Source organism: Hippopotamus amphibius, chromosome 2 (genome assembly GCF_030028045.1).
Source record: "Hippopotamus amphibius kiboko isolate mHipAmp2 chromosome 2, mHipAmp2.hap2, whole genome shotgun sequence".
Taxonomy (NCBI): domain Eukaryota; kingdom Metazoa; phylum Chordata; class Mammalia; order Artiodactyla; family Hippopotamidae; genus Hippopotamus; species Hippopotamus amphibius.
The window spans coordinates 231,508,586-231,652,764 of record NC_080187.1 but is presented as its reverse complement, the minus strand read 5'-3'; the positions used below and the strand labels follow the sequence as shown (position 1 = coordinate 231,652,764).

General features: G+C 44.3%; 4 protein-coding genes across 8 annotated transcripts in view; 2 read left to right on the top strand and 2 right to left on the bottom strand.

Moving 5' to 3' along the window:
* Positions 1–14,216, bottom strand: part of CGRRF1 (cell growth regulator with ring finger domain 1) — a 25,368-nt gene extending 11,152 nt beyond the window's left edge. Inside the window, exons 1-2 of the mRNA XM_057724540.1 lie at positions 13,961–14,216; positions 1,777–1,916 (exon numbers count right to left, since the gene is read on the bottom strand). Coding sequence (XP_057580523.1) covers positions 1,777–1,916; positions 13,961–14,064 — 244 coding nt within the window. The 5' untranslated portion in view covers positions 14,065–14,216. The remainder of the gene's footprint in view (positions 1–1,776; positions 1,917–13,960) is intronic.
* A 13,215-nt stretch (positions 14,217–27,431) lies between these two features.
* Positions 27,432–41,192, top strand: GMFB (glia maturation factor beta). The gene is made up of 7 exons (XM_057723987.1): positions 27,432–27,653; positions 31,982–32,078; positions 33,504–33,553; positions 34,216–34,265; positions 34,757–34,839; positions 35,834–35,907; positions 37,466–41,192. The coding sequence occupies exons 1-7, from the start codon at positions 27,651–27,653 to the stop codon at positions 37,535–37,537; spliced, it is 429 nt and encodes a 142-aa protein (XP_057579970.1). The 5' UTR covers positions 27,432–27,650; the 3' UTR covers positions 37,538–41,192.
* An 18,496-nt stretch (positions 41,193–59,688) lies between these two features.
* CNIH1 (cornichon family AMPA receptor auxiliary protein 1) lies at positions 59,689–77,168 on the top strand. Its single transcript, XM_057723986.1, has 5 exons — positions 59,689–59,874; positions 65,546–65,614; positions 69,531–69,643; positions 70,722–70,865; positions 72,923–77,168. Exons 1-5 carry the CDS (start codon positions 59,794–59,796, stop codon positions 72,948–72,950), a joined length of 435 nt encoding a protein of 144 aa, XP_057579969.1. The 5' UTR covers positions 59,689–59,793; the 3' UTR covers positions 72,951–77,168.
* Positions 77,169–78,669: 1,501 nt separating this feature from the next.
* On the bottom strand, positions 78,670–98,096 carry CDKN3 (cyclin dependent kinase inhibitor 3). 5 transcript variants are annotated; one of them, XM_057723983.1, is made up of 10 exons: positions 97,997–98,096; positions 95,179–95,261; positions 89,469–89,524; positions 88,920–88,964; positions 86,066–86,083; positions 85,861–85,948; positions 82,307–82,338; positions 80,535–80,638; positions 78,971–79,053; positions 78,670–78,788 (listed from the first exon to the last, which is right to left on the bottom strand). In XM_057723983.1, the coding sequence occupies exons 1-10, from the start codon at positions 98,003–98,005 to the stop codon at positions 78,743–78,745; spliced, it is 564 nt and encodes a 187-aa protein (XP_057579966.1). In that variant the 5' UTR covers positions 98,006–98,096; the 3' UTR covers positions 78,670–78,742. The 5 variants fall into 5 exon arrangements, with proteins under 5 accessions (XP_057579966.1, XP_057579964.1, XP_057579967.1 ...); XM_057723981.1 differs by having other exon boundaries at positions 85,861–86,083; XM_057723984.1 differs by lacking the exon at positions 86,066–86,083.
* Positions 98,097–144,179: the final 46,083 nt, after the last annotated feature.

The window sequence follows — 144,179 nt, the reverse complement described above, 5'->3', positions numbered from 1 at the left end:
GACACACCGGTAATTTAGACAGAGACACGCATCCCCATGTTCACAGCAGCACTGTTCACTGTCGCCAAGACATGGAAGCAACCCAAATGTCCATCGACAGGTGAATGGATAAAGAAGATGTGGTGCATGTGTACAGTGGGATACTACTCAGCCATAAAAAGGAACGAAATAATGCCACTTGCAGCAGCATGGACGGACCTAGAGATGATGATACTAAGTGAAGTCAGTCAGAAAGAGAAAGACAAACACCACGTGATTTCACTTATACGTGGAATCTAAAATATGACACAAATGAACCTATCTATGAAACAGAAACAGAATCATGGACACAGAGAACAGACTGGTGGTTGCCAAGGGGGAGGGGGTGGGGGGAGGGATGGAGTGGGAGGTTGGGGTTAGCAAAGCTAAGCTTTTATATAGAGAATGGATAAACCTACCATGTAGCACAGAGAACTATATTCAATACCCTATGATAAACCATAATGGAAAAAAAGTTTTTAAAAATGTACATATATATATACACTTGTGTGTATATATACACACACACACATATATACATATCTGAATCACTTTGCTGTACAGCAGTCATTAACACAACATGATAAATCAACTATACTTCAATTAAAAAAGAATGATATAAATTTTAAAAAAGAATGATATGCATTAATATTTAAAAAATTATAATACTTCAGTAAGCATGCTACAAGTCTGCACACAAAATTTTTTTCATGTACTTCAGTAATGCTACTGTTAGCATGTAGTGTGTTGGGCATAGCAGAGAAGTCTTCTACTTACTGGATATCTGTTCATTTGCTTCTAACATTTACAGGGCCGGCTCTATTTGAGACTTTTTCTGCATGAAAGGCAGACTAATGGATTGCCTCACAAATTCTAGCTCAGAAGTGTTTGCTCACCATGTATCAGTTCTTCTTTTTCAGTGTTTCCAGGCTTGTGGAACTGTGCTGCAGGAAGGACAGCTTAGTGCTGGTAGATGATTTTTTTTTATTACAGTCCTGCTCAAGAGCCAGATGTGACATTATAGCAGGTCTAAGTACATGTCCACAGAGGTTAGCAGTCACCAAACCACCACGGTTCTGCACATTTTAATCGGGCATGTTTTCTGAACAAGTTAGTTTTTTCTCTGTCCTATATTGAAATTTGTTCTTCCTAAGTGCAAAATGTCAGAATGAACCCCTTATCCACCATTAGGGGGAAGAAAAGGTCCTTAGTTCCCTTTAAGTCATAGGGTAATCATAGAATATTTACAGCTAAGGAAGAAAAAAAAAGAAGTTTTGTACTTTTTCAATGTAAATCAAGATTTACTTAAGGCTGATAATCCCTACTGACTACATACACTGATTGTTGACAACTGATTCTGGAAGTTAGAGGCTGGAAGATGACTAGACAAGAATGGTCACAGGGTCCAAGGGAGAGGATGTCAAGAAGGAAGGCCTGGCACCTCTGCTAAACACTGCAGAGAGCACTCACTCGGGCCAGAAATGGCATAGCGTCCAAACAGACTTCTCTTACTAACACCTGTGATACTTGACTCTTCTCACACAAATGCCTCCATTTACGAGTTGATAGGCTCCTCAGGAGCAAGGCTTGTGAATTATTAGTCTCTATCTCTGGTATGTAGCATAGCTCCTGGAACAGAACAGGTGCTCAATAAATGCTTGCTAAGTCCGAGGAAGAGAAAGCAACAGACAAAGAAAATTAAAGAGCTAAGAAAGGAGCACAGAAGGAGAGAAAAATCTTTGGAAAGTAGCCACCAACTTGTAATTGAAGCTGAAGATGGATTGGTGATCTCTAAGCCAAAAGGATTCTTGACTTGTCTCATTTGCTTTTTGAAAACTCTTGTACTGAACTGGGTCTCTTCTGAATTTCTCAGAATTACTGGAACATCCCAACCAAACCTGAAGAAAGGTAAAAATAAAATAAGACATAATTTTAACAAATATGGAAACTTTATATGTAAAGAATGTTGTACTTTATTAGTTATTCCTTTTAACATAAGTATCAGAAAAAGAAATTCAGTTATTCAAAAATTTACATGATTTTGCAGAATTAATCCAAAATTAAGAGATAGTAGCGGTGGCACAGAATTGGCTGAATCAATATACTCTTGAAAACAAAGAGTTCTACTGTTAATTACTGTTGATTACAAAGGAGTTTCATGATTATAGATAAAATGTACCTAATATAGTAGCAAAAAGATGACAGAATTATTGAATTTTTTAAATGAGATGAAAAGCAAATACATATTTAATATGCAGACTATTTGATATTATTTATGGAACAAGAGAACTTTTAAACACCAAATATAGCCCTTCATTAATATAACATATTCTCTACTTTTAAATTTCATGTAAAAATGTAATAACGAACAGACTTAGAGGGAAATGGAAGGGATAAACTCAATTCCTTATAAAAGCAGAAAGCAGCTGAGTTTAGTCAGTTTAAACAAAACAACTTAAAATGAAAACATTAGTTAAACCAGGGGACTTTAGGTTAAGATAGCACAGTTGGAGTCATACTTTAACGTACTCTTTTCTCTCCATACACTTAGCAGTGATAGATAAAAAAAATAAAAAGAGAAATCAAAAGGACCCCACTGAAGTGAGTAAACAAACAGGGGTGTGTTTAAACAAAGCGACAGTACTCCTCAGCAATGAAAAGGAATACATTATTGCCACAACTACACGGATAAATCTCAAAAACAACACACTCTGCAAAAGAAGCCTTACATAAAAGAGTACGTGCTCCATGATTCCACCATAGGAAATTCCAGAGCAGGCAAGACTAATTTATGGTAGAAATAAAAAACAGATCAATGGTTGCTTCTAGGGGTGTAGGAGTATGGACTGACTGGGAAAGGGCACAAAGAAGCTTTCTCTGGTGACAGTAATGTTCTTTATTTTGACTGAGGTTTGTGTTGTAGAGATGATGTGTTGATAACACTTAAGATTTGTATATTCACTGTATATAAGTATTACTTCAAAAGAAAAACAAAGAACTACAAACAAAAACAAATATTCAACTCTAGCTAACAAATGCAAGGCTTTAATACTTCTGGATGAAAAGTCCAACATACTTTGAGATAATCAAGAAATTAACAGAGGAATGGATGGACAGACAGATATGTAATAAAGACATTATAGTGCAAGGTTAACTGCAGAACTTAAGTTATGGGCATATGTATGTTCACTATGTAATTAAGTTTTCTGTATGTTTGAAATTTTTAATAATAAATTTTAACAAAAAAGAGACATAGCTGGGTTAAAAGACAAATCTTTACGGATCTGAAAAAGAAAAGAAATATAAAGTAATGAGTAAGGCTGATGCCATGACTGATGAGTTCTAAGTCAGGCAGCAGGCAGTGGCAACTAAACCTTCACACAGTAACAGGGCTTATAGGTTGTCCACTCAAGAGAACCACCAGAGCAAGGTTCACAACTTGAATCCAGGAGCTGGGTTAGGCCAACATCAACATGGGACAGAACGGAGGCGGTCTAGGAATCCGGTTAAACTGCAAGGATGAGGACAAAGGCGGGGGCAGGGGACTTCCACTAAAATTTAGGCTGCAAACTAAAATTTCAAAACGTGAATAAATCTAATGCCGAGAGAAAGCCGGTAAAATTAACAAATGAAATAAAATCTCACTCTAAATGATTATAATTTTATAGAACAGTTGGACAGGCTGTTCTGTTCCTGCTTTAAAACGCTGAAAAGCAAGCCTCTAACAGATCAAGGCATTCAGGTAAGTTAACTGAATCCCAAAAGAAAGCTCAAGAATATTTATGTGACTACAAAAACATCCAGCATCCAATATGGTAAAATTTACAATGTTTAGCATCCAATAAAAAATTAACAGGCATGCAGAAGAAGCAGGAAAATATAACCCATAATGAGCAGAGAAACGAATTAATAGTCACAGACCCCAGAAATGGTACAGATACTAGAATTAGTCTACATGGATATCAAAATAAGTGTTAACTATTCTCCATACATCAAGAAAATAAGTAAAGATCAAGCACAGACTACAGAGACACAGTCAACATAAAAAAGATCCCAATCCATTTCTAAAGATGAAAAATACAGTGTTTTGGGTGAAAAATACACTAGATGGAATTTGTGGCAGATTAGACATTACAGAGCAAAAGATTAGTAAATTTGAGGACAAAGCAACAGAAAGTTGCCAATATGAAACAAAGAAAAAAAGGCTGAACGAAAAACCAAAACTTCCGTGAGCTGAGGAAAAGTTCAAGCTGAAGTCTGCAGGGGATGGAAAGAGAGAATACAAGGAAAGTACAAATACCAAAAATTCTCAACAAAGTTGTGGCAAATTAAATCCAACAGTATATAAAAATATGTCAAGACCCAGCAAGGTTTATCTCAGGAATGCAAGGCTGGCTTAATATTAAATTAAAAGTGTAACGTAATCCACCACATTAACAAACTAAAAAAGAAAAACCATACAATCTTCTTAATAGAGGAAAAAAAAAAGTGCTTGCTAAAATCCAGTGTCTAGTCCTGATAAAAAACTGTCAACAAGATGATTGAACTTGGTGTACCCTCAAAAAAATAAAAAAAATTAAAAAAAACTGTCAACAAACTAGGAATGTAAAAACAGAACTTAACCTGATAAAGGGTGGCAATATAAAAAAAAAAGTGTAAGTAACATCATACTTAAAAACTGCTTTCCTCCTAAAGTCAGAAACAAGATACTTAACAGCCATGTATCCTTAAGCAATCACTCAGCCTCTGTGTAACTGCTTCCCCACCTGCAGATGTTTATAACGGGGCTTCACACTATGGAAGTGCTTGCAAAGATAATGTTGATGAGGGGGTGGATTTAGGGTCTGGCAGAGAGAAAACACAAATCTGGTAACTCCTCCCCTTTGATCCTCAGAATCAGTCACCCCACAGCTTCTGTCTCCACTGCTCACCGTTGCCCCAGTGCCCTTTAGAGGTCAAGCCAGGCATACGGAGTGGCAGACACAAGATATAACCTTCCTATTTCAGCCATAACACCTTCCCTTTCTTTCCTTCATCCCTTGGAGTGAAAAAAAGCAAAGAAAAAAAAACACCACTCTGTACATACTTCTAATTATATTCCCTGGCACCTTCCTCATTATTTAATTCTCCCTACCTGGCCCCATCCTTTTTTCTTCACCCATACTGCCTGACTCGTTATACCCACACTACCAGCAGTAAAAGCTAGAAGTTAGATCTCATGGTGTTCATTTGTACAGTAGGTTCAAGTACTGTATTTCAGGTACTTCATAATGTTGTACCTAAAAATTTCAATTAAACAATCCTTTAAGGCATGGGTCCCCAACCCCTGGGTGTGGACCAGTGCTGGTCCATGGCCTGTTAGGAACTGGGCTGCACAGCAGGAGTTGAGCGCTGGGTGAGGGAACAAAACTTCACCTGCCTCTTCCCATCACTTGCATTATCGCCTGAACCATCTCCCGCCCCCCCCCCCCCCCCCCCCGTCCATGGGAAAACTGTCTCCCACGAAATGGGTCCCTGGTGCCAAAAAGGTTGGAGACTGCTGCTTTAAGGTTAGGAAGCCAGAAACCCCAAAAGGCAAGGCTTTGGGGAAATATATGGAAGCGGCCTATCGTGAGAGTGAAATTCCTTTGTAAAATGCTTTTTATAATCCATAACGTATTTGGTTTTAATATAAAAATATTATTTCTCCAAACCCTTACATAAGATCAATATTGTAGGAGGATATACCATAGCTGCTCTACGGCTCGGGACCCGCCTCAGGGTGAAACGAGTAGCTTGCACGTGAAGTGCTGCTTCTCTTCACGCAGGCGGGGCCCAGCACAGCACACCCACGGCTGGCAGAGCACATCTACTACGAAAAGAAACTCCTCTCTCTCGATTTTTAATTTCTCTGCCTCAAGCTTAATCTTGGGGTTACATTTTCTAATATCCTAAGGTCCTTGATTTAACATCTTTTAAAACTGTTGTTATGAATCTTGCTCAACCTTTGGCCTTTTTATCTTATATAACCTTTTTACTGTGAAGGACACATACATATAAAAAAGTACACAACGTACTTTTCTGAATAACAAAGTAATTGTGGTGAAGAACCGAAACGATACCCTCAGAAAGTCTCCTTGTCACCCACGTACGACCCCTTCCTTCTCTATTTGGACTTCAGTTACTATAATTTAGTCTACCTGTTTTTGAACTTTCATATCAATGGAAGCATGCTGTGTATAGTTTCACTTCCTATTTTATCACATTATGTTGAAGATTCATTCTTGCATCCACACTTAGAGCATTTTTGTGGCTGTACAGTATTCTATTGTACAAACATGCCATAATCTGCTTACTGATTCTACTCTTAATGGACATTTAAGGTGTCCTCACATCTTGGCCATTATGAATAATGCTTATATGGACATTTTCATAACAGGCCATCAATATATGTACATGCATTTCTGTTAGGAATTTCCCGGCCATAAGGTCTGTGCTTCTTCAGCTTTGGTGGATAATGTCAACAACTGCTCTACGTGGTGGTATCAACCTACCCTCCAGCAGCAGTGAACGAGAGCCCCCCTTGCTCCACGTCCTTGCCGAGACACTGTCAGCCACCCTGGTAGGTGTGTGGCGGCACTAAATTATAGTTCTTTCTATCCTCCTGAATACTAATGAGGTTGAGCACTTTTTACGTTTATTGCTACTTGGATATCCTCTTTTGTGAAAGCTCTTTCAAATCCTCTCCCTGTTTTTCTACTGGTCTGTCTTTAGTGTTCTTATTTATAGAGAATTCTTTATATGTTCTGAATACAAGCCCTTTATTGGATGTATCTTCCGCCTTCTACACCTTGCCTTTTCATGTATATAATGGTACCTTTTGATGAATAGGGTTCTTAATTTTAACACAAAAGTTATTAACCTTTTTCTTTAAGGTTAATGTTTTTGCTCTTTGGCTTTTCATTACCGACTTACGTGAATTATGTCCTAACACCGCTACACTTCTGAATTCCCATCTCAGACGTTTCTGTACTTTTGTGCTCTTAGAGGAGTTAGCCAAGCATGGCTAGAGCAGCCAGCTCTGAAGTCAAGGCTCTGGATCCTTATTTGACATTGTCAGCCTCGTTCCCTTGAGGTCCTCATGCTCTGAGGAGAAAACAGGGGGTGAGGGGGGCAGAGTTCACTGTGTAGTACAGTGACATCATAGCCTGGCCACACCTCTTGTCCTAAACATCATACCTGATGTAGTCTAAGATCATGTCAGGTGACACACTGATGACTCATCTTGAGCTTATAGCCTAGAATAACCCTAAACCCTTTTCGCACATCATGAACTTGCTCTTTTGCACAAAAATCCACAACTTTCACAGTTTAAACTTATTTGATGCAGACCAATATTTCTATCTTTAATGTATTACTCAAAAGCCAATACGCAGAAATGATTTGGAATAAGGTTAAACGCTAGAGACTGTCTACAGAGCAATCCGTAACTGGTGCTGACAAATGGTTCCATAAAATATTAGTAAGTACATCCTGTGATGGGTTTCTGGCTACCATCCCACATCTGGCCTTTTTCACATTTTTAGTCAAAAACGTGAATAAAGATATTGATGCCCTGTGTATCAGATCATGGCTGATATGACATTAGAAGAAACAGTAAAATAGAAAATTGACCAATTTGCTTTTTAATCAAATTCCATTTTTATCTTTTTCTACGCAGTCATTTTGGCAATTGTTAGCAACAGAATACCAACTGAATAAATGTTTTCAACATTCATTACTTTCTCTTTATAGAAACTCAGCCACCAGCCCACCCCCCCTTCTTTTCCATTAAGAGAATTTCTGCATTCTTTTTACTGCTATAATTTCATACTTAATCCTCCTGGAATTTTCTATAATTCTGTTTTTTCCCATTTCTAAAGTGTTTGTTGCACTTGTTCATCCTGTTTAAACTTCCAGCACAGCAGTAACCTGCGGACTTCCAGTTCTGTCCACACTTTTTCATATTGCCTGTACACTGTCTTAACCTGCACACACTTCCTAAGCTTCCTGTCAGCAGGTGAGTCAGAAGAACTGACCTCCTTTCCTTGTTGGAGTCTCACAAAGTCCCTCATGAATAGAAGTTACTTTGAGACTAAAGTTTCAAGCTCAGCAGTAAACAACTTCTATCACCCCTCAGCCTTGAGTTCTAAGGCCAATTAGAAAACACACAGGCAGCTGTTAATCTGGGCAGAGGGGTGCAGGGGAGCTTTTCTTCTGTGCAGTCTCCCAAAGTAGGCCTCACTTGGCTAGCTGGATACTGAGACTGGATCAGGACATAAAAAAACACTCATGGGGAAATCCTTGGTAGAGGAGGAGGGCTGTTCCTGAGCAAACCATAAAATTCTGTGCCTTTAATTGTAAAAAGAAGGGCTAGAATAAGTTATTTTAAGGCCCTATTAAGGTTTGAAATGCCATTTCTAAGAGCTTTGTGTTTTCTTCTAGATTGTTCCAAGAAATTTCTTGCCAACAGAAGGGTCATTTATTTTGTACCCTAAGCAAATACAAAACAACGTTATATTCTTTTCCTAAGAAGGAATCTTTACCTCATCACCAACCTCATCACACACACGCAACCTACTGCATTCTACAAGTGAGATGAGAAATAGTCAAGGTCAGTGTATCTGGAAGGGTTGGCAGGAGACAGCTATTTAGACGTAAAGAATTTAATATAAAGAACTATCAAGTATTGGAGGACTGAAAAGGCAAGAAGGGGACACTGAGGTATCCTAGCAGGAATCAGTTATCCCTCCTAAGGCTAAGGAAGCAAAAGGAAGAGTGGGGATCATTACAGTTTAGAAGCTGAGAGAAGGAATCCCCCTCAGCTGGACCCAGACTTTAGCCATAGGAGTGCTGGCCAGCTGGTGCTGGTACTTCTGAAGGAGTGCAATAACGCTGGTTCTAGGTAAGAGGAAAAACTGTAAACTAAAATAAACTGCTGCTACTCAGGCCAGCTGTCACCGCCAGGGTGATGCCAGTGCTGCAGGAATGTAAACCAGGAAAAGGAAGCAAATGGTTAATTAGGAGGTCCCGTCTTCCTCCTCCAGCCTTCCAGACTCTTTCTAGCACCCCTACTGACAGAGCCTAACAGGAAGCAAACCAGCACAAGAGAAACAGGTTTGCAAAGTCCCGGCCCCAGTATCCAAAGCAGAGTACAGAGAGCATATGTGCAGCTGAGAAACAACAGCTTTTGAGAAAGATCTGAAGGATGATTTACAGTATCCTCGTGGCAGTACTCAGGATACAGAGACCTTCCTCAAGAGGACCTGACCTCCCCATCTACCGGGGGCTCCAGGTCTCTGGGCTGATTTAGACTGGGAAACTAGGTGAAAGGTCATAACTCTCCATCATTGTGACAAGTCGGGTTTCTGGCTCCAGACCTGGAGTTTTTCCTTCAATGTAGTTCACGTAGCATTTAGCAGGCCACCTATCTATCTCGTAAGGACACCGTAAGCTGTTAGCCACTGTCCACGATCCTTGGAGGCCAAAACATTCTCTGCCTTGTTCTCCACTGCCCGTTATGGGACGTATGTCTACCTTTACTCTAGTGGTTAGGTGTTGCCACTGGACTTCAGATCAGGAAGTCTACCCTAATGGCAGCATCTCTCACCATCATAAACCTATAGTGGCCTGTAGTGGCCAGGTGCCAGAGATTTTTAAGGCTACCAGTCTCTCCTCAGTGCCTCTGTGATGTGTGTCTTATGTGTCCTGTTGAAGGATGCAGTAAGGGGACAGCTGTACAGGTTGCACATAATGAATAATCCAGTCCAATATTCCTAAGCCTTTAGATTCCCTCTTCATTATGGCCTGAAAGTTCTATCATCTCAATCTTATTAAATATAGGGCACCTCTGAGTCCAAATTTCAGTCAACCAAGTATGGGTTAACACTTTAGAGTCAGAAATTTTTTGAGAATACACCCAGATCAATAACTGGAATCCCATCTATTGTTACATTCTATCTTCCTTGGCCTAACCTACTTATACTCCATTCTCACACACTACCCAAATTCACACTGATACAAATTAGCAAACTTCTGTAATTCTTTTAGAGGCTAGGCTGTTTCTAACTAGGTCAGATTTCCTCCCCTTCCTATGGAACATGAAGAGATCTGAGCCTGGTGGCCAAAGGTCATAGAGGTAGGTCTTGAGTATAAACACCCTTCGCAAAGCCACTGCCCTGGGGTGGGGGAGGGGTGTACCACAGGCTCTTCAAGCAAGAGAAGGCTAGTTTTCTCAGACACGGAAAGCAGGCTGCTTCCATCAAGGAGGAAGACTTGGAGTGACTGGGGTTTCAGGATTCTCAGCTCTATCCAAGTCTGTTTCCATGTTGCCACTCCACGTTTCAGGGCTCTACTCTTTTCTAGTCAGTGTCCTAAATGTGACAACGGCAAGGCTGTGTAACTCTCAGCACAGTTCTCAGCTTTGCAGCCACGTGAAGCGCAGTGCTGCAGACCGCAAGCACTCTGGCTCTCTTGGACCTGATGTGTTTCAAGGCGCTTGCTGTTTCCTTTCTCCAAGCACTAAGCCACTCGGTCCCCCAAGGCACTTACTTCAGAAATCCTTTAATCACAATCACACAAAGGGGGTAAGTTGATTAGTTACGATGCCAGCACATGCCAGGGGTTACTAGAATCTTACTTCCCAATGGCAAGGAGCTGAAGAAATCCCAAACCCAAATCCCACCTTTGAAGGCCGCCTGCCCCTCACCCCCGCGCCAGGATCCCTTTCTGAGTCATGATTTTCTTATATTTGTCAGTCCAGTCAAGAGACCAAAACACAGTATTTTAACAGATAATTTAATATTAAAAAATTGTTAACCAGATGTTGAAGAACTGAAAAGGCAAAAAGGGGACACTAAGTATCAAAGAAGTAGTGACAGTGGGAAGCAGCTACCACACCTCGGACAACGAGAAGAGCCAAGACACCACGACAGCCGAGAAGTCTGCAGGAAAGACCCCCGTGCAGGCGGAACCCAGATCTGAGGAGGGGGTATGGAAATCTCTGAAGGGGTTCAATGAGGCTGGTTCTAAGAGAGTGGGAAACTATAAACTGTGACCAACTGTTAATGCCAGTGAGGCACCATCGCTGTGGTAAGACAGAGGAGCAAAGGAATCAGACAGGAAGCAGCAAGTCCTCCTGGCCTCCTCTCGCCTTCCCCTTCCCCTTCCCCTACTGGTAAAGCCTCAGTGAGGCAGTGAGCCAGCAAGGAAGAAAGGTGGTTTAGAGCAGGGGGCCGCAGTCCCCGGCCACGTGGCCTGTCAGGAGCCAGTGAAGCTTCATCCTTATTTACAGCAGTTCCACATAGCTGGTATTACCGCCTGAGCTCCGCCTCCCATCAGCATTACAGTGAGTGGTATAATTATTTCCTTATATATGACAATGTAATAATAATAGAAATAAAGTGCACAATAAATGTAATGAGCTTGAATCATCCCAAAACCAATGCCCCCCACCCCGTCTGTGGAAAAACTGTCTTCCGTGAAACTGGTCCCTGGTGCCAAAAAGGCTGGTGACAGCTGGTTTAGAGGTTCTGCCCAGATTCACAAAGCAGAGTTATCTAAGGGTGGTATGAAGCTGAGAGATGATGGCTTAATAGTCTGCAGTCTAGAGGAAGCAGAGAGTAGCTACAGAGTCAGGCTCACTGATTATTTAAAACTCTTAGGGGATGTATGTGGCATTTTGGTTTCCTTTCTGCACAGCACCTGGTAAATAGCAAGAGCTTAATAAACGTGAGCTATCAGAGCTCACAGAAACCATCACACAGTTAAACAGAGACACCTTACTTCCAGCTGCATGATTCTTCGCTATTGCCACTGGGATTCCAACAATCAGAGATTCCTGTTCTGTCTCCCCTCCCACACAGTGCAACTGGCCAGGAAAAAAGTAGAGGGAAGCAATGGGAAAATAATGCAGAAGAGTACTGACGTAAGAACCATGACAGAGAAAACAGATGACCAACTGAAATCATACCTGAGGAGGTTAAAAAAAAAAAAGTGACAAGCATAGTGAAAAAGCACAGTGGTTAAAAAAAAAAAAAAGCATACTGCCCAGAGAACTGTTAGAAAGTTGATTTGATGAGATCTAGATGGTTTTCAATGTTTCTACTCAATGAATCAGTGGCCTTGGCTTAGAGTAGCAAATAAACACTAGTAAAAAGATTATCTAGATGGGCAAAGCTAACCTAGATGGAGAAAACGGGTGGGTTAGGCTCAAGATGACTGGTTAGGCCCAAATCAGGATGGAGGTGAGTGGCATTTACACGGTCTTGTGGCCTCAACAGTGCTTATTTCAGACTTACGGAAGTTCTACAATTCTCTGGGTTTCCACCCTTGTAAAAGTCATACTTAAATGGAATGTTTAGATAATCGTTAAGTTTTCAAACCAAGTCAAATTTGGCAGAGCCAGGATTTGAACCTAAGTCTGTCTGACCCCAAAGTCTGTCTCTTCACCACCACAAACATGAGGTCCCTAACTACCCTCCACCCACAGATGCCACCATAGTTATCAGTACGGTCTTCACTCATTTCCCTCTTACCAATACTAAAGACAGACATCTACTATACCTAATTAGTTGAATTCGGCCAACCGAAAATTAATTTTAAAATAATTAGGCTTACTGAAAATTAAAAGTTAAGGGTATAACGCAATTATCAACTAGTTACTTATTTTCCTTAATGGAGGAAAATTACACTCGAAGACGGTAACACTAACATTATAGTCAATAAAAATCCTGTGTTAAGACAGCTTTTCTCACGTAGGCAACATCTTCCTCCCTCCAATTACGAACTTTCTTGAAATGAACTACAGCAAGAAAGCCTGATCAGTCAGGAATAACAAATTGTGTAAAACTAGTCTTATTCTTCCCTCGCCAACCAACAAGGAATTTATGATCTACTGCTGACAGGGTGGAAAGCGGTGTGAAAACGTTAAAACTTTACTTGGTTCCTAAAGATGGCATAGTTTCAGAAGCTGACCAGGGCTTGCGTCCTTTCTTTAATCACATATATGTGCTCCAAGGGTACCTTTAAGCTCATTTTACACAGCCTGCTCTATTCACGAGGATGTCGCCTCTAACCCTCTGCTCATGTGTTCTCTACTATACACCTTTGGCTCCATTTATTTTTCAAGATACTCATTCTTCAAAATCCAGCTTACGTCTCTCCCCTCAATGGATGGACCTGTAAGATGACTGCAAATAGCTGTATTTTCAAGGCTTCTCTACACATGACACAATGGCATCTCCTCAAGAGAAAAATGCTAGACTCTCGGAGCTGGAACCGCTCAGGGTTGAGCCAACCGTCTACTCTCCTCCCTCCGGTAGGTGACGTGCCCTCGCCCCGCAGCGTAACTCATCTCTACGGTCTCTTCCAGCTCTAAAGTACGTCTTCATCGCGCCATCGATCTGAACATCCCTTCAGAAGGTGCGGCGCGCGCCTAGGAGCCACCACGTTCTCACACGGTAACAAGAGCCCAGCTGCCACCTGCGCTGGGCGATCCGAGGCCACGCGCTCAGCTCCGGCCTGGGGACCCGCCCCCCACTCGGGTTACGGTCCCCGTCCGCGCAGCGCCCCGCGGACGGCGGGCGCGCTCCGGGCACGCAGGAGGCCCTGGCGCCGGACAGAAGGCTGCTGCGCACCCCGCCCCCCCGACACCAGGCCCAGGCCCGCCCCGGCCGCCCCGCCGCCTGCACGCAGAGCCGGGTAAAGCCCTCAGTCCGGCACCGGCCCCGACGCCGGCAGCGGCGGGGACGCGGGGCGGGGACGCGGGGGCGGCGTCCACCCGGAGCCGCTCGGGCCCTCGGCAGCGGCCCTCCGACAGCCCCCGGCGCCCCAGGCCAGCAGCCCCCCGGCGCCTCTGCCCGCCGCGGCGCCGGCGCCCGGCTGTCCGCCTCGTCGTCCCTTGGCCGGAGTGCTGCGCACTCACCATCCCAGCACCAGGCCGGTGGTCACGATGAAGCAGGTGAAGACCACCGCGATGTAGAAAAGCGGCGAGTACTCGTAGAGCGTTACCAGGAACACCGCAGCCATCAGGGACGCCTGAGCTGAGCGGGGACTCCCGCCGCCCGGTCCGGCCCTGTCCCGCCCCCTCCGGGCCCTCTCGGCCGGGGCGAAAGCCGCTACGGTGTCCCGGGGCGGACAAGCTTTGTAGATCCGCACGGCCCGGCGCGCCAGCAGGCTAGCGGCAGAGGCCGCCGTACGGGCGGCGGGAGCCTGCTTGCCAATCACGAGGTCGCCTGCAGGGCCCGCCCCGCCCCGCCCCGCCCCGCCCCGCCCCGCCCCGTCCGCTCCCGGCCGGAGAGACGGGCTTCGCAGGGGGGCGTGGCCCCGGCTCGCCCCGCCCCGGGCGCGCGGGGTGGGCGTCTCGCGGCGGGTCCTGGCGGTCCCTGCGCCTCTGCAGCAAAGTCTGAGTAGATGTGGGTGTCAACTCCGTCCAAGACTCAGGTAGGGGCTCCTGATGCCAGAGGGAGGAGGCACCGTCCGAAATCCACGTCACAGAGTCTGAATCCTGACATCCTGCCTGTTAGATCTGAGGCAGATGTGGGAGGAAGGGGGGGCCGGCATCTTAAGTTCTACGAAGTAAAATAACCCCATACCTACTCCTGTTTTCTCTACAAAACTTACAAACAGTCAGTGTACGAAACGCCAGAAGGAGTCTCACAGGCACTTTATAGGAGCCTTGTCAGCCTTCTCAGGTTGGATTTAATGCTAGAGGAAAATTACCATTGGGTGTCAAGATGCTCAGAAATAAATCAACCGTCCTCCCATATCCCCTTCTTTTTTTTCTCCCCCATACCCCTCTAATCAGAATTAGATATTTGAATGTTTTGTATTAATTTTTGCTTTAATAATAATTTAAAATGTGTATTATGTGCATTGTGTATCTATGGATATATATGCACGTATACACAATGACCCTTGAAGAACCTAGGTTTGAACTGCACAAGGTCCACTTATAGGTGGATATTTTTCAATACTAAATAGTATGGTACTACGCGGCCTGTGGTTGGTTGAATCCGTAGGCAAGGAGGTACCGTGGGTACCAACTAAAGTTATACCCGTCTCTCACAGCACATCCACTGACATCTCATTGGTTTGTGTTTGGCCGCAAGGCCACACCTAGCTACCACAGAGTCAGGGAAACACAGCCTTTTCGTCTGAGCAGCAACATCCCCTGCTACAGATCAGGGCTATTGTTACCACGGAAGAAAGGGACAAAGGACCTGGGGATAGATAACTAGCAGTCCCTCCACACTCCCAAACCACCAATAGAATTACTGCTGGAGGAAGATGAGCTACATTTGTCCTGTGGCTTCACCTGTCCCTTGGTGAATGACCACGTATTGTGTATTCTCTGGAGTAGTGCTGTGTGAGAAGCTTGGTTCAACAACATAGTTTTTAATGACTACGTATATGATTTGTGAAAGTATATAGTTTATTAAATCAGCCCTCAATTGTTGGACATTATTTTTATTATTACAAACAACACTGCAATGACATTCTAAAGCTAAATCATTTCCTTGGGATAAATTTCTAGAGGTGGAACTTTTGCTTCAAGAAGTATGTCTGTCTTAAGCCTTCGAAGAAACACTGTTCTCCAGAAGTGTTGTACCAATTTATGCTCCCTCCCTTTGATCCTCAGTTTTGTCATCATTTGATATTGTCACTTAACAAAATCTTAGCTAATGTGAAAGGCAATTTTATTGCAATAAACAATAAAGAGTTTTCAAAATGAAAACAAAAATGTAAGAAGTTCCAAGTTAAAGTGGTATATTAAACATATGTGTATAAGGTTACTCTCTCCCAAAACTCCACTGAAACTACGTCAAAGGGGTTTTAAAAATAAATCAAGACCAAGAAGAGGAAACAACATAATAGCAGCAACATATTGGAAGATGGAAAACAGATGAACAAGGATAATTCACTAGCCAGGCTATTAAAGTCAAATCCCAAACCAGCAGTGGAGAAACAGACCCAACCTGACTCACACCAAAGAAGTCTCAGAAAAAAGAACAGAAACTAACATACATTTAACTCAAGCCCTTACTTCCCACATGCATAACTGCTACAACCATTGAAACTTGTAACTTTATTTCCAACATAGATTCCTTCTAGTACATTCTACAAACATGATCTTTTTAACACACATATATATTTTTAAACACATATCTTAGTTCCATTCACTGCCGAAAATTCTTGGTTGTCTTGCTATATGCCCTTGAAAATAAAGTTCCAAATTCCTTACTTAGCATACCCACCTCTCCGTGACCCAACTCCCACTTACATCTTATTCATTTAGAAAATGTTTGTTGAGGGTCAGATATGTGCCAGACCCTATAAAAAGCAATAGGGATACAATAATAAGCAAAAAGTGACATATCTCTTCTCATGGCGTTTATCATCTACTGGAAAAGATAAACATTAACCAAAGAATCTTGAACTAAATATAAAGGCAAAATCATAAGTGCTATTAAAAATAGGTACATGGAGCTATGGGGGCATATAATGGGGAAATGGGGAAATATAAGAAAGATCAAGGAAGGCTTCCCTAAAGAATAGATGATTGACCTGAGAGCTGATGGAGAGAGGTTTACCAGGCAGTGGGGACAGGATGGGAGAAAGAGGACAGAAGCTAGAGCATGTGCAAAGGCCGTGAGGTGGGAAAATCATAGCGTACCTGTGAAAATGAAAGGCAGTATGACTGAAGCATGGAGAGGGAAGAGGAACATGCTATGAGATGAAATGGAGAGATAGGTAGGGCCCAGATCATATAGAAGTCTTGCAATTTTAACTACTCAACTAACCTAAGAGCAATCAGAAGCCACGGATACGACTGAAGAAGAGAGTTTTACGGACTGAATTGTGTGTCCCCACCCCCCAAAATTCGTATGTTGAGGCCTTAACCCCGCGATGTAAGTGTATTTGGAGACAGGGCCTCTAAGGAAGTAATGAAGGTTAAGTGAAGTCGTAAGGGTGGGATCCTAAACTAACAGGACGGGTGTACGTATTTAAAAAAAAAAAAAAGACGAGACACCAGAGGTTGCTCTCTGTGTACATGTGTGTGCAGAGAAAAGGCCGTATAAGAACACAGCGAGAAAGCAGCTGTCTAAAAACCAAGGAAGAGAATTCTCTCCAGAAAGCCTGCTGGCAACCCTCAGAATGGGAAAAAATAGTTGCCTATGAAACAACGGACAAAGGATTAACCTCCAAAATATACAAGCAGCTCATGTAGCTTAATACCAAAAAAGCAAATAACCCAATCCACAAATGGGCAGAAGACCTAAATAGACATTTCTCCAAAGAAGACATACAGATGGCCAACAAACACTTGAAAAGATGCTCAACATCACTCATCATCAGAGAAATGCAAGTCAAAGCCACCATGAGGTATCACCTCACACCGATCAGAATGGCCATCATCACAAAATCTGGAAACAACAAATGTTGGAGAGGGTGTGGAGAAAAGGGAACTCTCCTGCACTGTTGGTGGGACTGTAATTTGGTACAGCCACTATGGAAAACAGTTTGGAGGTTCCTTCAAAAACTACACATAGAACTACCATATGATCCAGTCATCCTACTTCTGGGCATATACCCAAAGAAAACCATAATCCCAAAAGAAACATGTACCATAATATTTATTGCAGCACTCTTTACAATAGCCAGGACATGGAAGCAACCGAAATGCCCATCAACAAATGAATGGATAAAGACGATGTGGCATATGTATACAATGGAATATTACTCAGCCATAAAAAGGGATGAGATGGAGCTATATGTCATGAGGTGGATAGACCTACAGTCTGTCATACAGAGTGAAGTAAGTCAGAAAGAGAAGGACACATATTGTATGCTAACTCACATATACGGAATCTAAAAATGATACTGATGAACTCCGTGACAAGACAAGAACAAGGACGCAGATGCAGAGAATGGACTGGAGAACTCGAGGTTTGGGGGGGTCGGGGGTGAAAGGGAAGCTGAGACGAAGCGAGAGAGTAGCACAGACATGTATATATACTACCAACTGTAAAATAGATAGCCAGTGGGACGTTGTTGTATAACAAAGGGAGTCCAACTCGAGGATGGAAGATGCCTTAGAGGACTGGGATGGGGAGGGTGGGGGGGAATCGAGGGAGGGAATACGGGGATATGTGTACAAAAACAGACGATTGAACTTGGTGTACCCCCCAAAAAAATAATAAATTTAAAAAAATTTTTAAAAAAAGAAATAAAAAAGAAAGCCTGGTGGCACCTTGATCTTGGACTTCTAGCCTCCAGCACTGGGAGAAGATGAATCTCTGTTGCGTTAGCCGCCCACTCTGTGGTGTTCTATTATGGCAGCCCAGGCAGACTGATACAGGGAGTGACATTCTATGTGCATTTTAAATCAGGTACTTTAGCTATTGTGTAGAAGATTCCTTGGAAGGAGGCTGGGATGGATACAAGTGAATCCAGAGATATCAATTAATAGATTCTTTCAAAAGTCCAGACAAGAAATATTGGTAACTCTGATTAGGAAAGTGATGAGGACTTGCAGCGAAGTGGATGATTAGAAGTGATTTCAACTGTGAGTGACTAAATACATAAATACATAAATAACAGTATCTAACTTGAGATAGACGTTTATTGCTCTTTCAGGTGAAAGTCCAGAAGTAGGTAATGCAGGACTGACACAGGGCTTCACAGCGCAAGGGACCCAGGCCTCCGTTTTGCTCCATTATGTGCAGCCCCCATTCCTACAGTCACCTCATGGTCTGAGATACCTGCTGCAGCTCCAGCCACCATGTCCACATTCCTGCTAGCAAGAGGGAGGAAGAAGAGGAAGACTGAGACATCATTCAGTTTAAGGAAACTCTAAGGACACACGACACGTTCTGTTGGCCAAAATTTACCTGGAAGGGAGGCTGGAAAATACAGTCTTTGTTCAGAGTGGCTGTGTGTCCAGCTAAAACTAGACGTTTCTGTTACTTACAGAAGGAGGAAACAGTTTGAAGGAGAACCAGAACTGTGTCACAGAATAAGTATAAAGGACCTAATGATGGATTGGATATGGGGCATGAGAGTAGCAGGAGTTGAAGTTTCTGGCTTCTTCTACCAGATGAGTGGATGTAGCTGTCGTTCACTGAAATTAGACCCTAAACCTCCAATCTCTCACGACTCATCCTTGTTCCCCTTCTCTCATGCCCTCCAAATACCAATCTTAGACCTGTCAAATTACCGATCTTCTGAAACACATGAGAGATGCACCTATGTGGTGCCTGACGCACATACCATTCCAGGGCCCATTCCAGGACGGTGAGCACAAAATTACCAGTACAGAATTACGTATAAGACCTTGGAAGGGACCTGTGCAAACAAGTGGCCCCCAAACTTAAACCTCATGCACTTTAGGGCACTTTAAGCCTCACCTTTACTTTTATGTACCACCAAGAACAAAATTGTTAGATGCCACAGATTGTTAGGTATATCCTGATTTCAGAGAAGTAAAAATGTCGGGGGGAAATGAATTTTGAAATCAGTGAAAGAAATTTTCTGCAGATCTCAGAATTGGCCATTGTATTAGTCAGGGTTCTCCAGAGAGGGGGGGAGAGGAGGAGAGGGAGAGAGGGATTTGTTTTGAGGAACTGGCTCACATGATCATGGAGGCTGAGAAGTCCCGCAGTCAGCTCAGCCGCCTATACGCTGGAGGACCAGGGGAGCTGGTGGGGTACTTCCTGTCCAAGTCAGAAGGCCTGAGAACCAGGGGAGTCAATGCCATACATCCCAGTGCAAGGGCAGAAGGCCGCTCTCCAGCTGAAGCAGGCAAGCAGAAAGGAAAAGGGGGCCGGAGAGAGGGGGGACCTCCTCCTTCCTCTGCCCTTTGTCCTCTTCGGGCCTCAGCAGGTTGGATGATGCCCACGCACACTGGAGCGGGACATCTGCTTTGCCAAGTGCACTGATTCAATGCTCTTCTCGTCCAGAGACATTCTCACAGACATACCCAGAAGTAATGTTCAATCTGAGCAATATGTGGAGACGTCAACACACGAAATTAATCATCACAGCTCTGTACATGTGCTCTTCCCTTTGCCTGAAAAGCCCTTCTTCCTTCCTCCTCTTTCTCCTGGTGAACGTTAAGCTATTCCTAAGACTCAGCTCTGAAGTTCCTTCCCCTGGGAAGCCTTCCCGGACACTTCTCACTTTGGGGAGATGCCTCTCCCGTAGCACCCAGTGTGGACCCATATGGGGCTCCCTGACCCTGGTGAAAGCGTGTGCTCACTAGTCCGTCTGGCCTACAGGTCCCCAGCTCCCTGTAGGCAGGATGACACCTAACTGATGTGTGCGTGCCACCAGCACCTAGCTTACGTGTTCGAGCCACTCAACACCTGTTTACAGAAGAAGGGGAGGGATGGTGGGAGGGGGTTCTTGTCCATAAGATAACGTGGCTGCACAAAGTACCTGTATGAGGCTAAAAAATGTATAATTCTCAGATCAGAGGAAAGGATGGCTCTTCTCTATTATCTATAGCTGATGTAACTTTGCTCTAGAATACCCACCCCACTGAATAGCAGAAGGGTGAGAGAGAGAGGACAGCGGGAGCTTACACTTGTTAATTAAAGTTATCTTGGTCTCTTCAAGTTTAACTGCCCCTTTTGAGTAGCTGGTCTCTTTCAGGAAAATTCTTAGTCTCTCCTCCCTTTTCTCCCTAAGATGGTATCCAATTGTACAGGGTATTCATGTGATCTCAAGGTAGGGTTAGGAAAACAAAGCCTCACTCTACACACCTTTGAGTCCTCAGTAAGGTAATGCAGGTTTTATGTGGGCTTTTGTGGCTGCAGGCTGGCAACCCCTCCTGGGATCCAGGGTTCTAGCCATTTATCTCTGGTTGTAAAGCCCTCAAGCACTAGTTTAGCTGGTTCACCAGACTTTTCACCATTTCCAGTGGTACTTCCTCAGGGAACTACGAAGATGTAGCTTCTCCCACCTGTACCCTGCAGGCCACTGAGAACCTCAGGATACCAAACTAGGTCCCCTCTGCCACCGAACACTGTTGCTCCTGAGTCATATTCAAGGCGGGGAAAGCTAAACGCAAGGAGTCTCCTCCTTTCTTAGAGGGAACATGCACTGCCTGTTCCAGTCTCTTCCTGCTTTCCCACGACCCGCCCCCCCTTCTGAGACTTCCGCCTGGGGGCGCTGCCGGAACCAGCTGCTCTGGCTGCCTGCCACACTGGTCCCAGCCCCTTCCCACGCGGCTGCAGACCAGAAGGGAGGCTTTCTCTCCTTCCCACTCGGCAGGTACTGCCATAGCCTCAGTTTTCTCTACCATACGGCGCATATTAAGTGCCACTTTTAATTTTGCCAAGGCCTGGATTTTGAGACATTAATGGAACTTCACAGTTTTATAAAATCTTTCTCTCTTGGGAGTGTCTGGCTTTTTCAAGACGACTGTGTTTCTTGAGATTCAAAAATGTTGGTAGTCAAAAGCTGCTTGCTTTCTTTTGCATTCCTGACATCATGGTTCTGTTTATCTTTTGAGGCTGATAGATACGGGTGACCAAGGAGAAGGTCCCATTAGAAATGCTAAAAATATTAACATGTTTTTAAAAGTTACTTCCATTATACATTTTTCTTCAAGCTGCCAACCCCTTCACTCATTTTATATGGCCTTTCGATCTCCCACATTACTTCCTGGAAGGTCAAATTTGTCTCTGTTTTGGAGACAGCAAGAGGACTATGATGGCCTTGAGTTTCAAACTTTGAGATAATCACTGACAACAGAACTGAGTGAACGTGCAATTTGGGTATGAGCTCATAGATGACGGGAATTGTGAACAATCTTGTAGTCATTTGGCAGAACCTAACCTTTTGTAGCCCATTGAATTTCCAAGTCCCTCTGGTAAAGACTTTCATGGTCTCAGATGCTGGGCTTCTGTGATCTGTGTGTACTGCGTGTCAGGAGGCCACCTGCAGCGTACTCCAGCTGAGCCGACACTGATGACTAACGTGGTGCTCAGCCTGTGGCCCAGAGCTTAAAGCAGTCACCTGGAACAGCTGTTCTCAACTGAAGGTGATTCCTCACCTTTGTGCCCTGGCATCATTCGGCAATGTCTGGACATATTTTGGTTGAGGCGCTGCTGGTGTCTAGTGGGTAGAGGACAGGGTTGCTGCCAGACGCTCTCCAATGCCCAGCACAGCCTGCCCACAACAGGGAATTATCCAACTCCACATGTCAATATTTCTGAAGCTGAGAAACCCTTACACAGAAAATGTTATTAGTTTTGGGCCCTTCTCACCAAATCGCTGTTTCCACCTTAGTCCCAGCCATGTATTCCCTGCATTACTTCAATAATCTCCTCAATGGTTTCCTTGCTTCTCTATTTCCCACAGCTGATTTTTTTTTAATTTAATTTTTAATTTACATTCAGAAAAATTCACTATGTCTGGTGTACATTTCCTATCACCACAATCAAGATACAGAATGGCATAAAAAGGAATGAAATTGGGTCATTTGTAGAGATGTGGATGGACCTAGAGACTGTCATACAGAGTGAAGTCAGAAAGAGAAAAACAAATATTATATATTAACACATATGTGGAATCTAGAAAAATGGTGCAGATGAACCTATTTGCAAGGCAGAAATAGAGACACAGATGTAGAGAACACATGTATGGACACCAAGGGGGGAAAAGGGGTGGTGGGATGAATTGGGAGATTGGGATTGACACATATACACTAATATGTGTAAAACAGATAACTAGTGAGAACCTGCTGTCTAACACAGGGAACTCCACTTCGCCGTACAATAGAAACTAACACAACATTGTAAAACAACTATACCCCAATTAAAAAAAAAAGATACAGAATGGCAGCTTAATTTTCAAAGTCTTTACTATGCTGTTTGGGTCTGTCCCTCACATGAGCCACTCTAGGCTTAATGTGAGTGTTGGCAGTGGTTTATATTGTAGTCAAGCTCTCAAAGTCTTCGCCACACTTCTGTAGGTGTGTTCTGCACTTGTGGAACTTGAGTATGTGCCCAGTGTCAATTCCAAGTCTCTCCTCTTCGGGATTTCCTCAACTCCCAGAGGCCTCTTTCCCTGTTCTTCTGGCCTGAAAGATGGAGTTCTTCCAGAGTATTTGCCTTCTACACTGCTGTGTCAGTCTGTGTAACTGAGCCTGTCCTTCAGGTAAAGTGACAAAAGAAAAGGGAGAAAAAATAACTGGGATACCGCCATCCATTTTTGTATAACAGAGACCTTTCTTCAGATTCCTCCGTGCAGAAACACGGATTTTCTCTCAGGGTTTTCTGTGCTTGAGCCCCTGCCCTGCTATGACAGTGCCAACTTGACTGCTGTTGTCCTCCTAGCAGGGCTGGGAGAGAAAAAAGGGAGTTTCCTTCCACACTCTCCTTCCCCAGGGGCCCCTTTTCCCCATCCACAGACTAGAAGGATGGGTTCCTTTTGGAGGTTTTGCTGTCCCTGCTTCACTGATTCAGATCACTTTCAAGTCAGGTAATAAAGGAGGAAAAAGAACTAGAAAACTCACCTGCACCATACTGTCATTTGTCAAGTTCTGAGTTCCTGCAGGGTAAAGCCTAAAATTAAGGTGTGATCATATGTGCTGCCTTGATATCTGATGAAACTGGGAATGACCTAACTTTGAGTTTCTATCCCCACTCTGCTTATCACGGAGACCAGGCACAGTGCCTGCTTATCCTTGAGTACCTGGTTTTAGTTTCCTGTCAGCTCATGGAGTTATTCAAATAAGCCAATTACATCCTCCTGCAGAAACCAAGGGGCACCTCATCCTCTTGATACTACACAGCCTTCCTGCAGTAGTCTGTTGTGGTTCACTCTGTTCCCAAGTGCATGGCATTTGGTGTTCCCCTCCCCCAGACTGTGTTTGTGACTAAAAAAGTGCTGTCAATTTCACCTGCCCAGTGTTGGGTTTTGTGTGTAGCCATCTCCATAATCCTAGGGTGAGAATCCCTCCCTCACAAACAGGATAAAGAAGAGACAATCAAAACACTTCCTTTCTCAATTCACTAGCTATTTTGTTATTATTTACACTTCAGAATCCTCTGGTAGTTGCTTTTCATATTCTCTCCAGAGCTTTTAGTTGTAATCAATGGGAGAGAGAGACTGCAGCTTGCTTACTCCATCTTGGCTGGCTCTGGAAGTCATTTTATCCCTACAGCCTAACACAACAGAAGGATCCTTTCAGAAGGACACTGAAGTCAGGATGATTCTGCTAAAATGCGTTAACAGGTCATGTCACTTCTCTGCTGAGTCCCTCCAATGGCACAGCCTTGTGATTACTAACAAGGCTGTACAGGATCCAGCCCTCCACTCCCTCTGGCCACACCTACAGCTCACCCCACCTCATCCACTCCAGTCATGTGCTGTTTTGTCTCCTGTAACAACATGCATGCTTCTGCCTCAGGGCCTTTGCAGTGCTGTTCATTCTGTGTGGGGTGTCCCCCCCCCCCCATATCAACATGGTTCATCCTCACAGTTTCAAATCTCTGTTCAGACATGACCTTCCTAGTGAGGACTAGGACAACGTCCCTATTCAAAATAAAAAATCCCTCATCCCCTCCACGCGCAACCTTTTCCAATTCTTTCCCCCAGCACTGATCACCTTCTAACTTATAATATTTACTAATTTACTATGCTATCGTCAGTTACCTCCTCCTCCCCATTAGAATGTCAGTTCTAGGATGGTAGGGATTTTAGTCTATTTTGGATCTTGGCACCAGGACAGAGCCAACACATAACAGATCTTCAATAACTGTTTGTTGCATGCATGAATAAGTAAGAATATGTAAATAGTACAAACACTTTAGCATGGCTGCCAATAGAGAGCAAGGAGGACTTAGAAAAATTCAGGCCAGAAAAGATTATTCCAATTCTGATCTTCCCTCGATTTTTAATTAGAACACTCCTTTCCTTTCGACCCTGATCTTGCCTTGAAGTCAAATGCTTCCCTGAGATAGAACACATTTTGGTGGCCTTAACACAGCTTAGTATTTATAGGTTCTTGAGTTTTCAATAGGGGCTACCCAGGCAGAAAAGTGCTGGAAAACAGTCTGAACTTTTTCCCCTTAGAATAACCCAAGCCAGAACCGCATTCCCAAAACCTCATTTAACATAGATGTAACTTTTTTTTTCTGGTTCAAAGAATATTCTGCAGACTGAGTTCAAGTAAAATTTCTGTAGTCTGTATTCATTTTACACCTCCCACATAAGAAATTAAATCACGTTTTCATCATTGTTCTTTTCTTGTCAGTATACGACTCTGCCCAACCTTTCTTGGGGTCTAGCATAAGAGCAGCTCATTTCATAGCCATTAACATTTGGGAGACATTAAAAGAACAACATGAAAGAGGAAAACAAGGGCTTTACTAGTATCAGTAAAATGTCATGTAGCTAAATGTCAATTTTCTCACCTTTTCCTCCAGTTTCTCCTGCAGATGGAGAGAGGAGATGGGAAAAGATGGGCGTGGGGGAGACTCTTTGTTAAAGTCTAATATAACTGTTCATAAACCAGTAAAAATCGTTTCCTCTTCTACCATTTCCTACATGGTGCTACGTTTCAAATTCACCAGTTCCCTTGTTATACTAAAAAGTATCGGGGGAGCAGATCACTGAGAGAATGTAGCTGAGCTGTGGAGTTTCTTACAGCTAGTCCTTCTAGTTTTCTAATTTATGGGAAAACATAGGTATTGTATCAAATTATTTATTTTTAACTGATTTAATGCTATTAACATGCTAACAATTCATTACTTTTAACATTAAACACAAACGTTAAAAATCCTAATAATTCAGTCTGATATGAAAGAAGGCAGGCAGTGGGAGCTCGTTCTGGAGTTTTCTTTGTCTCCCTCACTCGGTCGGCGAGTGTGAACTGAGCGCCCGTCACGGGCGCGGCGGCCTCTGGCCGCGGGGCTGAGCTGCGAGCACCGCCAGGCCTCGCCTCGGGCGGCCGCTTCCACTGTCGGCACCTGCGCGAAGCCCGAGTTCAACCCCTCCTTCCTCCACCCCGCCTTCCCCCGGCCAGCCACCACCCTTCCGTCGGACGCCGACACACACAGACACCCCCACAGACAGACCCCCAGACAGACAGACACACACACACACACACAGACACACACACAGACACACACACAGACACACACACACAGACACACACAGACACACACACAGACACACACACACAGACACACATACAGACAGACACACACAGACACACAGACAGACACACAGACACACACAGACACACAGACAGACAGACACACACACACAGACACACACACACAGACACACACACAGACACACATACAGACAGACAGACACAGACACAGACAGACACACACACACAGACACACACACACAGACACACACACAGACACAGACACACACACACAGACACACACACACACAGACACACACACAGACACACACACAGACACACACACAGACACACACAGACACACACACAGACACACATACAGACACACACACACACAGACACACACAGACACACATACAGACAGACAGACACACACACACACAGACACACACACAGACACACACACAGACACACACACACAGACACACACAGACACACACACAGACACACACACACAGACACACATACAGACAGACACACACAGACACACAGACAGACACACAGACACACACAGACACACAGACAGACAGACACACACACACAGACACACACACACAGACACACACACAGACACACATACAGACAGACAGACACAGACACAGACAGACACACACACACAGACACACACACACAGACACACACACAGACACAGACACACACACACAGACACACACACACACAGACACACACACAGACACACACACAGACACACACACAGACACACACACAGACACACATACAGACACACACACAGACACACACAGACACACATACAGACAGACACACACACACACAGACACACACACAGACACACATACAGACAGACAGACACAGACACAGACAGACACACACACACAGACACACACAGACAGACACACACACAGACAGACACAGACACACACAGACACACACACACAGACAGACACACACACACAGACAGACACACACAGACACACACACACACCCACCCACCCACCCCAGCGCGACAGGAACCGCGTGGCGCGGCTCCCAGAGGAGCGCTGCGAGCCCGAGGCGGGGCTCCGGCGCGGGCGGGCGGGCCGGAGGCAGGGGCTCCGGGGTCACCCAGGCGCTCCCCGCGGGAGCCGCCGGCTCGACCGCGTCGCCGGGAAGCTGCGCTCAGAGCCCGAGGAGAGGCCGAAGGAAGCACAGCGGCCGGAGTTTCCAGAGCGCGTTCCGGCGCGGGCGCGCGCTGCGCGGCCACCAGGACGCCCTCCCCTGCGCGCTGAGGGGCGAGCGGGCGCCCGCGCTGCGGCGGAGTTTGAGCCGCGCCGCCCGCCGTCCGCCGTCACGTGCCGGCCCGCCGCGGCCGCGGGGCTCGGCGGGGGCGGCTCTGCCAGGCGCCGGGCCGGAAGGGAGGCGGCTGCCGAGCCATTCGCTGCGCGGCCCGCGGGAAGGCGTGAGGCTGCGGACGGCCGGAAGGAAGATGGTGAGGTGCCGCCGGCGAGGCCGCGGGCCGGGGTTCCGTGGGGCAGGGCCGGTCTCGGGGGGCAGCGCCCGGGGCGGGGCGGCGGCGGCTTCCGGCGCGCGTCCGGCCCGGGGCCCTCGCCCGCGGGCGCCGCCGTCTCGCCTGAGGGCGGCAGGCTCCCGCCGGCCCCGGGGTCGCCGCCGCGCCCGGGGGGGCCTGGGTCGTGCTCGCCGGGCCCTTCTGGAGGGAGGGCGCCGGCACCTGCGCGGAAGGGCCGGCGGGCCGGGGCGCCGGGCCGCGCAGGGCTCCCCCGCGCGCCCGCTCCCCGGCCGCGGCCCGGGCCAGGCCTGAGGGCCGGCGGGCGCCGAGCGGGCCCCAGGCCCGCCCCCGTGCTCTCGGCCTCGCCCGAGCGGCCGCCTCCCGCTCGCGGCCTGCCTCTCGGGCGCTCTCCTCAGCCTTGCTCTCTCCCGCTCGTGGCGCTGGGAAGCCCTTCGACCCGGCGCGTTGGCGCTGGGCCTTCCGTGACTGTCAGGAGCTGAGTGGTGCGTGGCCCGGGGCCCTGGCTGCCGTCCGCAGGGGTGCGGCCCTGCGCCCAGAAGTAGCGTGGAGAATCAGATCAGTCGCGGATCCCACCACGGATCTCCTGCGTCTTTCGCGCCGGGTTTTAAGATACGCGTGTGGTGCCTTTCATTAGGAGCGGAACACAGAACTCCCAGGCCCTGTCCTCGCCCATCCCGCCCGCTGCTCAACCCACTTCCGTGGAATCGATCTCCTCACGGTCACTGAATCCAAGGGACTCTCTTCAGTTCTTGTTTTTGCTGACCTTTCAGCTGCATTCTGGGTGTTGATCACGCTCTCCTCGTTGAAGCGTTCTCTTCCCTCCTGCTTCACTCTTGGCTGCTAGGGTGCAGAACTCGCTTTTCTCCTGCTACTCCTGGTGTCCTGTCTGGGTCGCGTGCGGTCCTCCTTGCCTCTGCGTCACAAGTAGGAGTCCTAGGCTCCATCCTCGTGCTTCATTTTCCATTCTGCGTGTTTCCCCTTTTTTCTCACCTGCCCTCCAAGCGTCCATTACCACCCACCTGTATGTATTGGGTTGGCCAAAAAGCTCGTTCAGTCAGTGCATACGTGGTTCAAGAAAGTTCTTGGTGAAAATGAAAAATGTCGTTCAGGTAGTTTCACTTAAAACCGAACAGACTTTTTGGCCAACCCAGTAGGTGACCTGTGAATTTGCATTCCAGACCTTGCTTCTGAGATCCAGCCCAGATCTGTGATACACTGCTACCTAGAAGCTTTTCTCCACTTGAGTGTCTCAAAGTCCCCTCAGTTTGCCCAAAATAGAACCCATCTCTTTCTTCTCAAACCCGGTGTTGCTCAGTGTTCCTTGACTTAGTGAAAGCTAGTACCATTTAAGTCTTTTACACAAGCAAGATGCTTAGGAGTCACCGTTTCTGCCAATCCAGCCCTCCCAGTAGTGTTTCTCATCGGTTCCTTTGTGGTGGTGAAGAGAGTGGGCTCCAGTCAGGCTGTCTGGCTTGAATCCTGGCTTCCCTAGTTGTAACTTCAGGGAATATACTTAACCTCGCTGAGTCCCTTAGTTCCTTGCAAATTGGATATAATATAATACCCATCTAATGGGATTGTTTTGAGGGTGAAGGGAGAGCCATGTAAAGTACATAGCACAGTGTTTTTTCATAGTGTTTAATACATGTTAACAGTTGTTAACAAAATTCATCTACTTCTCTTCATCCTCATCAGTCTGTCTGAGCTGCTTTTCATCTCTCGCCTGGACTAGCCTTGCCAGTTAACTAGTCTTGCTCTATGCATCCCGGCTCTCTGCCTGTTTCCTGCATGCAAATCTGATCATTTTCCCTGTCACCACCTGCTTAAAGCACCTTAGTGGCTTCCCTTTGCTCATAGGATAGAGACCAAAATACTTAATATGACCCTCTGGGCCCTATGTGGTCCACCCCGCCGCCGACCTCCTCTTGTACGTGTTACAGCTTGTTCTCTGTGCTTGAGTCACACTGGCCTTTCATTATCTTAGATGTGCTGTGCTCACTTTAATCAAAGGGTCTTTGCATAGGCAGTTTTGGTCCTTTAGATGCCAAAGGACCAAGTCTTCTGTAACCATGCTGTTGTCCACTAGTCGTAAGTTCTCATAGCATCTAGTTTCTCGCCTTTCTAACTCTTATCCTAGATATAAACAAGTGTATATTTTTTTGCCTGATGATTTTGATGTAGGTCTGTTCTATTAGTAGACTTTATAAGCTCCTTGAGGGCAGGCCCATAGTTTTAATGTATTTATTTTATATCATTGTATCCCTAGCACTTAGCATGTGCTGACACTCAATAAATATTCATTGTGTGGATTATCCAATAAATGACCACTTGAGTTCAGTTCTCCACTTTGTGTTAATATTTACCATACAGTGTTGTTTTCAGGATGTTATACTCATTTTTAAGTACTTCTGTTAACTGGAAGCCATTAGAATTGGCTGAGCCATGGTCTTTTTTCTTGAAGGGAGGAATTTTGGGCCTTATTATGGTGTTGGAAGAGATGAAAATGAAAAAAAAAAAGCTATATAGTTTAAATCACAGCATGTTTTTCTCTTAGTTTTACTATCCTTAGAGTGTCAGGATTGCACAAGCAGCTCTGGGTATCCGAACCGTAAGATAAGACTTGTGACAAATTGCTCTTTGCCTACAAAAATCTAAAGTATTTATTAGTTTCTACTAATGGGTTCTATCTTTGGTTGACAAAAGATTGGAAATTCTAGTTTTCTGATTTGTATCTCTTCCTTGAAAGATAGGAAAAAATAGACTAGGCTTGAATACTACATTCAGAAAGCTCCATATGACTTAGCATTTCTTTCTCTAAAGAGAAGTAAAAAGATGGACATACATAACTCCTACAGGAGCCTAATTTATTCGATAATATGTGTTGGTGGGATGTACTTTCTAATTGTATAAGTAGAGCATCCTATGGTATATCACAACTTAAATATTACCAGTGTTATGAATTTAAAGGACAACTTAAAATTGATAGCCATTTACTGTTGTAACGCATGCTTACTTACCCAGCACAGGATGAAAAAGCGGGCTTTTATTAAATTTTAACTTAAAATTCGGAGCCTTAATTCTTTTGGATTGTAATGAGACACGTTTTTGGCATTGGTTTCAAAACTCTTAATTTTCTGAAGAAGTGGGCAGGAAGGGGACCTATATATGAAGAGACCAAAGAATGTGGACCTTGTTTGGAACCTGACTCAAACTCACTGTAAAAAAGAAAAAAGAAAAAAAAAACAATGAGGGAAATTTGAACTTTGAACTTTACTTGAATAATTGAGACTGGAATTATTGTTAATTTTTTTTTTAGGTAAGATAACGTTATTGTCCTTATGTTTTTAACGGCACATACTTTCATTTCATTAATACATATTAAAAATTCACAGTTAAAGTGATTTTTGGCCTTTGCTGTGTGACGGTCCATGGGGGCAGTATTAAGGGTTTTGGATGAAATAAGATTAGCTGTGTGTTGATAACAGTTGAAGCTTAGTGATAAGTGCGTAGGGTTTCACTGTACTATTCTCTACTTTTGTATGTGTTTGAAGTTTTACACATTCAAGAAAAAGATTTCCATCATGCTTGCTATCAATAATGTATTTGTACACTAAAAGAAGAGTGCTTTTGATAATTTCCTTGCCAGAGTTTTGGAGAAGAGTCTCTGTTATTTTTTCATAATTTATAAAAGGTTCTTTGAGTGTTTATATTCGTTTCATCCGGTTTTGCTTTCATCATTCTTAATAGCTCCCCCCTTTTTTTTGATCCCTGTAGTCATTTAATTAAGTTATTAAAATGTAATTGGTTTTTACTGTTATGGTTTAGTTTTTGTACTTTTGCTTGTTTTTATTTTTTTCATAGTTGTAAGACTCAAAAATGAACTAAGGCTTTATTAACTCAAGTGCAATAAGATGATTTTCCTGTCAAAAATATTATACTTTCTAACAGCAGTGATCCTTGACCTTTCCCATATTCTTCCTTTCCTCTCCAGTTCTGATGAAATTGCACATTATTATGTGTCTAGTTCTTTGAGATATTTAGTAGCTAAAGAGAAAGTATACGCTTCATATAAGATGAACAAATGTGTATAATTTAATAATGTAGATACAAAGTTTGATAGATTTAAAAGCTCTTTAAGTGTTCATGTGTTTCACGTTAATACTTTCACATAATTATGACATTTGTAGATGTTAGTATACCTTCTTAAAGGTATTAGGTTTTATAACTTTAACATGTACATATATATTAAAGTCATGGCATTTGATAACATGATTTTTTTTCTTTTCTAGAGTGAGTCTTTGGTGGTTTGTGATGTTGCTGAAGATTTAGTGGAAAAGCTGAGAAAGTTCCGTTTTCGTAAAGAAACGAATAATGCTGCCATTATAAGTAAGCTAAAAGTGATTGTCTCCGTTATATGGTCTTAGTTTGGAGTTTGATTTTATCCTGTAGCTACATCGAATAACCTGAACCTTTAGAAAGTAATTTGCCTCTTCCTGTTTTAATTCCTGCCCCTCCTCCCTGCCCGACCTGTTAGCTCACTTTAAAAAGTAACAGCTACTGTCACAGAACAGAGGTGGTGTGCCCTACCTCCCGCCTCAGTTGCCTACACAGCTCTGGAGAAGATGATCATCTTCTTGGTCACTTGGTCATTTGTAGTGACCCATCCAACTCCATCCTTTAACTTCTCAGGGGACTGAAAAATAGCCTGACCATTCATCCTTAAGCAGAAATCTTTGCCTTCACCTAAGGTGGTAAAGTTTGACATTGTGTTCAAAGTGATTTGAGGTTGGTCTTACTTCAATTCCAGACTTGAACTCTAGCTTCATGGAGAGTACTTTTAAGTGTCACTTACTGACTTTTGACAGTGGAAGAATGATTTGTATATTGCCTCTTCTGCTGTGAATTGTATGTGATGTTATGCAGATTTCTTTTATATTCTTAGGTTATATTTAATATGTGGGTGGTAATTTAGAAAGATAAAGGAAGAATGAGGGGGTGAGAATGTAAAACTATATACTCTTAACAGAGATGCATCTGGCAGATATGAATAAATGAGATGGTGACAGTTTGTTGAATTATGGTTCTTTTACAAACAAATACTACACCATAGGCATACAGTTTTAAAAGTGACAAGTGTGTGTCAGTGCCGTTTTGCCACAGAGCAAAGCTATTTGATATCATATTGTATCTATCAGGATTTACTATGAAATTAGTGTAAAATAAAAAATGAGTAACTTTTCAGAGTAATGGAAAAAAATAGAGGCATAGATTATCTAAACATATTTCAATTTGGCTTTGGATTGTGTTACATGTATTTGAATAGAGATATCACTGCTTTTTGGTAATGCACTTTCTCGGAATATGCATACTGCACCATGAAATCCTGATTCTGGAGAAGCTGGGAATCTGGCAGTTGGTTGTTCTCTCCTGACCCTTGGTCCACGTTCTGCTTGCAATTCTCACCATGTTCAATAAACCAGTCTCAGTCACAGTGACCTTTTCAGACCTTTTATCTAGGAGGTTGCATTTGAGTTACAAAGTTCTTTATATACACAGTAAATGTAAGGAGTTGACAGAAAATTCTAAATAAGCAAATTAGGTGCTGGGAGTTGTGGGTAAAAGCTTTTAAATTCTGACTGCTTGAAAAGCAAAGCTAGCTAATAGACCATCAACTAAAACTGCAAGTGAGATTTATGCTTGTGTTTCTTCATATTTTAATTTTGGATGCCAAAACAAGGGTTAGCTCTGTGGGTTGCGTAGATCAAGTCTCAACAGAATCACAGTTTACTCATAACTATATTTTTATTTTAGTGAAAATTGATAAGGATAAACGCCTGGTGGTGCTGGATGAAGAGCTTGAGGTTTGTTTGATCAGCTAAATATAGTTTTATAGTTAAGCAATTATTATTGCCCAGAAGATGTTATATTACACATGTACTTCTAAAGTGAGTCTGACCCTTTATACATGCTAATTATGCATGAAAATCATGTGCTGATTATTGTGTAGTGTATTGTCTTGCTAATATAATCACCTTCCATAAAACATTAATGAAATCCAGGGTAATAAGTGGTAGAAGTTAGGGTTGTATGTCTGGTAAAAACTGAATCAACTTTATAACTTGCTTCTAAATTGGTTGGCCAGTAATTAAAAACTAAAACGCTATAACATAAGTATTTAGTTTGTCAAGTTAAGTAACTAATTTAGAGTGAAAAGAAATTAACTTTTTTCCCCCTAAATCAGATGTTGTTGTTGCTCTGAGGGGTTGGCTTTTCTCACTCAGTATTTCCTGACAATAGGAACATGAATATAGAGTACGCTGCTTCTCAGCCCCATGTTTAGTTAATAAACAGAGCTCAACTGGGTGGGCTTTCATTTGATTGAGACACAATTTAGTAAAATAAAATTCTATGTTGTGGTATAAGGTTATGAATTTATACCTGTTAGTAGAACGGGTGCTTGGTATATCTCTTAAGAATTTGTGGGCAAGAAAATGTTAAAAATTTGTTTTCTTTATGGTCCCAGGGCATTTCACCAGATGAACTTAAAGATGAACTACCCGAACGACAACCTCGATATCCTTTTCTTAGTGCTTTAAAAAAATTTTTTCTTTTTAGTGGTCACAATTTTATTTATGAAGTTTGTTTTTTTAACTTTTAAAAGACACATATTCTACAAAATTTTATTCTCCAACATGGTCACAACCAAATCATTCAATAAAATGTATGTACATGTTGGGAAAAAACAGAAAGTTTATGTATATTCTTTCTTTAAATTCCTTTTATTATTACTTGTTTATAATAAAAATTGAGAAAGAAAAATCCATATTAAATCTGTACTTTTAATGAATTTATTTGTGAGAGAGTATATGATTTTATAACTTATCTTTGGGGCCCATTTATAATCTTGTGGGAAGATAATGAATGATGAAGGTGTGGCCTAAATGGGTAGGATAGAATTCTGCCACTCACTAGCTCCACTGATGTGTATTTTATTTCAGAACTTTGTTGATAAGTACTTGTCTCAAATAGAGCAGTAATTTTAGTTTCTTTAACTTGAGAAAAACCTTCATTGTATATAGTTATAAGTATCAACATGATGATGGACGAGTTTCATACCCTCTGTGCTTTATTTTCTCCAGTCCTGTTGGTAAGTGAATTCTTTAAATAGTGCATGTTTGGTTCTGATCAAATTAAACCATTTTTATACTAGACACTTTTTTTTGCTCGTTTGAAGGGTGGAAGGTGTTGAATGACCCACATTGCAGTGTGTGTGGATGCACCTGCACACGAATGCATCCTTATAAAGAAGTTACTATAAAGCATCCTCTCGTAGAACTTGCTTTTCTTCTGGTAAATTCTTAGAAGTGTAGTTGATAGGTCAAATTGTACACACGTTTTAAGGAATATGAAATGTAATGGCATTTTAAAATAGCAAAAGTACATTTTCTTCTGTATTTTAATTTTGTTTATAAGTATGTGAGCTAAAATAGTTACCAGTGATATGCCTATAATGTTGAGAATAGTCCCAGAATAGCTTACATTGAATATTGAAATGGCTTATTGGTATTTAAGGTGTCCGTTATCGCCAGAATTCCCACTGCCACCACCATTCAAGCCCACGATAAAGTTTCTGCTCACTGAACTCCTCCCTGATACAATTTATTATTTGTATCATTTATGTAGCACTTAAAATATACTAGTCTATTTTTTGATTAATATGTAAGCAGAATGTAACTTTTTTTCAGAGCCAATCTCCTTACCCCACTGACCCAACAACATCCCAAAACCTATGTATATTAGGCATCTGTAAAATTGATTTTGATATTTAACGTCAAAATTAAGATAGTGCTGAAAAATGTTAAAGTATTTACAAGACTCTAAAAGTTAAGATCTGTAGAGATCTAACCTCATTTATTTTTGCTGACCTAAAGCCTTATTCATTAGTAATATAGCTATTTCTCTGTGTGCGGGCAGTATGCAGTGTAAGACTCTCAAAATATAGTCCTTACACATTTAGACAGAAGTTTTGTAAACTTGATAGCATAGGAGAGCCTAAATGTGTCATTTGTATAAAGTAAATAATGAAAACTCATCACTTTTTCAAAATTTGTGTAATTTCTATTCTGATCTCTCTCTTCCAGGATGTAAGCCTGAACAACAGATGATGTATGCTGGGAGTAAGAATAAGCTAGTCCAAACGGCTGAATTAACCAAGGTGGTGTTTATATTTGACTAACTTGTTGAGACAATATTTTCCCTTTGTAAATAGAGCAATACCTAAGTAATCTGAAGAGTTAAGTGTTTCTTTATGTAGGTGGAAGTTGTTTAGAACAGAACAATAAACTAGAGCTTTTTAGTAGTTAGAAATAAAATGATAGAAGTATTTAACCAAAAGTGCGTTTTTGAATGAAAATTATAAGTGGATGATAAGAATTCACATTCAAAATGTAAGTAGCTTTAGAAAACTTTTCAATCTATTGAGAATTTTTCATCTTCCATAATGTAACTTCTAGTAGATAAATTCAGCATTTGAAGTTTCTCTGAGCCCTTTACCATAGACTAAATGAACCACATTCTGTGCAGAGATTCCATACTATGTGGTTAACTGTATTGTTTCCAAATATAAAATTTTTAAGAATACTTATTAGCTTTATTAAGTTAGAACATTCTGTTTCATGGGAGACATGTACTTTAAGATTTAACATGTTCCCATTGTTTTATGGCATTTTTGAAGGTTAAAGGTAAGAGTGGTCCTTGCTCTCAAACTTTATTTAACTTCCACATGTTAGTTTGAGTTGAAAAAGTATATACATTTAAGGTTTTGAAATAGAATTCTACATCACTGGAATGATATTAAATAATATTTCCTTTCAGTTTTTATTTTAAGGACAGTATCAGTGTTTTCCTCTTGGGTGCTTAATCATCAACCCAGACGATGTTTTTAAGTGCCCTCTGCTTTTTCCCTTTAGCCCACATGATTGTCATTGATACCACCAGCTTATAGACACTACTTATCCTCATTTGTACCATAGGAATACACTGGAGTTGTTGTAAGGAGATTGAGTGGTTAGGAAGGAGCTCTCTTAACAGCCTCATGTCTCTTCTAATCCCAGGCATGCCCTAAAGTGCTGGAATTAAGCCATTACAATTTACAAGTTACTTTTACAAATAATCTGATTGAATCCTCACCACAACTCTGTAAACTGATGGTGAGACTCCTGTTTCTTAGCCAGGAAAACTGAGGTTCAGGGCATGAATGACTCGCCTGGGGTTGCATATTAGTACATGTCAGAGCTAGGATTCAAACTTACATCTGGCCTCCAGTCCCATCCTTTCTGCTGTGTTACATTGTCTCTTTATAGCCATTATACTTTCTGGGCCTGCGGTGTGTTCAGATTCTGGCTGGAGATTGGTGACTGTGCACCTAATCTATCCTTATAAAAACAGCTGGTATTTCCTCCACCTGTGGAGGATCAGCAGGTGTTCTTCCAGTTCCTAACTAACTGGATTAAATTTGTGTGTACTTGGGCCTCTCTTTTAGTGGGTAGTATTTATAAAATTGCTCTTTTAGAACGGTAGATTTGTGCTTTTAAGAGAGTTTTAATTTTATGCTATTCTGATTGCTAAACTTTGGTAACTGAGGCCCTAGCATTTAAAAAAAAAAAAAAAAGTGAAGGTGTGTGTAATTTACACAGATTAAGTCATGACCAACATGAAAGGAAGGAGAATTTGGCATTTAATACTCAAATATACATTTGATTTTTTTCCTTAAGGTATTTGAAATAAGAAATACTGAAGACCTAACTGAAGAGTGGTTACGTGAGAAACTTGGATTTTTCCACTAATGTGAACGTCTGTGTTTCTAAAGTATTTATGTATTAACCTGACCATACTGGAACCAGACATAAATACTTATTTATGCCTAAAAATGCACTGTTATTTACAGTTTGTTACCTTCAGTAAAGAAAAATTCATTTGTTCAAAGTTTGAACAAAGGGGAAATCATCTTCATAGTAATGAAACTTTGTAAAGTGTTTCCTTATATTTGTAGTTGTTAGGTGGACTACTCTCCAGGGACTTTTTGCACTCTTGTGACTAATTTCTATAACTTATGATTCAGAATTTGTTACTATGTACAGACACCATTGGAAAGTGGGTATTAGATTGTGATAGACAACAGTTGCCTCCTTTTGACAAATACTGGATATTAGCAGTTTATATATGAAAATAGCATATTATCACTTATCAAATCTTTGAAATCAATTTGGGATAAAAGACTTCAGTGACCCAGTTTTGAGCCATGAATAATAATTTACTGTAGTATAATCCACATTACAAGTATTTTTCCATCAATTCCATGCCTTCTTTAGTTTTCTATGTCTTTTTAATCAAGTCCAGAAACTTTTCATCAATCGCTCATTCTTAAGGTCTGGAAGTTAGATTTTATAATAAAGTTATGACTGTAGGTTTTCTTCTTCTAGAAAATAGCATTTTAGTGTTAGAAATTGATGGATTGTAACTAATCAAGGGCTTCATTCCTGGTTGTGTCATTTCAAAGTAGTTTTGAATCAAGGTTAATAACACTTTATTTATAAAGCACCTCTTAATGTTGTCCTGTGAATACTAGTTATTTTACATGTGTTAATACTGTGCCTTTGATTTGTTAGCTTTAAAGTTAGTTTAAGACTTTTACACTGCCAGTATTCCAGATTTGGTGAAATTAATACTTTTGTAAAGGGTCCAAGTAAAACAATTTTCTAATATGTGTATCTGAAATCTGTAATAAAATCAACTTGATATTTTAAAAATTCCAGCTATCTACTTGCATTGGTGAACATATGGCAGTTGAGAGTTATAATTTGGGGCATATTTGTGATTAGTTTTGTGCCATAGGAAAAAAATGCTTGTCTTATAAAACCTTGGCCATAGTTAATAACATTAACACATCAATAGAAATCTCATCTTATATCCTAAATGTCAGAAGATATTCTAAACTGGACACTGTCTTGTTAGATGATGGCATCCTTGGCATTTTTAAAGCAAGGATTCTGATATATAGTGTACTTTAAAGACAGACAAGTAACTGTTTAAGATTATTTTGACATTAGTTTGACAAAAGGTCTTGAGACTCTATAAAGACTACCCACATTTGGTGAGTGAATTCTTCTATTAAGAATATCTTAATCATTTCAAAACTAGCAAAGGCATTTTTTTTTATGTTGGAGTATCTCCCATGCATATGTGCTTTGCATTTTTTTTTTTGAGGTTTCTGTGCCAATTTTAATAAAGAGGTAAAGATAGTTGGAATTTTCACAATATTGAATCTTCTATTCCAACACTGTTTGGCTTCACTAATGTAAAAAACAAGGAAGCAATAGGAAGTTAGTTGGAGATGGGGAAGTGTTAGAGAGGGTATTTGTCTTGGTTAATGAGTGGGAAGCATTCTTTATTCCAATTTCCAGAGAGAGAACTTCACCCAGGAAGTTTAAGAATTCTTTAAACAGCTATTTTGATATTGGAGAATAATGCTTGTAATTCTGCAGAAATGCAAATATAGTCCAAGGGAGACTTTTTCTAATGTTTTTGAATGAAGGAAATGAGATTTTGTTTCATCTCGTTCGCAGCAATAAGAGAATCTAGGGCTGCAAGAATGTATTTTTTAGTGAGGTTCCTTGTTTTTGTCTTGCATGTTTTAGGTGTTCTTTTTGGTTTTTAAATTTAACTGGAAAGTCCTCTGGAATGTCAGATAACATTGACCTCTAAACACAGAACTCTTAGTTCCCCTGTTCTCTAACAGGGGCAGAGAGCTGTGATAAACCATGCTTTTTCGAGCTTGTCTGATTCCTTATCAGTAACAAGTATATTTGCAAGACAATAGATGAGGTTAGGGGATCAGTGGAACATTTTTTCACTTCCTTGGTCCTATAGGGAGAGTTACAGATCCCTGTCCTAGAGTATTCTCTGACTTTTATGTAAGTTTCCCTTTCATCTAACCAAATTTTGCATTGTTCTTTTTAAGTATATTTCCTATTTAATCTCTTTTTCTGCTTTCGCTCTGATCGTAACTCCAGATTTCATAATTCCAGTTTTTACATTCCTTTTCTGGTACAGCCACTCCCATTTAGCCTTCAATCTTAATCTTTCCCTTTTGGTAGCAGCTTTTTTCCTGGGAACCTCCTTGATGGTCTTCTAAGTCAGCATTAGTTTTGAAATTGTTGGCCTTGCATAAGTTCTGCATAGCATCCAATGTTGTCAAAATAGAACCGACTAGTAATCACGGCGTGTTTTTTAGTATGGTTTTTGTGGCAACGTAAATGATATGTGAAGAAAACTGTTCTCAGGTTACTATGCTGAAATTCCAAAATGTCAAGAGTTTTGAATAGTATTCACTTTGTTCTGCTACTGAAGCAATTATGTTAGGAAAAAAGTTGTTTGACTGTTTTTGTTTGACTTCTAAAATAGATGTTCACATTGTCTATTTCTAAAAAGTTTACTAAATGCCTACTGCAGTTAAACATACTCTTGTTTAAGAGGGTGTTGCTAAATTTTGTATTGTCATTACTAACTGATCTTTGTAGCAAAATGTCTGTCAGCACTTTTCTCTCCCTTTCTGTCTCCTGTTTTCAGGAGTCAGAGGTAGCCATAAACTGTATCCTGGACTGACACTTTAAAAATTTTCCAGTTAAAGGAGTTTATTGCCAAATTAAACTTGGCTGTCTTTGTTCCCCACCCATACAGATAGTAAGGAAGGGGTACTTAAAAATATGTTTGGATGACTTTAAAACACGGGCATTGTCATTAATCCATAATCTGGACTAGTGATGAAAAGATGTTTTCATAAGAGTTTAAATGCTGATATTTGGTGGAAGTAGAGAGTAACTCGTAATCTATCAGTTCAAATATTCTTAGTACGGTTGCTTTCCCTGTTTGTTTAATAGACTGATAATACTGGAATCTACAGAATTTGAGCCTTTACAACTTATGTGAAGAAGTGTCTCAAACATTTCTGGACAAATCTTATTTTGTATTTCTGGAAGAATGTAAATCTTTTAGGCCACTTAACACCAATGGTCCCAAGTTGAATATTCTTGAGAAATTTGTTTCCTATTATACCATTTGACATTTCAAATCAGTGACCATCTTCCTATGATGTGTAAAACGACTACATTAAGGTTGTGATAGAAACTGTGTTTTCTTGCTTTTTGGAGTTTAGTTCATAAACATGTAATTACTTGAATATTGTTTGAGATCACTAACATACCAGGGTGGTTCCCTCTGATTTAGATAGTCCAGTGTAATCTCACTCGGGAGGCTTGAAACATTAATGGTTTAGTCTTGTGAATGTTAACAGTTTCCTGTCATTGTTTAACAAGATCAACAGCTGGCACAACTTCTGAAGCTGTGGTTTCAGTCTGTGCGAGTTCATACTGCATGTTTATTTTGGACTGTCTTCTGTTAAGCATGGTGCTTGTACTGGTTTAAATAAAATGTTAACATGAATGGACTTCTAGCTTTTCATTTTTTACTCACCTCCTTTCCCTTTTGGAGTTGCTGTTACCTGTGTGGCTCAATTGTGGCATCTGTGTGAACCACACAGATTCAGGTGTTTACCTGGAAGAACTGCAAGGCAAAATAAACGAATCACTTGGCAACAGTAGGAAGAGGGGAGGGAAAATATGAGATTGTAAACGTTCCTGAAACTTGGCCTGATACTAAAATGGTTCGTTTGTAGGGGCAGAGGGCATTACTTCAAGTGAAAAACCCGTGCTTTCAAAGGGAAGACTGTAAGTTAGAGGGGTTGTGTACTTTGTAGGAAATTAAATTAATTGAAGGCTCTTTTATTGAATATAGTTTATCACAATTTATTAAACGTCCATTAAAGACCCATTCTGCCAGTATTACAGACTGTTGTCCATGGTTTGTGTCATGGGTATCTATTGAATGACTACAAATCAGCATTACTTACGTAGCGTTTAGAGTTTACCATATACTTTTTGTGATTGACCATGTAGTAGAGTCACAGTTTGTTCACGGCTGTGAAGAGTTGTTATGCCTTCCTGTATTCAAGAATCTCACAAGGAGAATTGGCCAGAGTGAGGAAACATCTTCCTTATTTCTCAAATTTGGCCATTTAGCTGCTCAAACAGCCAGCTCCTAAACTTTTTCACCTTCATTGTCTTTTTGTCCTTTTCAATTTTCAGCAGCAAAAAGCATTTCTCCTCATTTAACCTCACAGTGAGGGCCCACTCTCATTTGCATGAGGGCTGTCCCTGAGTGGATGCTCTCCTCCTGCAGTATGTTTTTAGCTGTGTTGGGAAGCCAGTTAGATGAAAGATCTTATCGCTGAGCATCAGGGAGTTTTCACACATTTCTGTTATCCTTTGCTTGAGATCTGCCCCTAGGCTGCATGAAAGCTCCCTGCTGAGGTAATCCTCTTTTCCAGTTACCAGAAAGAAAAAGCAGAATGTCTAGGTTGCATCCAAAAGCCACCTTGTCGTGCACAGACAAAGCAGGAAGGCTGTGTGTGTGTGTGTGTGTGTGTGTGTGTGTGTGTGTGTGTTCTAGTCACTTACCTACACAATTGAGTATAGGTTTTGTTACCCTGGAATTAAGTCCTGCCATATTTTGGCCCATTCCTTACCTGTAACGGACAGCGGATCCTAATACACCACAGACCTCTTGAAATACAGAGAATACACCCAGCCACTGCTCCTCGCTGAAGGGGCAAGCCTTTAGGTGGCCATGATTTGTCCCACATGGCTGTACTTTCCTGTCCTCAGCCCCCTCCCCATCCTCAGTACATACAGGCTCTGTCCCAAGGGCCACCAGCCTCTAAGATGTTGCCTAACTGATACCAAACACTGAGCTGAGCCAATTGCTTCCCCAGTGTCAGTCTTGTTACTTTATGAAGTGGTACTTTATAGTTCAATTCCTAATATCGGGATGATGATCTCTTGAACAAGGCCATTAGCAGTGGAAACTGAACTTGGAAGAATGCTATTAGATGGAGAAGAGGCCAAGTGCAACCCATAGAGCAGAGGGAAGGAAGATGCCAGCCGGGGAGTATAGAATGAAGCAGGTGTGCAGTGAGCAGCTGAATCATGTTAAAGATGGAACCCTGAATTGAAGGGCCACCCTCCTGCCTTCTAGTTTCCTAGAGCCTCCTTTGATTCAGGCGACTCTTCAGAGCCCCCCTTTTTCTGAGGCCTGGTTGGTCGGTTTTTTCTGGGTTCCTCTGAGTGTCTCTCCTTACTAGAAACCCTCCATTACTTAATTAATGTGACATCTCTGTTCACTTGCGTAAAGTACCTAATTCCAGTGCTACCTCTGCTCCATTGCCTACATTTACACTATCTCCGCCCAACTTTTATACAAACATGCCCTGACCTCATCCCCCATCAACAGAAACATGTCTTTCCCATGCTGCTGCAGCCTGCTAAAATCAATGATCTTCAAAAAGCATCTCAAATGCCACTTAAACCATGAAGTCTGCTGTTTGTTGAACTAAATATAGCATCCTCTTAAAAACAAAAACACTTTAAACGACTAATACCATTAGAGAAAAATTAGAAAATACAGATAAGCAAAAGGTAGAAAAGGTCTACTACTCTGAGAAATCCAGTGACATTTTTGGTCATCTCTTTTCCTGTCTCTGGAGGAATTCTCTGTCTCTGTAGCCTTTCTGGTCACTCTTAAGAATTACGGAATTATGCTGTTTTTCAGGTAATAAAACTTCCAGTCTAGTCTAATGTCAAAACGTAAACATCTTACTTTCTTTATAGCTCCCTCCCTCCCCTCTCCCTTTCCTCTACTCCACCCCCTTCAGGCTTGTTTCAGGCTGGGAAGCTCACCATGTGATGTGGGATGCGGCTTGTCTCTCCTTATTGCCCAGCTTTGCTCCTGCACTCACTAGTTGTCTTTGGGCCCTTGGTGACTGAGGAAAGGGGCAAATAAGCGAGCAGAAGACTTATTAACCTGATACAGATGTAACCTGGAGTTGGTGCCCTCTGGGGTGGCCAGTGTCAAATACTAACTCTTTTCCCCACGGAATGATTTTGTGGGTTCCTTGCCAGTTCCCCCAGTGGGGGCTTTGGCTGCAAGACTCTTGGCTCAGGTCATGCCTCCTGTGGCTGGTGACTTTACAACTGTCCCTCCCAGCTCTTGGCTTCCAGCAGTCAACTGTGTTACCCTCCCTTTGTTTTTCCTGTCTGGTATTTTGAGCAGGGTCCCTGGTTCAGTTCCCTTCCTCAGGGTCCATATCTGGCCTACAAGAAACGTGTCTTTGCCTTGGTGCCATCAGGGAGGGTACAGCTTGCTCATTCTGCCATCAGGGTCAGCTCCCAGGTCTAGCCCCACGCACCTCTCTGATCTCATTTTGTCCTACTCTAGCCCACTACACTTGAGCCAAGCTGCCGTATTTTTGTTCCTCCAACAGCAAGCTCGGGCGGTCTCACTAGCTGTGGCTTCTTCCTGGGAAGATTGCCCGCTCTCCCTCTGCACACCCTCCTCCCGTACCCTGTGGGACGGCTGCTGGGGCTGGCTCCTTTACTCTGAACAGAGCTTAAATGGTTCCACTCACAGAGGCTTTCCTATCATCCTTCCTAAGGTGGCAACACATTCACACTCACATCCCATCTGTTCTCATTCTCTGCATAGCATTTACCACCATCTGATATTTTTCTAATTTATTTAACTAGTCTGATGAAGGATTTTCAAATGCAGTAGCAAAACAAATTTTTGGTTGTTTTTTAAAAACTGCTACCTCTGCTCCCTGTCAAGCCTCTCTTTTTCCTTCTGGTTAGAAAGCTTCCTTAATGATATAATATTTCCATAACATGTCAGTTGCTTAGTTGTTAAAAAGTGCCTTTTCTGCTCCTTTTAAAAATTCCACCTCAGATTTGATTCAAACCTCTTCTTCCCATCAGCACAGGCTAACCTTGTGGCTGGGGGTGGTAGAGAGCGCCTGTCCTCAGTCTCCTTGCACTGCCTCTCTCACATCCCCCTGGTGTGGGGATCAGGAGGAAGGAGACAGGAAAAGTGTTAGCTTATGCACCTGCCCAGGGCAAGCTGACTCTGTTCTCCTGGTTGGGTTTGTTTCTTTGAGCATCCCGTGCTGCTGGTGAGTAGGTTGCCTTCTTCTGGATGTCATTGCTTCTCTACAGAGTGGGACAAGTATTCAAATGATGATTCTTTGCTAGTGGTCATGTTTTGGATTTTTAGATGGCTTTGTGGGGTTTCTTCATGATTACTCCTTCTACGAATTTTATTTTACTGGCTTAATAAGTATTTCCCCCCATTTTCTTAGTTTTGAACGTATTCATTGCTACTTTTCCCCAAAATACCCCAACAGATTAATAAAATGCCTAGAGCAACTCTTCCCAGTGCGTCAGCATGCAGGAAACCGTGTCAGTTCCCTGTTTCTCCTTGCAGCCCGACGTCCCCTCCTCCCTCTAAATCCGCACACGCACGGAGTGCTCTGTAGGCCTGAGGCCAGCTGTCACCCTGAAGGTCTGCCTCTTGCTCCACAGTTGGAGCCCTGTGGTTGGGTCCCATGTAGTCCCATCTTGTTAACTCATTATCCTGAGGCTCATGGCAAGAGGGAGGAGAGCGCTTGTGTTTCTAAAGAATGTCTTTCCTGCCTGCTGCCAGGTGATTCAGGTATTCTCCGGTTGCTTGACCAGAAGCACTCCCCACGCTTCTCCACACTGGCCTCTGCCCTCAAGGAGGCTGATGTTTAGAAACTGTATCAACTGGCTCCCTTGCCTTCTGGTTTCTTCGTGAGTTCAGTCAATCTCTAAAAAAGATAGAGGGTGAGGATAGGGTATTTATTCCCTGAATCACTCCATCAGGGCTTCCTCTACAGGCTATGGCCCTCCGTTGAAAGTCAGTCCCGCACTCAAGGTGGTTCTCTCTACATGGTCTGCTTTTTCTGAATCCTGGCAGCCACCACCTCCCCTTCATCCTTGGGCCTGGTAATGGGAACAGCAGAGCTTTGAGGACCGCAGCATCCCTTCCCACTCTTTAGTGACAGCCCTTTTGCAAATCCTCCTCAAATTATTTGGAGTACCATCTCTTTTCTGGGTATTAAATTCTAGGGTGGAAATCAATTTCCCTCAGAATTTTAAGGTTATTCCTCCTCCACCTTCTACTTTCAATGTGCTGTTAAGAAGTCTGATGCCCATCAGACTCCAATTCGTTCATAAATTACATTTTTTTTCTGCTCTCAGGAAGGTTTTGGGATCTTCTCCTCATGTCTGGTACTGTGAAATGTCTCTGTGATGAGAACTGGTGTGGATCTGGTTTCATTCCTTATGCTAAGTATCTGGTGGATCATCTGAACCTGGAGATTCATATTCTTCAGTTTGAGGAAAATTATTTCCCATTTTTTATTTGGTACAAATTAGGTACAGGGTTAATTTATATGATACATACACAATCATAGTTGCCAGCAATAGTTGTATTTGTATACATATTGGTATTTTCTCTTTAAACCTATTTTCTACCCTAGAGCAGAATCTCCAAACAAAATATCACTATGACTTAAATTTAGTAGTAGCTCTTCATGTAGTTTGTCAACATGAGCTTTTAAATTGTGAAGGTTCTGTTCTGTGTGGCATGTTTTACTTATATAGCTGTAATAGGAGGTGCTGGTTAATAACAGGTTGTTGTCCTTGCTCTATGACAACTAAACTAGAGCTATAAGACTACAAATGCCAACCGCTTCATTCTGTCTGGAGAGTCCCTAAAAAGTGGCAAGGCAGTACTCAAGCTTTTCTTCTCCCTTGAGTTGCCCTTATCATCTCATCTAAGCCCAGGAACCAAGGGTTGGTGGCTCTTCTCCAGTTTCATTTGCATAATCTTTATTTTTTATATTTATTTATTTTTTATTTATTGGCTGCATTGGGTCTTTGTTGCTGTGTGCGGGCTTTCCGTAGTTGTGGAAAGCGGGGGCTACTCTTCATTGCAGTCCCCGGGCTTCTTATTGCGGTGGCTTCTCTTGTTGCAGAGCACAGGCTCTAAGTGCTCAGGCTTCAGTAGTTGCGGTGCATGGGCTCAGTAGCTGTGGCTCGAGGGCTCTAGAGTGCAGGTTCAGTAGTTGTGGTGCTCGGGCTTAGTTGCTCCGCGGCATGTGGGATCTTCCCAGACCAGGGCTCAAACCGATGTCCCCTGCATTGGCAGGTAGATTCTTAACTGCTGTGCCACTAGGGAAGCCCTGCATTGTCTCTTAATGTGCAAGTACCTCTCTTTCTCTGAGATCCCCGAAGTTTGCTATTGTTCCCAGGCTGCCTGGAAGTGATATCCCTGACCACCTGTAAACCTGGAACCCTGTAAGTCTAGAGCAAACTCCAGATCAGTTCCCAGTGAGGAATATGAAGTGGATCCCTTATTCCATTAAAAGATAAACAGAGGCACATTAAAATTGACAGGAGTTTATTTGAGCAAACATCGATTCAGGTCAGACAGCACCAAACTGAAAGTGATTAGGAGCTTTCTAAGGGAAAGGCTTTTATAGAATAGAGGCTGAGGCAAAGCAAGGAAATTATTTGATTGGTTATACGTGCTCAAGCAGTCGCCTTATTTGGAAAAGCTTAGTTGAGTGTTTGAGACTGGTTGTTCTAGCCAGAGCAATTAGGCAAGAAAAAGAAATAAAAGGCATCCAAATTGGAAAGGAAGAAGTAAAATTGTCTCAGTCTGCAGATGATATGATCTTAAACATAGAAAACCCTAAAGACTCTATAAAAAAAACTGTTAGAACTAATAAAGGAATTCAGTGAAATTGCAGGATACGAAATCAACATACAAAACTCACTTGCATTTCAATTTCCAAACAACAAACTATCTAAAAGAAAGAAGGAAAGAAAACTACCCCATTGACAGTAGCATCAAAAACCATAAAATACTTAGGAATGAATTTAACCAAGGAGGTAAAAGATCAGTACACTGAAAAGTATAAAACATTGATGAAAGAAATTGAAGAAGACACAGGCAAATGGAAACATATCCTGTGTTCATGGATCAGAAGAATTAGTATTGTTAAAATGTCTACTACCCAAAGACATCTATGGATTTAATGCAATCTCTATCAAAATTCCAATGGTATTTTTCATAGACATACACATAAAAAAATTCTAAAACTCATATAGAACTACAAAAGACCCCAAATAGCCAAAGCAATCCTGAGAAAGAAGAACAAATTTGGTGGCATCACATTCCTTATTTCAAACTTTACCACTAAGCCATAGTATTCAAAATAGTACAGTACCGGCATAAAAACAGACACAGAGACCAATGGGACACAATTAAGAGCCCAGAAAGAAACCCATGCACATACAGTCAACTACTATTTGACAAGGGAGCCAAAAATACTCAATAAGGAAAGGCTAGTTTCTCCAAAAAATGGTGTGGGGAAAACTGGATGTTCACATGCAAGAGAATGAAGTTGAACTTCTATCTTTCACCACTCACAAAAGGTAACTCAGAATGGATTAAAGACTTAAATATAAGACCTGAAACTATAAAACTCCTAGAAGAAAACACAGAGAAAAAGCTCCTTCACATTGGTCTTGGCAACAATTTTTTGGATGTGACACCAAAAGGGCAGGCAACAAAAGCAAAAATAAACAGGAGGAACTACATCAAGCTAAAAGCTTCTGCACAGCAAAAGAACCAATCAGCAAAATGAAATGGAAACCTACAGAACGGGAGAAAATATTTGCAAACCATCTATCTGAGAAAGGATTAATAACCAATTTATATACTAATAACCAATATAAGGGACTCATGCAACTCAGTAGCAAAACACCTCAAACAGTTCTATTAAGAAATGGGCGAGGACTTGAAAGACCTTTCTCCAAAGAAGACACACAAATGGCCACTAGGTACAAGAAAAGATGCTCGGCAGTACTAATCATGTGGGAAATGTAAATCAAAACCACAATGAGATACCACCTCACACCTGTTAGAATGGCTGTCATCAAAAAGACAGAGATAACAAGCATTGGCAAGGATGTGGAAAAGGGGAATCCTTGTGTACTGTTGGTGGAAATGTAAACTGGTATAACTACCATGGAAAACAGTATGGAGTTTCCTCAAAAAATTAAAAGTAGATCTACTGTATGATTCAGCAATCTGACTTCTGGCTATTTACCCAAAGGGAATGAAATTACTTTCCTAAAGAGATATCTGCTTCCAGGTATTCACTGCAGCATTATTTATAATAGCCAAGACATGGAAACCACCAAAGTGTCCACTGATGGATGAATGGATAAAGAGAATGTCACACACACATACACACACACACACACACACACACACACACACACACACACACAGAGGAATATTATTCATCCATAAAAAAAGAAGGAAATTCTATCTTTTGCAACCATATGAATGGGCCTTGAGGGCATTATGCTAAGTGAGGTAAGTCAGACAGAGAAAGACAAGTACTGTATGATCTCACTTATGTGTGGAATCTAAAACAGCTGCGTTCACAGAAATAGAGAGTAGAATGGTAGTTGCCAGGGGCTGGGGGTGGGGTGGTGGTTAGGGGAATGGGGAGTTGTTGATGGAAGGATACCAACTACCAGCTATAAGATGAATAAGTTCTGGGGATCTAATGTACAGCACAGTGACTGTAATTAACAGTGCTGTATTATGTACTTGAATGTATTGATATAGTGCTGTATTGTTAAGAGAGTCTTAAATGTTATCACCACACCAAAAAAATGGTAATTATGTGAGGTGATGAAGGTAACTAACCTTATTGTGATAATCACTTTGCAATATATGTGTATCAGATCATCATGCTGTATACCTTAAAGTCACATGCGAGTCAATAATATCTCAATAAAGCTGGAAAAAAGGCATTTTAATACACATTGCTTTCCTTTCAAGCATTTCCCATGTATTTTAAAAAGATAATTGCATATGGTATGTATCCAATTTCATGAGTAATGTAATATATACATTATCCATTTAAAAAGGAACTAGTCATAGACAAAATTAGATAATTTTATAATATTTTTCTGAGTGCATATGTCATGGTTTACATAACAATTCTTTTATTGTTGGGTATTTTGGTGGTTTCTGATACCATGGCTAGAGATATTTTTGTGCAGAAGTCTTTTCCATGCTCTGGATGATTTTCAAGAGGGTTATTATACTGAACTGGAATCCCAGCAGCTATGGACAAGGGAGACTTGCCAATATTGAATACTTTCATTTATTTAAAGTACCACCTAATTTGATTTACCAAAATGGTAATCTTTATTTTTAAATTGGCTTTTTCTTTGATTACTAGAGAAAGTTGACTATTTTCTCCTGCGTTTGTTAATCAACTGCAAGTGTAAACTATGTGATCCTACCCTTTGTCCATTTAGTAACTGGGCGTTTAGAGTTGATTTTTAGTTTTCAATGTACTTATTCATCCTTTGTCTTTTTTGTTTGTTTGTTTTTAAACAGAGTATTTTTATTTATTTCATAATTGACTCTGTTGATTGGGTGGGTTTGTGTGTGTGTGTGTAAGATGTAACTGACTGGTTTTAGTTTAAAGAGTACACCCATGCCCAGAGATGTGACAACCTTATGTGTTCTCTTATTTTAAATGGCTAACCTTGAATTTACCTAATTACATGGTATCAAGAGAGAATTTAAATTATTAATGTATCTCGACAAAGGTTTTATTATTTTTTTAAGCTCTTTATTGGAATATAATTGCTTTACACTCTTGTACCAGTTTTTGAGGTACACCAAAGTCAATCAGCTATGTTTATACACATATCCCCATATTCCCGTGACTCCCCCCCACCCTCCCCGTCCCGGCCCTCTAAGGCATCATCCATCATCGAGTTGATCTCCCTTTGTTATACAGCAACTTCCCACTGGCTATCTATTTTACAGTTGGTAGTATATATACGTCTATGCTACTCTCTCACTTCATCCCAGCTTCCCCTTCGCCCCCCGCCCCCCCAACCTCATGTCCTCCAGTCCATTCTCTGCATCTGCATCCTTATTCTTGTCTTGTCACCGGGTTCATCAGTACCATTTTTGTTTTTACATCACTAAAAATATTTTTTTCCAATAATTTGGGATGACTTCTTTGAAAAGTAGTCAATTGTTACATGGAATTGGGTCTTTTTCTGGAGTAATTATTCTAAGATATTGATGTGTTTACTGATTTTTGAGCATCAATCGTACTTATAATTATTACAGCTTTGTAAAACGTTTTCAAATCTCATAAGTCTAATTTCTTTTCATCTTTGTTTTCAAATGTTAATATTTATTTGGTGTTTTCAAGTATTCTTTAAGGTGAATTTTAAAACAATGTTCCAAATCTCATTTTGATTACAATCATGGTAACAAATTAATTTGGGAGAAAATAACATCTTTTTAAACTTCAATCAAGGAAAATCTTTTAGGTAGGTCTTTTATTTTTCTCAGTGAAGTGGTATCATTTTTTTCCCATATTGGTGGCACACATTCCCTGCTGAAGCTTCTGGGTATTCGTTTTTTTTTTTTTTTTTTTTTTAAATAAATTTATTTATTTATTATTTATTTATTGGCTGTGTTGGGTTTTCATTGCTGCATGCGGGCTTTCTCTAGTTGCGGTGAGCGGGGGCTACTCTTCACTGTGGTGCACGGGCTTCTCAATGAGGCAGATTCTCTTGTTGCGGACCACAGGCTCTAGGCGTGCAGGCTTCCCAGTATTTGCAGCACGTGGGCTCAGTAGTTGTGGCGCATGGGCTTCGCTGCTCTGAGGCATGTGGGATCTTCCCAGAGCAGTGATCAAACCCATGTCCCCTGCACTGGCAGGTGGATTCTTAACCACTGAACCACCAGGGAAGCCCCTGGGTATTCGTTTTAATCCGTCTCTAGACATGGGACTGATTAATCGTGAGACTCCCCCCAACTGTTCTCAGTCAGAAGTGCTTAACCGAGGGATGTCCGGACAGGTGGGTGTCATTGAGACTGGAATATGGCCCAGGAACTGCGAGCACCTAGCTCTACATGCAAGGCTGAATTTTCTGGTTTTCACACCAAATGCAGAAGTTTGTTGGTCCTCTTCCATTAGGGTAATAAAACACCTCCCTCTACTCCACTGTTGCTGCAGTTGAACCGCCTGACCGTGGACTCTGTTAGCTTTTTCTCAATCTCACTGCTTGGGCTTGCTCAAAACCAATTAACTTCCCTCTACTCACGGATCATCTTAGCCCTTCCTGCCTCACAGCCACTCTCATTATGAATTCAGATTCAGTTCCCATCACAACCTCTTCAGCCTGGGGGTGCTGGCGGCTCCTGGCTGTTTCTGGCCACAGTGTATGGCACATCCCCTTGTTGGTTTCCTTCAGCCCTGCCCACACCATGGCAAACAGTCCAGCGCATTGCACTGTGGTGCGTATCCAGACTGGCACCCGTCCCAGCATGGCCTGGCCAGGATGCGGCGCACCTTCCAAAGGTGAGCGTCCTTTTAACCTTGGGCGTGAGAGGCGGGATCTCGTTATGGTTCTACTAGCCTGGGTCTCTCTCTGAGAAACAAATGGAGCTGGTCCAATAGAACTGGAGGAAAATGAGTTCTTTTAAAGTTGTAAACTTGTTACTTTAAAAAAAATTACAAAATGTTTCTAATAACAAAAGTATATAAAGATCTTAAGAGGGTACAGTTTAAAGATTAACCACAAAAGAATGTAAAATTCAAAGACTAACAAATGATAAAGCAGATACCCACGCACTCATCACGCAGCCTCATCACCACGTGTAGAAGCCCCGAGGGCGAGGGCGGTGCTACACAGTAGCTGAAGAGCATATCCACACACCACAGCTTGCTGTGTTGTATCTGCAAGTTGCTTTTTTTTTTTTTTTTTAATGTTTTCTGAGCCAGTGGAGTACTAGACTCCCAACGTCAGGTTCTGTGATGTTTCAGGGTCTAATGAAGTTGGCTTAGGATGACGTGAACAACAGATGCAATAGCAGCCGTTGAACTTTCGGCTGTCATTGAGTTTGAATAACTTCCCATTCCTGTTTAGGAAGAGACGCAGGCTCCTATGGGGAAGGCGGCTACTTCACTCCTGCTTAGACGTGGTTTGGATCAACTCATTCCTGTGCTGTTTATGGTTCCAGCTTACCCTGGGATTCTGCTTGCTCCTGGGTTCTGTGGACTGCGCTCTCTGCAGTCTCTCCACTTGCGGCCTTGCCCTCTGTTGCTGAGCGTCCTTGTGTATCCACTTACAAACTCCTAGAGACACAGGGTCTGTGTGGCACGCTGGGGGATGTGGTCCTGGTTGGGCGGAGAAGCGCCCAGGCAGCAGCACCTGGCCCCTCTACTTCTCAGTCTATCCTTATGATAAACTTGGCTAAACCCATGCAACCTGGACATGACTCTGTTCCTTGCAACCCGCCACGGGCCTGAATAACCACTCACAGATCCAACTGGTAGAACATCCAGTAAAGGAAATTTGAGAGCAGTATGTCCTGTAAGGAGAATGAAACACGGAGTGTGTTCCGATCACAACCTCAGGAAATCACACATAAAGAAGATCAAGCGCTCCCTAGTACTAGAAGGTGGCTTAATAATGTCTTGAAATAATGACGGTGTTTTTCTCTTGTGTTTCCTTCTCCCCCACACTGTGAAGATGGAGAGGCTGTTTAGGCTTCCACGCCTCGGGGACTTTTGCAGACAGGACAGAAAGAAGCCAACCGCTCTCCTTGCCCTTTGTGAAAGCCCTAATTGTACTGAAGAGACTCTGCCAGGTGTCCCAGATGCAGAGGGTGATGTGTGAAGGTTTTGGGGGTCTAGGAGTGAAAGAAGAGAAGATAGCTAATCAGTCTCCTAAACTGGAAAGGGATCAGAAGTCTGTGAGTCTTGCACAGCTGTGGGTACCTAGAGTCTAGGCACTGCTCTGCTCACCCAGGACAACACCCCCAAGCAGACCACACAGACCCTGTCTCTCAGGGAGTTTGAATGTGGGATACACAAGGACACAGAGGGCAAGGCCACAAATGGAGAGACACTGGAGAGAAAGTAGTCAACAGAACGTGGGAGTGGAGATCTGTGCCCTGCTCTGTGGGCCCTGGGGAGATGCTGACATAATAGAAAGGGTGGCCCCAGGGTGCCTGGGAGGACCAGAGTTTCCAGCCTTGACAGCGATTCTAACACCTGCCAGTTCTGTGACCACATCCCTTTCCAGGACTCTAGTGTGACACTGGGAAGGGGGACCCACAGTAATACCTGGTACACAATCTTTCACTAATTCAGTGGAAGCAGAATTGGAGTTAGAATTAAGTGTTTTACAAACAATAAAGAACACAGCATATTTCCTATGACCCAGCAATTTCACTAAGTATTGCTATTTACCTAAGAGAAATGACAACACACATCCACAAAAAAAGACTTGTACAAGAATAGCATATTTATCCGTAATAGCTCCAGACTGGAAATAATCCAGATGTCCTTCAATAGGAGAACAGATTAAAAAATTGTGATGTATTCATACATTGCAATATTATAGAGCAATAAAAAGGAATGAACTACTTACACAGCAACAACACGGATGAATCTCAGAAACATGCTGAAAGAATCCAGACATAAGAATACATACTGTGTAATTTTAATGACAAGGTGCTCTAGAAAAGACATCTGATCTGTAGACAGAAAACAGATCCATGTGGTCTTGGGCCAGGTGCTGGGAAGGGATACAGGGGAACTCTGCTTGGGTGCTGTAGACGCTGGATGCACTAATTAGGGGTAGTTACCTGAGCATATGATTTTGTCTAAATTCGTTGACTGTGCACTTAAAATGGTGATATTTTATTTTATGTAAATCATACTTTAATAAAGTTGATTTTAAAAAGGAATGAACTGCTGTGGAAGAATCTCGAAGAAAACCACAAAATATTATGCTGAGCCCAGACAGACAGATACAAAGAATACGTATCACAAGGTTGCATGTAATGACGCTCAAGAACAGGGGAAGCTGGTCTCCGGTGCTAGGAAGCAGGGCCGCTGCTGCCCCGGGGGGGGGGGGGGGGGCCACCAGGGGACTTCGTGGGGTGATGCCCAAGCTTTCTATCTTGTTTGCGGGTGGTTGTTACATGCATGTGTGCATGTCTTGAAACTCTTTATACACTTAAGGTCTGTGCTTCACTATTTTAAAATTTTACCTTCATGTGGTTTTATAAAATAAAGGCACACATAAAAAAAGAACAATAAGAGACTTCACCGGTGGCGCAGGGGTTAAGAATCCGCCTGCCAATGCAGAGGACACGTGTTCAACCCCCGGCCTGGGAAGATCCTACATGCCGTGGAGCAACTAAGCCCAAGCACCACAACTACTGAGCCTGCACTCTAGAGCCTGCAAGCCACAATTACTGAGCCCACATGTTGCAACTACTGAAGCCCAAGCGCCTAGAGCCTGTGCTCCACAAGAAACCCTCGCACTGAAACAGAGTAGCCCCCGCTCGCCACAACTAGAGAAAGTCTGTGCGCAGCAATGAAGACCCAACGCAGCCAATAAATAAAGAACAAGAATATATGTTGTACACATGAGATTGTTGAGTCATTTTTGCACATTGATTCCTCTCATAATTGTATAACAGGCACTCCTAGGGCAAAGTGCAAGGTGGGTGACACAGCAACCTGATGTGAGAAACCACATCCTGCCGGACAGCCCAGTGCTGTCTATTTGTATATAGGGACTTCCCTGGTGGTCCAGTGGTCAAGACTCTGCGCTTCCACTGCAGGGGGGTGGTGGGTTCCATCGATCCCTGGTTGGGGAACTAAGATCTCGCATGCCGCCGAGTGGCCAAAAAAAAAAAAAATTGTATGCAGCCTTAAACCCGATGATTTAGAAATGTATGTGGTAAACAGAAAATAACACAAACAGCCATCAGCTCTGCCCCACACAGAGCAGCTGGGACTCAGACATCGCTCTGGAGGGCAGGGGCTACCTTTCCCCAAAACCGCGGGCTCGGGAAGGGCTCCTCCTTGAAGCACATGGGATGAGGCCCATGAACCCCTGAACAAACTCTGAGCTCTGCCAACAAGAAAGACATGGGAGTGGCTTGAGGGGCAACCAGTACTTTCTGCTGTACCTCCCTTTGTTCCCAGCTCCGCAGCTGTTCTTTCCAAGGCTTACATCTCAGGCACACGTCCAGATCCAGGTGCCACCCACAATCACCAGGTGACATTGCTTTCCCCTCAAACATGCAGTTGTCTCCTGGAAGATTGGGAACTGCTGGCCTACAGTTTCCTGTGCTCATTACTCAGTGTAAGGGCCCAGGTCCTCCCAAAGCATCATGGGTTCCTTACGGTATATGTCATCTGGACGACACGTTCCCCTTTCCACGCCTGTGGGAGACCTCGAGTTGGTTGAGGACAAATTCACAGTAGCGCTGGGGCTTTCCCTTGATGTTACCACCGTGTCCTGGAGGAGCCTGCTCACCCCATCTCCATGGAGAGGGTGCGTGGTTTACGCGCCTCCTGGGCCAGAGAGAGGGATGTCTCCTCAGTAGGGACTGAATGTGGTGCTGAGCGGAGTGGTGAGCGTCACTCCTACTCGGAAGACGGATGTGTGAAGACAACCTGCTGTCAAATGGCAGTTCTCACCAGACACCAGTGGAAAGGAACACTGAGCTCAGCCTCCAAGCGCTCCCCAGAGGTCAGCAATGCTGTGCTGGTTCCCGTGGAAGCTTGCAGCTTGAGCTCACAGTCTCCTGACTGCTCAGCACCTCCTCTTCCATAGTCCTCAGCGCTGGCTTTATCTAGTCTAAGGGGCTGGAAAGCTCTCTCAGGCGTGTGTCTGCACTGTTTGGACCCAATTCTTAGACTACGTGTATCTGTGGGCTTTGTCTTCCAGCCGTCTGGTGGCTGACCTGCGCCTAGCTGTCTGGGCTGAGGGCAGGGGCAGTGGGTGGAGGGCAGACAAACTGATGGGAAGACAACTTGAACAAAGGAAATCTGAGTGGGGGAACGAGAGGGGGAGACAGAGACGAAGTGGGCAAGCATAAGATGAAGATTTCTTGGCAATATCATCCAGCCCCATCCACATATGTAAGCAGAAGCAGGAACTTAATTCACCATCTACTTACAAAATTGCTCCCATGGGCTAAAAAGGGTTAATGTGACTTCCAAAAAATACTGAGATTTGTTTGCACCTACTGCTCGTAATGGCCCTCCAAAATGTCACGTAAACCCACTCGTTTCCTCGCCAGCTGCCTTGTCTGTGGTTGGTTGATCTAAGTAGCCATCTGCCCTCATTAAAATGGTGTATTTTCTGACTGATTACAGTTGTGTAATGTTGTCTGAAGCAGCACTGCCCAACAGAACTTTCTGCAATGATGGAAACAGTCTTTATCTACATTGTCCAATAGGGCAGCCAGAAGCCACAAGAGGCTATTGAGCACTTGAAATATGGCTCGTGTAGCTGAGGGACTGAATTTTTAGCGTCATTTTAATCAGTTTAAGCAGGCACATGTGACTAAGGGCTCCTGTATTAGATGACACAGGTCTAAAGTTTACCTGTGTGCTCTGGCCACATGTGAAGGGGGCTTCACACTGCCTCAGCTTCTGAGTGAATCAGTCAGCATTCTATCTGACATAGAATAAATCTTTCTCAAGACACCTAAAATGCTACCCTTGAACGAAGTGGAGGGTCTTCTGGAACAGCAGTGGCGGAGGCTGGGGTAGACAAAATGTCTTTTGCCAGTTTTTTCCACCTTCTAGAACTGAGGGTGGGTCCTTGGGAGGCAGTTCCACTTTGTGTGATGCGGTGCTGGACAGTTACCAGGGAAGGGAAAGATACATTTCAAGTATCGACCTGAAATAGACTGCCAAATATTTCTCCAGCAAAGATGGCTTTATTCTGGATCAGCAGAGAATTGCAATTTGGGACCTGCATCCACATGCAAGTCCCCCAAATAGCAAGGGAAGAAGAACACTTTTATAGAGGGAAAAGGAAGTCTGGAGGACTACGCCAAACAGAGAGCTCATGGCTCTTCACTGGCTGAGTCCTTGCCAGGAACGAAGAGGAGTCTTTTTTTTTTTTTTGTCCTGTTGGGCTCTGCTGTCATCACAGGGAATGAGAGCTCCCCCTGCTGGTCTCCCAATCTTACTTAATTTCGGTTTCTGTTTCTTACTTTTTTAACACAAATGAAACTGGAGAGGAGCTTGTTGTCAAAAGGTAGGGCCTCGAGGTTTACGGCGGTGAAACATCGTTTTCCAAAGAGTCGATGGGACCCTGATAAGAAGGCAGCTAGATCTCATGGTGTGGCTTGGACAAATCCTCGCAAACTCGTGTCCCCTGACACCAGGAAACTGCGTCTGCCCTCATTAGAGCATGAGCTCTCCTGCACAAATACTGCCCAGTGCTGTATTTTGCCATGCCTCTGTGGCTTGTAGTCCTGTAGATACCTTCTTTGATGCCTTCCTTTTCTCACCACTGCATACAGTCAATCAAGTCCTACTGAGCTTATCTCCTAAATATTATCAAATACATTCACTCCCTCTCTCCTAGCGTCCACAGCTTTACTCGGGGCCACAGCAACTTTTGCCTGGATCATTTCTATCGGCTTATTCCTTCCAATCTCACGCTTCTCTAATTGGGGTCATCGTGTCCAGCTGGGCAGCGTGTCGACTGCAAGAGGCGGCTGGCCAAGGCGGTTCGTGGGGCTGATTATAGCCTGCATTCTTGCGCCCTGGTACGGAGCTCTGTTTATCCGGAGAGAGTATGTCTGTAATTTGCACAAAGGCGCCACATCATCCTGACCGCTACCCAACATGGCAGCCATCAGCCACATGCGGCTCTTTACATTTTAATTAGTAAGTAAAATTTAAGGTCCAGTTTCTCAGCCATACGAGCCACACTGCAAGTGCTCAACAGCCACAAGTGGCTACGGGCTACCAGTCAAACAGCGCTGAGAAAGGAAACGGCCCCCTCTGCAGACAGCTCGGCCAGACAGCACCGGACAGGCCGCCTCTGAACCACCCTGCACACCACGTGCTGGTGCGGGCGACCCTCACCGCCCCCCTCTCTCGCCTCAGAGCCTTCAGTGGCCTCCTCGTCCATCCGCAGCGATGACGTCGCAGGCGGCGAGCCAATGTTGCGGGTCAGAACCAACATTAAAAACAAAGCAGCAAAAAAGCAGAGAAGGGCGAGTAGGTGGCTATCTAGTCGTCTTGTGGAAGTTTTGTCTGTTACATCTGCATGTCTGTCTTTACACGCAGACGTCCGTCTCTCTACCATCCAACACGTGCCCGATGCTCTGCTGCGCTGCGGCGAGAACGTGCGACGGTGTGTGGCGGGCACCGCAGGCGGAAAGGCCGGGCTCGCGGGGTCAGCCGTCCGGGCCCGACCAGGCCCGTGGGGCCCCAATCAGGCACCGGGAGACCCCCGACCAGGCCCGAGGGCCCCGCAGCCTAAGCGCCTGAGGCCCCGGCGGCCTCCCCTCCCCGCAGGCCGCCCCGCCGCCTCCGCCGGTCCGCTTCCCTCCCCTCCCCTCCCCGCGGGCCGGGGCCTCGGCTCCGGGAGCGCCTGCCCCGGGGCCGCCCCCTGCCCCCCGGGGCCGCCGCGGACCCCGCTAGCGGGGCTGTGAGGGTGTCCTGCGCGCCCGCTGCCGGCGCCGCACCGGCCCTCTCCGGGCAGACGCCATCTACTTCTCCCTGTGTCGCGAAGGAGACGCGCGGCGCCCGGGACACGCCAGGCGCGCACTCAGCGCCTCTCTGCTCCGAGAGTAAGCGAGATGAGCCGGCAGACGCCCGACGCCGCGAGCGGACGACGCCAGCGCGGGCGGGGCTGCGGCCGCCGGGGGCCGCCCACAGCGGCTGGTGCGCAGGCGCGCTGGGCGGGGGCGGGGGCGGGGGCGGGGCGGCGGGAGGAGAGCGGTTCTACCCAGAGGGCCGAGCCCACAGTGGCTGGTGCGCAGGCGCGCTGGGCGGGGGCGGGGCGGCGGGAGGGGAGCGGTTCTCCGCAGAGGGCCGCGCCCACAGTGGCTGGTGCGCAGGCGCGCTGGGCGGGGGCGGGGCCGCGGGAGGGGAGCGGTTCTACCCAGAGGGCCGCGCGCCGCGGCTCCCCGCTGGCCCGGCGCTGCGCGCTGCTCCTCGACCGCGGCCATGGCGTTCACGTTCGCGGCCTTCTGCTACATGCTGGCGCTGCTGCTCACCGCCGCGCTCATCTTCTTCGCCATTTGGCACGTGAGTGACCGGGGCCGGGGGAAGGAGCGCGAGGGGGCGGCGCAGCCTCTGCTCGCCGCGGGGCCGGGGCTGGGCCGGTGCGGTGCAGGCCGTGCGGGCCGTGGGCCGGGGGGGCTCCGGGGGGCCGGGGGCGGGGGCCGGGGCGTCAGGGGCCGGGGGTCCGGCGGGGTCCGGGGGTCTCTGGGGGGCCAGGGCATCAGGGTCGGGGGAACCGGGGTCCGGGGGGGTCCGGGGGCGGGGGTCCGGGGGGTCCGGGGGCCGTGGCACCAGGGTCCGGGGGGGTTCGGTGGCCGGGGCGTCGGGGTCCGGGGGTCTCTGGGGGGCCAGGGCATCAGGGTCGGGGGGGCCGGGGCGTCAGGGGAGGGCTGGGGGCCCGGGGAGGGCTGGGGGCCGCAGGTCCGGGAGCAGCCGAGGCGTCGGCGGCTGGGCGGCCGCGGTCCCGATGGGCCCTGCGGGATGGGACGGCGCTGGGCCGGCCGGCTTCGCATCCGGCGTTCCCGCCGCCCCCGGGAGGGGCCGGGCTGCAGGGAGGCCCGCTGCGCGCCCAGCCGGCGTGAAGGGTGCCGGGTCGCTGTCATCGTTTAACACAGATCGCTTTTGTTTTCGGGTGTCCACAGGAGTGTGGCCCGAAGCAGATAATGATGACCCGATTTCGGTAAATTTCCAGCTCTGCTTTTCAGCCCTTGTCGGATGCGCTTCAAGTAGAATCAGCCCCCGCCCCCGCCGCCGCCCCAGGTCTCGTCTGCTGAACTTTGATGCAGGTTGAATTGATTACTTTGTTGACTGTATGTCCGAACTTTCCCCCTAAATCATACTTTGACCGTCAGAGTTTCTCGAGAGACAGCCTTCCTAGCCACCTCTGTATTCGGAGTAGCTTGCTTTCGTAGACATAGTTTTAATTTGATTTTGAAAATGCTCAGAGACCGTAGGCTTCTCTAGGACCATTTTTTTTTTCTTTTATTCACATCATGATGCAGGACAGAAGCGCATCCTTCCTGGTCCCTGTAAGGAACAAGTAAATTTCCCGTGAAATAGTTCTACAAGAGATTTCTAAGGACTCCTGTTTCTCTAACACAAAATTAGAAGCGGCCTTTTGGAAATCAGCATTCGTTAAAAACTTCTTATATTTGCTATGCCCTCCATATTCTAGTACCTTCTGGAACATGGCTCTTCGTTTGAATGGTCGGGCATGGATATGCTCATGTAAATGTTAGGTCAGGTTTCATCCCGCCTGTAGCAGGGATTTGTTATGGAACATATGGGGGCGGAGTAATTTAAGTGGCAGCAGTATCTTGTGCGAAAAAAGAAAAAAAGATCTCAAAAACATTCCCTTTTGCTGAAGAGCGTGATTTCATTTATAATTGCTTCGAACCCCCCTGCTTGCGTCGCGGGGGTGCTTATGTAGGCTGCTCCCTCAAAATGCTCGTCAGTGGGAACCCGGAACGGGACGAGCATTTTGGGCACGTCTCTGGTGGTATGAAGACAGTAAGTAGAGATGATTGGGGGTGCAGACGAGCCCCGCCGTAGCCTCTGATGAAGCTGAAGTGTATGCTTCCCTGCCGTCTGTAGGTGAGGACTTCATCACTTCCTGCTTGATGGGCACTGTTTTCTGAGCTGATGAAGATTCTTAGAAGAGAGCTGTGGATGGCTTACATTTTGAACTAGATTGTGTTTTGCTTAAAGCAGTCCCACTGCTGGGCATATACCCTGAGAAAACCATAATTCAAAAGGACATATGTACCCCAGTGTTCATTGCAGCACTGTTTACCATAGCCAGGACATGGAAACAACCTAAATGTCCAACGACAGAGGAATGGATAAAGAAAATGCGGTACATATATACAATGGAATATTACTCAGCCATAAAAAGGAATGAAATTGGGTCATTTGTAGAGAGATAGATGGATCTAGAGTCTGTCATACAGAGTGAAGTAAGTCAGAAAGAGAAAAACAAATACTGTATATTAATGCATATGTGTGGAATCTAGAAAAATGCTACACATGAACCTATTTCCAGGTCAGGAATAGAGATGCAAATGTAGAGAATGGACATGTGGACACAGGGGGAAGGGGAGGGTGGGATGAGCTGGGAGATTAGGTTGACATATATTAGGTTGACGACCATGTGTAACATAGATAGCTAGTGGGAACCTGCTGTAAAGCACAGGAAGCTGAGCTTGGTGCTCTGTGATGACCTAAACGAGTGGGATGGGGGTGGGTGGGAGGGAGGTCCAAGAGGGAGGGGATGTGTGTATACATATCGCCGATTCACTTCATTGTACAGCAGAAACTCACACAGCGTTGTAAGGCAGTTATACTCCAATGAAAAAGAAACAAAAAGAAACCCTGAATTGCACTTTTTAAAAAATGGGTAATTTAAATGAGTATGTGTTTTTGGGTGAAATAGGTAATTTTAAGTCCTCTTGTAGAGTTAGAGATTTGTTTGCACCCCAGATTAGTGGAGTGCGTGCGTCCTGAGAGGTTTCTTAGTAGTTCAGAGGGTTGTGCATCCTTTGGGAACAAACTGAAAATTCCAAATGAAGATGTAGTTTTGGTTTTTCTGTTGGCTGTGTACCCTTCAGTTTATTTTGTTAGGTGGTTTAAGTACCATCAGAAGACTCATCTGGAAATCCCACGTATAAATTTGAAAAATGCTGTTTATGTTAACTGTTGTGTGGAGGGTTTTTTTATGCTGGTTAGGTCTGTCACTAGGCCTAACTCGTAGGACGGATGCTTTTTGGAGAAAAGAGTTGGGAGCATAGATTTGTTTGAAAGCTAAAAATGCAGAAGTCATTCCCCAAAGACCTGCATCGAATTTGAAGGTGTCCTGAATTGTGTAGTTTGCTGTCTTTCGGGATTTATTAATTTATTTATTTTGTTTTTGCTCTTTTGTGAAAAATTTTGTAAACATCCTTATCCAGACCCACAGTCACAAAAGATTGGAAAACCACTAGTTTAAGGATCTTTTCAGAAGAGTTTTGACACCCCTGTAGCTTATAGCACTCAAACAGAAACCCATTCCGTAACGTGCTCATTAAAAGAGCCTTTGAAATCACCTGAAGAAAATGTCCACTGGGAAAAAAGGTAAAGCGCACGTTTGGTGCTCTGCTGTGGAACTCGGTCTTGTGGGGAAGTAGTTGTATTTGCTGTCACGGACCTGTCTTCAGCGTTGTTACCGAGATGCGTGGGGAATGTACTACAGCTGATGTCAGGCGATAGACTAATAACGTCTGTAAAGAATCAGAATGTAGTATCTGCTAATTGTACAGTTGTGTTTCTAACATGTTTATGTGTTAGGGGCCATTAGCAAAGGAAAGTGCCTTTTGGTGAGTTTTGTGCTTTTTTTTTTTTTTTTCAAGCATAGAGCTATTTTTTTTCCCTTTTTTTTCTTTTCTACCCCCTTTCATTCAATAAATATAGCTTGAACACTTACATATGTGCCAGGCACTGTTTTAGGCCCTGGGACACAGCAGTGAATGCAGCAAAAATATTTGCTCTCATGGAGCTGACATTTTAATGTTTAATTATTTTCCTTCTATTTCTGTTTTTCATTAAAATTTTTATTAGGCCAGGTTGGTGAATTTTATAAAATTCTAGAAATTTCAAAAACTCATCTTTTTATGAAGCTAGGAATTTTAACAGGGTGGACAAGCATATTAAAAGCTAGAAATACATGACTTCAGTGATTACTGGTATGCTGAGTGGCACTGTCTCACATATAAAGATACTAGTCCTAACCCACCAGAGGAAGGGCACATTGAATTCTTTGTCCCCTGGGTGACTGTTTTCATTGCTACCATAAACTTGGGGCCTTTGGCTTATTTTGACACTTAACACCGCAAAGTGGTGTCACCCCTGTTTGATTTTTAGCACATTTTGACTTTGAAGTTCTGTGTTCAGTGACCTTAGGTGTTAAAGGCACATTTCTTCTGAGTGTGGACAGAAACATTCTTGATTCTTGTTGATTTACTCTTGCCGTGCACTTTATTTATTATTTGTTTAGTTATTTATTTGTTGGCTGTGCCGTGCGGCACATGGGGTCTTAGTTCCCTGACCAGAAACCGAACTCATGCCACCTGTAGGGGAAGCATGGAGTCCTTAAGCCCTGGACCGCCAGGGAAGTCCTTGCCATGCCTTGTAAGTGGATGCGCTCTTTCTCCCCTTATAACATCTGTGACTGTTTCACTCATCACACTGTGAGCCGCTGGACTTACCTGGGCTTACCCTTCTTCAGTCTTTAGTTTGGTGACCAAATGAAAGGACCTACGTGTGGAAGGAAACTACAGAGGACGCAGAAGGAGGTCAGATTGACCGCTTCTGCAGTGGCCTTAAACAGGCCCGCGCTTGCCTATGGGGTGCCTTAAGACAGCTTAGAATAAGATGCCCATTGAGGCAGGAGGATTCGAAGAGTCCTCCCTCTGGGACAGCCCCTAGGTGCAGAGCCCATGCCAGGGTGCCTGGCAGCAGGAGCATGCGATGAGCTTTGTCCTGTGCAGAAACTGCGCTGTGTGCGTGTGGTCTTGGCTGTGAAGATTATTTCTTTTATTCTTTTATTTTTTTTTTCAGTTGCTAATCAGAGCTGTGAAGTTTAATACTCTCTTAGTGTCCCTCTATTCTGAGGCCATTTCTTGAATTTCCAGCTCGAAGTGGGACCTCGAAGTGTGTGTGTTCAGGCACGAATGGGAACATCTTGAAGCATGCAAGACCACTGCTCGTGCCCCACGGAACCCTGCGACAAGGGAGGGACGCGCCCAGATGATTAAAAACCCTTCACCCCGCAGGGCACACAGTCTGGGGGGGACACAGCGCTGAACTTAAACCCTGGCCTCCGCGGTGAGGGGTGTCATCCTGGTGGTGCTGTGAAGCCCTGTGCTGCGTGCAGATTAGGGAGGCGTGCCGTTGTTTCTGCCCAAGGGAGTCAGGGACGCCTGCAGGAGGGGCTGACATAGGAAGAGTGTTTTTTAGGATAAAGAGGGGTTTCCATAAATACTTACGGCTGGGGGAAAGACCGTTTCAAGCAGAGAAAATAACTTGAGTGGAGGCTTTGAAAAAATTGAAGATATTGATCACAGTGATATGAGATCATTTTAGTGATAATATACAAGTATTTTTAGTTCTTTACATGTGATTTCAGTTATTTATTAATGACCACATACTGAATTTACTGTAAACTGGTACATATAAAGTGGGTACACTTCTGCTTTTGTCCTTTTAACTTTATTCAGTTATTGTTTGATGGGGTAGGTTTGTTGCTGCTCTTTATTAAAGTGAGAGGTCCTAACTATTTTATTTTATTTTTTATGTTTTTAAACTGTTTAATAAATTTATTTATTTAATTAATTTATTTATTGGCTGTTTGGGTCTTCGTTGCTGCACACGGGCTTTCTCTAGTTGCTGCGAGCGGGGGCTCCTCTTCATTATGGTGCGCTGGCTCCTCATTGTAGTGGCTTCTTTTGTTGTGGAGCACGGGCTCTAGGCGCGTGGGCTTCAATAGTTGTGGCTCACGGGCTCTAGAGCACAGGCTCAACAGTTGTGGTGCACGGCCTTAGTTGCTCCGTGGCATGTGGGATCTTCCCTGACCAGGGCTCGAACCCATGTGCCCTGCATTGGCAGGCAGATGCTTAACCACTGCGCCACCTAGGAAGTCCTAACTATTTTATTTTTATTTCAGATTATAGCATTTGATGAGCTGAAGACTGATTACAAGAATCCTATAGACCAGTGTAATACCCTGAATCCTGTAAGTTATAATATAGAGTATTTCTCTAGGTTTTTAAACTGTTTTTGCTTTTAACTTGATGTAATTTGAAAATGGCCAATATTCTCAGTAGCATGATAAATTTGTACTTTTTGAAGTAGGCAGAATTTTAAAAAATATTCTTTTTCCTGTCCTGCTTCCCTATTCTATTATTAATCTGCTGGTGATCTTGTCAGCTGTCATACTAACGTTCTTCCAATCTGCTTTTTACATTGTCGGCCAAAGACAGTTGAAAAGGTCAAAAAGATTAAAAGAGTCAGAATTGCATTAAAGGTGTGTACTGCTTTTTAGTTTAATGTTTTAATGCTACATTCATTTCATGGGGAGGGTTAGGGCATTTGTATTTGTAAACTGTTCTGTTCAGTGTGCTTGTTCATATGCCTGTTGAGGTTTATGATTTCATGAAATTTCATATTTTATGCAAATGTTTGCTTGCTGGCCCAGTCAAGTAGGGAAAGCTGTTAAATGCTCATGCATTTGAAAAAATGTTATAGCCATAGGCACTTTGATATTAAATTCCTAGGGGCAGCATTTGAAAGTTGGTTAACGTGAAACGGCTTTAATGGGTGAGATTATTCTTCTGTCGTGACTTACTCTGAGGTAGTCTGTGGGTGGGGTTTTTAGTACCATATCTACTTTTATCTTTGGTTATGTCTGTTCTGGAATTTGTTCTTTCAGCTGCTGTTTATTCAGAGCCTTTTAGATGAATAGCTCTTTTCTTAGGCTCCAGAATCTCACAGTAATGCTTACCTTTGGACTCATGCTGTCAGAATTTTGTGGATAACAATTTGTATACACGTGTCTGCATAGTTATTTCTGGTATGTGTGCCCTCTCAGTTTCTGGAACAGACCTGTCTTACACTAAGTTCTGAGCTCTTCTGGATTTAGTTATAACGTGGCCCCGTTGTGCCTAGGGGTTTTATATATATTTTTCACTTCATTTAGTTTACTCATTTAGGAGGATTCTCCTTTAGCCTGTAGGTTTGATGTTTGCCTGACTGGTCAGAAACTGAAAGGTTGTAAGAAAGCAGTAGGTATATCTTCCAGAAATAGAATATAATAATTTATCTTTAAAAATTACTTAAGATGAAAACACGTATAGACTTTAGTTGTGTAAAACCATAAAGCACCAGCATGCCAGAGGGATTTTGTTTGAAAAGGGTCTATAAAGTTCGTTTGCTACTTTATCATTGTTTCCTAGATAAACAGGCATGATGCAATAGATTCCTGGTTTGTGTTTAAAGAACTGGTAGAGTAAGACGATGTAGGTACCATTAAAAGTATTAACTTACTGTTCTCTACGCCTCTGAAGCAAAATATGAGATGAATCTGCTTTCTCATTGGAAAGTAATAGTGTCCATTGTAAAACATCCTAACTAATTGTTAACAAGAACTTAAGAAACTGAAATTTCTCCTTTTGATGGCTGTCTATTAACAGTAGTCTATCTTCTTTGGCTTTTCGTTACTTCAAGTAACCCAACGGTGAGGAAGATGATAATAGCTGAGATAAGACAAGGGCTTTCCTGGGTGCCAGGCTCTGTGCTGAGCATCTTTACCTGGGTTTTTTCATTTACTTTTCATGGCAAGCCTAAGAGGTGAGTATAGTATCCTCATGAATAGGAGAGTACATTGAGACTTATTTGAGTTTCAAGCCTGTCGCCCAGGGTCATACAGCTAGCACAGCGTTAGGCAGCCTGATTTGTAGCTTCGGATTCCTGTATTTTCCTAAGTTACTGTAAATTTAAGAGGGGTTAATTTCATTTTAACATATAGTCTGCGATTTCTGGCTTTTTTTAATGGAAAGAAATTCTCACTTTGTGCTTGGGACATCCTAGTGCTACAGTGGATTGGAAAGAAGTTTCTATACCAGCATAAGTTGTGTTTTGGATAGGGTGCTGATAATTGGCTTAATAGCAGTGCATCTGACAGTTTTCCCTATTGAAAATTTGTTTTGACAATTCTGCCAACGTATGGGGGAAGACACATACCATTGTTTTTTAAAATGTGAACCTTAACTAGAGAATATTATGATTTGCATATTTAAGTACTGCCATTGCAGCCATATTTGCATGAGGTGTTTTTTATGGATACTAGTTTTTGTATAAATGTTAGTTCCTAAATGGGATAATTTTATGCCACTTATGGAGAAATTTCGTCATTAAAGAATGATTGAAGAGGACTGGTCTTTATGAGCGATGCATAGTAAGTTTCTGGACTGTTTTGAGGAAAAAGGAGGGAGTGTGACATTTGTTTCATGTTAGAGCTGGTAGAGGTGCGGGTTATCTTTGTTGTCACTCTTAAAGAATATTGTTTAAGAGCAGTAGGGATCATGCTTTCAGAATCATTTTCTCCACACACCTTAGTCTGGAAATGTGGGCTGAAAACTTGGATGATGATTTGTATTGTTAGATCGGTTGCTTTTAGAGGGCTGAAATAGGGTTATTATATTTTAAAGAAAAATCGTGAAATTTAGTATTATAAACAGCAGCTCTTGTGGAACCCCTAATAAAATGTATATTTTTCTTGGTTTGTCCTGGTTATAGTCTTTGTGTTTCAAAGATTTTCCTATGGACATTTTCTTATTTTCTTGCAGATGTGTAACTTTGATCTTAATTAAATGCTGGCTTACTGGTTCATATTATTTATATGTCAGTATATATGTGCAGAGTTTATCTTGTTATTGCTTAAATTTGTAGAAAATATCTGGTTAGTGGTGTGGAGTAATTGGTGTTACTGGAATTTTATTTATAATAGTATTCATTAAAAACTTTACAGCTTTGAATGGGAAGAGTAATTTGGGAGTGCTAGAAAATGGACTTGAATAAGTAATATTAATTATCTTATTTCTACAGCTATAGTTTCCCCCAGGGAGAAATCTGATGGTACAAGTGCAGGTGCATTTGAGAAACTGCCTTTGCAGCTGTGCCTTGTAGGAAGCTCTTTGGCTGAAACTTGCAATGAGAGGTTTTAGTATTTGTGTTTAACAGAATCATTAGGCTGAAGTCTTTAGGATGCGAAAGATAATTTAAAGTAAAGCCTGAACTCTTGGTCATTTCATACAAAGCATTTTGCTTGAACTAAGTTTTTCCTCACTACCTGCTACCAAAAGATGTATTTTGTTTTTTAGTTCTGAGCTTCTTCTGGTCTGCTGTGTTTGTAGCACTTCATCGGAGAAAGCAGGCTGAAAGAATCAGGAAGGCTGTGTAGGAATGGGAGCTCAGGAACCGGGAGAATTTCAATTTCATGGTTCAGATCTTAGTCTTTTCCCTCCTACATTGCAGAAAGCACATCGTTTGCATCTGTGCCTATTAGTGTTCTTTCCTCCCTGACTGTGCTGAGATTATTGGCTGTTGGCTTTCCATTGAAAAATTACTTTTGTGGTAATGTAATGTGGTTTGCTAAATATTGTATTTGTAACATCCCTGGTTTCTGTTAAAGGCTTAAAAACACTAATGTGTAAACTTCTAAAGGGGAGTTTTGTTTTTGTGGATTTTTTTGTATCATGTTGCATGTGATCAGATACTTCATTTTTGTATTTTTATCATTCTTGAATGGTGGAGAGAAACCAGTATTCTAAGTGATTAGCAAGTAACTGTGTTAGAACAATCTGGGTGGTAACTTTGTATAATTTAACCTGTTGCTGTAAGAATTTGGGTTTTAAATTTTAAGTTATATCTTATTCTTTTAGTGCAAGCTATATCCTCTGGTCAGTTCGCATATAATCCTGCTTTTGTTCAAAAGTTAAAGATGGAAATAAAACTCAGTAGCATCTTTCATTTCTGATTCTAAAGAAAACAGTGATTTCTCAGTATTGAAACTTAGTTGCCACCTGCTTTCCAAATTAGCAGTTGACTTAATGCTGCAGCATTTTGATAACTAGCTTGTGTTTTTCTTCCAGCTTGTCCTTCCAGAGTACCTCATCCATGCTTTCTTCTGTGTCATGTTTCTTTGTGCAGCAGAGTGGCTTACACTGGGTCTCAATATGCCCCTCTTGGCATATCATATTTGGAGGTAATATTTAGATACACGTTTACTTTTCCTAATTAAATTTTAATTATACTGTGGTTGAGATGGTTATCTTACATGCTAGTCACCTAAATGAAATTAGTTGCCATTTATTTTTAAAACCACATGAATGAACAGATAACTGTTTTAATACCTCTTATGGAGCTTATGTTATTCTTTAAAGGGTTTTTTTAAAAAATGAGGTATAACTTACATACAATAATGTGTGCACATCTGAAGTGTACAACCCAGTGGACTTTTACATATGTATACAGTTTTGAAACCACCATCCAGATCAAGATACACAGCAGTTCCAGCCCCCAGAAGAGTCCCTTGTGTCGTCCCATCCCTGTCAGTTAGCCCTGTACCTCCCCAGGAGAACCAGTGACCTCTTGTAGCTAGTTTTGTCCATCTTTGAACTTCATATGAATCAAATTGTACAGTGTGTGTCTAACTTCTTTCTCCATGTTTACTTTATGACTTTAAATTTGGTTATTTATGAAAGATTCATATTTCATAACTTCTAAATGTTATATCTGATCTATATAGAGTTAGAATGTTTTGTTTTACATAGGCATGTTAAAATCTCATTGCCCTTGATTTTAGAAATATGCATATGGAAGAAGTATTTAGGAATAAAGTGGTTTCACATCTGTAACTGGCTCTGAAATGGCTCAGAAAAAAATGTACGTGTATTTAGAGAGTGAACAGAAAAGAGAAGGACAAAGCCATGTGGTAAATGTGAACATTTGGAATATCTTGGTGAAGTGTTCTTTTTGTTAGAATAAAAAGTTGAAAGAAAAAATCGTACTTCCTTTCTGCAGTTATTCTTAATTTTCTTGGATTTCTGAAAGTGTAGAGGAGACCAGATATGACTTGTTTAACCGCCCTGTTCTCCTCTTTAGGGGCTCCAGTTTTAAAATTAAGATGACAAAAGGAAAGAACTCCACCTAGAACTAAAAGTATGCTTCCCAATGTGGACCACCTTACATTGTAACAAATATTGCTTGAGAAGAAGAATGATCCTTTCCATCCTGAAGGTTAGCTTCCATTCTGAGTGGCTAATCAACTGTGTTTATTTCAGGTATATGAGTAGACCAGTGATGAGTGGACCAGGACTCTATGACCCTACAACCATCATGAACGCAGATATTCTAGCATATTGTCAGAAAGAAGGATGGTGCAAATTAGCTTTTTATCTTCTAGCATTTTTTTACTACCTATATGGGTAAGTTCAAAAAATAAAATGAAAATATGATTTCACTTTGCTGTCTGAAACATTTGCAGGTATTATAGTCTGAGCACGTTAAAATCCACTTGAAGAATAACTCATGTCTTGAACGGTGGTTACCGGTAACAGCACGGTGCACACCAGCAAATTCACACACATTGAATCAACTGGTACTTGTCAAGGCAGCCAGCTGGTGTGCAGTCAGGGGCAGAAAGTTGGGTCAGGGATGCTGCTTCCAGAGTCTCAGGCAGTTAGTGAAGGATGGCCCTCATTCTCCGTGGCAGGGCACGAGGGTGTGGCCGTGTGCGTTTGCAAGGAAGTTTTTGCTTGGCTTCATTGTCTGTCTCAAGATTATGTTTAATTTTTTCTTTATCATTCTTCATAAACTGTGCGCTCTTACCCTTTGTTCTCTGATTTGCGTGATCTGAATGGGATGAAGGAAAGACAAGTTCTGTCGTACAGGATGGTGCAGTTATTGATTTTCCTCCCTTGATGCTGTGATAGACTCACTCACATCATTGTTCCTCTCGATCAGGGTTTCTTGACCTCGGCAGTGTTGGTACTTTGGGCAGGTTAAATCTTTGTTGTGAGGAGCTGTCCTGGGCATTGTAGGGTGTTGAGCAGCGTCCCTGGCCTCTGCCCGCTCGATGCCAGTAGCATCCCCCTGCCCCAGTCATAGTAACCAGAAATGTCTCTAGATGTTTCCAGATGCAGCCGTGGGGCAAAATCAGCCCTGGTTGAGAGCCACTGTTCTAGGTGTACTAGGTGGAGGAAAACAGCTGCTTGTTAAAACTAGAAAGGGACATGGGCAAGTGTGGAGTTAGAATTTTTCTTCAAGCTGCATAAATACACTTTTCTCATTGTTTATTGGTATATATTCAAGCAGAGAGGAATTTCCACCTGATTGTCAAAATATGAAGGAAATTAGTTGTATTAGATGAAATTATTGCAGTAATTAAGCTTCTCTTCCCTCTCCTTTTTGTTACTTGAAAACTTGCTCAGTATTACATGGTAGGCTTATATTCATATTTCTTTTTTATATCATATTAGTTTCCATTATGGAAAAGGGTGAAGTGCTAGACTTAGATTTATGGAAAACATTTTTATGCTTTTAGAGGTCATGTTTGTGAGAAATGAGTGTCCTTTAGTGCATGTACAGACGTTCATACATGAAACAAAGATAGTGAAAAAGCTGTGAAAAGGTTAATTCCATGTGTCCTTTTAATTTGTTAACTTTCATTTTTTAGTTTCTATAATAAGTGTCTGGAACAGTGCTGGCATATAGTAGGCACTTAAAACATATTTGTTAAAAGGAGGAAAATGAATGATTGAATAAATGATAAAATTGGAGGTGTAGAGCTGTGGGAAAATGTTCACCAGGAGATGGTGGCACTACGTCATTCATTTGTTTTAAATTGTCTGTCTAGTTTGCACACCTCCTTGCTTTGTATTTCCATTTAGACACACATGCTTTTGAGCCATGCCTCTCCCACCTCACCCTGCATGTAGGATCAGATGGTTATTGCTTTTTATTTTGCTTGTTGGTCTCCTTTTCTTTTTTAACCTTGCTGCTGTTGCCTTAGAGCCTTTCTCTAACAATGGGAAAGTTCCTTGATGGATCATTCCTGTCTGTAAAATGGGGATAATAATGGTACCTACCCTACCTCCTAGGACCCAACAGAAGGCCTGGCATGAAGTGAGCCCTTGGAGATGCTCACTCCTACTTTTAGACACAGCTCTGGGGCAGTGTGCTCTTCTGGATTGCTTCTCTAAGCTTTGATCCCCCATGAAGCTTGCAGCTGTGCTGTTCTACTGGCTACATTGGAAAGGAAACAGGGGACAGCCACAGCACATGCACTGAGCCAACCCTACCTTAGGCAGAAGTCCATAAACGCAGACTAAAATCTGACCATGTCATTGTTCTTTTCATTTTCCGTGATGGTGTGCTACCACAAACCACTTTGCTGTATATAAAGCAGACTCAGCTTTTGGGTGCTCTTAGTGTTTATAATTAGGAATGTTTGCATTAACAGTAGCCTTTTTCTTCTTTTCAGCATGATCTATGTTTTGGTGAGCTCTTAGAACAGCATTCAGAAGAGTTGGTCCAGCGACGTGCATGCAAAAAGCCGCCGAACAGAGGGATTCTGTGCAGCAAGAGCCTCTTTCCAGGAGTAGCCTGTGGAATCTGATGAGTTACTTTAGAAAATGACTCCTTATTTTTTAAACGTTTCCACATTTTTTGCTTGTGGAAAGACTGTTTTCATATGTTATACTCGGATAAAGAATTAAGTGGAATTACATATAAATTAATATAAAATGATACCTCTGGTGTTGACAGGTTTGAACTTGCACTCCTTAAGGAACAGCCACAGTCCCTTGAATGATTGCATTGATTATTGACTGTCCTTAGTCCATCGGAAGCTTTTGTTTATAGGAACCGGTAGGGCTCGTTTTGGTTTTATTGAAATGCCATTTAGTTATAAATTAGCTGTAGATATCAGGTGCTTCTGATGAACTGAAAATATATATCTAACCTGTAGGGAACTTCATGGGTTTCCTCATCTATCATGTAGGTGATTATATATGGATATATTAAAAAAATAAGAGTGAGATTTTTTTTTTCCCTTTGACTTGAAATATTATCCCTGTATATTGCATGAATGAGAGATTTCCCATATTTCCACCAGAGTAACATACTTGCTTTAATTCTTAAGCATACGTGAACATGATACAAAAATATATGCTGACTTGTGAAGAATGCATTTAAAGCTATTTTAAATGTGTTTTAATTTGTGAGCCATTACTTCTTAAGAAATTGGTTATTACACTTAATGCTCTGGTGGTAAAGGTAGTCTTAAGAATTTGCAAGTACTATAGAGTTTCAAAACTGAATGAGAGAGAACATTGTATAACCGTCCTGCTGTTCCTTTAGTGCAATACAATAAAACTCTGAAATTAAGACTTATTTTCAGTGCATTGTTTTAAAGATGACAAATAGCTATTTCTTAAACTTGCTTATTCCAAATAAAGACATATCACTGTCAGTTTTTTACAAAGATAATGGAGTATTACTTTTTTTTTTTTTTTTATTACCATGCTTGGATCTCACAAGGAAGACTTTTAAATGGTTAAGCACATTAGCCTCTGTTGTCACCTGACAAGATTGGTAAACACTGCTGGCACAGCACCACTATTTTTCTTACCAATTAAAATTATTGTGAAACTTAAAAATGTTTAAAGTGTTCTTTTCCTTTTTGAAAAAGCAGGTTTTAAGATAAAATGACTTATAAATTTGTTCTTTTGCTGCTGCTTGTAAGGCAGGTAAATTATGGCTTACATGTTTTCATAAGCGCTCTTGTGCTTTATTTGGGATGAGGAAGTTAAGGCAATTGAAAATAGTGTAAGTGGTTCAAAGTTTCTTAAAGGATCAAAGAAAGAAAACCATATGTAGAAGTTCCACGTAATGATCAAGGGAGTTTATGGATGTGTTTGTGGAAGTCTTCCTCTAAGTATCCCTTGTTTTATTCTCTACTAGTGAAAAAATGCTTCCCCGGCTTTGGGAGAGTGGCTGTTCCTATTTTGAGACTGGGTAATGGGGGTGAATGTGTTGAAGAAGAGTCCCTAGAACCAGAAGAGTGAGGAGAGTCAAACCATTTCACGAGAGACGCTTTAGAGACCTCGTTTACTTTGCAGTCTGGGGCACACTTGGAGGGATCTGACTGTTCATCCGCTCACGCAGTGAACTGGTTATTGAGCCCTCGCCAGGCGCGGAAGACTCATGAGCTGAGCATAAGCAACCACTGTTTCCAGTCCACACAGTCACGCCAGCACGCACTCATCTTCCTTTCTGGTTCACAAGGACTTCTGATCATGAGAGACTTGGCCAAGTCTTCTGTCCTTCAGATAGGTTTCCTGGGGCAGTTACTTTTGTATTCCTGTCAAAGTATTTTCATGAGCTCTTGTTGTCTCTTAGCAAACACCGCTTTCCTTTATGAGTTTAACAAACATCCTTTTAATTATGTACTCCACAGTGTGCTCCAGGATTAATGCAAGATTTAGTGGTTGCAGTTTGTAGCAGCCACCTTCTCATGCTTCAGAAATTAGATACGTGGTCCTTAGCTGATGCCTCAAAGGTGACTGATAGTGAGGTCGCCCACCTCAGTGGTAGGGTGTTAGTTCCTAGGCATGTAAGTGATTAGAAGATTGGGTACTGGGATGCTCTCATAATGTCTACTCGTTTTTACCTTTTCCAGTGCTTTATGAAATTAAGTCACTTACCAAGAGAAAGCAGAAACATAATATTTGTATTTGACTGTATCCCACTGGTTCTTTTCCTTGCTCTGAATTTACTGTGGTGCCCCCATTAATCTGGTTTGGGTGACCTTAGCCATATTCTGTTATTCCTGCATGTCCAGCTGAAACATAGTTAGCCTGGGTTTGTGATCCTTTCCAGCTTTAGTGAGACTGCACCCTGTGCAGCCACAGCTGTTGATTTAAGAATCTTTTTTCCTTTGTTATAATTACTTTCGCCATTGTGTGTTTTGATTGATCTTTAAGAGCCTTCCAGCTCTCTGAAAGCCATTAGTGTAACACACTGTGGTTTTTATCTATATCAGCAACTCCCTGCCGTTGGTACTAGATTCTCCTGCATTAGAAATCTTATATAACAAATGCAGTCTATTTAGCAGTTATTGTATTGAGTAATAATACTATATCGTGGCAATATGTCCTATTAGTGCTAAAAAGGTATAGGGGTAGAAACTTGAATGCCTGAATCTGAATTTTATTAATAATGTTTCATGATCATCACAATATTTAATGGTACTCCCCATTCCCTGTCCCAGGGTAGAGGAGAGTTGGGTCACAGCTGTACATAAACTGCTAATTTGTTTGAAGTTTGAATTACTTTTCATGGGAAGAGGGTAGTGATGGGAGATGACCAGATAATCCACTTTTGACACGTACCAGGCATTACTAAAGCATGTGAGGAGCCTCATGGGTCACACCATGCATTGCCAGACCTACCAGTCACGTTCAGATACCCCGGTAATGGTCTTATGCAAAGCACGGTGCGTGGCAGTGTGCAGTATGCCTGTGCAGTATTTTTCAGCTTGAGGACCACCTTATGCTAATAGCTCTCACAGAGCTCTGCTCTGCTCTGCAGATCAGCGTATTTTGAAAATATGTCAGATGATTGCATAGAAAGGAAAGAGATGTAGATGCACTTTGAAACTAGCCAGTTATTTTCCTTGATACAACACTTCTCTGTTCCTTCAGTTATATATTTATGAGCAGTGTTCATGGAATATTACTGCCATAGTACAAAGAATGACTTCTGTGGATTTCTTCTTATACCCTGCAGGAGGGCGGGCTTTCATTTTAGGTGTGGCTATATCATAGCAGTGTGATATATCGAGCCCATGAAAATACTCTGTATTTAAAAGTATTCATCTAATTTACTTAACACTCACAAATGTGCATCTCAGTAATCAGTTGTACAGTATAATTGTAAATCAGAAGTTTTGGCATCCAACATATTTTAAAACACTTTTTTCAAAGGGGAAAGAGAAATAGTGATGATGTCTTGTCTGGTATTGTTCTGGAAGAACTCATAGTTGTCCTTTTGGGGCGCTGTTAATAATGTTAATCTCAAATAACTTAAGTTCTTTTGCTCAGACCAGCCATCGTGCTGTGGCCAGACCAGCAGCTAATGAGTCTCTGGCATGAGTATTATAGCTCAGCAGATGGTTCTGAACTAATACTCACAGGCGATGCTAAGAGAGAAAATGAGGTTCTATTTCTGGATATGTTGAATAGCTTTCTTAGAACAATTTTACTTTGATTAAAATTAATGGTTTTAAAACTGTCTAAAAGGAGTAAACAACTCTGCTGCTTGTTCTGCTTGGTTTTGGAAAACAGTATCAACCACAGAAGGTGATCTGTGGGATTGGAGTGAAGCTTTTACCCTACATTAGTTTTATGAATGCATAGTGTGGAAGATGTAGAGAACATCTTGACATGGAAAAGAATGAATAAGTTAACTTTTATCATACAGTGCTTTTCCTAAATAAATTTCTGTGGTTACCGTGTTCTTGTATTCTGGAGAAGAAAAATTTCTTAAATTGATGACTAGGTAGACCTTAAAATTACTAAGGAAAACATGTGGTTTGTTAAAATCTAAGTTGACTTTTATGGTGCTGTACACCATCCAAAGACAATGCCCTTATGCTGTCCTGCCTTCTTAGAGCTTGCTTGCTTTATTTTGCTTTTGTATATTTAATAAAAACTGTCATAAATGTTTCCTTGTGTAGTTTGTGGATAACAGTTGAGTTTGTGTGTTGATTCTATTTCAGTAACTAACTGGCTTGTGTGTGACCAGGATTCTAGCTGGTCTCTCTGCCTCCCCTCCCCCATGGTTTGGAGGGCTGTCCTGCTGATTAACCAGAGAAAATGCTTTTCCAAGAATGTTGGAATTACGTGTTTTTAAACTTAATTGAGTAATTATATTTGAGTAGTGATGTCCCATGTTTCTTTGTTATGGAATAATGGATGTTTTCCCTTATACCTAGTGTTAAAATAGTTAAGCGTTTTAAATGTGGAAGGCTTGCTTAACTAGCACTTGCAATGGAAGTTAAGAGATGCATGCACTTTGAAAATTCAGTTGATTATTAAAGGATTTGATTAGTCCATGCCAACATTTTTTTTCCATTTTCTTAAGTATTCACGAGTAAACTATATATTGGGAGAAAGCTAATATAAGATTTGGTAATGTCGATTTCAATGACTGTTTAAAGTTTAATGAAATATTGTGATTTTTAAATTGTATTTGGTTATAGTACCAAAATCATGAGGAAGGACATTCTATTACTGAAGCCTGTAATTTAAAACAAACAGCCTCCCCGCCCCCGCCAAAACAAAACAAAACCCCAACTTTCTAGCTGTAACTTTTGGCATTTATTATGGTGGGTAAGAAATCCCTAGGGATACGTGATTCTCCCACGTTCCTTACAGTCTTATAAAACCTTAAGTTCTAGAGGCATTGTGTATATAAAAGTATTAAAACATTGATTTTATTAATATAAATGCTGGCTCTCTGGTCTGAAGTTCCCAAACAGCACTAGTAATTGTTTTAAAGTATTCTCTGATAAATTAAAGTAGTTCATCAGAGCAAGAAGAATGAGACAGAGTAAGACTTTTGGTAATTATGTGATTATTTAGAAATTAAGGGTTGATGCGGTGAAATTTGCTCTGCCTTAAGTGGAGGTGCCTCTGAGGGCTGGTCACCTTTGTTTCTACCAGCAGCCAGGAGAGCCATGGGACTCTGCGGCACTGAAACCACGGACGTCTCTCAAAACAAGTAACTTTGACTCTGTATGAACCTTGTCTACAAATGACTGCTTTTGGTAGCTCAACGTGGAACTTAAAGGCAAAAACACATGTTCAGTAGCATAGAGCGACGTGAAGGAGTGAGAGAACTGCAGAGGTAATCCGCAGAGAAGTGCTTCATAAAATACACGTGAAAGAGGGATTAAATTCATTCCTTGTAGCTCCTCGGGGGAAGAATGAAAGCGGTGAAAACAGAGCAGCTGTCTGCACCGATGAACTCCTCATCTCGGGGGAGACACCCGCCGAGGGTGTTCGGGAGGGAGGCGGCAGGATGACACACGGGGCAGAGAAAACAACGGGAGGAGTTTTCAGAGGAGCAGAGTGAAGTGACTGGAGCAGGGATACTCAAACCCATTTTCACATGTGTTACTAGGTCATCTGCTACCCAGTAGTTACCAATAATACGAGGCGAGAGTGTGGGAAAAAATAAATACATTTTTCCATATGCTTTGTTCAGCATCACCTGCAGGTGAAATACATCAGAGCAGCTAGTGCATTTTTAAAAGGAAAATCGTATAGCAGATTTTCTGTCTCCTATAAGAGATGAAAAAGACACGATGAAATTTGTCAATAAAAGCTTTAGGAATGTCTGCACATGTACATTTACATCCATTACATTCAATTTGATAACAAGAGTAGTCTCATTTCAATACAAATGTTGGAGAACTCAAATTTCAGACGTGGTCATATATATACGCTATTTGAAATTCTTTCACCTGGATACAGATCTTGATAGTGAATCTCTTGATGACAGGTGTGCAGCTAGTTTGTCCCGGAACTCATGAAGATAATTATATTGCTGAAAAAATAAAGACATATTGAAATACACTGTAGAAAGCTAATTACCAGTCATGATACTAGTCAGAATCGGGAATCAAAAAAACACTTGATAAGAATAATTCTACATCCTTTTGGGTAAGGAGGTATTTATCAGTACATCTCGGGGAAGTTTTATCTGTCAATAAAGCTACATATAGTGTGAAAAACTTGCTTTAAAAATCTCTAAAAATTAGGAGGTAGCATGAAATACAGAGGAGTGTTTTATAAATCCGTAAAATCCTTTCTCCCTTTACTGGCAGGAGCAAATAAGATTAAAAATAACATGAAGGTATTCTTTTTGCTAATGCATTTTCCCCTGGGGAGTAAGTACGGGGGGGGGGGGGGCACTTTTTGCAAGCAATTAACAGAGGTGAAGTCAAGAAAATCGATTTCCTAATTTACAGAAGCCTTAGTGTTCTGCTTTTTGTGAAGAGAGAGTCCATCTGGAACAATTTTCATAGTAGAGAACATTAAAATAAAATCACTAACCCTAACAGGTAAGCAACATAAAACTCAAATAATGTATCTGGAGTTTTAATAGCTGCTCAGATGATATTCTTACTCCGCCAATGATGTCATTTTGTGTTACTGTTCAGACGCTGAAGCTGCACACTGCTAACTTACATCAGCACAGAGATGGAAAAAGCACGTTTGCCCCAGAATGCTGAGGTGATAAATTAGGCTAACCCTAAGTCTACGATTAAAGATGTAAAACGTGCACACACGTACATATATACATACATTTGTGTCAAAGAGACACTTGGGAACATCTTGAATTTGAAGCATCATTTGATTTTAACAGTAAAGGGAGCCTCTCTGTTTTCAGAACCTGCTCCTCTGACTTAGTCCTAAAGCTCAGACCAGGTACTTGGGAAAGGAAGGCAGGTTAGCGTTACAGATTTATAAACCAATACTATCCTTGGGGCATTGCTACTGCAGTGTTTTTGGTGTTAAAGAGAAAGTAAATGTGAAAGATGTCACTTTGGTTATCCACAGCAAAGGATAATTAGCATGGTTCTATACTTTTTTCTATTATAGTCATTCATCTATCTTTCTTAAATATTTTGGTGATACAGTAATAGGATCTTCATGAGATCTTTTTGGTCAAAAATATACCGAGGAAACTACCAAGTTTAGAGTAACTGCCTCATTTTTTCAGGTGAGAGGATCCATTCCCAGAAATGAATGGGCAAAGACTGAAGAGTAGTGGATCTTGGAAGTGTAAACTGGAAAGTTCAAATTTTTTCATTATTTTGTTTGAAAAACTGAACTTTTTCAGACATCCAGGTTATATTTAAATGTAAATTTTTTAAAAATCAAAATATAAACAGGTGAAAAAAATATAAACAAGTGATACATGAATAACAGACTGCTTTGGATTTCCACTGCCCTTTGGGTGGCGTGCCACACTGCGGCGGTCTGCCCCGACTACGGCCTCACCAGCGTGGCCACCCTCCCCACCTTTATGGTCTGTATCGCTCCGGACCCTCGCAGGTCCCTCAGGCTGTCGATGGCTTGCTGCGGCGACACTGTGTCAGACAGGTATAGGAGGAGACAAGCGGCTACTAACGGAACATGAGAGAAAAGCTGTATGATACATGTAATATGTATTACAGTCTATTATAAATTAATGATATACTTAATTCAGACATCCGTGAGTGCAGAAAACTGAGTTTGGTGGAACTGTTCGAAATGAATGAAAACACAGGCCTTTTAGTATGTGTTTTTGACAAATTATGACTTTAAATGACTGTGGCTGAATTAAAATTTAACACTGGCTTCATTTTTTTCACAGCTTTACTGAGTTATTATAATTCCTATCCCATACAATGTATTCATTTAAAGTGTACAATTCAGTGGATTTTAGTGTACCCACAGGTAAGTGCAGCTATCCCCACAGCTTTAGAACACTTTCATCACCTCAGAAAGAAACCCTGCACCCTTCTGTTATCACCCTCTATCACCCATCACCCCTCCCCTAAGCAACCGCCAATCTACTTTCTGTCTTTATGGACTTGCCTGTTCTAGACATTTCATATAAACGGAATCGTATGTGGTCTCTTGCGACTGGCTTCCCTCACTTAATGTGTTCAAGATTCACACACATTGTGGCATGTTTCAGCACTTCATTCCTTTCTGCAGGTGAATAACATCCCATTGTGTGGCTATAGTTTGTTTATCCATTTGTTGGCTGATGGACATTTAGGCATTTTTTGGCTGTTATGCGTAAGATGGCTGTAAATGTTCATGTACAAGTTCTGTCTGGATGTGTTTTCATTCCTTTTGGGTATATACCTAGGAGTGAAATTTCTGGGTCGTAGGGTAACTCCATGTGTAACTGTTTGAGGAAGTACTGCCTGGCTATTTTCCGAAGCAGCTGCACCAGTTTTCATTCCCACCAGCAGTGTATTAAGGTTCCAATTTCTCTACATCCTTGCCAACGCTTGTTTTCTACTTCTTGGAAATAGCCATCCTAATGGGTGTTAGGTGGTATCTCACTGTGGTTTTGATTTGCATTTCTCTGAGGACTAAGGTGTTGAGCATTTTTCCATGTGCTTATTGGTCATTTGCATATTTTGTTTGGAGAAATGTCTATTCAGATCCCTTGCCCATTTTTTAATTGGGTTGTTTGTCTTTTCACTATTGAGTTGTAAGAGTTCTTTATATAGTCTTGGTAAGTCCCTTATCAGATACATGGTTTGCAAATATTTTTTTCCCATTCTGTGGGTTGTCTTTTCATTTTGATAGTGTCTTTGAAACACAAGTTTGTAGTTTTGATACTGTGCAACACTAAAAGGAATAACTGTTACTCCCACTGTGGTATTTCATTAGCTGTTTTTTTTTTTCCCTAATACATTTATAAAAAGTTAATATATATAACTTTGGTTTTCATGCTTATGTTACCCACGGATATTGTTTAGAAGTTACTGCCAGTATCTTAATACCTGCAAAGGGAGAACATTAGAAAACAAAACAAAACACAAGAATGCAGGTGCTAAGACCTACAAACTATGTTTTGCAGAACCCTCCAAAACAATGCTGAAAATACCTCTGACTCCCACCCACACTTTCTAGGAAACACGAAATTTAGGGCCTTGAATAATCCTTTGTGTCTTAGCAGACATATATTGTTTTGTCTCATTTTCATACAAAGTGAGCATATGGCCCAGAAACACAGGTTTTCCTACTTTGACCTAAAAATAAATACTGAATAAGAGAAACATATTTCTTACCAAGGCAAGATCTCCCAAGTCCTCCATAACAGCTGAAAGGGAAGTACAGTTTTGAAGTTTGTACATGTTCATCCCATCCCAACAATTACAACTAGAGACTTGCTCCTTCTGCCTTCTGTTTCTACTCTAATGCCTAGCACAGTGCCTTGTACCCAGAGATTAATAAATATTCTGAATTAAGAGCAAAGTGCGTTTATTTATTTGTTGGGAGGTATTCTGGACACCTCTAAGGGACAAGAAAGGCAGGGCCTTTTTCTTGACCTCTTCAATCGCCTGTGGAGTAGAACATGTCACTAAATTTATAGAAATCAGACTACTTTCACCAACTGCCACTTATTTTTCTCTAAAAACCTTAGTGGTTATGGGACAGGTCTCTATCATAATTCTTCATTCATCTAAAAAGAGGACAGAGGCAGTGTACCCTAGAGGTTAGAGTCTGGGCTCTGGAGCCCCACTGCCTGGGGCTGAACGCTGAATCTGTCGTTTATTAGATGTGTGGAACCTAAGTTATATAACCTCTCTGGGCCTCAGCCTTTTCACCTGTAAGATGGGGCCAGCAACAGTACCTACGTCACAGTGAGGACTGAATGAGGTAACATTCGTAAAGCTTGCCACAGAGCTTGGCACAGAGTAAGAAGTAAATGCATGTTAGCTGCTATTATGTAGCACTGTGATGAAATGAGCAGTTCTGTATAACTGGATTTTCTAGAAAAATGAGGATTAATTCTTAAAGCCATTCACTTTGATCAGTTTCAAAGATCCTAAAGAAGTGTATCAGGTTCTTCCTTTCTCAGAGGGGGTATTGACCCTAATCCAGTGCTGACAACCGGTCATCAACACCAGTTACTGTGGTGTATTTGTAGATGGAGCTGCAGGTACGTATTTTGTGACAGGATGTGAGACAGCGGGCCAAACAGGTACTGACCCCTGGATAATTGATGGACCTGCTTTCTACAAAGTGTCCCAGCTGTAGGCCTGTTTCAGAGATGAGGCCCTACTATAAAGGTAGAGAGAGGCAGAACATTTTGGTGGCTTTCTGCGAGATTAAGTAAGATGTACTGCTTTACATCTCTTACTCCCTTTATCTTTCCTCCTCTGATTCCTACTCATCCTTCAAAACCTAGGTCAAATTTCATTTCTGAAATGCCTCTGTAACCCTACAGAAACCACGGCCACCCTAATACACCTGTTTGAGTCTTATTACACTTATGTGATAGTGTCGTTGGCTGTGGGTTCCCTGAGGGTGGGGACTGTGTCTCAGAGTGTGTGTTTTGTATTCCCGATGTTTCACAGACAGCAGGTGTTATGGGTGGAACTGGCTGCCCGCCCCCCAATCCCTGCTACTGTGCACATGACCTTGTTTGAAGATAGGGTGTTTGCTAATATAAACAAGTTCAGGGGAGGTCATTAGGGTGGGCCCTAATCCAACACGGCCGGTGTCCTTCTAAGAGGAAACACCATATAAGAACACAGACACACGGGGACAGTTATGTGACTACAGAGGCAGAGAGTGGAGTGATGCAGCCATAAGCCAAAGAATGCCAAGGACTGCCGGCACCACCAGAAGCCAGGAAGAAGTGAGGAAGGGCTCTACCCAGGGGTTCAGGAGGAGGACAGCCCTGCTCACACCTTGATTTTGGATTTCTAGCCTCCAGAACTAGGCGAGAATAAATTTCTGGTCTTTAAGCTACCCAGTATGCAGTACTTTGTTACAGCAGCCCTAGGAAATGGGATAACACAATAGTTAGGCAGTGTCACTGATTTTATAGAGGAACAAAAATGTCCAGGGAGAACCAGTGCGACAGCACTGGTAGACAACAGAAGAGGGAAAAAAATGTACCAGGCCTTGTTTCCGAGGGATAAACTCTAGAGCTGTCCAGCAACGTGGGCACTCAAAGATGGGAGAATGGATAGAAAACTTTGTCCAAACAAACATTAGTCACCGTAGGACATCTTTGAAAGCTCTAGGACAATAAAAACTTCCAGTCATCAGATGCTTTATTTCACGGGAGCCTGAAGCACTCGACACATGCGAGATCGCCCATCCACCTCTCCACCCTGCTTGTGTTCAAAATCAGAGCATCTGGTTTGCTAGAACCTGCTAGCTGAGAATTTGTGAAGCTTCTCTAAACTGAGCTAGTTTGACCTCTCGTAATCTTTCAGTAGGGGATGCTTTCAAAGATTTATTTGGAAAAAAAATCTCAGAATTGGTTTGAAAAATGGGTCCCAAAATTGTAAAGTAGTGTTCACTAGCTCCATCTAACCACCTAATGCTATTTCATTATATTTATCAGAAAATTTAGCATAAGCAACTCTATTTATTCTAAAATTTTGCTTCTACAATTAGTACTAGATGAGGGATGATGTTTATCTATAGAGAAAGTTTGGAAACTATAGGATATAGGATGGCTTCTAGTTCTTTCTCCCCTACGTTGCAGGCAATAGTTCTCTATACTAGAGTTTAGTTTGATCACAGACAGAAGTACGTCCCCCAAAACCCCTGTACTGGTTGGTTTGCTTTCAGCACCTGAGCTATTGGCATGAAGCCCCGGGGCTCTTGGTCCAAGGAGAGAGGAGCTGGCTGGGCTAGCCCGGTTCCCAGGTGCCCTGAGGCTCCTCAGCTATCTGGTACAGTCTGTATACTTTCTAGCTCAAAGCAACGACCTTAGAGCTTCTGAGGTATCATGGTCTTTAATGCTCCATCTTGCTCCAGAGAGGATTAAGCAGATCAGGATATAAAAAAACAAACAGAAAACCCCAATGAGCATAAAGAACTATGTTTAGCAAGTGGTAAGTTCCCTCAGCACTTCACATGTTGGAATAAGCCTGCAGACGTCTCCCCGTGGCCGCGCGGGTCTCGCTTCTGGCCTAACTACTCTTACCCTCCACAGCACCACTTCCAGTCTTTCCGAGCTACTGCCTGCTGCTGATTGTCTCTTTCTTCTTCCCGTCTCCAAGCTACTTTTTTCCTTTCTCCTCATTTTACCCCCTTAACCCATTTTCCTCTGCGCTAAGCTTTCACACCAGCAGCTGACTTTTGGCCACGGACCAGCAGTGAGTCTCCCCTGCACGCAGGCAGCAGATGTACATCATCAAATATGATTCTCAGGCCCTGCCTTCAGGGCGGCTCACTGCTTGGGGTGATTCCTTTGCTGCTGAGTTTTAAAAAACTGACTCTCTTGCAGCTGGAAGAAACTAAGCAATGAACTGAAAGGCCGAGCAACAGGCGAGGTGTTGTTAAATAACAAGAACGCTGCCCCCACCTTTTTGGGAAGGAGAGGGTGCCAAAATTATGAGTAAAGGTCTAAGGCAAAAGGAAAGACACAAAGCCTGTTACCCTATTCTAAAAACTTCATCTCCTCGTTTGTTGTCCTTATTGTGAATGCTTGCTCTGTGCCAGGCACTGTGCTAGTGCTACTTTTCAGGTATTATGTCCTTTTAATCCTTGCAACAAACTACAAGGTAGGTAATAACTGCGTAAGGATGCAATAATTTGAGACCTCGTTTTGACTGAGACATTTCTCATGTAATATATGGAGAAAAGGAGAACGTACTGTATTAAGGTTTTTCGGTTATTTTTAAGGCAGATTTCAAGCTCCTCCATTATCTCACAGCAGCTGGCTATGTCAGGAGTCCCTCCATCTGGAATTGGATGATGATGAGTGATAATTCCATACTGATGGTAGAGGTCCAAAAGGTTTGGAACTCTATATTTTGACAGTTCCCCTCTGGTGCAGAAAACAAATATGTCTTGTATACCATAGCTCTTTAGTTCTTCTGTCAATAGACCAAGATACACAAGGACACACATGGACAAAACATTACAAATTTAAATACAGTCTGGAGGGAAAATATGGAGTTAACTTCCTTAAGCCGAGCAAACCAATAACAAATGATAACCTCTGAAGCGCTTATTGATAATCTAAATCAACACTGATCTGTCTTCAAACTAGGGTAAAAACCAAGTCACTAAGCACAAAATAGGAATTAGAAACATCTGAACCAAAAGGTTATTAAAATGAAACCTGATTTTATAAGTCAAATGCTTTTTACTGGATTTTAAGACATTATATTGCTGTTATGAAAAAAAAATTTTTTTTCTTACAATAAATACTGCTTTAAAGTAAATTTTAAAGTACCTAATATTTCAAAATAGGAAGGAATGATAGCACATTTTTCCCCATTTTCCTCTCACCAAATCAACTGTGTTTGCTTTGTTCAAGACTGCTATTTTGTTTTCCCCTAAGCATTGTATATAAAATCTCCAGCATAGTCATGGTACCAGAGCTCTTGTATTCTCACTTATATTTGTACTGTACCATACCATCATGTATTTAATTTTATGGACTAGGTTTCTAGGAAATAAAGCATTAACTGTATGAAAATCATGTGACTTAGCGGATTTCAGTACAATGCTATGAACCAAGTGAGAGCACTACGGGCCGTTCTACTCACTGCTGCTTCCTCACGGCAACACTCACTGCAGAGCACTTGGCACACAATGAATAATTCTGGCTCATCCGATGCCCCGCTTTCTCTCCCCACCCACTTAATCCTAGGACATCTAGCTATTTAAGTACAAAGTACTTTTTATCATGAAATTCTAAATCTGTACTTGAAATATGGCTAGTCCAAATTGGGATGTATTGTAAACGTAAGATACATATCTGATTTCAAAAACCAAGTACCAAAAAATTCCTATCTCATGAATAATTTGTTTTATACTTAAACCCCACTGAAATACTATTTAGCCTATACGAGGTTAAATCAAGTATGTTATTAAAATTAATTTTGCCTGTTTTTACTTCTTTTATGCAGCCCCTAGAAAAGGTCAAAGTGCACATATGGCTTCTCTTTGGGGCTCCCAACATGTCCCCGTTGGACGGCACTGCCCTAGATATAACAAGATTATGCTTCTGTACTTTGAAGAGAGTTTACTTTGTGGTTGACATACTTAACCATTTTTAAGAGAGTACGTAATTTCCTACGTGCCTCTTGTACGTATTGAATAATTTCTATTATATAGTAGATTTCAACTTTCCTACAAGGGACTGTGAGGACAGACACAGGAAGTGCTGCCAGGAGAGTCTAGGTCCCCCCCTTCAGACACTGTCATATGTTTTGTATATTAGATTCAAGACTTTGTTGGAAGGAAAAAAGGTTTGGTAAAAAACTGGAAACTCCTCTTATGGGAGAGACTAAATGAATAGGGCTTTCCAAAATGTGCAAGATTGGTTCTTCCTCTTCTTTTTTTAAAGAAATTAATTAATTTATTGGCTGTGTTGGGTCTTCGATGCTGCACACAGGCTTTCTCTTGTTGCGGTGATCAGGGGCTACTCTTCATTGTGGTGCCTGGTCTCCTCACTGCGGTGGCTTCCCTGTTTGTGGAGCACAGGCTCTAGGTGCTCGGGCTTCAGCAGTTGCGGCACACAGGCTCAATAGTTGTGGCTCACGGGCTCTAAAGTGCAGGCTCAGTAGTTGTGGCACACGGGCTTAGTTGCTCTAAGGCATGTAGGATCTTCCCGGAGCGAGGATCAAACCCGTGTCCCCTGAATTGGCAGGTGGATTCTTAACCACTGCGCCACTTAGGAAGTCCTGCAAGATTGTTTTTTTTTTTTTTTTTTTTTGTCTTCCAACCTATTTATTCACTTTTATTAAACACCAGTATAAGTCAGACATATTACATCCGCAAGACTGGTTCTTGAACCAATGATTTAAATGCTATTTTGCTCATGACTTAAATGTTCTCCAAATGGAAATTTCCTACCATGGTGGGTCTCTCTAGAGCAGAAAATCTCTACAAATACTGCAAGGGTCAACTAGTCTATTAGTCTTTTAAGTCTTTTTGGTAGGTAAATTAAAGAAGGTATATTAGGAAATTGATATTCTAGGGTAACTAAGACAGAAATTTAAGATTTATAAAATCTATAGTGGTCAGAATCAAACAATATATACATTTTTATTTTGGTTTCTTATAAGGACATTGATAGGGCTATTAGGCTATTAGGCCAACCAGAATAAAATATTTTGAAAATCTAAATTTGTTAGTATCATACAATATATAAGTTCCAAATTGGGATAGATTATCAGGATATTTGTAGGGTTATTAGACTTGAGGTAAGAATATCCTTGGACATGTGGAGATCAGACCCTATTCCATCTTTTCCACCCAGATCCTGGTTCTGTAACTTTTCTATGTGGGACGGACAATTTCAATACTACCTCTGGATTCCCAGCTCAGGCTTAATTTCCAGTATTACAGTCAAGTCTGCAAAGAACAGTATGTTCGAAGATCTGGGCCGGGCAATGCCAGCTTTCTATTTACATACTTTCCCCTCCAACTATACCTTCTCAGTCAAATGCAGTTTCCATGTATAGAACTACAACAATCAGTGAAAAGCAACACTTATGTTTAGTAAATGATGAGTCCTCTCTGCCCTTCACAAAGACCTCTTCACATATTAGAATAAGTCTATAGCTTGAAACTTTATGAAATACCGAACTTTTTTTCTTTGAAAATTCAGAAGCGACTACAGTTTGTTCTTTTCAACAAAGAGATTTTCAGTCTTATTTTTTAAAAGCCTCTTAAGATGGTCTGCCATATTACACCTACCTGTATCTTTTTGGATATTTCTTCTAACATCTTTAAATTTACAACCTGTAAGTAGTTACAAGGCAAGTGAGAGAGTCAGTTTTTGGTCATAAATGACAAGTATATTTAAACACATATATAGCTGCTGTAGAAAGTCATTACACATGATCATTTATATGCTTCCATTTTGAATGGGAATTTAAATTTCTTTTATTCTTAGAAATATAATTCCAGGGACTTGTAGATCCCAGCTGAAGGAACTCTTAATCCAAGGATTCTTTATTCTGTGTCCTTTCTGTAACAGGTACCTGGCTGTAGTCCTTGGCCTCACACTGTACCCCTGTGCTACATTTTATTAAGATAGGTAAATCAGAAATGTAGAGCTGTGAATGTAGATTTGGAAGGGCTGAAGTGTAGGTCTATTGTTCCTTTATCTACAGCCCACCAAGGGGGTTTCCAGGACTGAGTTCCTATGCTGAAAGTCCGTGAAATTCTCTTACTGCTCAGTACAGAGAATGATGTGTTAGCCAACAAAAAAATTACTTCTAATATATCAATAGCGTCACCTACCTGGAAGAGCACATAAACCAAGAAACTGAGAACAATTCACTCGTGACAGGGGTAGCCTGAAAGGAATAAAACTTTATCAAGTTTAGTTCAATTTAAAGTTATAGAAGGACATTTATACAAACATGTGCGCTTGCCACTGAACGAAGGGGTTTTAAAGTTTTACACAAAACAAAAATTCATAGTTAAATATCAGTGTTGGTCACAAAGGCTCAGAAAGACTAGGAGTTTTAAAATAGGAACCGATCGTTTGCTTTGTTGCAATTTAAGTCTTAAAAGTGGCAAGCTAATTTATACTACCTTACAGATAGTAATGCCCAGATTGCCTACAGCTAGTATAAAGTGTGCTTAAGTTACCCTGTGGCATGTTACCTGAGATATTCTGTATTAGTAACCTTAGGAGATAAGCTGGAAAATGACCATCTGACAAGTTCATCTCCAGCATTCATTCTACATTATTATTTTCAGATTTCTGTATAGGACTTCTTCAAACAGATACAATTTCATAGAATAAAATCCACAGGCTACCTAGTCTTTGTTGTAATGGATTTTGGTTAAAATGAAATAACTTCAAGAAATTCAACTCCCAGTTTGCAGGACAAAGCAGGCAGAGGCTCACCTTCTCTGCAAAACAGAGGATGAGATTAGAGGAAAACAGGGCGTCACGTAACACACCACCCGACTCTGAACATTAGATGAGTTTCTGAGTTTAAAGAGGGTTTAGAAGGGAAAGTGAAAGATAATTGCTATTTGATGGCAGAAAAAAGAACTATAGGGACAAACTTTTTCTCTAAAGAGAGAGATTATTACATTTACAGGGATAAGAGAAAGCATTTGATTGTGAGTGGTACAGAATCTGGTATAACTGTAAGTCACTGCCAAAATTGAGAAGCTGATTTTATAAAAACATTTATTTTTATTATTGTATCTATAGTAATGTGGCTTTTATCTTAAACAAGGTCTGTTGATAGATGCATTATTTTTTACTTCATGGGTTGGCCAGAAGGTTCGTTGGGTTTTTCCAAAAGATGTTACGGAAAAACCTGAATGAACTTTTTGGCCAAACCTATATATATATACATATATATATATGTGTGTATATATATATATATATATTTTTTTTTTTGTCCATGCTGCGTGGCTTTTCGGATACCTCAGTTCCCCAACCAGGGACTGAACCCACACCCTCAGCAGTGAAAGCGCCGAGTCCTAACCACTGGACTGCCAGGGAATTCCCAAGAGATGCGTTATTATGGTAAATAGTTCTAGGATCTGAATAAATGATAACATAGGAGTAGTGATACTCACATCAGATAAAATAGACTTTAAAATAAAAAATGTTGCAAGAGACAAGAAAGGACACTACATAAAGATCGAGGGATCAATCCAAGAAGAAGAGAAAACAGTTATAAATATATATGCACCCAATATAGGAGCACCTCAATACATAAGGCAAATGCTAACAACTATGAAAGAGGAAATCAACAGGAACACAGTCATAGTGGGGGACTTTAACACCCCACTTACACCAGTGGACAGATCATCCACATGGAAAATTAATAAGGAAACACAAGCTTTAAATGACATGATAAATCAGCTTGATTTAATAGATAGCTATAGGACATTACATCCAAAAACAGCAGATTACACGTTCTTTTCAAGTGCACATGGAACATTCTCCAGGATAGATCACATTTTGGGTCATAAATCAAGCCTTGGTAAATTCAAGAAAATTGAAATCGTATCAAGCATCTTTTCCGACCACAATGCTATGAGATTAGAAATCAATTACTGGAAAAAAACTGTAAAAACCACAAACACATGGAGGCTAAACAATACGCTACCAAATAACCAAGAGATCACTGAAGAAATCAAAGAGGAAATCAGAAAATACCCTGAGACAAATGACAATGAAAACACAACGATCCAAAACTTATGGGATGCAGCAAAGGCAGTTCTAAGAGGGAAGTTTATAGCAATACAATCCTACCTCAAGAAACAAGAAAAATCCCAAATAAACAATCTAACCTTACACCTCAAGAAACTAGAAAAAGAAGAGCAAACAAAACCCAAAGTTAGTAGACGGAGAGAAATCATAAAGATCAGAGCAGGAATAAATGAAATAGAAACAAAGAAAACAAGAGCAAAAATCGATAAAACTAAAAGCTGGTTCTTTGAGAAGATAAATAAAATCGATAAACCTCTAGCAAGACTAATCAAGAAAAAGAGGGAGAGGACTCAAATCAATAAAATTAGAAATGAAACAGGAGAAGTTACAATGGACACCACAGAAATGAAAAGCACCATAAGAGATTACTACAAGCAACTATATGCCAATAAAATGGACAACCTGGATGAAATGGACAGATTCTTAGAAAGGTTTAACCTTCCAAGACTGAATCAGGAAGGAATACAAAATATGAACAGACCAATCACAAGTAATGAAATTGAAAGTGTGATTAAAAATCTCCCAACAGGGCTTCCTAGGTGGCGCAGCGGTTAAGAATCTGCCTGCCAATGCAGAGGTCACGGGTTCGATCCCAGCTCCAGGAAGATCCCACATGCTGCGGAGCAACTAAGCCCGTGTGCCAAAAAAAAAAAAAAAAAATCTCCCAACAAACAAAAGTCCAGGACTAGATGGATTCACAGGTGAATTTTATCAAACATTTAGAGAACAGCTAACACCCATCCTTCTCAAGCTCTTCCAAAAAATTGCAGAGGAAGGAACATTCCCAAACTCATTCTATGTGGCCACCATCACCCTGATACCAAAACCAGACAAAGATACTACAAAAAAAAGAAAATGACAGACCAGTATCACTGATGAATTTAGATGCAAAAATCCTCAACAAAATACTAGCCAACACAATCCAACAACACATTAAAAGGATCATACACCATGATCAAGTGGGGTTTATCCCTGGAATGCAAGGATTCTTCAATATATGCAAATCAATCAATGTGATACACCATATTAACAAACTGAAGGATAAAAATCACAATGATCATCTCAATAGATGCAGAAAAAGCTTTTGACAAAATTCAACACCCATTTATGATAAAAACTCTCCAGAAGGTGGGCACAGAGGGAACCTACCTCAACATAATAAAGGCCACATACGACAAACCCACAGCAAACATCATTCTCAATGGTGAAAAACTGAAAGCATTCCCTCTAAGATCAGGAACAAGACAAGGATGTCCCCTCTCGCCACTACTATTCAACATGGTTTTGGAAGTCCTTGCCACAGCAATCAGAGGAGAAAAAGAAATAAAAGGAATCCAAATTGGGAAAGAAGAAGTAAAACTGTCACTGTTCGCAGATGACATGATATTATACATAGAAAATCCTAAAGATGTCACCAGAAAACTACTTGAGCTAATCAGTGAATTTGGTAAAGTTGCAGGATACACAATTAACACACAGAAATCTCTTGCATTTCTATGCACTAACAATGAGAGATCAGAAAGAGAAATTAAGGAAACAATCCTATTCACCACTGCAACAAAAAGAATCAAATACCTAGGAATAAACCTAACCAAAGAGGTAAAAGACCTGTACCCAGAAAACTATAAGACACTAATGAAAGAAATCAAAGACGACACAAACAGATGGAGGGACATACCATGTTCTTGGATTGGAAGAATCAACATTGTGAAAATGACTATACTACCGAAAGCAATTTACAGATACAATGCAATCCCGATCAAATTACCAATGGCATTTTTCACAGAACTAGAACAAGAAATTTTATGATTTGTATGGAAATGCAAAAGGCCCCGAATAGCCAAAGCAATCTTGAGAAGGAAAGATGGAGTTGGGGGAATCAGGCTTTCTGACTTCAGGCTATACTACAAGGCCACAGTGATCAAGACAGTATGGTACTGGCACAAAAACAGAAATTTAGATCAATGGAACTGGATAGAAAGCCCAGAGATAAACTATGGTCAACTAATCTTTGACAAAGCAGGCAAGGATATACAATGGAGAAAAGGCATCCTCTTCAATAAGTGGTGCTGGGAAAACTGGACAGCTACACATAAAAGAATGAAATTAGAACACTTCCTAACACCATACACAAAAATAAACTCAAAATGGATTAAAGACCTAAATGTAAGGCCAGGCACTATAAAACTCCTAGAGGAAAACATAGGAAGAACACTCTTTGACGTAAATAACAGCAAGATCTTTTTTGATCCACCCCCTAAAGTAATGGAAATAAAAACCAAAATAAATAAGTGGGACCTAATGAAACTTCAAAGCTTCTGCACAGCAAAGGAAACTATAAGCAAGATGAAAAGACAACCCTCAGAATGGGAGAAAATATATGCAAACGTATCAACAGACAAAGGATTAATCTCCAAAATATATAAACAGTTCATCTAGCTCAATATCAAAAAAACAAACAACCCAACCAAAAAATGGGCTGAAGACCTAAATAGGCATTTCTCCAAAGACATACGGATGGCCAAGAGGCACATGAAAAGCTGCTCAACATCACTCATTATTAGAGAAATGCACATCAAAACTTCAGTGAGGTATCACCTTACACTGGTTAGAATGGGCATCATCAGAAAATCTACAAAGAGTAAATGCTGGAGACGGTGTGGAGAAAAGGGAATGCTCTTGCACTGCTGGTGGGAATGTCAATTGATACAGCCACTATGGAGAACGGTATGGAGGTTCCTTGCAAAACTAAAAATAGAGTTACCATATGACCCAGCAATCCTACCGCTGGGCATATACCCACGGAACACCATAATTCAAAAAGACACATGCACCCCAATGTTCACTGCAGCACTATTTACAATAGCCAGGACACAGAAGCAACCTAAATGTCCATCAACAGATGAATGGATAAAAAAGATGTGGTACATACATACAATGGAATATTACTCAGCTGTAAAAAGCAATGAAACTGGGACATTTGTAGAGACATGGATGGACCTAGAGACTGTCATACAGAGTGAAGTGAGTCAGAAAGAGAAAAACAAATATCGTATATTAACACATATATGCAGAATACAGAAAAATGGTACAAATCAACCGGTTTGCAAGGCAGAAATAGAGACCCAGATGCAGAGAACAAACATATGGACACCAAGTGGGGAAAGCGGGGAGGGTTGGGAGGAATGAACTGGGAGATTGGGATACCAGACTGTACACTCTAAATACATGTAGTTTGTAGGTATGTTAACTGCATCTCAGTAAAAGTTCTTAAAATATATATATATATATAAAAAAAGAATAATATGCATCTATAACAAAGTTTGATAAATATGGATATTACAAAATTGGAATCATTACTATATATAATTTGTACCATGTGTTTGTAACATTAATATTTTGTCATAAACATCTACCTATGCTATTAAATATTCTTCAAAAAACAAAACAAAACAAAAAAACAAAAACCATAGGATATCCCAATGCTATGTTTGGTACACTATTCTTTTGTTATAACATAAAAAGAAGGTTTTGGTACTAAATGGGAGATCATTCTAATCTTATCTCAACTTCTTTCGACTATGGGTTTCTCAAAATATAAGGAAGGACCTACCTCTCCCCCCCCCAAAAAACCCCTTACTCTATCAGAGAAAATAAAGATTAGAAGTATATAATCAGTAGAAGAGCATCATTTTAAATATGTAGACTAAATTCTAGAAGGATTATGATGTGCACATCAAACATGGATCAGAAATGCCAACCTACCACGATATCTGAACGGGAGTCTGTTCATCTTCAACAGGCTCTTCGTCTGATGAGTCAAACTCACTTGCCTGCGTGGAACTAGGCTTCAAGAGAAATCGGTTGTTAAATAACTGTAAAGAATATTTACATACAGGTTTAGGATAGCTGATCCTTTCTTAAACGCAAACTGATGCATATCTGCAATGTATCCAACCCAGAACATCAGAGAGATCAGCAATATCAGTAACACACTGTGGCAGGGACTCCCCCCACCCCCAGGGAACTAAGATCCCACACGCCCAGCTGAGCGGCCAAAAACAACACCCAAAAAACTACTGCTGTTTACCATCCTATTTCTCATTACAGCCCCGCGGAGTGGAAAGAGTGTTGGATTGGGAACCAAGAAACCCTTCCTCTGGTCTAGGCTCTGCCACTTACTGTATAAACTTGGACAAGCCATGTCAGTTTCTATTGGATCTGTTTTCCAAAACTGTAAAGTGAGATTTATTCATTCACTCACAAACATTTCTTGGACACTTTCATTTGCCAAGCTCTGGAGATGTAAAGATCCATGAAATAAACAGCCTGCCTCCAGTACAGTTGGAGAGACAATGTGTACACAGATTCAAGAAAGTTAGAAGTGCTAAAATGGAAGCATAAACTATGCCCTTTGGACCAGAGAGGGAGTGACTGACTGCGTAGGGAGCTGGAGAAAGCTTCAGAGAGGAGAGATCCATTAGTTGGGTTCTGACGGAAGAGCAGAAGGTTTTTAGGCAGACAGAGAAGTTAAGGCAATTAAGCCAAAAAGAGAAAGGCTCGTATACAGTACGGTCCCTCGGTATTCGCCGGGGGACTGGTTGGTTCCAAGAACCCTCTGACCCCATCCCACTGTGGGTTCCCAAATCCCCAATTCTCAAGCCCCTTACACAAAACGATGGGACCGTTGGTCCTCCGCATCTGTGGGAACGGAGGGCTCACTGTATTCAGGAACTGTGACATCAGAGCAGAGGAGAGGGAGGTAAAGATGTAGTTTTCTCTACCCCATTTCTCAATAAATAACCTCCACAGAGCCTAGTAATTTGGTTGGGGGGCTGCGGAGCACAGGTGGAATAACCCGTCCCTGCCTTTGTGAATCACTGGACTAAAGAGATTGAGATGGACTTTGTGTGCTGATCTAAGGAGTTGAAACTCAATCACGTGGGAAGCATTTCTACATGGAAGATACGTTGTGTTACAGGACTAATAAAAAACACACCTTTCCTCTACTCCCTAGTTGGAGCCAACGGAGGGATGAGACACTGGAGAGGCAAGTGGAGATCAATATATCAGTTTTATTACTGAGGGTTAGATGGAGGATGTGGCTTTAAAGCTAAGGTCAGGTGGACCTGTCAATTCTTCACTCCAGAATTGGACTTGGCCACTCAGGCACAGGAAGTGAGAGACAATCCAGGGCTCCCCCGTGGCAGAGAGAACCCCAAAAAGGACTCTCTGCAAAAAGAAGGGAAGGAAGGGTTGAGCTACTCGCGCTCAGCTCCTCCCAAACTCAGGGATCAGATCACTCACTCTTCTCCTTCTGAGGACAAACGTAGAAAGAGGTCAAGAGTGAAGGACAGCTGCTGTCCCTCCACGTGGAAACATGGGGATTAGCAAGTGTAACCGCCTGAGGTCTCTTCTAGCTCTGAAGCTATATTCTATAATGGTCTTGTTGGCTACTACAAGATCACCTTACAGAGCTAACTTGGGCCACGGATTTGAGTTGCTCTGGATCTATCTGTATTATTATTGTCCCCTCAACTCAAATGGAGGCCCTTCGTATACTAACGCATATATGTGGAATCTAGAAAAGTGGTACAGATGAACCTATTTGCAAAGCAAAAAGAGAGACACAGATGTAGAGAACACATGTATGGACACCAAGGGGGGAAAGAAGGGGGTGGGATGCATTGGGAGATTGGGATTGACACCTATACACTACTGATACTACGTATAAAATAGATACCTAATGAGAACCTGCTGTAGAGCACAGGGACCTCTACTCAATGCTCTGTGGTGACCTACATGGGAAGGAAATCCAAAAAGGAGCAGATATACGTATACATATAGCTGTAAAGCAACTGTATTCCATAAAAATTAAAACAACAGCAACAACAGCAAATGGAGGTCCTTCAACGGCCTGTCGACCCTGGTGGTAGGTGATGTGAGTCCGGTGAGGCCTCAGCTCCTCAGGCCCTCCCTTCCTCCTCCCCTTCCCTTCCTCCTCCCCCTCCCTCCCTCCCTCCTCCCTCCCTCCCTCCTCCCCCTCCCTCCCTCCTCCCCCTCCCTCCTCCCCCTCCCTCCCTCCTCCCCCTCCCTCCCTCCTCCCTCCCTCTCCCTCCCTTCCTCCCCCCCCGTCCTCCCCCTCCCTCCCCCCGCCCTTCCTCCCCCCTCCCCCTCCCTCTTTAAGGCAGCGTTGCGCACTCCGGAGCTTGTCTACAAGCCCTGCAGGGCCGGACGTCCCCGCTGCCCCGGCCCGGGGGCTGCTGCTCGCCCCCCAGGCCGGCAGACGCGCGGGGACACGGGCTCCCCGTGCCTCCGCGCCCTCCGCAGACGGGGCCCGGCGCTCCCCGGCAGGGCCGCCGCGAGGCCTCGGAGACGCGGCGCGCGACAGCCCACGGCCCGCAACGGGCCCCGGCGCCGGCCCTCGCCCTCCCGGCGGCCCCTCCCGGCGGCCGGCGCGCCCGCGGCCCCGGGAGCCGCCTCCCCGCCCCGCCCCGCCCCGGGCGGTTACCGGGCCTGGCCTGTCCCCCTCGGGGCCGCGCCCACCCCGGGGCGCCGTCCCTCCGACCCCGGCCCCGCTCACCGGCTTCATCGCGGGCCGCCCCACGTCCGGACCGGCCGCCGCCTCCGCCCGGCCGCGCCCGCGCCTCGGCCCGAGCCCCGTGCCGCCCCTGCCCCCGCGCTCAGCTCATTGGCGCGTCCTCCCGGGAGGCGGGGCGAGGCGTCTCCTTGGAGCCAATCGGAGCCTCTTCCTGTTTCTTGCTCCGCCCCCGGGCGCCCTGGCTCGGCCTCTAACCGCTCATTGGTTCCTAGGCGGCCTTTGAAAGCCGCGCGGAAGGCGGGCCCTGCTGGGCGCGGACTGGCTGGGAGGGCGCCCCTCCCGCCCGTGGGGAGCGCGCAGGGGGCGGGGCGGGGCGGGGGCGGGGCGAGGTCGCCGCCGGGAGGCGGGGGGGCGGTGCTTTCTCGCGCCGGGCTCCGGACGGGTGCCCGGCTGGGGGTTCTGTTGCTTTTCCTCAATTATTCTTTATCTTTTAGGGCCGTGGTGGGGAGCATTGCTCTGCAGCACCTTGTGAAAACACGCCGCATCCTGTGGGCTCCGTGGCTGCGGGAGCCACCAGAAGTCCGGAACGCGAGCCTGTGCGGTATGTTGGGTCTGTCATGTTCCTTCCCGTGGCGGCGAGCGGACGGGTTGGGATGCAGGTTAACCTTCCCTTCGCAGAACATGGATGGAACAGTGTGTTAGGAGGGGAGGCGAAACATCTCCGGGGGGGTTTAATGCCGGGGTTCCTGAGTTACTGGCTGCAACCTTTAAAAGATGTGCTCGATTATTCTCTCCCCCATTCTGCAGGCCCCTGCAGTTGGCCGTGGGGCAGAAGGTCTCCTGGAGGGACACACGGGCAGATCCGACAAAAATATGCAGAGCTTTCGGCCCCACCCGTGGGTAGAGAGCCGCTGAGAAGAGTTCTCTAGTAAAGAGGACAGCACAGTTTGCCCTAGAGGCTGTATTCGTCAGGGTTCTCCAGAGGAAAGAACCAATAGGATATGTACAGAAAGAGATTTGTTTTAAGGAACTCCCACAGCTGTGGAGGCTTGGCAAGTCCGACGCTGGTGGGGGAGACTAGGAGAACGGGAGACTCAGGACAGAGTTGTAGTTGGGCTTCAGAGGCAGTCTGCTGTTGGACCAGCACCAGCTGACCTTGCAGGTGGAGTCCAGAGGCCATGTGCTCCAGAGTGCACGCCTGCCTTTTTGTTCAGGCCTTCAGTGGATTGGGTCAGGACCGCCCACATTATAGAGGGGAATCTGCTTTCCTCCAAGTCCACCAACTTAAATATTAATCTCATCCAAAAACACCCTCACAGAAACATCTGGAATACATTTTGAGCAAATATCTGGGCACCGTAGCCCAACTAAGTTTGCACATAAAGTTAGCCATCAGACAGGCCCAGCCATCACTGGACTTGATTCATGAATGTATTCAGTAAATTTTTCTTGAGCACCGTGTGTGTCCTAGGCACTCGTCAAGGTGCAAGGCAGATCTGAGTGAACGAAACCAAGTCATACCTGCCTTTATGGGGCTATTGCTGGAGACTGTCAGGCAGTGATATGTTCTATGAAGAAAAATGAAAACAAGTGGAGTCTGATGAGGATGCTATTTTAGATAGAAAAATCAGGGAAGGCATCTTTGAGATGTCGCTTGAGAAACACCCAAATAAAGAGAGAAAATGAACCATTTGAATATTTAGAGGAAGAATTTTCAGTCTGTCTGAAGAGTAAGGAGGTGCAAAGGCCCTGGGGTGGGAATGTGCTAGGTGTGTTCAAGGAACAGCAAGGAGGCCAGTATGGGAGAAGCTGATTGAGTGAGGCTTAGAGAGGTAAGCAATGAAGCAGGGCCTTGTGGGAGGCTTAAGAGCCTCTTTTCTGAAGCATTGAGAGAGGGTCTAAGGAAAGATTGGCACCTGGGCTCCAGGTACATACTCTCTGGGTGGGCTGCAGGATGTCTGATACTCCCTCATTCCCTGACTCGCGCCTTCTTTCCACTTCTCCCAGTGTTGTCTCCACAGATCTCTTTAATCTTCAACATCAGGCATCCCTTCCGTTTCCTCAGAACATACCTCCGCCCTTGGATGAGTGTGGCACAGATCCTGCCACCTCTGGCCTCCCTGGATGTGAACATAGTCTCAATCTGTTTGAGCTCTGCTGATTCTGCAGAGAGGGGAGGATGAGCCCCAGCCCCGTGGTAGGAAGAGGCTAGAAGGTGGAGGTTTGGAGTAAACTGGGAGTATTTCGATTTCTGTTTGTTCTCTCGACCCGCCGGGCCGGTCTAGGCTTTCTCTCTACCCAAAGATAAGCACATCTCACCTCTGTGATGTAGCGGTTTCTGTCTTTTTCTCTTTTGTCTAGTCTAAGGTTTGGCAAACTATGGCCCGTGACCAAATCTTACAGACCTGTTTTTATAAATACAGTTTTATTAGAACACAGCCATAGTCATTGTTTAAGTATTATCTGTGGTGACTTTTGCACTACAATAGTAGCGTTGAGTAGTTGCAGCAGGGACTGTATGAATTGCAAAGCCTAAAATATTTACTCTGTGGTCCTTTACAGAAAACGTTTGCCCACCCCTGTGATATAGTCTGTGAGAGAAACGTGTATTTCTTCTAGTCACATGATTTTAACTCTGCTTCTTGCAGAGGAAGAGTCCTGGACTCATAATGCTAAAACATTCTCCTCTGCTTGGCTTTGTGCCTTCATTGTGGAGGGTCCCACGTAAACGGACAGGTCCTCTGGCTGAGCTCCCTGCTTAGGTGGCATCATAGTTCTTCTCCAACGCCCAAGATTCTCCCTGCAGAGGAGGAGTGAGGGCTGAAGTGCAGCCTGCCGCACCTGCAATCTTCCGCTGAGTTTTGGTGTGTGACTCGTGGCTTTTAACACACATGTATGTGGTCAAAACAATGTGGAAGATTTATCCAGACTATCAGAGGGAAAAGTGCTAACATATGTTCATAGACAGATGAGTGTTTTTAGAGATGCTCAAAGAGAAATGAAACATGATTGCCAGCAGAGGTTACACTTAGATGTGTTTTTACAAATAAATCCTTATTTTAAAAATATTTTAATATTAATGCTAATGGATGTGACATGTGTGTTAGGGAGAGAACACTGGAATCATAGGGTTGACGGCAACTTGGAGAGAACATACCTCCCCATTCTTGACATGCCAGGTTTAAAAATTTCTCTTGTGTTGACATCCGTTACAGTATATAACATCTGCAGTAGGCATATGTTGTTTTCCCATTGCTTCTTCCCTTGGTGAGACCCTCCTGTCTCATTTCATTTGGTCTTGTTGGGCATGTGACCAGGACTGATCCATAAACATACCCTGTTCTTCTGGTCACAGTTCATGGTTCAGGGAAGGCATGTGCCCCAGACTGGAGCATCCTTCCTTGTCTCGTGTGCTTTGATTGCTGGTTTTCTTATGTTCTTCTTTACCTTCCTAAGGTCTCTGTTTTTACCCCAGAATGACGATGAGTTCTAATTTGCACCGGCTAACTGAAGTAGATTGTAAAATATATTTAAAATATTATTTAAATGTTAGAATGCTATTGTATTTTACAATGGGAATGGATGTAGCAGTTTCACTCATTCCACACCCTTCTGTGCTGTGACTCTGCCGTGCTCTGTCACAGGGTAGAGAGTGAGACTCTCTTCAATATGGGCTGGCCTCAGGGACTCGTTTGATTCCTGGAATGTACCAAAGTGATCAGTGATGGGCGTGATACAATTGCGCCCTTGTGTATCCAGCACCAGGTAAAGTAATGGAACGTTTCCAGCCCCCAGAAGTCTCCTTTGTGTCCCTGTCCACTAGCCACCCCGAAGATTACCTCTGGTTTGATTTCTCAAACTGTTGCTTAATTTTGCTGGCTTACAAATTGTATGTAAACGGAATCTTTTGTGTCTGGCTTCTGTTGCCCAACTTCGTGTTTGTAAGGTTCATTCATGCGGTCGTGTGGGGTGTCCTAGTTCATTCTCGTGGCAGTATTCTGTTGTATGAATTGCTGTAATTTATTCATCTAATCTACTGTTGCTAGGCATTGGGTGGTTTCCAGGGCCGGGCTGTTGTGAATAGTGCTGCCATAAGCATCCCTGGCCATGTCTTTCGGTAAATATGTGTACATAACGCTGTTGGGTGTGTACTAGGAGTGGAAGTGCATACGTTCATCCTCTGTCAGTATGGCCAGTTTTCCAGAGAGGTGTTACCAAGTCACACTCCCACGGGCTGTGTGAGAATTCTCGGTCAGCATTTTGGCCAACATTTAGTATTGCCTGTCTTCTTCATTTTAGCCACTCAGTGGGTGCTAATTTCACATTGTCAAAAGACCGACGCTAGCCAGTTGGATGTCAGAGAGAATCAGCAGATGCCGTTCTTCAAGAGGTAGCAAACGGTCCATAATTTTTAGGAATTTTTGGAAAATGTTCCTGTATTATGTGTTACCATGTGTAAATATTTTATGCCTCATTTTATAAATGTCCACATCATTGCAATGTGTATATTGTGGGGGTACATGCCCACCTTAGACCGTAAGACGACGGATAATGAACCGAGTGGCCCCACATTAGGAACCTTCCCCAGTTTAGGCATCACCAGTGAGTATCTCACACTGTGATGGGGGAAATGCTATTTAAGTTTCCCAGGCATCACCAGCTTGGGGCTAAAATTAAAGTCACGATACCCATTGTTTATGAAATAACATTCCTCTGGTCCCTAGTCTGTCTGCTCCGTGAAACCGCAGCCCCTCTTCATTCCGCCTCCTCGTTCAGTGCATCCTCCTGGGTGACGTCCTGTACGCTGTCTTTGGCTCTCCCGCTCTGCCTTGCTCATCGGGTCGCCAGCTGCACCCGGAGCGACGGCGGTGCTGGGACCGCCACGGACCACTGATGTCCCACCCGTCTGCAGTGCCAACTGCACTGTCTCTGTCGCTGCTGAAACTGCTGGCGCTGGGTTTTGCTAACGCTGGAGATTTTAATGAAACAGCTCTTTTTAGTTTCACTGGCTGTTTACAGCCACAGAACCTGGGTCACAGGATGCTGGGGGTGGCCAGCTCTGGGCAGTCCTGAAAATCGTCCCTGCCCTCTGGCTCTGTCTTGATGTCATTGAACCCAATTTGTGTACTTTGACTTTGCCCGCTGGCCTCCCTGGGAAACCGCGCTATCAGGACGGTCTCAGCCTGTGCCCGCTGTGCCCAGGCACGTCTGAGTTCTGAGTGCTTGGTCTGAAGCGGGGGTGGCCTGGGCTAGTCCTGGTTGACCGTGTTGGTGGCCCGGAGTGCTCCGTCCCAGCTCTCTCTTTTACCTTCCCACGTGTCCATGGTCAGGGGGTGAGGTATGTGGACCCCCTCTCTCCAGCCGTCTTTGGAAGGTTTTCCAGAGGTGAAACGGAATCCACAGCGCATTTCGGAACAGTCCGGAGCAGAACACGTGGAGCCGGGCGTTGAGCCCTGCGGGCGGGCGGGGGCCCTGCCGCCGCGGCCCAGCTTGCGGCCCCTGCTTCCCCGCAGCCCCACAGCCGCCAGACAGGTGGCTCCAGCCGCAGGCTGGTTTCTGCGCTGGGCTTCGACGGTTTCTTCTTTGCACAGGACGATCAAAGGAGCACGAGGAACAGGCGGTGGCGGTGCACCTGGCATGGCCTGGGCCCAGTTTTCCTAATCTGGTTTCTGCTGTGTTCCCGAGACAGTTTCTGCGTCGATCACGTCTTCGTTCTGGATGGAGTCCTAGTCACCTCTTGCCGTTTCCTCTGTCCCTGGCCTGCCCTGGACCTGGCCTCTGGCTCCTGACCCTCAGTCACAGGGGTTGTGCTGTCCATGGCCAGCTTTCTCGACACACCCTATTGCCTGTCATACCCTCTTTCCTGCCTGCACCCCATCCGTGTCCTCTGCTCTTTGGAAGCTGGTTTGTAACCTCTGGTTGCCTTTTCATGCTGGGTGCCCACCAGGAAGGTGGGGTGCTCTAGCAGGAAGGACAAGGGCCTTGAAGTCAGAAGACCTGGATTCAAGTCCCAGTGAGCTGTGTGACCTTGGACTAATCACCTAATCACCTGACCTGAACTGCAGTCTCCTCATCTGTAGAATGTGGAATGAAATCGCTACTTGAAAACAAATGAATTGACTTCCTGGATCAGAGAGTTTCCTAGTGAGTTTGTTTGGCTGTGAATGAGTTCTCTGGGGCTGAAATAAAAGCTTTGGGAAATCAGATTTCTAAACGCGAGGAGTCAAGGCTCTACATTAAAGAAGCTGGGGAAGAGTGCCTGGAACAACTGGCTAGATGTTCCATCGTCGTGTTCGGAGGAAGCCTGGCCAGCTCCTGAAGCTGCGCTGTTCACCCGTCTCAGTTGCTCTCAGCCCAGAGAGGCCTTGAATCAGACAGCTGCTCACAGGGGGGTGTCACGAGCACCTTGCCCCCATCTCCTCTCATTGGTTTTGGGGAAACCAACTTGAGAAATCTGCCAGGAATGGAGAAGAGTCTTAAATGTCTGTCTTTCGGTAATACTTAGTTCATTTTCAATAGAATCTAAAATAAGGAGAAAGAGCATTATGTTCGTCACATCGAAGTGAATCCAAGATGAGTTGGAAACGTATGTTATAAGCATCCATATGAATGATCTAAAATATAAGACAGAAATTGGCAAGGCCAACCCGATAATAGTTCTGTTCTTCCTGGCCTGGGAGACGGCAGCCGAGAAGAGTAGGGTTTCAGTAAACATCTCCCTCCCCTGCAGAAATCCCCAGTGTGGGGCTCATCGGATTAAATGAGTCAGGCTTACATTCATTACGGTATATTACAGACATTTTCTCAGCATTCAGAAGTGACTGGTGTCTCCGTGGATTTGGCCATTTCCTGACAATTGTGCACCTGGCTGCTAATGTAAACCGGCGTGCCAAATGCCTGCAATGATGATCTGTGTCTGAGCGGCTTTCAGTCTGGAAAGGATGTTGTTCAAACACCGTGATCCTTGCTGAGGTGGCCAAATCCCTGTTACAGTTCTGTCCTTTAAATCTGTTTATCCTGAAACCTGACCAGAAAGGATACGGCCACGTCTCGCGCCTGGTTCAGCTGCCGCAGCAAACACCTGGGGGACCGTGCATGGGTTTTACAGGGTCTGTCTGCCAGAAGTAGCTTTGTGCCTAGCGCTTTAACTGGAAAATCACATTCTGAACATAACGTGTCAGATGGATCATCAGAAGACACTCATTCGTTCAGAGACCGTTAAATCTGGAGGCCTGGCCAAATTGTGAGCTGAGTCATGGCATTCTTGTCCTGAAATGTGCTTCCACTTTAGTTTGAATGAGTGTTCAGCAGCCTGTCCTCCACTGTAGCTGCTCTTTGTGCTCCAGCCCTTTATGAGGAAGAGAGGCGGGCGCGCCGCAGGTGCTGTAGAGCAGTGGAAGCCGGTGAAAAATCTGAACACTTTGTAGGAACGTGAGCAAGGACTACTTTGGCATATGTGAAGAGGACGAGAATGTGTGCTCTCTGAGGCCGCCACTTTTGTCTCCCAGGGACGGTTAACAGCATCTAGAACAGCGTCTGGCTTGCAGTAGCTACCCAGTACATATTTGTTGAATTAATAAATAAGTCAATAAATAATTATAAGCCCACCCTCTTCTTAATTGCACAGTAGATATCATCTTGTCCATTCCTTACTCTTTTGTTTTCTCACTTTGTTTTTATTCAGTTTAGACAGAAGGCATTTAAAAGCATTTCTCTACCAAGTGGGGCAAATTGAAAGCACGTGTGGCTGCCTTGACACGGGCCTTGTGGGCACTTAATCTTTTCACTTATCCCTCCTGCCTCCCTTGCTCCCCTAACCTTTATCACTCTCTTCGAGAAGTAACCCTGCTTCCCTGGATCAGCCCGTGGCCCGGCCTTCCTTTGTCTGCACCTGTAATGTGACGTGGCCACGACCATGCTCACCTCTTTTCCTCTAGTTTGAATGAGGCATCCTTTCTGTGTAAGACAGACCCCTTCCCTTCTGTGGAATCTTGTAGCACCAGTTATTTCCTCTCTCTTCTGCCTGCTCCTCACTGTTGACTTCTTCAGAGCCTGTAGGAGAGCTCAAGTCTTTCCAGTGTTAACACACACGCACACCCCCCCCCCCCAAAACAAATACCCCCTTTAAAGCCCTCCAAACTTGCTCCATGTCACTTTTACCCTTAGAGCCTAGTTTTTCAATAGAAAGGTCTGTATTGAGAGATTCTTTCTCACTTCTTTTTAGTCTATTATCCTGTACAAAGTTAAATAAGAAAAAAAAGTTCGTTCCGAAGAAAAATACAAAATCAGAAAATATCTCTCCTTTAAGAATAGGACCAGATTTTTTTCTTCCTTGCTACCTAGATTTCTCAGGATAAGAGCATAAAACCCAAAGCACCTTGCATTTTATCACAGAACTTTCTGTTGGCAAAAATCTCTTGACAACAAAAGAGAAAAATATAAAACAATCTTTTATTGTAAAACTCATGTGTAATCCAATAGGAAATACACCTTTGGAGCCCTCGTACTGGAGTTTGTTTTCAGGTGGATGGACTGACTAGATGAAAAGAAATAATGGTTCTTCAATTGAACCAGCTGATGTAGAGTAGAATGAACCAGCAAGATGTTTGCTAATCTTCTTTCTTAAAGTGCATTATTGAAAAAGGTAAAAAATGGCCATGTAAACTCCTTCTGGTTAAAGGGAACAATTCTAAATGCTCTCTTCTTCCCACGGTGGAGTCCTTTAGGAAGTAACTTCTGATTTTGTTTTTCCTGAATCCTAAACACAACACAGCGTCACGTGTGAGAACTACCTTCCACGTCAGCCACACGCAGAATTCCAGCTCTGGAGTGCTTCTGATGTGCTCTGCGCAGGTCCCCTCCTGACGAAACCTCCTGTCCCACGCAGTGGACCCTGCCGGTGACGTCTCTGTGGCCTTTGATTCTGATGACGCATCTCTTGGCGAACGTCCGTCTCCCCTCCGTTCCGCGGGAGTGAGCTCTCCTAGCTCCTCTCGTCCAGTGCCTCCTCCTCTGTCCTGGGAACTCGGCATTCCTCAGGCTCCTTTCCTTGGCTGTCTTTCAACTCTCCCTTGGCTGTCTTAGTCCTGTGGCTTCCGCTGCCAGTCAGCCCGTGGACTCCTAATCTCCCCCTCTGGCCCTTACTTCTCCTGAGTCCCCCACTCCTGTGCACGATTGTCTCCCGCCTCGACGGCCCTCAGGCAGTACAGGTGAACAGGTGCGAGGCTGGAATTGCTTTTCCTCCATCTCGCTGAAGCCCCACACCTGAGGGCCATCCTAACTCTGCCCGCCCCATAGGTCATTGGTGGCCAGGTGTCGCCTTTTCAGCTCCTTGCTGCCTTTCGCTTCGGCCCCCGTCTCTCCATCGCGCTGTCGGCGCCCCAGATCCGCCCTTATCCGTTCTCAGCTGCCGCGTGGACAGTCTGCCGCCTGCCCGCCGCCTTCCGCCCACGTGCGTTCCCAGTGCCTTCGGCACCCGGGTCTTCCGATCATACCAGAGGGGTCACTTTAGGACTCGCATCTGGTCGTGTCACTTCCCCACGGAATACCCCTCGCTGTTCCCCGGGCTTGGTGGTGTCCGCGGAGGAGTGCCACTCGCCCGCCAGCTGCACAGGGGCGAGGTCGGGAGGCGCGGCCGCCGCTGACCTCCAGCGCCCCGAGCGGAATTCAGGGCCGGGGTCAGGAGTGAGGCCCTCTGTGCTGCGGGAGACACTGCAAGAACAGGCCTTCAGATAGTTACATATTTTCAGGAGAAAATTTTATGAAGCAGTTTCCTGCTGCTTCTCGTGTCTGGAAAAGCACTCACGTCATTAGCGGGGACGTCTGCTCCCTCGTGACGAGCAGTCACCTGCTGCTGTCGTGTGTCTTGGTTGCACGTGACCCCCCCCCAGTCATATCTACACCGACCTCCCCCAGCCTTTTCAGAGCCGTTGCGCAGACCTGCCTGAGAGGCTGTCTCCAGGCTCTAGTCTTCAGTAAGCCCCAAAGAATCTGGACGCACAGCTCTCATGCTGCACGTTTTTCCACCCTTGAGCACAGCATAGACGATGGTTTGCTAACAGGCCTCCTTGCCTAAACGATGCATCTTAGCTTCTTGGGGGAGTCTCGACTCAGAGGCCTACAGTGAGGGAACAGTGGGGACCAGCTGGGGGTGTTGTGAACTAGGGAGTTCATAACCCCATTTTGAGGGGACAGTTTTTGGCTCTAGCCAGTTGTTGCCAGGTAGGAATTTGGGCCCAGTACAGCCAAATCAACCTTTTTTTAAAATTTAAATGTTAAACTTTCTATTTATTAAATGTTATACACTAACTTAAAAAACTAAAAAAACACGTGTGGTAGTTCATTATGAAAGTGAAAAAGAAAAACAAGCACATGATCTGTGAACCAGAGTAAACACACGTATAAGATGGTGCACGATGGATGCCCGTGCCTGAGAGCAGCCTGCACTCTGTATCTCAGCTGTGTGCCGCTGCTTCCGGGGCCCTGGGCGTGTCTGCGCGCCCTCACCTTTGTGTCTGCCCGCTTGCTGTGTGCAGTGCCTCCTTTCTTCCACACACTCCTCCCACCCCACCCACCTGCTTCTCTCAAAGAAATGCTAAGGAATTGGGGGTTTTTCCTTATTTGTCAAGCCTCCCCTCATAGGTACTTTCTCTCTGAAGCATTTCCTGACATCCCTTCACCGCATTTTAGGGAGAACCAACTCTCTTTCCTTTGCACTCCAGTAGGTTTATAGAATTTGTTGTTGTTGTTTTTTATTTGATTTCATGATACCATCTCTAGACTTTAAGCTCCAAAAGGACAAGTTCCATGTCTAACTTATCCGTATATCCTCAAGGCTTGCACAGTGATTGGCACAGAGTAGCCACTTAATAAAAATTTTTGAGTAAACTAGACAATAGTTAGTTACTGAGCTGTATACTTTCTAAAATTGGCATTCACTTTAATTTTTATCAAAAAGTGCCAAAAAGTTATTTCATACTGGAAAACAATGTCATTCCAAAATCCTCATAAATACTGATGCCTCTTCCAGAAGTCAGTCTCCAGAGATGGCCACCCGTGAGCGTGCCTCCCTGTGTTCGTGCCCTCGTGTGGTCCCTTCCCCTGGAGTCCGGGCTGGCCCTGTGACCTGCTTTTTGATCCATAGCATGAGGTGGAAAGGACACGGTACGACTTCCAGGGCTGGGTCAGAAGAGGTCCTGCTGCTTCTGCCTGAGTTTCTTGGAATTCTTGCTCTTTTTTACTCTCTCTGGGAACCCAGCTGCTGTGCTGTGTGGTGCCCAAGTCCCATGAAAAGGCCAGGCATCGACCCCTCCTGGGGTCCCAGCCAACAGGTAGCATCACCTGCCAGCCTGGGAGTGGGGCGTGTTGGACATCTAGCCCAGTGGAGCCTTCGGGTGGAAGCCATAGCCAGTGCAGCTGTGTGACGTCCCGAGTGAGAACTGCCCAGCTGAGCCCGTTCAACACACAAACTGTGTGAGATAACGATACAATTACATTGTACATTAATTCAGTTTGGGGTGGTTATGCAGTGATGGATAGCCTGAGCATCGTAGAAGTGAATAAAATCTTGTGCTTGAAATGATTATGTGAAGGATAGTTTAACCTATCTTGCTGCAATTGACCTTGGAGTTCTGTGCCACATTGTTTCACAAATAACCTCCTTGACCTCATGCTTCAATGCCACTTTTTAAGTGTGCTGTTTCCTTTACTTAAAAAGTGGTATACTCCTGATATATTCACACACTTACCAAAAAGTCTAAGTAAGGTTCTCTAACAGGTTCATACCATCAAATCGTTACACAGCGTGCTAGTAAAAAGTTACAGGTATGAATTCCACCCTGTAACAGCCAGTGCATTTTTCATTTCGTTAGAATGAAATCGTAGAAAATATTTTCTATGGTCCTTTCTATGCAGGAGTCATTCTTTAGCAAAGTAATATATGGCAGGTTTCAGTAAACAACATTTATTTAGCTTTTGTACGTTAGATAGTTCTCTTCCCCCATTAAAAGATTAAGCTATAATTTACAGACAGTAAAACACACCATTTTTAGTATACAGTTCTACAAGTTTTGACGAATGTAGGCAGCTGCCACCACACTCAATACAGAATAGTTCCATAGCCCCTCTGCCCCCCCAGATTTCCTCGGACTCCATGGTAGTCGAGCCTCCCTCTTGACCACTCCTCTTTTTAAACACAACTTATTGTGATATACCTATAACATAAAATTAACTATTTTAAAGTGTACAATTCAGTGACATTTAGTATATTCATAATATTGTACAACCACCACCTCTGTTCGTTCCCGAAATACTTCCTTTATTCCACTCTCTCCTCCCCCACCCCCTGGCAACCACCGGTCTACATCCTGTTTCTACGCGTGTCTCTGCTGGACGTGCCCGCGTGTGGCTTCTTTCACTTAACGTGATGTGTTGGAGGTTGAGGCCCTTTGTCGCAGGTACCAGCACCTCATTCCTTTCTATGGTGAATCATATTCCATGGTGTGGATGTGACACATTTCTTTGTCTTTATAGTTTTGCCTTTACAAGAACGTCATATAAATGAAACCATGTAGCCTTTTGAGCGCAGTGCGGCGTTTTGATCGTTGCTTTTAGAGTGTGTGAGTGCCACCCATCGTCCCTGTCACTCATTACACTGCTTTCCTCGGGCTCTTTGGGGGCACGATAGTTGGGGTCATACCCATCTCCCTCTGCGGCACTGGGCTTCCGCATTTTTACACCGAGGCCCGGCCCGGAGCCTGGGCACACAGCAAGTGTTGTTAGTCACTGCTGCTTTAGGGAACGGTTGGTGTCAGATCGGAGGACACAAGTGTCTGATCCTTTACTTTAAATTCAGAGCAATTTTATGAGTATACGTAAAATTTGTGACGAATACATGTCAGTTCCCCCCCCCCCCCCCCCGCCACGAGCTGAAGGGGCGAAAGACTGTGGACTAGAAAGGTGGGACAGCGAGGGGCGGCCGTGAGAGGATCAGGACTTCCCGGCGGTCCAGGGAGGGAAGACTCCGAGCTTCCGCAGCAGGGGGCATGGGTTCCACCCCTGGTCATGGAACTAAGATCCCTCGTGGGGTGGCCAAAAAAAAAAAAAAAGGAAGTGAGAGGAGGAGATGCTGCTGTGCCCCGGAGAAGGGAGCGGCGGCTGCCTCCCGCCCCCTTTCTGGAGGGCACGTGGGGGGAGGGCAGCCGTGCTGGGGCGCTCGGGCCCGGAAGGGGATGTGGGGGAGGAGGGGGCTTGTGACCGTGTCCAGGGCGGGGTCTGGGGAGGCCAGGCTTTCCTCCTGCGCGGGTGAGATGTCCCTGAGGACACGCAGGGGCGGCAGCAGACCGCGCCTGCGCAGAGAGCGCCTCCGCAGCCTGCCTCCCGGCTGCCTGGCCCAGCGTGCCTGAGGGGGGCGGACACGGTCTCACGTCCCTCGAGAGGGGCCCGGAGGCTCGCCAGCAGGCACAGTGGGAGCCGCTGGGCCTGAAGGGGTCCGGAGGCCCGCCGTGGTGCGAGTGCGTGCTGCGCGGCTGGGGAGCAGGCGGGGTTTCAGCCCCCTCAGCAGAGGCTGGCCTGGAGGGCCATCCGTCAGAGCCGAGGACCAGAGGGGCTGCGCGCCGGCCGGGAGGGCGGGTGAGGGCAGCAGGGGACACGGCGCCTCCTCCAGCTGTCGTGATGCGGCACAAGCCCCGGCCGCTGGGAAACCCCCCGGGGCAAAGGAGCGCGGAGACACTCCAGACTAACTTTAAACTTGAAATAGCTAAATGTCCCTGGGAGCCAGGAGTGTAATTTCTGCCAGCGGGTGGAGCTGGAACTTGAGATGGACTATATGAGGAGTAGACTTATTAGTCTTTCTGGACCTCAGTCCTTTCATCTGGCAAAGAGAGGGTCATTGAGCCCCTCCTTTATAGGGTGATTGTGAGGGTTAAATGAGTTGATGTGTGCATAGCATTTAGGATGGTTCCTGGCACACAGCAAACAATAAATGTTGGCTCTTATTATCTGCGCAGTGCATGCATGTGTACATGCATACCTCAAGCAAACAAGCTGAAAAACAAAGTAATGGGAAAATAAAGACAATGTGTGAAAACCTTATCTATTGCAGTTCTGTGCTACCTACAAGTGAACCAGGAAATCAGAGTTCCTGCCCTTTGGAGCTTTTGATTTAAGAAACGATCAAACTTCTGACAGTTCCTACTGTCCTTGCTAAAGCTGAATTATCAGTAAATATTGACTGCATGCTATGTGATTTAAGACCGTGGCAACAGCAAGGCTGGCTGGTATATCATCAGGTGCGGCTTTTAGGGTCCCTGCCTGTGGAGGGCCACTTGGATCTCCCCCTCAACTTTGTGCCTTTATGGGCTTAACTTTATCAACTTACCCACAGTAGGTAGTCTTCCTGTGACCCCCTCTCTCACTTTTTCTCTGTGTCTCTCTCTATATATATATTACACATAAAAATATTTCCTGTTCAGTCAACCTTTCTAGTAGTTTAAAATATTTATTGGTCCGTTTGATAATACTGTATCATTGGAAGTGTTATTGCTAGGAATTAGTAGCCAAAATATAATATGTGCTATAGTTTTCCTTGTGGCTTCCTTGTTCATGCTAACATTTTTAAGATTGTTAACCATATTATTTTTTTCACCTTTCACAGTTCTGTAGTTACAGGTGGTGTCTGTCAATGTCTGTTTTCATCATGTACTATTGGCTTTCACCCAGTTCATTATTGTAGGAGTGATTTGCAGAGAATTGGCCACCTTCCCGAGGACTGGCTTCCGCGCGTCTCCTGATCATCCTACTTCCCTGCTCGTCACGATTTTCAGGCCGTCACGGTTCTCCTATTTTGCACTCATCTTGCAAAAGTTCAAAGCTTAGCCCTGTGAAAAGAGCTGAGTGCCTGGTCTGTTTTCTGGCACCAAAACCAAAGAAACCACAAACACATAAAGTCCATTTTAAAAATCCACGTCACACTGGGAAAAAGCTTTTTTTTCTGATACGAAGTCTTCTCTAGGAAATCACCAGACCTGAGGCCCCTGCGGAGCTTGACGTAGGCCCTCATGCGTTACGATGGTATTACATTGATTTTGGATGGTGTATGCAGAGCTCAGATGCTGCTGCTTCCCGTTCTAATGGGGGGTGAGGGGAGGATCGCCTTTTCTCGAAAGTACTCATGTTCTTCTCACATGTCAACATTCATTCGTGACGAAATCATTATAGTGCACTTGGAAGCCTTCCTGTTCTGGAGAGTTCTGGGTGCACACGCATCCTCCAGTGGCCATGAATGCCAGGCTCCTGCGTCCTCCAAGGGAGAAGGCTGCCCCGGGTAAGGAGCCACGAGGCCGGGTTCCGCAGACGGGAGCAGACGCGAGGACGGGGGAAGCGCCGCAAGGGCCCTGGCAGGCGGCTCGCAGGAAAAGAGCACCCGTCGGGTATTTTTAAGCCATCTGTCAGCCAGCCTCCACGTGATCGCCACGTTTTCTTTCTTCCCCCGGCTGTACTGAAACATAACTGTACATTTTCTAAAAAGCGGCCTCTGATCTGCACGGGGGCAATGGACGTGTGGTCCGGCTCCCTACGAACCTGAGAGGCCCAACAGGGAGAAGCTGATGTCCTGTGCAGGCGCCTTCCCGCCCGCGGCCTGGAGAGCCCGGCCCTGCCGTGGGCCCGGCGGGGGCCGAGCGGTGCGGGCGGCGAGACGGCGAGGGCGGGAGCGAGCCCGCGGGCCCCGGGGGGAACCAAAGCGAACACGGAGAGGACAGGCCGCAGCGCGCAGGGATGCCTGACTCTGCCTCGGCGCTTTCGGGAAGGCCGCGCCGGGCAGCAGGAAGCGGCCCTGGGAAGGCACCCGTGTTCCCACCGCCCGCCCACGTCCGTCCCGGGGCTCGGCGACAGCCCCCCTTTCTCGCTGGGTGCTGGTGGTGGCCTGGACCTTTCCAGCCCGAGCTGGGTTCCGAGCGCGCCTGCCCTGTTCAGCGCCGGTCCCTCTCCGGGTCTGTCTCCTCCCGGGTGCGCCCTGCCTGGGAATGCCGGGGGGAGCAGACCGCGGAGGCGGCCGGCCACGCAGCGCGCCCAGTCTCCTTCCCGCTCCCCAGGTCGCAGGTGAGCAGGTCCAGGTCGCAGGTGAGCAGGTCCATCGGTCAGGACAGAGCGCGTCCCCCAGGCCCCCTGCTGCATGCTGCCTCGCTCTGGGGGGTGTTTGTCTGTCTGTTTGTTTTCAATCCCTTCCTTGGATATTCTTATTTTAAAAAAAAATTCATGACCACCTTACACAGATCTTCATTCTCCACTCATCTCCCCACCTTCCTACTCAAGGCCGCCCTCCCAGACCTCCGCTACTGTCGTTGTTGTTGTTGGGTCTTTGCTTCTGCGGATCATCTTTCCTTAGTTGTGGGGCGCGGCGGCTACTCTTCCTTGTGGTGCACGGGCTTCTCAGTGCCGTGGCTTCTCTTGTGGAGCACAGGCTCTAGGTGCGCAGGATTCAGTCGCTGTGGCACACGGGCTCAGTAGTGGTGGCGCATGGGCCTAGTTGCTCCACAGCATGTGGGATCTTCCCAGCCCAGGGATTGAACCCATGTTGCCTGCATTGGCAGGCGGATTCTTAACCACTGCACCACCAGGGAAACCCTCCATTGCATTTTCAAACATGTCCTTACTATGTTCAACGGGTGGTTGCCAACTGGCCGCCTGCCGCTGCCACTGGCCAGGGGAGGTCCATCCCTTACCTCCTTGATCTATTGTTTTATGGCAAATAGTTTTCGTGCACTTGATGCCAAGTATTTCGATGAACATGAGATGATCATTCAAATACACGTTCTGTCCTTGCAGTTACGTAATGAGATGGAATGCTGCTTGGCAGGGAGCATATGTGTGTATATATGTACACACACATGCACACACACACCCCTCCTTTTGGTGTATGGAGGGAGCTTGTTACCCCAAAGGGCACAGCGTCCAATCTCTGTTTACATTATGACTGTCCAAGAAAGCTGCTAATTTCGCTTCCTTTTTGTATTTTTCACTTTCAGGAATGTGTTGGAGGAGCGAGCTTATCATGGGTGGTATGGGCTTTGGGGATGGTAATTTTTCTGTCACACTATTAGTAAAAGTAGACATTTTTCCAAGCTTAGTTGGTTCAATAGTAAAAAGCAATCTAGGCTCATCGCTGTAGAGGGCGCTCACGTCTTAAGAATAGCGCTGCCGTTGCCACGACGCAGCAGCCGGGTGGTGGGAAGAGAGTCTCCTTTTATTGCTAGAGTATTTTATGGGAAAGAATATAAGGTGCATTTAATTTTCCTATTACCTCTCTAAGTTGTTTTCCATATGAGGAAACTCATCTTCTACTTTGTATCCTTTGGTTACAGTTTTGTTAACAGTGCACCAGCCCCACCCAGTGAGAATTCACTTTCATATTTTATGCCTTGTTGGTCCTGCCCCTGGGTAACTGATCCTGAGTGTGCAGGGAGCTATAGGTGATCATCCAAAAATGGCAACCTGAGCAGGACACTGTCTGCGTAAAAACTGTTAATGGTTTTTGATCTCGTTTGGAATGCACCCTCATCTTCTTACTGAGCTGACCAAGGCCTTGTAGGATATAGCTTCTTTCGACTTGTCAACCTTGTCTCTCCTTCTCTGTCTCTGCCTCTGCCTCTGTCTCTGCCTCTGCCTCTGTCTCTCTCCCCTCCCCGGCATCCAGGCCGAATCTGGGACAGTTTATATGCCATGCCGCGTGGCCCACACGCAATGCCCCCGCATCTACTCCTCCACCTGCTCAGTGAGCCTGTCTTCCCGTGGCTGGCGTCTTTCCGCATCTCAGTCCCTTGCTTCACATAAATTCCTCAGAGAAGCTTTCTCCTTTGTCCACCCTACCTAAAGCAGGCCCTTCCACACCTGGCTTTTTTTTTTTTATTAGAAAAATTTGAATTGCATTGTGATTCACATAACAGCTTACATAGTGTAGAAGTCACCATGTAAAGGGTACGATCCAGTAGGTTTTAGCCTATGCACAAGGTTGTATAATTCTCACAACTACCTAACTTCAGAACGTTTTCTGTACCCTAAAAATAAATCGTGCACCATTAGGAAGTCACTCCTCATCCCTCGCTGCTCTCAGCCCCTCACATCCACTAATCGACCCTCTGTCCCTGTGGATTTGCCTGCTCTGGGCATTTCACACGCACCTCTTTTGAACCGTTAAAGCGCCCTGTTTGTTTCCTTTCTGGCACACGTGCGTTTGTTTGTTTACTTGTTTATCATTTATTCTCATGCTCCATGAACATGAGTAGAGATTTTTTTCCAGTTCAGTCAGCCCAGCAATGCAGGGAGCTCAGCCTTTTGCTCCGGGAGTGAACCACTGTGGTGGTGAGATCACCCCGGGACTCACGCAGACGAGAGTCCTCCCCGGGCAGGATGGCCTCTAGGAGGTCTTCTAGTTCACAGCGCCTACCTTTTTGTGCAACATCTTTTTATTCATTACATTTCCAGGAGCGGCTCTTTGAGGCTGCAGGTCTTCCCCGGGTATTTCCTGTTCTTCACTTGCAACCCACAGGTCATAACTGTTTTAATCCCGTTCAACAGAGTGCCACGCTGGGCTTCTAGAAGCCTCTGAGGGTTGGGATCATGCTGGAGCAATACTAACAGTAGCATTCACGAAGCACGGGTCATGGGCCAGGCATGGAGATGCGTGTGCTTTTGCATTTTTTTCACTTATTTCAATGGTCTTACGACAACTTTGTGAGATAGGTACTGCTGTTATCATCCCATTTGGAAGATAGGAGCACTGAGGCCTAGGGAGTAGACATGTTTTACTTAGCCAGCTCATGGCAGTGTAGGGACTAGCGTCTGGCATTCAGACTCCAGGGCCCACTTTCTTAACCACTGTACTCTCCTTCGGCTTCTTAGGTTACAGCCATGCGTTTGCTCACAGTTTAGTGTAATGTTTGCATGAAATATTTGATTGAATATTATCGCATGGTTAAGATGGTCACAACAATGGCACCATAAATAAAGAAATATTCCTTGCAGCGCTTAGCAGAGCAGCAGAACAGCTGTCTCCGTTATACGGGATTCTCTGCGGCCCTCGGGGCTAGGGATGTGACCGGCTAGTATTGTTTAGCGTGTCTTGGGGCTGTGTGAGCATCTGTGGCACTTGGAAGAGGGTGGTTTCCTGCAAGAGGGTTGATCCCCAGGAGAACAGCTTCTGGACAGCTTAGGCAGTATGTGAGTCAGAGCTCTCTCCACAGGTATGTGTGGAGAGAGAGACTGGGAGAAAGAGAGAGAGGCTGTTTTGTCTTTTAACGTGCCGAGTGGGCTGGCTGGCTGGAGACCGAGGCACGAGCCAGTTGGTAGTTCCAGTCCGCATGCCACCTGGGCACAATTCCCTCTTGCTTGGGGCGGGGGAGCCTTTTGTTCTAGTCAGGCCTTCAGCTGATTGCATGAGGCCCAGCCACGTTCCCACAGGGCGAGGGGCCTGCTTTACTCAAAGTCCACCAGTTTCAATGCTAATCACCTCCAGAACACCCTCACAGAAACATCTAGAATAGTGTTTGAGCACATGTCTGAGCCTGTGGCCCAGGCAAGTTATCACCTAGAATTAACCATCAAAGCCCGTGCTTGATGTTTGGGTTCAGGCTGGCCTAGGCTGGAATGCAAGGAGGGCAGCATTGCTGGAGAACGTCCTACTTCCTGCTTGGTGAGGGGAGTCTGGCTCTCACCCACGGTGAGGTGCTCCCAGGCGGCTCTCCGAGGGTGGTCCTCGTGGGTGAGGATGTGTGGTTTGTGCAGAGAACAGGTGCTTGCCCGAGACCCATCGTTTGGTCGGGGAGGGGGTCCCTGAGCAGAGGGCTCCTGCGCGTCTCCAGCTGAGTGGGCCTCAGGGACCTCGCGGCCGCTCACCCAGAGAGGGCCCACCGTGCTGGCTGGCGCCGCCTCTGGCCTGCATCCATTCATTCGTTCAACAGACATTGGTTGGCTGTTTATCATGTGTCAGGCTCTTTCTAATTCTGGGGAAACAGCAGTGAACAAAGCCAGACAAAAATTGCTATTCTCAAGAAATTTACGTTCTGGGAAGTGAAGAGAGACAGCCATTTAAAGAAAACAAATAAATAAAAAGTGTCACAGATCAGCTGGTGACAAGTGCCAAGGAGGAAAATAAAGGTGAGATGGGAAGTAGGGAATGCCATGACTGGCAGTGTGGGTGGGGGGCTGGTGGTTTGCGCTATGGAGTGGAGAGGTCAGGGAAGGCCTCGCTGGAAGAGAAGCTACCTTTTGAATAAAGAGCAAGTCGTGCAGATAAGAGGAATAGAACTCTGGGCAGCAAACAGCCAGTGCAAAGGCCCTGAGGACGGAGTGTGCCTGGAATAGAGTGAAAGGGGAGAGAGCAGTGGGTGGTGCACTGGGAGAAGTAAGAGTAGGCCGGGGCGGGGGGGGGGGGGGCCTTGAGTGCCTCCGTGAGGGCTCCAGCTTATTCCCTGAGAGAGCGGGAAGCCACGGAGGGTTTTGTGTCCATGAGTGATGTGATCTGGCTGCTCTTGTGGGGGGGGGGGGTGTGGTGGGGGTGGGGGGTGGGGAATGTCTTGGTCCGTTTGGGCTTTTATAACAAAGTACCATAGACTGGTACTTTGCTATATAAGCTGATAAACAACAGAAATTTATTTCTCACAGTTCCGGAGGCTGGGAAGTTTGAGATCGAGGCACTGGCAGATTTGGTGTCTGGTTCGTCGATGGCTGACTTCTCACTGTGTCCTCACAAGGTGGAAGGGGCGAGAGGGCTCTCTGGGGTCTCTTTTATAAGCGCACGAATCCAGTTCCCGAGGGCTCTGCCTTCATGACCTAATCACCTCCTAAAGGCGCCACTTCCCGATACCATCACCTTAGGGGTCAGTATTTCAACTTAGGGATTTGGGGGGCACACAGGCATTCAGCCCATGGCAGGGAGTGTGCAGCAGAAGCAGGGGGACTCGCTAGAATTCAGGGGGGATGCTGGCACCGTGGCCCAGGTGGTGGTGAGCAGTGGCCGGGCTCTCGGTCCAGGTCTTTCCTGAAGGCCAGGCCACCAGGGTTTGCTGGGCATAGGGCGGCCCCTGCAGAGTGTGTGTGCACAGGTAGGGGAGGGACTGGGGGTGGGGGGAGGTTAGGGTTTACATTCCTGTCCAGCCCTCTTGCACCTTTACAGTCAAGGTGAGAAGAAGGAGGCCTTAGACGGTTAGGGTTCTTGCCCTGAATAGGAGTGTCTGAGGACTGCCTTTGGGGCTGTTTTAGGATGTGTGACCAGTTTGGTCTCAAAGGGAGAGAAACCCACCCTGGGGTCAGTGGCTGCGGCCAAGAGTGGATTTACCCAGCCGCCCACCCTCCAGGCTCTCATGTGCTGTGGACATACGCAGCCCTGTAGCCACTCGAAGGAAGTGACCTCATCAGTGTGCCTTTCAAGCCACACAGGATGGGTCCTTGTGCGACATTCAGCCGTCGCTCTGGTTTACACCAAATTCAACAGCTTGTGGCCTGCAGACCCTCAGTATAAATAGCTGGAAAGGCCTGACCTTGACAACCTCATTTCTCATTCCTTTCTTGTTACAGGTAATAGAGCTGAAAATGTGGTTTTAATTATAGCACTAATGAAAACTGAAAATCCAGACAGACACTTGACGAACTCCGCTGTGCTTTATATTACATTTGTGCTAACTACAAAGTGCCCAGCTGGGTGTAACATTATCCCCCTTTCCCGGAGCATCCGCCTGACTGAAGCTGTATAATTGATGTGTACTTTGGCAGGAGGTCAGCTTAAAGGGTTTTTTTTTTTTTAAGATTTTTTTTGAAGCATCTTTAACGGCATGTGGGGGGAAAGGAATACGTTTGTTACCTGGGCTGGGAGCACGTTTCTCTAAGTGGCCTGCCACTCCCCACCCCATTCCAAACGTCTCCTAGAGCCTTCCACGCCTTACCCTCAGGAACCTCCAGGGCCAGGAGCGAGCAGAGACTTGCTCTGACTTGGAGCCACGTACCTTTGTCCTCGGCTGGTAGTGCTGCCTGGGTGAAGCAGCGCCTTCCCCTGCCAACCTGTTCAGCTCCCTGTGTCTTCCTGTCAGGAGGGTGCGTGCTGCGTCTGTGAAGGGGAGGGTGCCGGTGGCCGGAGAGCGGGTTGCGTCCACAGCACGCGCCTGTCTGTCCTCATCTGCTGGCCTGGGCCGCCGTGTGGCCTCTGAGGAAGTTTAGAGGTGGGGTTGTCGAATAAAATACAGGACGCTCAGTGAAGTCGGAATTTCAGAGAAACAGCAAATGATTAAAAATCAGAAAGGATTTCCCCTATTAAAAAATCTTAATTTTTAACTGTTGTTTATCTGAAACTCACATTTACACTGGGTGTCCTGTGGTTTTACTTGTTGAATCTGGCAACCCTACTCAACAGGGTTTCTGAGGCTGGATAAGGTTTCTGCAAGGACTTCTAAAGAATTTTCACCCATGGCTTAAAGCAAATATAGATCCTCATTTGGAGACAAGGTAGGGTTACCTCTGTTCCAGCTCACCACAGGCTGCATTCACATCCCCACCTGACTGTGAAACCCCTCTCTCATTCTGCTCCTTGGGTCACAGAGAATGCCGTGAATCCAACCCCGTGGTTCTAGAATGATTGGCGTTCACGGCATTGCCTGCGTGAAAAGTAACAGCAGGTTCTTCAGGGACCCACTGATGGATTGTCATCTTTACTGACCCACTGATGGTAATGGCATCTTTACTGACCTGGTCAAGCTGCATGATCTCTTTCTTGTTTAATTTATGCTCTTTCTGTTCTTATTTAAAGTTTTGAACAGGTAGTATCTATTCATATTACATATACTGATTTCAACAAAACACAGAAGTTATATAGTAAGAAGTCTCCCATTTTGTTCTAAAGTCCAGCCATCCAGTTCCATCCCCCCGGCAACAAGTGCTATCAGTTAATTATTTAGTCTTCCAGCCATATTTATACATATATATGCAAAATAAGTCTGTCTTCCCTCCTCCCCATTTCTGTATAATTTAGCATACTGTATCCACTGTACTTGTTATACCGAAAGTATCCTCCTTTCTTAATTTACTGTGTCTTAGAGATCTTGTAATGTCATCGCATAAAGACCTTTCTTACTCATTTTTTAATGGTTGCATCCTATTACGTTGTGTGACTTTATCATATTATTTAATCAGCTCCTTTTGTTGGACATTTACATGAATTCCAGTTGTTTACTGTTACAAACAATACAGAACACGCAGCATTTTGCATGTATGTGAATACATCTTCAGTTAAATTCCTAGATGTGGTTTGCTGAGCCAAAGAGTGTATGCACGTATAGCTTGCCCAAGGTTTCTCTCCATTAGGTTCCTAACGCTGCGGTAACAAATGACCACCGATGTGGTGGCGTGAAGCAACCCAAAATTTTCTCCCAGTTGTGGGGGCAGGTGTCGGCAGGGCTGGGTGCCTTCCGGAGGCTCCACCAGAAGAGCCCGTTTCCTTGCCCCGCTCCGCTCTGGAGGCTGTCTGCATTGCTTGGCTTGTGACCCTTCCCTCCCTCTTCAAGGCCAGAAGTGTGGCAGCGTCGGATTTCTTTCTCTGACCTCTGCGTCCAACCTCACATCTTCTCTGACTCTGATTTTCCTGCTTCCCTTTTACAAGGACTCTTGTGATTATATTAAGCCCGTTTGAATAATCCAGGATAATCTCCCATTTCAAGATCCATACCTTTAATCACATCTGCAAAGTCCCTTTTGCCGTGTAAGGTAACGTATTCAGAGGTTGCAGGATGGTGTGTGGCCAGCTTTGTGGGTCATTATTCAGGCTACCACACTCAGAGAATTTGTACCAATTTAACCCCCCATCACAGAATGTACATTCGCATTTTTTGCAACTTTACCAACCGGTAGGTTAAGTAATTGGTAACTTTGTGTTATATTTTAAGTTGCATTTCTCCTATTGATGAATAGGTGGATGGGAGAATCTATCTGAGAGCCATATCTTTCTTTCCTTTCTTCTTGAACTGTTCAAATCATTACTTTCTTTTCTATCAGGTTTTCAGTTGAGAAGTGACTGTATATTGGAGTAGATGATGTTTCTGAGAAACAAATTGCAGATTTTTTTCTAGTTTGTCATTTCTATTTCAACTTTCCTTATAAAAGCTTTTTTTTTTTTGCCACACAAAGGCTTTAAAAAAATTTTTTTTTAAATTTTATATTGGAGTATAGTTGATTAACAATGTTGTGTTAGTTTCAGGTGTATAGCAAAGTGATTCAGTTATACATATACATGTATCTATTTTTTTCAAATTCTTTTCCCATTTAGGTTGTTACATAATATTGAGCATAGTTCCCTGTGCTATACAGTAGGTCCTTGTTGGTGAGTTAGGTCCTTGTTTTATTTTTATGCAGTGAAATTGATCAAATTTATTTATGGCTTCTGGGTTTTATATCATGGTTACAAAGATTTTCTCCACTTCAAGGTAATAAAAGAGACACAATTTCTTTTTAAATTTAAATAAGTAAAACACAACATGGGAAACATGGTCTTTGTTTAAATGGTAGAAAATATAGATTGATAACAAGAAAGAAGGAAAAACCACCTAAAACATACATTTCTGTTGTTCATTCTGTGTAAGAGTGGACTACAAATGACAGTATGTTTGCAAGTGGGGCCTGGGCAGTGGCTTGCTGAGGCTGGCCACGTGCTTTGCCAGGGCAGCTGAGCCTATCTAAGCATCTCTTCCCAACACCACGTTCAGTAAAATCAAGTCGGGGAGCTGAAAACTGATCATATCAAGACTATTTACACTATGGAAATTGGTAAATGCCGCAAATCAGGCTTTTCTTCCAGGCAACCAGTGGTTAAACCAGCGTACAACTAGAGGACTTGTCTAAAAGCCTTTTAAAAACATGCAAGAATGGACTTCCTAGATGGCGCAGTGGTAAAGAATCCGCCTACCAATGCAGGGAACACAGGTTCGAGCCCTGCCCTGGGAAGATTCCACATGCCATGGAGCAACTAAGCCCATGTGCCACAACTATAAAAAAAACAAAACAAAACAAAAAAAAAACATGCAAGAACCGATTTTACTTAGATTTTTTTGTTCATTTGGGAGAAGAGGGGGAGGAGGGGGAGGGCTCGTGGGGATGGTCTGCGTGTGGAGGGCAGTTTCAGGTTGGTAGTGCCTCCGTGTACACACACACACACACACACACACACACACACTTACTAAAGCGTTATGTATTAAGTCTGGTAATCTGCTTCGTTGTCTCCTTGATGGTATATTGTTGCCATCTTTCTATCTTGACAAACATTTATCCACATCATTGCTTTAGTAATTGCCTGGTACGCCACAGAATGACTCAAGCTGCGTTTGACCAATCCTCTGTTACGTTTATGAAACTTCTGTCTGTGTCGGTTGCATCCTCTGGTTGATATGATATTAGGCTGCTCAGCTCTCTCTCAAGGATATGGAGTTTACCAGCGAGAAAACTTTCAGGAAGAGCTTGGGTGCCTTCAGATAGCTGAGACCTTTACAATGTTGGCATCGCTACCCTAATTACCCCTAACCAAGAAGGCCGTTTGGGAGATATCTTGGTTTCTTCTGGTATAACCTGCTCGGACCCCTTAGCAGCATAAATTCTGGAGCTAGTTATGTGGCAACAACCACTTAGGAAGAAAGAATGCTAGAAGGAGAGATGTGGATTCTGGGAGACAGAAGCCCTGCCATGAGACAGACAGGGAAGGCGACAATTAAGCCACAGAGAAAAATAATGAGGGTAAATCCTGTCAACTCGCTGAGAGGGTTCAGACAGGCCAGCAGGTGTGGAGGATTCAGGCTGAGGGATAACTAGAGAGGATGAGTTTGGGCTGGGAGACAAGGTGAGCATGACACTTCCTAGTTAGCATAGACTTTAAAAAAGTGCAGTATAATAATTATTTCTCAAGTATCCAAAATATCCTTAATCCTGCATTAGGTGTTTTGGGGAATTTAAGAGACGTATAAGGAAGGAATGGGTGGACTGGTTTCAGTCAAGGAAAATTCGGAATTCTCATAAGTTCATAGGCACCTTTGAAAAACCACTTTGCAAAGCATCACTTTGATTTTGCTGTGTCTGGAACCACCGGCTACTGAGTAGGTTTTTGATGATGTGATACAGGATTACCACACTCAAGTCAGTTCAGAGTTATCCTGTGACTTGATTTGAATAACATGATTGCTCTGAGTGGGATTCCCATCTACAAAATGGAGGTACGTGCTCTAAATATTTTCAACCAGTAGTACTAAGAAAGAGTATTACTAATAGTGGAATTTTAATTAGTGCCTACCCCAAAGCTTTGAAAATAATCTTTTGGTGTTTCTTTGGGCCTAAGGGTAAACAGACCTAGTTGAAATACTATCTGCTCTCTGTGGTTTCTGATTCTTAAAACATATTGTTACCACTGGAAGGCAGTGTTGCCTAGTCCCTGTGTTCAGCCAAGACCTTGGGTGGATTTGAAGATTTGGCCTGAATTTGCAAGGAATTCAAATGAGTTCGGAGAGGTGCTTTTATCTCTGCCTCTTTTCTGAATCTGGTGAAGACCCCGGGCTCCCCGTCCATGTGCTGTCCCTGTTGGATGTTTCCTTGCATCAGGTGTGCTGGCATTAATTATGTGAAATCAGCCAGTGTGTATTAAACTTGTGAGACTCACTTCCCTTTGGTCTCCACTTTTCTCACGTGCAACATGGGACCGTCAGCTCTTGCAATCTCATAGCTTCAGAGAAAAGAAAGCAAGTGGTGGGATTTCTGAGCAATCAGATAGAAACAACTTGATCAGTGAATCATACAGGCATCCTTTCAGAAATCTCACTTTGACTATTAACTTTCACTAGGCCAAGTTGTTGCATGATTACCCTAGATATTTTTTTTCCTTATCACCTTTGCACCTGGTAGAATTCCAGGTCAATCATGAGTTATCAAAGAAAATTTGTTCACCAATTAAGTAGTCTTTCTGCATTTTTTTCTTCTTATCAACAAATATTCAGATAATGTTTTGATTTAGAAGCATAGTTTAGAATTTAAGTTAGGGAGTGTTCTCTGTTGATCTTTTTTAATAGTAGATGTCTCCTCTTTCGACTATTAATAATAACCCCATATCTTTTTACAGTACTTTAACAGTGTAAAGCCTTTGTATACATTTTCTGATTGGAGTCTCATAACAGTCTGGTGAATTTGGTAAAAGAGGAATCATGATTTCCATTTTGATGCACAGGAAACACGTTCAGGTTGACTCATAAGCACCCGAAGACACTTAACCATCTTCCAGTTCTAAGCTGCTTTTGCCTTGCACATACACACAACATATAAACAAAGGCTCTTCCTCTTTCAGGCCATGGTAGTAAGGCTTTTATTCATGGCATTTTTTTGGTCCCATCTTTCCTCCCTTGGTTCACAGACAAACATACCTGTTTTTGGTTGTGTCAGTAAATGATCAGCACAGCATGGTTTTTCATGGACTTAGAGTGAAGGAGAGGCTCTATACATTAAAGCCTTTCTGCTTCTTAGGGAGCTTTTTCTAAAGAGTGTTTCTGTAGAAACGTTTTTACTTGAAAGACTGTGGATCACTTTTCAAACGCGGAATTGTCTTATCTGAAATACATTCCTCCCTGTGCTGAAAGACACAGGTATAATCAATGCCTTGATCATAAGAGCAATCTTTATCAAAAGCGCCTTAGATCCCCAAGAGCCTGAGGGGATGAGAGAGGAGGCCTTTACTAGTGTCAGAATGTGATCAGGAGCTCAGCCCCCTCGTGGACCAGGCACGAAGGGAGGTTTCAACAAACTGGCTCGGAATCCCCCTAATCCCCTCTGTGTTTTCAGCATCAGGTAATTAACATATTTCTAGATGCAGGTCGCTTCAGTTCAGTTGATGCCTTTATGTCCTGCAACCTGTTAGGGTTAGTGTCATTGTGACGATGGAAAGCTCGAACATACCGGGGGGTGAATTAAGGAGGATTCCTTTACCTAGCGTACTGGCTGTCAGAACGGATCGGAAACTGAATTCACCTTCCTCACTGCCCTCAACAAGATTCATCAATGAGGAATAGTCTCTCAGAAACTGCTTAGAGAAATCAAAGTCAGATTTCCCAATGGTATTCAGACGCAGCCTGTAAATACCCTAAGGTAGGGTCCTTGTATCCTTGAGGAACCCAGCTCTGTGCCGGTGTGCTTTTAAGGAGACCAGGGAGACCACAGTTGGCGCGCTTCTTTCTGTGTTCACGCGCTGGGTGACAGTCACGGGGCTCAGGTTGTGCCCGTATCATCTAATAGTATGTCACAAACATACAGTTTTAATTGCAGAGTTTTTCCAAAATGTAACTGTTTTTGCTGAGATAATTGGAGGTTGACATACAGCTGTAAGAAATAGTACGGCGAGAGCCGGTGTGCACTTTGCCCAGTTCCCCCAGGGGTAACACTTTGAAAACCCTAGCATAATAGCGCCCCCAGGACAGTGACACGGATGCCACCCACGGATCTTGTTCCTGCTGCCCCAGTTGTCCCCTGTGCTTGTGTGTGCACGCGTGTGTGCGTGCATGTGTTCAGCTTCATCACTTGTGCAGGTTCACGTATCCACCACCGCCGTCAGGGCGCCGAAGAGTCCCGTCACCACCAGGATCCCTGGTGTTGCTGTTTTGGAGCCATACCTGCCTCCCTCCCACCCCGTCCCCTCCCCTAGCCTCTGGCGGCCATCAGTCTGTCCTCCATTTCTAAAAGTTTGTCATTTCAAGAGTGTCACGTAAGTGGAATCATACAGAACGTAACCTTTCGTGGCCGCCCTTTCCCGCGCAGCATGGCTCGCCGGAGGTCCCTCCAAGTCGTCAGCCGGTGGTTCCTTTCCACGGCTCAGTCGTATTCCGTGGTGTTAACTGTTCACTCGCTGAAGGACATGTGAGTTTTTCCAGTTTTTGGCTGTTATGAATAAGGCATCTGTGAACATTTGTGTACAGGTTTTGTGTGAATGTAAGGTTTCATATCTCTGAAATAAATGCCCAACTTATAAAAAATTTTAGGAGTAACAGGAGTAGTAGAATTTTCAATCTGCCTTCTGGAAGATACTTTCTTCTAAAAGATGATACATTTCAGCTTGTGTAGAGACTCAGACTTGTAAACACATCTTGTAGACATGTATATGATTTTCAGCTTGTCGTAGGTGAAGTCTTTTTTTTAATACATCTTTCTTGGAGTATAATTGCTTTACAATGTTGTGCTAGTTTCTGCTGTACAACAGAGTGAATCAGCTGTGTGTATACATATATCCCCATATCCCCTCCCTCTTGAGCCTCCCTCCCAGCCTCCCTATCCCACCCCTTTAGGTTGTCACAAAGCATCCAGCTGGTCTCCCTGTGCTCTGCAGCGGCTTCCCACTAGCCATCTATTTTACATTTGGTCGTGTGTATATGTCAATGCTACTCTCTCACTACGTCCCAGCCTCCCCTTCCTGCCCAGAACAGAGAATCTTTTTCCATGAAAATAATTTGAATTTCGGTTCATTATATGTTTCATTCATTATATGGATGAGGTATAAGTCCTTTAAAAAGAACAAAAAAGATGTACAGGCCGAGTTATCACTGTCTGCCTTGCCTTCTCACCTGTAAACTCTCCAGGTCTCTGCAGTGTCTCTGTTGTTACCGTGTTGCATGATAATCATCTGTGTCTACACCAGACTCCCTACCCCCGTGATCTCGCAATCCCTTGAGAGCTGGGCTCCTGCCTTAGTCATCTCAGTAACGCAGGGTAGATATTTAATACACACTTCTTAAAGAATCTATTTCTTTTTTGCATAGGACAGTTTATGTCATCTAATATGTTTAATTTTTGATTAAAAAATAGCAAAAATGTACCTTAATATCTTCCAACGATGCTCTTACAATCTTATATATAGAAAAACTCCTAAGACCGTGATTTGGAGAAAATTGGAGAGTGGTTTAATGTTCGTTAGGGTGAAGGGAATTTATTAAGGACAAAAGTGATATAATCTACTATTTCACATGAGAGAAAATAGATTACGAATTCGACTTTTCCCCGGGTGATGTCAAAAAGATGACATAACCCAGCATTTAAGCCCAAAGCTACATTTTGTAGTAGGGTTAGCACATGTGTAACATTTTTAAATACTTTACCTTTTGACAGTGGGAAGATACTTACTGTTACTTAAATTCAGGTTTGTACAGGGTATGATTTCAGCAATACTCTTTGGAGGCTGTAACCATCATGGTAGGAAGAGCATCAGAAGTCTAGGATAATTTTACTTTACCATTTGAGTTTGGTATTTCATTTTAAACTTCATGATGTATTTCTGATATTAATACCATAGCCTTTGTATATTACATTGCTTTGGTCCTCACTTAAGATGGTAAGGCCCAATGGTCCTGGAGCCCAGAGTTGATTTTATTTATAAAAATAAAGTTTATTATTATTATGACTGTTTTCTGGCTGCTCTGTGTGGCTTGCAGGATCGTAGTTCCCTGATCAGAGACTGAACCTGGGCCATGGCAGTGAAAGCCCAGAATCCTTACCACTAGGCCACCAGGGAACTCTAAATTAACTTTAAAATATCTATATCATAAGGAAACTATTAACATGAACAATGAAATAATTATACAACTATTTAAAACTGTAAATGTGAACTTTTCCCATAACTTTTATTTCTAAAACTAACAATATTTAATAGTCGTCTTATGATTTCTCCTTTTGCTACTTCTACTAGGCATACATGTTGATACCTAAGCTGCCAAATGACGGAAAGGTTAGAAAAATTGGCTTTTGAATAATATAAAAAATTAATTTTCTGAAGTAGTCCACACATTCCGATGTGCTCTGATACGTAACATTTTCCTTTTCTTTAAAATTTGACAAATGTTATATCAAAGAGATGACAGATGTCCCCCTTATGTGACGATTAGGGAGAAATTATAAACTCTTCCATTCTTGACATCTTTTCTATTGTCTTTTGGAGAGTTTACATTGGTAGGCTAATACATGGTACTGTTTTAGAAGCAGCAGCAATTTATAGTTAGGTCGACGCAAGTTCTTGTAATCATGACAGGCGAGGCTGAGCGCTAATCCGCGGGGATCTCTGTGACATGGCAAACAATACACTGTCCAAGACGTGCTTGAATTATGAATCCAGTCGTGGGCGGCCTCTCAGCTCTGTGCAGAATAGCTTTGGTGTGCGCTGATGGAGCATTTTGTACCTGGGATTCAGAACTTTTATGAAGGCCAATACCCTGAAACTCATTCAAGCAATAAATTCACTTGTCTTTGAGTTTACAAGGCAATAAACAGTGAAGGCCTTTGACCTTAACATTTACTGAATACATTTGCAGCAGTTGTGTTTATTGACAACTATTTATAGGGAAGTGTTGGGCACTGAATTTCTTAAGGGGAGGGGAAGACAAATCTTGTGGGTCATTTTTAAAAAATAAAAACTATGAATTTAATTTTTGGCTATTTAGACAGATTATCAGTTCTGGAGTTGGGATTTGATTCTAACTGCATGCAAATGATGCTTCAGGAAAGACGCGAGGGAGAGGACTAACACGAGTAAATTCTTGCTTGTTCAATTCAATGGGTATTCCACACTTTGAAAGTAGGACAGAAGAGAATGGTAAAGATATTCAAAATTTTCCCCCATGGATTCATTATGTCATGAAGTAAATAACTTCTCTTCTGTATAAACGTACTGGGTCTCCCTAAGATGTTGGGGGAATTTATTCACCCCAGATACATTATATGTTTTGAATTTCATGAGTTAACAACATGAAAGTAAAAGGGGAATCTTTATTATTGAAATAATTGCTATGCCATGAAAAGGCAGCCTGTAACTCTGTTTCGGAAAGTTGGGAGGGCTTACTGCTGCTCCACATTGCAGATCGGGAATTAGGTGCAAAGCCATCAGGAGTCTTGTTTCTTAGAGGGCGAGTTGTAAGGATGGGTGAATTAGAAAAGATGCCGCGGGCACCTGGGGTACAGGGCAAGAAGCAACCATCATGGCAAGGGTCACTTTTACTCGAGGAGGTTTCTCTGAGCCAACTTTTCACTGTAGACTCAACCACAGCCACGTCCCACCAGGAGGAAGCATGTACCTACCATGGCTGAGGAAAGCAGGTCACCTCTTCTGATCGTGCTATTTGAACATGTCTGAATTAGGGAGAACTCCCTTGCTGATTCTGGTGGGGCTCATGCCTCGGAGAACATGATGTGCTTGATCATTATCTGAACATCTGATGGTGGTGGGAGTATCCGAGGGGGCAGTGAACAGAACGCATCCCTCCTGGATTCCACAGGAACACGGATACCACACTCTCAGATGAATTCTGCAGTAACAGCGCTTGGCAGCCTTGCAGTTGGCTTAAAAAACTTAGGCTCACAAAATTCTTTGCAAGTCTTCTCACAGAAGGAGCGAACTGCAAGCAAAACAAAAGAAGTATGTGTTCTTTGGGTCACGTTGTCACCTTGTATTAGACAGTGTATCTGTGCACCCCTCCACTGAGGCTCGGGCTGCGCTTATGCTCATTGGCTTGGATCTGGGCTTATGTATCTGTTTTAGCAGGTTGTGAGAAAAGAAAAGTTATGTTTCATCTGCTTGTTGAGGGGAGTGGGGTAGGATTCAGTTGGTTTAGCTAGCTACATCTGATGTCATGGTGTCACTGTTTAGTGGTTCTAGTTAGCTCTGCCTAGAGAGAAATATGTGTCTCAGTGACAGAGGCCAGCCTCTTACAAACATGGGCAGTATTCAGGGAGTGGAGGAATGGGGTGAGTGGCTCAGGACAGTACGTTCATTCAGGCTGGAAACTAATGGAGTATAATCTGCAAAAATACCGAGGCTCTGTGCTGTACATCCAAAACTGATACTTTAAATCGAATATACTTCAATTTAAAAAAAGACTGCAAATGCATCTCAACTTAAAAAAAAAAGACTGGAAAGGTGATTGTCAGAGCAGGTGCAACGGTCAGAAGTCAGTGACATGAAGGGCCCATAACTGGAGTCACCTGTTATTTCATGGAATACAGTTTTGCACTTTGCTTTTCATAGTTCTCCTATACTCATTAAGTGTTTGATAATTATACCAACTTTCTAGTCATACTCAGCATAACATTTCAATATGGTCACATCCCACTGAAATGAATTTCATCTCCACTCAGGCGCATAGTTGAAGACCACGCTGCACACGGAGCCACCGTGCTGTGCAGTGATATTAGTCGGGCAAAGCAAGTAGCTGCTTTCTGAGGTTATCATGTGTAATTCCTTTTTCCAGTTCAAGAACATATCTTGTTTTAAACAATTTTTGAAAGGCAGCCAAAGAAAAGCTTGGCTCCGATATGCCCCTACCAGCCTTGTTTACGGGATACAGTGTTCCACGTCTTGGCGGAAGGTGATAAAGGAAAGCTGGCTTTGGGAGGTGCATAGGCATACATGTTCATGGACCTCCATTCCACGTGCGGGAGTACGTCCCAAAGAGAAAGACTAAAACAGAAGGGCGTTACAATAGGATTACTGGCTGTATCTTGTATTCAGTTACAGCTGAGAGTGACGTTCCAACACTTGTTAATGAGAAGAGTACATAAGAGAGAACTGCCTTACAGAGGACTAAGAGGTGTCGCTTTTGATAGACTGAAGTGGAGGCAAGGATATGAAAAATGACGCAAAGAAGATTTGCAGGACTTCTGTTTCTTTCCTGACCACTCTTATCAAATACACAGCCAAACAAGAAAATTTTCTTTGAAAGTCAGTTTCTCAAGGGAGGCAGAATTGTTTTTGTGATTCAGCTGATCTCACATGAACTCTGGGGGCTCTCACCTTGGAAAAAAAAAAAAAAACTGGAAGCTTAGCTCCCTGAGAAAACCAGGAACTCCCTGAAACAACTCGAAACTTCCCAGAAAGTGGTGCCCTCAGCCTCGTGTCAGAAGCGAACAGAAAAGAACCCGCAAGGCTGCGGAAACCTGTTTGTTCAGCAGCGAGGGGGACACGCCCCTCAGCCAGTCTACACACGGGAATGCCGGGCAGGGGATCGGATCCACGGTCGGAAGGGCAGACGAGGCCGATGAGGCTGCAGAGAAAGCAGCGTCAGCCCGGAGCTGGTTCCAGAGGTAAAGCGGGGAGGCCCGGCGTCTGCGCTCGGGCGCCCGCAGTCCTGGCGCCGCATCGCAGGCGCTGAGCATCCCAGGCGCCGAGCAGCCCGCGCGCAGGTGCGCAGCCTGCGGACGCGCTCAGGTGCGAGGCGAACCCGCGCGCACGCGGCTGGCAGGTGAGGCGGCGGCCCTCCTCCTCCGCAGGGCGACCCGCCGCCGTGGTCAGCGCCAACAGCCAGGGTTGTGGATGATCCACGTTTTGAACTCAAGATTCAAGACACGCGAGGCTCATTTCCAGATGTTGGTAGGGAGATATTTATTTTTGCGAAATGGAGATTTTTATATGGCATTACTTACGCTTTCATCGCACGTAGGTGTACTTCAGCGAGCCTCAGGACGAGATCTCTTCATGCTTCTCTTTCTCCCCCTGGTTTCTTGGAAGCGTACCCTTTCTGGGGGAAGATGGCAACTTTGCACGTTTCCTGTGCGTTCACGGGTGTCTGGGGCGTCAGCTTCTGGCCCCAGTTCCTACCTGCCCGTAAGGGTAGGAGGTGAACCCCGGGGAGGCGGTGGTGCGAGCGCACCTCGCCCCTCTGTGCAGCCAGAAGTGCCAGAATCTCCCTCCATCACTTCTGAGTCTGCCCACGGAGGACGCAGACAGGAAACACCACGCGCCCAAGGTTCAGTCGAAGCTAAAACGTGTTTCCAGGTGTTCCGAGGCTTGTTTTCAGCCAGTCTGGGCGCAGTGTGGCTGACGGGGAAGTGTTCAGGTGTCCACATGTGGAAGCCCAACATTGCTGCTGAGTGGGAATTGTCAGTAAGTGGAAATCGGTGGCGGATACCTTAGCCTTTCTTCTTGTTCAACATGAATCTCAGGACTACGTTTATAGGCTGATTCCAGATGTGCTTGACTCCAAGGCTGAGTTTGCAGAGGTGACAGGTGGTGTGTTCACCTCAGCAGAAAGAAGGTCAAACTGTAGTCGAGATCTCAGGGCAAACGTCTGCCTATCCCAGGGGAGCGCCCCACAGCTCCTTTGGCTGCAGTCTGGCCCGGAAGCTGGAGGAGAGCGCTCACCCCGGGAGTGGGGAAGAAGTGTCCTTCTCAGCGTCTGCGATAGAGGTCGCAGCGTGAAAGGAAAGTGCTTCCTTGGGAAAGTGAAATACGAGCTCTTAACGTGGCGTCCCCTGCGGTCATTCCTCTCCGTGCACCACTCTAAGCGGCTGGCTGGCTCTTGGTGGTGTTATTCTGCAGCCCTGGTATTTGGTGAGCTCTGTTTTTAGGAACACTTAATTGGTTGGACCTGCCCTACTACTTCTTACATGAGGGGGAGCATTCCAGGAATAGAGCTTGAGACTCTTGCCTTGCAAACTTGAGAAATGTACAGACCTCCTTTAAAGGGACAACCTTGTCTTCCTGCATCTCGGGCGTCGACTCCACCCTTTCTGTTATTACACTCGATATACACATGAAGTTGGACGTGTATTCCTAATGCTTACAAATCCAGTACTATTCAAAATAACAGTATCAATCAAGTAGCACAGGTGATGTCCTTTTGCTGAGGCCCACATCCCTGATTCACAGTAGAAACAAACTTGAGATCCAGCCCAGTGTTTAATTTGTCTTTTTGACGTCCATGTTGCTAGTTCAGAGGATTTCTGCACATGCAAGTGAGTTGTAGGAAAAAGATTGGTAGCTTCAAGGCATTGATAGTTTAGGAAAGTCAGACTTCATATTAAACCTAAGATTCACTGAAAGCAAATGTTCAAATACCAGTTTTAACGAGGCATCAGTTCATTATGAGGTGTTTTCTGCACTAGAGAGTAAGACTAGCATCATAGCAGACTGGCCTCGGCATCAAATGGGTGTCTGGTTCAATGACTGTTGAAACTGGGACTAGAAATATTCTTCGTGGGTTACTTGCTGCTGTGGTAACAAAGTGGTACAGATAGTTATATGTACAAAGACAAGGCCCACCCAACATTTCAGCTTGCGTCGCACATGGAATACAGACTGTTGGGGCAGAGGATCTTCTGAGCACCTTGTACCTGTGACGCTGTGTGCCCTGTGATGGCTCGGGCCAGCAAGATGATTCAAGGTTTGCTTATGTTAAACCAATTTGAGATTTTGTCCTGTGAAAAAAATTAGTTAAAAATTCCAGTAAAGCACAATAACCAAAAGGTGGAAACAACCCGCACGTCCATTAATGGGTGAACGGGCAAATAACATGTAGTGTGTCTGCACAATGGAGTATTACTCAGCATCGAACAGGAAGGCGATTCTGACACGGATCAATATGCGTGATCCTTGAAGACATGCTGAATGAAAAGGACCAAGTATTGTGTGATTCCACTTCTGTGAGGTGCCTAGAGTCGTCAGGTTCTTAGAGACGGAAGGTGGGATGATGGCTGCTGGGGCCCGGGGGGCGAGGGGATGAGAAGTCAGGGTTTAGTGGGTTAGAGTGTTAGTTCAGGAAGATGAAAAAGTTCTGGAGATGGATGGTGGTGGTGGTTGCACAACAGCGTGAATATACTTAGTGCTGCTGAGTTGTACACTTAAAAAAGGCTAAAATGGTAAATGTTATGTATATTTTATCAGAATAGAAAGATTCTCACAGAGCCATTTCAGACACCCAGGAATGCCACAGTCTGAGAAACACCACTCTGGACGGTGGTCCGCCAAATTGAGGCTGGGTACCGGGGCCAGTCCACTGTTCTTGGGGAAAAGGGGAAAAGACAGGCGGTAGTACTAGGGTTTCATAAAGTTAAGTTTATCCATTTAAAAAGTTTTCATTTACTCTAGGCTTATGTTTATGCCACTTCTTTTTTTTCTTTCTTTTTTGAGGAAGGGGGGAAGCTTACAATCTTCCTTTTGTGAAGAGAGGGGCATAGCGGCTCACGGTGATCACTGCTTCCCTCTGAGGTTCCAACTTAGCAAAGCAGGTGGCTGGGAGGACCGTGTTGCTTTCCCCAATTAAAAGGTGATTGAAAACACCGATGAGTGAAATCCCCAAGTCTTGGAGCTGCTGCTTTTAAAAACTGGCACGAGGTCCTGTTATTCCTCCCCGTTTTGGTGGCTAAACTTGCTCAAGGTGCATTGAGTGGGAGAAAAATTACAGCTTAGCATTCTAGAGCCAGATTCCACCATCTCCCTCAGCGGCCTTTGCAAAACATAAGGACCTATACAGATGTAAGCTGTTGTTAACTCTCTTTCAGTATTTATTGAGCACCTAAGGTAGGCTTGGGGAAACAAAGATGAATAAGGCTCGGTCCCTGCCCTGGAGGAGCCCATGGCCCGGCGGGGGCAGTCACATAACCAACTATAACACAGTGTGATAAATTCTGTCACAAAGAGATGGACAAAGAGCTATGGGAGCACGAAGGAGGGGGTAGTAAAACCGTAACATTATCCCGATGTTTTACAACTTTTATAGTAAGGAAATATATGGTCTACGACTTGGAGTCAAACCTTTTGCCTGGGGGGGTGGGCCCATCTCCCCTCATTCTGACCCCAGATTAGAAAACAAATCGTCCCCACAGGACGTGGGCAGCAGTGGGTGGTGAGTTCAGGGTGAGCATCTGTGAGAGAAGGCAAGTTTGGGGGGATGGCCTATATCGAGGCTCAAGCATGTCAGAGGGGAGAGTTAGAGGCTCATGAGCTGAGTGGCCCAGACCAGAATCAGGGGGCCCAGACCCCAGAGAACAGAGCAAGGCGGGAGGGCGTCACGCCAAGCCCATGTAAGGACCCCAAGTGGCAAAGGGGCAGGAGGACAGCTGGGGTACATTGTTAAGACCTGAGCTGATCACTGAAACAAAGGGAAGCCTCTGTAGGAAAAAAAAAAAAGACTGTTTACTGAAGCTTACTGTGTTCTAGGCTGTGTGTTAACATCTGTTCTTTTATTCAATCTTCCCAGTAATGCTGGGGATATGAATATGGTTGTTATCCCCATTTTACAGATGAGATAACTGAGACTTATGTTACTGCCTAGCCCCAAATCACAAAAGTAGGACACTCTAGAGGTAGAGCCAGGGCTTGACCCCAGACCTGCAGGACCCCCAAAATCTTCCTCTCCAGTCTTACCTCTCACCCCAGGGCCAGCACGCTCCCGCCTACCAGCTCAGTGTCTCCAGCTGGATATCCCACAAGCATCTCACATTTAACGTGTGAAGGTAAAGTTCACGCCTCTGCTGTCCCCTCCGGCCAGCTTCCACGTTTCTCTTCCCCTAGGATGGAAGCCCCAGCTGGTTCTCTCTTTCTGCCTCTCGCTTGCCACATGCAGACGCTGCCTGGCCTTCTTGGCTTCTGACCCAAACGTTCCATTCCTGTTGCCGCGGCTGCAGTCCAGCCCCATGGTGCCTCTCGCCTGCTAATTTGTCCTGAGCTACTGGTCACCACCGTCACCAGTGTACGAGAACTCTGCTGCCAGACAAATCTGCTTTTAAAGTCCAGCTCTGATGACATCACTCTCCGCTCAAACCTTAATATGTGAAAAATAGCAATGGATTTCTTCCTGTGGACTTAAAAGAGTGTTCAGCCTCCTCACTTAGGCATTCAAGGCCTTAAGCGATACTCCTCAGCCCAGCTTCTCTGGAGTTAAACTGCACTGCGTCACCTCCACATCCCTTTCTGTGCCTTATATTCTTCGATTCCAAGCAGCCTCTTCCTGATGCCTTCCCCTTCACTCTGCCTTTATTCACGGGTTACTTCCTGTTTGCCCGAGGTGTGCTCTGCATCGCCTCTACCTGCTGACATCCTAACGGTTGTTCTGGGTCAGTTTCAGATGCCAGTTCTTCCCTGAAGACAGCCCTCTTGTCCCTGTTGGGAGTGACCTCTCTTTCCTTAGGAGGCTGGTGGCGTTCTGTACCGTGTGAGGCAGTCATCCCATGCTGTCTTTTACTTCATATGTACTTGCACGTTAGATATTGACTCCCTGAAGACAGGGATCTTGTCTTATTGCTATTTCAGTTCTCCTTAGGGTCTAGCCTGGAACTCAAATACGCATGGAGGGAAGTCATGGGGTTGGAAGAAGTTGGCAGATGGAAAAATGGGGAGTTGAGAGCCAAGTGGATTCTAGCTGCATCGTTCACACTTTGGATGACCCTAGGATTTTTCCTGAAGAAAAACTCCAACTCCTTCCATATAAATGTGTCTTAGGTTTTGCTCCGCTGCTATCCAATCACATTGTCTTTCTTCTGTATCAAATCCTTTTCTAGTCACTCTTTTACCCTCTTAGAAACCATTCCACCTTTTAGAATGAAATGAACTCTCTTCAGTCATCCCAGAAACTCATGTATACTTATTTCAAGGATTTGTGTTTTAAGTATTCCTGTGTCACTTACAAGGGAGCAGTTTAGGTGTGTGGGTGTGTGTCCTTGCCCTGGGTCCTCTGGTTCTCTCTTCGCTGAGGGCGGGGCCGTTGTGCGGCCCAGCCACTGGCCTGGGGGGATGGTGTCCTCTGCCGGCGCGTGGCACTCAGCCTGCTCAGCAGGGTGTGGCAGCCCCGCTCGTGGACCCGTGACAGTCGGGTGCATGTGTGGCTCTTTTCTGGTCACTTCGCAAGCCATCGTGGGCTTGCCTGGACCCTGGGTGGCTCCAGGAGGGTTGAGTGGGAAGCCAACCGCGTGCTGATGCCTTTAGCCACTCAGCGTTTCGGGGACGCGGGCTCCTGTTTGGACACGCAGCCCTCGTCTGGTCTGCTGCAGAGCTTACAGATGCCACAGGCTGTCGACGCGCGAGCTGGGAGCCCAAGAAACTACGTGCAGGTGCTCGGTTTCCCATGTGGGCATTCAGATTGGCATCAACAGGAGGAAATGCATGGACTCCAACAGCATTGCCAATTACGAGACGTTCGTTGTGCCCTTTGTGTCAAAATTATGTGCTTGTTTAAGCCCTGGGTACTATGGTGATCGGTCCTGTGTAAACACAAAGACAAATAACGCTTTGTGTTAGTCTACCACCTGGGCCTGCCGAGTTACCTAGTCGCTCCTTCGTAAGCCCGCTTCTCGTGGAATGAATGTACCAGACAGTGTCATGAGATGTTCCCCCTCCGTGTGCTGGGACTGCTCACTCCCCCTTGGGATGCCCAGCCCTCCGAATTCCATGGCAATAGGACGAGGCTTTCCTGCAGAGGAGTCGTGGTGCACAGTTTTCTTGGAACTCAGTGTGAGTTTCAAAGGAAAAATGACCCAGAGGAGGACCAGCAAGAACAGACAGCCTGTTAGCAGCCGAACCATATGACAAAGTGAGAAGCAGCCTCAGAGCTGTCAGCGCAGCAGCCGGGGGACCATGCCAAGAAGCCAGGTGCCGCTGCTGAAAGACTGTTTTCCGCGAAGTTTGGGCCTGTGAGGTTCATCTCAGCCGCACACGTGGCCCTGGGCACGGGGCTTTACTGCTGGATGAAGTAACACAGGCAAGGAGAACGGGGAGCATCGCGTGTATGCCTGGGGGCTGACTTGCAGAGTTGAAGTAGACAGTAAGAAGTGGAAAGCCTGTTCATTATAACCTACCAACATTATTAGAATTTGAACTCCGTACATACCCCCTCTAACAAGGGACTTATTTGGAAAAGTAGCTAACAAGTGGCATATTTTAATTTGGAGCTAGATATTAGGCTGGTGAGATCCCACGGCTAGCTCATCCTCTCCGACTTTCCAGCTTCTGTTGTGGTCCCAGGAATATTCATATGTGTGAAGTCTCCTGGTATTGATCTTTTCCCAGATAAGTGGAATCTGTTCTCATTTTACAGGTGAGTAAACTGAAAAGACTCTTACCCACTTAAAGGAATTCAAAATGGCTTGCTTAACGTTCCATTTGCCATCTCTAGTCATAGAGCTTCCTGAGGGCTGCAGCCTTTTCTCAGCACTCCCCACAAGACAGTGTTTTCAGCTCTCCCCTCGACTTGTTTCACTCCCCAGACCCACCTGTTTCCATCACATGGTCTCTCCTCTTTCCCTACTGCCCTGGACTAGCGATATATGGAAACAGTGTGTTTTCTTTCATACCCAAAAGACTACTGGAGGAGTCATTTCTTGACTTGTTGAAAGAGAAAAGCTTTTTTTAAAAAAAGATTATTTATACTGGAGAGACTTTGTGGAAACAGGCTGAGCAGATACTTTAAAAAGTCTCAAGGTGTGAGAGAATGATTCTTTCTGCATCAGGCAGATAGAGCAGTCTGGAGATCCATTGTAGAAATCAAGTTTTATGCGTTTCCTGCAGACCTGGGGGATGAGAGCACTCTGCCTCTGTGCAGGGGAGCTGGGTTGAAGGAATTTCTAGGATGTCTGCTCTTGGTTTATTTTCCCCACTGACGCAGAGCAGGTACGGGACTAATGTGCACTCTCGAGTCACCTAAAACTCAGATACCCTGTAGCTGGTAAGGAGTGTGGTTCTGCCTTGGCACATTTTTATGTGGTTGGGATAGTTTGAAGATCCTGGGGTTTTGGGCCCCTGAGCACCTGGGCGTGAATTTCAAACAGGCACAAGGAGGCATTCTCCTCCTTGTTTGTCTCCCGGTTCTGAGCTTTCCTGCTGTTGTGGGGCAGCACGGCGATCTCACTGCCCAGCTTAGCTTGGTATCTTTAGAAAGCAGAGCCAGCGAGAAGAGCATATGTGAAGGTAGTTTATTTCATGAAGTACCCTAAGAGATAGGAGTGTGTGTGTGTGTGTGTGTGTGTGTGTGTGTGTGTGTGTGTAGGGAGGCTTGGGAATAGTGAAACAGGCAGAGAGGACTGCTGAGGCGAAGGTGCATATTACGATGGCCACCACTTGGGCAGCTGGGGCTCAGTCCCACAGGGATGTGGAAGATGCCCCTCAGAGTTACCCACCCAAGCGACAGGAGGCAGAAGCATCTGTCTGCTGGCTCCTTGCTCCATAGGTCAAGGGTTGTCCCATGAGATTAATATCCTCACCCTTCCGCGTCTGTGCCCGTGTGAGTGCCAGGGTGTCCTGCACCGCCGCTGTGTCAGAGACGTCCTGGGCAGAACAGGAGTGATCCTGGGTGCAGGGGGGCAAGGTTGCCGCTGGGAGCACCTGTGTGCAGCTGGTTGCCACGGCAACAGCTGGAGTCAAAGGTGGGCTGAGAGGATGGAGCACAGAGGTATCTGAGCATCCGTGCCCGGACAGAGGTGTGGCCCTGGGCATCTCAGGGCGGCCCTGAGACTCAGGGCAAAGCACAGCTCTCCGGCAGGCGTAGGCCCTCCACAAGACTGAGTTGTTGACTTCCATCTGTTTTGTTGATTTTTTTTGAAAGTTCTTCTGCGATAGGACTGCAGGATACTGGCTCTTCCCCCCACCGGTTTTAGACACAAGGGTTCGGCTGGTCACGTCCTGCATTGCCGGGTGTGGGAGTCAGGGTTCCAGCGGCACACTCAAGAGGACAGGCCAAGAGAAGAGCGTGATCACAGAGGTCTGGGCACAGGTCAGGGAAACCAGCGCCAGAGGGAAGTCCTACCACCTTCAGGCTTCAGGAGCGAGAGGCGGGAGCCGTTGTCGAGCCCTGGGGGCCGCAGTTGTAGCTGCAGTAGAGGCTGCGTGAGGGAAGCCATGGCCTTCAGAAGACAGACCTGGAGACCAACGGGAAAGGAGCTGGGAAAGCAAACGCCTCGATTTCGCTCTCCTCTTGGCCTCTGATCTCCTGCTGGTGCCCCCCAGTGGCTGACCCCAGCTGGAAGCCAGAAGACGAGGGAGCCCAAGATAAGGCCCACGTGGGCCAGCCTTTCTGGGCACAGAGCAGAGAGTGGAGCTGGAGGGACAGAGGAAGACATCGGTGAGGCTGCTGCACGCTGTATGTTGGCAGCTCATGGCAGTTCTCTTGTTGGGCCTTTAGGTGCTGTCCACACCTACTTAGAGGTGGCTTGCTTTAGCACAGGTCAGGCATCTTGAGCCCTGAGAGATGACTGGCTTCGTATCACTCTGACTTGGGGGGATGTGGCTCAGAGTGTGGCTTTGAGGGGTCACTGTGGGATTTTAATACATTCAAAGTTTCTTAGAAAATATTTTTTTAACAATGAGATTAGAGACACATTTACTTACTGTGTAAAAATCATGTTGGCCCGTAGACAAGGAATAGAAGGGGAAAGATGAGATTAAAAAGCAAGTTCATGGTTTGCAGTGGTGGTAAGGGAATGTTCTCTCTCCTGGTTTCCTTTGTTGCTATTTTAATGCCATTTTTGCAATAAATTAAAAATAAAGAGAAGCCACGAGTTACTAGATGAGCTTGTTTGGACTTCTGGACAACCATGCTGGCTTTACCAAGTATCTTGGATAAGGAAGGCTTTCAACATGAATATTTCTTGCCCGAGTCCTGGAAACTTAAACTAGAATCCATGTGAGGTTCATTTACTAGAGCCCTCTAGGTTTTTAAGCATTTTTTCCCATAATTACTTCTGTTTTCTTTATAAGCAGTTTTATGGGGAGTGGAGGGGAGGTATTTTCCTTTACCCCTTCACGTGGCTTTGTGCCCAGCTCCCAGGTCACTGGATGCATGGAGTGAGATGCAGGCTCTCACACGGCTTTCGTTCAGTGGGACACCCAACGTTCTGAGGCCTGCCCTTTCTTTGGGGAGGCACAGGGACAAGAGGTGCGTGTTGTAGGGAGCCAGGGCTGTATCAGGCCACTGCCAAGAGCAGGGCTTTCCCATCTCACCTCTTCCCTGGTGGAGAGGCCGCTGCACTCAGCCGTCAAAGCTGGGGTCACTGACACTTGTCCGTGCCTGCGGCCCAGAGGCCAGGCCGTCTCTAGGACATGACCCTGAGAGGTGGGGAGGGGGGGCTTTCACGCCTCTCCTCCTAACCACAGCTGCAGACCTGACTTCGACATCTTCGGACTGAGAATTTGCCCTGAGAAAAATGCTTTAGTTGACAGGCGTTGTTTCTGATCTCATAGACTATGACCAGTTGACAAGTTATCTGAGCTGAACTGGCTCAGCGGCCGGGCGTCCAGATGTGAACTGGTAGTTTGGTTTTCCAGTCTCCTCTCACCCCCATCTGCCCGATAAGGACACTTAAGGACACTTTTTTTTTTTTTTTAGGGGGTAATAAGTACCTGGCTGGTTCCTGGCATGTAGCTGATGTCATCGGGTGAGGACTGCTTCTGAAGAGAATTTTGTTTGTATGAAACAGAGATGCCTACTATTCCATCTAAACTGTGGCTAAGAGAGTGTTCTGTCTCAGCTCAGCGTCAGGAACCAGTAGAGGCTTAAGGCAGAGTTTACCAGCAGTTGATTATGGCCTCTGGATTTATAGCAACATTAAAAAGACTACCTGGTAAAGTTTCTTTGCCTGAGTGTGGCTGCTTGATATTCTTATCCTTGGTAAGACATTTGAGTGGTCTGAAATGTCTTGAAGTTCAGCTGTGCATTTGAGATGGAGTCCAGTTAGACAAGGCGTGGGCCTACGTCCTGTAGGAGGGCAGTGATGGGGAGCAGAAGTGAAGGCCAGGGTTTGGACCCAGAGTTTTCCATGGGTTCTGTGGACATGCTCACAGACTGTTTTGCTTCAGCAACAGCTTTCCTGCCCTTATGAAACCTGGGATTGTGTTTGCACTTGTAGTCTTCGAGCAACAGGCCACGTGTCATAGTGGAGATCTTGCTAGCTTTGCAGCTGGGTGGGCCAAGTTCAGAGGTTTACCTGTGAATAGTCCCATGAACGAACACCAAGATAATGGACTTTTATGTGCCTCCTTTTGCTAATTTCGAAAAGAGAATTGCTTACCTTGTGGGATTCTTGTGATGCTTGAACGAAACAGCTCGTTTAATTATTTTACAGTGTTTGCTTTTATTTAATTATCTCTTGTAAACTAGACCTGTTCCTGCCTCCCTCTCCTCTCACTTCCTGAACCCTCAAATACAAAGAATAGGAAATACGGGAGAGAAGGTTCTGAACCCCAGAGAGACAGCGTGAGGCTGGTGGATAGGAAAGCTGCGCGACTCGGCCTCCCGCCTGGGAGAGGATGCCCAGTGTCGGCCATGCCTGCAGAGCGTCCTGTAACCCGCACGGGCAGAGCTCCAGGCTGTTCAAATGAGCGCCTTAAGCCCACACGTCAGAGGTGGGAGTCCGGTTTCCCAGGGTTGCCACCCACCTCCGGGGCAGAGTCACTGGACAAGTGATTCCCAGACCCAGCCTTTTCTCAGGCCCCAAGTCTCTGACCGAGAACTCCCTCAGGGTCTGCTTTGTAACTGTAGCCGAGCCCCACGCGAGACCAAGTGCAAGTGCAAGGACAAGACAAAAACATTAAGAGTTGGTTCAAAATCGGAGACAAATGTAAACTAATATAAAAATAATAGCACTCCCTTGACCTTGTGTCTTTGAGGTTTCCAGGGCCTCAGAGCTCTCTAATGGATCGTTTCATGGTTTAACCTGCCTTGGGTTTCTCTGAATTTAGTGACGCTGCGAGAGTGGGGCACAGGACTCCAAGAACCAAAACAAAGAACAGAAAAACAAGGACTGCTTGGCAACAGGAAATTTTTAAAATATTTTTTGTTCTCTTGTCAGAATATATCACATCATACTCTTGAAAAACAATCCATACAGAAACGTTTCCAGAGAAATCAGTGTCTGTGTGTATGTACAAAATATCTGTGCATCTGTAAACAGTTATTTATGTTTGCCACTGATAGACTTTGCTAATCACGTTAGAATGATAAGGAGAGTATTAGTAAAAAAAATAGCAGACTTAGTGCTTTCCTCCTCACCCTCCCTCCCTCTTTCTTTGAAGATTTCTAAAATATATCTGCAAGATACAATTTGGGGATGGTGAAAAAAACATCAAGCCCCCATGGTTGATTTTTAACAACTTGGAAATGAGATATTTATTGGTTGTCACTTTAAGAGTCCATCCGTTGTGTTTGTGAAGCACCTGCGACGTGCCTAGAGAACGTTGGTGCACAGCTGCGCTCTTCTTCCTGAGAAGGGCAGGGTCACGCCAGAGGTGGTTGCAGGAGCTGGACCTGCAGTAAAGAGACAGCAGGAGAAGCGCCATGACAGCGGGAGAGCAGGTGTGCAGGCGCTCAGGAAGCTCCGAGGTGGTCCCGAGGAAAGGAGCCGCGGACGCCTGGAGGACCAGCAGGGTCAGGGCTGGGGCTGGGGGTGGAGCGTGTGGGCCTTCTTGAGAGGTTTTCTTCCCCTTTCCAACAGG

Bases quoted from the DNA above. Each gene is read 5' to 3' on its own strand.
- CNIH1 (XM_057723986.1), top strand. From the start codon at position 59,794: ATGGCGTTCACGTTCGCGGCCTTCTGCTACATGCTGGCGCTGCTGCTC. The intron at 69,644-70,721 runs GTAATATTTAGA...TGTTTATTTCAG, and splicing joins TTGGCATATCATATTTGGAG to GTATATGAGTAGACCAGTGA. The intron at 70,866-72,922 runs GTAAGTTCAAAA...TCTTCTTTTCAG, and splicing joins TTTTTTTACTACCTATATGG to CATGATCTATGTTTTGGTGA.
- GMFB (XM_057723987.1), top strand. The intron at 33,554-34,215 runs GTTTGTTTGATC...TTATGGTCCCAG, and splicing joins TGCTGGATGAAGAGCTTGAG to GGCATTTCACCAGATGAACT. The intron at 34,840-35,833 runs GTAAGTGAATTC...TCTCTCTTCCAG, and splicing joins TATTTTCTCCAGTCCTGTTG to GATGTAAGCCTGAACAACAG.
- CDKN3 (XM_057723981.1), bottom strand. The intron at 89,525-95,178 runs GTAGGTTGGCAT...TATTCCTTTCAG, and splicing joins ACTCCCGTTCAGATATCGTG to GCTACCCCTGTCACGAGTGA. The intron at 78,789-78,970 runs GTGAAAGAATTT...CATCTCTTATAG, and splicing joins CTATCAAGATCTGTATCCAG to GAGACAGAAAATCTGCTATA.